Consider the following 143339-nt stretch of genomic DNA (forward strand, 5'->3'; position numbering starts at 1 on the left):
TCTCCTCCTCTTCCCCCTGCCTTCTGATTTCCTGACCTACATTTCCTGTAGTCCCTGTTCTTGTCTGACCTTGAGCCCCAAGGAACTTGGCCACCTTAATCTCAGACCTCTAGGGGATGGCTTTCAGGAAGCATAGGGCTGGGCCTTAATGATCACTCCTAAGTACAGGGGTCTGGATGATTTTGTTGGTCCAGAAAACTCTGCATGGAGTCCTCGCTCTGTGTTACCCATTAAATCCCCCTCTCTTCCTGAGGACAGAGCTTATCTGGCTAGGCAGTAGAAAACAGCCACCTCCATCTTCACCTTCAAGCATTCTTGTCCCCAGTAGCTTTAGCTATCAAACAATTGGATATTTAGTGCATGGGAGCAAATGGAGTGAGTTTCATGATATTAATAATTGCGGTATTTGTTAAGTGCTTACTATATACCAAACACTATACTAATCACTGGGTAAATATAAGATATTGTGCTAGGCCACTTGAGGTTCTTACTGTCTAAGCAGGAGGTAGCACGGGTCATTTGGCTCCCATTTTTACAGATGAGGAAACCGAGGCCCTGTCACAGTAGGTAAATTGTAGATCTAGTATTAGAACCCAGGTCTTTTGACTCCAAGGCCTGGACTCTTTCCACTAGGCTATACTGCTTCTCTGCTGCTTTCTACAGCTATTTTAGCCCTGGATTCTTTAGGCAAGACTAAAATACATTAACAACCATCCACCTACCATGGTCATCTGGATTATCTTCCCAACTCCCTCCTTGATTAATCTCAAGGGTTTGTTTGTTAGCAAGAAGATGAAATTTAGATTGAAGTTGATGAACCCCATTGAAATAGGAGAGATCTAGTTCAGCTCCCCCTTTGCTCTTGTCCCCTAGCTTCTTTTAAGGGAGAGAAAATTTGGATAGAAACTGAGGCTGTGTCAGGTGGGGAAGGTGAAGAGAAGAACAGCGCTTAGAACAGTGCTTTGCACATAGTAAGAACTTAACAAATGCCATCATTATTATTATTATTATTATTAACAGCACCTGGAGACATGGTAGTGGGACCATAGCCATGGTTGGGGAATGGATTGGCCCCACTGTGGATGGGAGGGGAGGAAGGGCAGTGTTAGAAATGGAAAGTAATCTGCAAAATGGCCAGGTGCCAGTGGGAAGCCTCAAGGGAAAAGATTTGAGAACCATTGCTCTAGATTAGAGACCTGCTCTAGATTAGAACCACTGATCTGCATTAAAGAAGGACCCTAGATTAGAACCACTACTCTAAATTATAGAGATCTGCTCCCGATTAGAAACACTGCTCTCAATTAAAGTCTAGCTCTAGGTTGGTATCACTGCTCTTAATTAAAGACCTGCTCCCAATTAGAAAACCACTATTGAGAGCCAGACTCTAGATTAGAATCACTCTCTCCAGCATTTAGCACAGTGCTTTGCACATAGTAAATGTTCAATAAATACCACTGATAATAAGGGTCACCTTGAGCAAATCAATAACATCTAGAGAAGCAGCATGGCTCAGTGGAAAGAGCCTGGGTTTTGGAGTCCGAAGTCATGGGTTCAAATTCCGGCTCTGCCACTTGTCAGCTGTGTGACTGTGGGCAAGTCACTTAACTTCTCTGGGCCTCAGTGACCTCATCTGTAAAATGGGGATGAAGACTGTGAGCCCCACGTGGGACAACCTGATTCCCCTGTGTCTACCCCAGCACTTAGAACAGTGCTCTGCACATAGTAAGTGCTTAACAAATACCAACATTATTATCTCTGTGATTCTGTTTCCTCAGCTGGTCAAAAAGCTCATTTGCAATTAACTGAGGTGGGGATCAGGGATCTCAGGAAAATGAAATGGCTTCCCATCGAGTCTGGGCTGGAGGGCTTGTGAAAAGCACAGAGACTGTGCCATCAAGGGCAGAGAATATGGGGGAGCACTTTAAGAAGGTTGTTGAAAGTGGTCAGCCAGAAAGACTAATTGAAACTGTTTCAAAACGTTTCATTAATTTGCTAATAGCTAAATTTATAAAGAGAGGTCTTTGTGTCAGATAAAAAGTTTCAGAGAGCAGGAAATGCTTGGACAGAGAAGGGAAAGCTAAAAAGAGGCTTTCAAGCATGACGGAGAAACACATTTGTTGTTTTATCCTATAAAATAACCGAGTAATTTATTGTTGAATAAAATATATAGGGCCTGGATTGATTCAAAGTAAAGAGAATCAAGAAACCTACACAGTGGAACCTGTTTCTGTGGGGTTTTTTTTCCACCCCTACACTGGGCCTATAAATAAACCCTCGTGATGTGAGGCAGCTCGCTTCTGACTTAGCGGATGCACGTATTCATCATAAAACCAAGCTGACCACAAACAGGAGTCAGAATATTTTTGTCTAGTGAGTAGTCTAATCACGGGTGCCCCACCACAGAGGCCTGGGTGACCTGCCCTAGGTGAGGATGGTTTTGTTGATGAAAACACTCTGCCTCCCCCCAGACCAGGGGTTATTATGCTAATGGACTGATATGTACTGTCAGCATTTGACCAACCCTGTAAAAACCTTTCACATTAGCTTCGATCCTACCCAGGAGTGGGGGCAGGAAATGAGGGGAAAGCAGAGCTGTGTAGGCCTCTCCCCCTCCCCCTCTCCTCCAAAATGTCCACTCTTCTTCTTGGGGGCCAACAGGAGGTCATCCAGAGCTACAGTCCCAAACCTGGCAAGGTTGAAGTCACCTTCCAGGCCGTCTATCCCAAGACGAGCATTTCCTCACACCCACTCCAGTCCCCATCTTTCCGGGGCCAAACAGGCTGGACACAAAGGGGAAATTGGTATTTGCAGCAGCTCTGGTGTCCCCACATTACTAATCCTGGGCAAGTCCATAGATGGGTTAGGGTAGAGGAGCCCCCAAACCCCCTGAAGAGAACAAAAGGTCTGGGTCAATGAATAATTTCTTGTCTAGATGGTAGCAGATTAACATTGTTCCTGAGATACATGTCCGCTCCAATCCCACCTCAGCCTCAGAGTTGGTCCAAGCCACGACTCTGTCTCCGACAAGGACATCAGAACACATGGAGGAACCATGTGCTGGTTGTCCCGCAGGACACTTACTTCCATGATTAGGGTTGAGCCATCCATCATTCCTGACTCTCCCCTCCCCACCCCGACATTCACTTAGAGACCCAGCCACTGATCATCATTGCTCATCCATGGATCTAGCCAAATGTCTCTGAAACCTGTTGGTGTTTCCAGCTGCCCATCTCCCTGGGGGAAGAAATTTCAGTTGCATATTCCACCCTGGGGGAAGAGGCATTTCCTGGAATGCATGACTGATGGAGGTTGCAGAATGTGCTGTGGAATATTTACCCCTAAAATAGAGACCCTTGGGGTCCTAGAAAAATGTAATACCTTGAATAGGTATTATGCTTTTATTTTCCAAAGCATTTTCACATTTCATCCTTACAACATCCCTATGAAGTAGGGAGAAACATTTGTTATTATCCCCATTTTACAAGAGAGGATACTGAGGCTTGTAGAGATTTTGATCTTCTCAAGGTCCGACAGCAAGATGGTGTCAGAGATGGGAATAGTACCCATGTGTTCTAACTCCCAGCTCCATGGTCTATCCACTTCCCTCTAAGTGCTCCCTTCTGCCCTCAGCCCCAGGCGGGTTTGTACTCCCTTTGGGGTGCACAAGGAAGTCAATCAATCAATCAATCAATCAATCAGTCATATTTAATGAGCGTTTTTGATGTGCAAAGCACTGTACTAAGTGCTTGGGAAAGTACATTATTCATTCATTCATTCAATTGTATTTATTAAGCACTTACTGTGGTAGACACATTCCCTGCTCACAACGAGTTTATAATCTAGAGGGAATTCCTGCATGTGATCCAAAGTAAAATAACTGTAATAATAATTGTGGTATTTGTTAAGGACTTACTATATCCCAAGCACTGTTCTAAGCACTAGGGTAGACACAAGATCATCAAGTCCCACATGGGGTTAAAGTCTAAGTAGGAGGGAGAAAAGGTATTGAATCCCCATTTAAGCAGATGAGACAACCGAGGCACAGAAAAGTTAAGTGACTTAATAATAATAATGATGTTGGTATTTGTTAAGCGCTTACTATGTGCCAATCACTGTTCTAAGCGCTGGGGTAGATACAAGGTGATCAGATTATCCCACGTAGGGCTCAAAGTCTTCATCCCCATTTTACAGATGAGGTCACTGAGGCCCAGAGAAGTTAAGTGGCTTGCCCATGGTCACACAGCAGATGAGTGGCCGAGGCAGGATTAGAACCCATGATGTCTGACTCCCAAGCCCAGGCTCTTTCCACTAAGCTATGCTACATTCCCCTATCTTTAATTTATTTGAAAGTCTCTCCCTCTGTAGATGACAAGTTCCTTGTGGGAAGGGATTTCATCTTCCAATTCTATTTTATTGCATGCTCCCAAGTGCTTAGTACAGTGCTCTGCACACAGTAAGGTCTCAATAAATTCAACTGATTGATTGAGCCCTAGACTTGTGGTGACAACCACCTAGATTCCAGGAAAAAGAAAACAGAGTAACCTGTTGCAGGGCTTCATGCCTTGGCCTAGTGATTCTTAGATTAAGACTCCCCAAAGTTTTTCACCTATGCTGGGCTAAGGATAACAGTCAGAAATTTCTCCAACATGCCCTTTGGAGGTTCCCAGGCTGCTGCAGACTTCCTTTAGCTAAGAATTCCAGTTTGGGAAAGGTGAAGGAATCAGCTAAGACTGCCCTATCCAGCCTGGCCTGCACTGACTGAGCTGGGGGTGGGAAGTTGAGGGAGGAGTCCCAGTATATTAGGGGGTCAGGGCCCCAGACTCACAGGATCTCCATTTTTCTAAGATGTTATCAGTGGTTCAGTGGATTCTTGGGCACCTGGCTGGCCATCTGCAGGATAAGAAATATCAACAAGAGAGACTGCATCAATCAGTCCAGGACAGACAGATGACTAGTTCATCTCTGGAGTTACTTAGTCCCTGGAAGCACGGCTGCTGGAAGCTGCCTCTCCACATCATCAACAGGAAAAACTTCCTCTCATGGGCCTGTGCAGACCATCATCAAAGCCAAGAATCAGCATGGCGAAGCAGCATGGCATAGTGGATAGATCAGGGGTCTGGGAGTCAGAAGGACACATGGGTTCTAATCCTGGCTCTGCCACTTTGCTGTATGACCTGGGGCAAGTCACTTTGCTTCTCTGTGCCTCAGTTACCTCATCTGTAAAATGGGAATTGAGATTGTGAGCACCCTGTGGGACAGGGACTGTGTCCAATCTGATTTGCTTGTATCCTCCCCAGCATTTAGTACAATGCCTGGCACATAGCAAGCACTTAACAAATACCAATTAAAAAAAATCTTTCGGAGGGTTCCTGCCTACAAGCACCAAAAGAAGGAAGTATCGACACTGTATGCATCAGCAAAAGAGGAATTTCTTCTGAGAAGGTGTGTTTTCATCATCATCAAAAGAAAAGAGAACCTTGCTCATCAAGCTTTTTGTTACTTTTTGTTACTTTTTGTTAAGGGGAATCAAGAGGGACTGTTTGGGGAACATGTGGAAGTTTGGGTTTGCCAAGATTAATCAGTGCTACTTATTGCACTTAAGGTGTGTATTGCACTGAAGTAAGTACTTTGGGAGAGTACAGTAGAACAAAGTTGTTAGAAACGTTTCCTGCCTACAGCGAGCTTACAGACTAGAGAGGGAGACAGGCATTAATATAAATAAATAATTTATAGATACGTACATAAGTGATCTGGGGCTGCTGGTGGGACTTTAAAGCAGGGGGGCTTTAAAGCACCCAATAGCTTGCCCCTTCCTGCCTCACCTCACTAATCTCCTACTATGGCCTGTACACGCTAGTCCTGGAGAGCCACCTTATTCACTATGCCCTGATCTCATCTATCTCACCACAAACCCTTTCCACACATCTTTCCCCTAGTCTGGAACTCCCTCACCCTCCATATATGCCAGACAACCAATCTTTCCACCTTCAAATTATTTTTGAGGTCACATCTCCTTCAAGAGGTCTTCCCCGATTAAGCCCTCTTGTCCCTGACTTTCTCTCCCTCTGCATCTACTGTGAACTTGGATCTGTGATCTTTGGACATCTGATATTCGCCCCACCACCAAACCCACAGCACTTGTTTACATATCTTTAAATTATGTATTTTAAATCACTTATTCATATTAATGTCTGTCATTCCCTATGGACTGAAAATTCATCATGAGCAGGGAATGTTTTTGCGAATTCTGTTGCACTGTACTCTCCCAAGAGCTAAGTACAGTGCTCTGCACATTGTAACTGCTTAATAAATAGGTGGTAATAATAACTGTTACTTATTAAGGGCTTACTATGTGTTAGGCACTGTATTAAGTGCTGGGGTGGATACAAGCAAATTGGGTTGGACACAGTTCCTGTCCCACATGGAGCTCACAGTCTCAATCCCTATTATACAGATGAGGTAACTGAGGCAGAGAGAAGTTAAATGACTTGCCCAAGGTCACACAGCTGATAAGTGGCAGAGTCAGACTTAGAACTCATGACTTTCTGACTCCCAGGCCGTGCTCTATCCACTACACCATGCTGCTTCTTGATTGATAGAATATCAAGTGACCAATTATTATTATATTAAGGTATTTTTTAAACACTGACTATGTGTCAAGCTCGGTTCTAAGCACTGGGGTAGATATAATGTTATCAGGTTGGACATAGTCCCTGTCCCACATGAGGCTCCTAGTCGAAGTAGGAGGGAGAACAGGTTTTGAATGCCTGTTTTACAGATGAGGAATCCAAGGCCCGAGAAGTTAAGTGACTTGCCCAAGGTCACCCCATAGGCAAGTTTCAGAGATGGGATTAGATCCCAGGTCCTATGCCTCTCAGACCCATGCTCTAGGCCATGCTGCTTCTTGAAATCCAAGTCTTTGCTGCCAGACTGCACTGGGATGGGGTACCCTGGCATGAGGTGCCAGTGGGGAGCTTGAATAAAGACAATCTGTTGCAAGGCATGATCCTAGCTACTGCAGAGTGAGAGAGTCCTACTATCTGAGCATGTCAGAAGCACCATAGGAAAAGAGGCAAATAGTATTTTTCTAAAAAGAGAATCCAGGACCCAGGTGGCCAGCAGAGTCTTCCACCAGTCTCCAGGGCAAGGTCTCTCCAGCTAATGAACCATCTCCCTGACACTTCAGCAGGGAAAAGGAAGAATTCCCACTTAGGACATTGGGAGCTAGTGATTGCACAGGATGGGTGGGAGCAATTTGGGACTGATTGCTTTACTTGGGCAAATCACTACCCCTAGCAGCCATACCAACTTCCATGACTAAGCCCTCATTTCCCCTACCCACTCTCCCCTCTGCATCAACTACACACTTGGCTGCATATCCCTTAAGCCCTTTGCAACTCACCCCAGCCCACGGCACTTATATACAAATCCTTATACTCTTCAATTTCCCCTATCTGTAATTTATTTTAATGTCTGTCTCGCCTTGCAGGCAGACATTAAGCTTCTTGTGGCCAGGGATCACCTCTACCAACTCTATTGTATTGTACTTTCCAAGTGTTTACTACAATAAACACTCTCTGTTACAGTTGTAAATTGTACAACTTACACTTGTTACAGTAAGTGCTCAATAAATACCATTGACTGATTGATTGATTGTGGACACTCTCTGAACCCCTTTGTTCTCATTCAAGAAGCAGTATGGCCTAGTGGATAGAGTACAGGCATGGGAGTCACAAGGACTCCCTGTTCAGTGACCTGCCTCCGGGCTCATGGTCATCTCCCCCTTCCGGACATCTTCATCCCCGCCCAAGGACTCTGACACCGAGGACCTCCCGCCATCCAACCCCACCTCAAGCCCCGCAGCCCCCAGAACCTCGTGTAGCTCCCAGACCGTCCCCCTTAGTCCTTAGTCTAGCACTCCCTCAAAGCCCAACCGGACCGTGGGACACTGTATTCCCCAGCCCCCACCCCCCTTACCCCCCAAGGCCATGGGACATTACATTCCCAACTGCCCCCCCATCCCCCACCCCCCGCCCAGAAGCGGCCATCCTTTGGGGAGCCCTCACTCCCTCCATCCCTGTGCTCTGACTAGAGGTGAATGATTTCCCCTACCCCCCATCCCCTCCCCAGGCAACATTGCCCTTGTTCTCACTGTGTTACTTTTAGCTGCTACCTGCACCCGCACTTACTCACCCTGCCCATGGTGCTTGGTTAACTACTCCTCTCCCCAGAAGTTTCCTCTCCTCTGTCCCCCATACCAGCTCCACCCTTCTCCAAATCAGCCATCCACAGGGCTCCCTCCACCGCCTCAGAGACATATGGGCCATGAGCCTCTGGACTCTCCTTGCCGCTAGCCTTTTGATTGTGAATCGCTAGACCCATGGACAAGTCAACATTCATTCATTCAATAGTATTTATTGAGCGCTTACTATGTGCAGAGCACTGTACTAAGCGCTTGGGATGAACAAGTCGGCAACAGATAGAGACAGTCCCTGCCGTTAGACCGGCTTACAGTCTAATCGGGGGAGGCAGACAGACGAGAACAGTGGCAATAAATAGAGTAAAGGGGAAGAACATCTCGTAAAAACAATGGCAACTAAATAGAATCAAGGCAATGTACAATTAACCTTGGACATCACCCACTTATTAATAATATTATATTATATCATATTATTATATTATTGCTATTGCATGTTAATTGTTAACTATTCTCAGTGCTGTCATTTACCTCACTGACCTCACCATGACCTTGCAGCGCCCCATCCTCCCATCTGCCCTTCCCAATCCTCACCTTTCCCTTCCCCTCTCCCGCCCAGCTCTTTCCCTCACCTTCCACTCCCTCCTCCACTCCTCCCCACCCCTCCCTAGAATCACACTTTAGCAGCGTCAACCCTCATCCCCCTCCCCTTGTGCTCTTTCCCACTCAACTCCTTCCTCCCTTCCCTTCCCTCTTCCCCGCCCACGTCCCAACCCAGTTCTCCTGGCCATCCCTCATCCCCTTCTCCCCACCCAGGTCCCGGCCATCTCTTTCCCATTCAAACCCTCCCCTCTGCCCGCCCCTTTCCCCCCCTCTCCTCCTCCTCCACAGTTGCTGCCAAGTGTGGTTTATGGAAGCCCTGCTCCATTGTAGGTAAGCTCCCTTTCATTCTTGACCTGTTCCTTTCCCTCTCTCTCCTCCTCCTCACCCTTTCGGATACCTGGTTCACCTCTAAGGACACGGTCTCTTCTGCTGCCCTCTCCAGCGGAGGCCTCTCCTTCTCCCACTCCCCCAGACTCACCGGGAAAGGAGGAGGTGACGGCTTCCTTCTCACACCCCAATGTCGCTTCTGCACTATTCCGCCTCCCCCTTCCCTCTCCTTTCCCTTCTTTTGAAGCCCATATTATTCACCTCTACCCTCCCTCCAGATTCTTGTAGCTGTCATCTACTGCCCCCTGGTCCCACTTCCAACTTTTTTTAACCACCTTTACCCTTTTCTCACCTTCCTTCTCTCCTCCCTGCCCACTCTGATCCTCGGTGACTTCAACATCCACATGGATGTTCCCGGTGACTCTTCTGCCTGCTCTCACTCCTTGACTCTGCCAACTTCCTGCTCCACCACACCTCGCCCACTCATCAACTTGGTCACACCCTCGATCTCATATCTCACCGCTGCACTATCTCCACTCTCACCAACTCTGAAATCGCTCTCTCTGACCATAACCTTCTCACGTGCTTTCTCTCTCACACTCCCTCCCCCTGCAGATCTGTATTACTCCCCCACAGAGACCTCCACTCTCTTGACCCCATCCATCTCTCCCAAAGCATCACACCCCACCTTGTCTCCCTATCTTCTCTTCCCACTCTCGATGATCAGATTATTGCTCTCAACTCCACTCTCTCAACTCAACTCGCTCTCTCCCCTTTCACTCCGCCACTCCTGCTCCACTAACCCACAGGCCTGGATCTCTGCCTCTGTCCACCTCCTTCGTTCTTGTGCTCCAGTTGCTGAGCGCTGCTGGTGAAAATCTGTGCACCAAGCCAACCTTATTCACTCACTATTTATCCTCTCCTGTCTTAATTCTGCCCTCTCCTCTGCCAGGCAAAATTATTTTTCTTCCCTCATTTACGCACATGCCCATCACCCCCGCCACATGTTCCAGACTTTTAACTCTCTCCTCAGGTCTCCTCTTCCTCCTCCTCCCCCATCCCTCACCCCCAACGATCTGGCCACCTACTTCATTACGAAAATTAGCACCATCAGGTCTGAGCTCCCCAAAGTCACCCCACTCCCTTCTCTATCCTCCCCCACTCCCAACCCTCTCCCCTACTTTCCCATCCTTCCCAGCAGTATCCTCAAAGGAGATGTCCTCCCTCCTCACAAGTGCCACCACCTCCACCTGTGCTTCAGACCCTATTCCCACTCACCTTATAAAAACTATCTCCCCTTCCCTCCTCCCCTCCTTAACTTTTATCTTTAACCACTCACTCTCTAATGGCTTCTTCCCCTCTGCCTTCAAATATGTCCATGTCTCTCCCATCCTAAAAAATCCCTCTCTTGACTCCACTTCCTCTTCCAGTTATTGTCCTATCTCCCTCCTTCCCTTCCTTTCCAAACTTGCAGAAAGAGTCATCTACACTCTCTGCCTTGAATTCCTTAACTCCAACTCTATCCTGGACCCCCTCCAATATGGTTTCCATCCCCTCCACTCCATCAAAACTTCCCTCTCAAAGGTCACCAATGACCTCCTTCTTGCCAAATGCAATAGCTCCTACTCTATCTTCATCCTCCTCGATGTCTCAGCTACCTTTGACACTGTCTACCATCCCCTTCTCCTCCACACCTTTATCTCACCTTGGCTTCACGGACTCTGTCCTCTCCTGGTTCTCCTCATCTCTCTGGCTGTTCATTCTCGGTCTTCTTCACGGGCTCCTCCTCCGCCTCTCATCCACTAACTGCAGGGGTCCCTCAAGGGTCAGTTCTTGGCCTGCTTCTGTTCTCCATCTATACTCAGTTCCCATGGCTTCAACTGTCATCTCTAGGCAGATAACACCCAAATCAACATCTCTTCCTCTATTCTCTCTCCCTGCCTCCAGGCTCATATCTCTTTCTGCCTGCAGAAAAATTCTGTCTGGATGTCTGCATGCCACCTAAAACTCAACACATCCAAGGCTGAGCTCCGTATCATCTCTCCCAAACCCTGTTCTCTCCCTGACTTCCTTGTCACTGTGGATGGCACGACCAACCTTCCCGTCTCACAGGCCCACAACCTTGGTGTCATCCTTGACTCAGCTATCTCATTCACCCCACACATCCAATCCATCACCAATGCCTGCCAGTCTAACCTTTACAATATCGCCAAGATTGGCCCTTTACTCTCCATCCAAACAGCTATCATGCTGGTACAAGCTCTCATAATATCCCAACTGGATTATTGTGTCAGCCTTCTCTCTGATCTCCTTTCGTCCCATCTCTCCCCACTCCAATCCATTCTTCATTCTGCTGCCCAGATTATCTTTCTACAGAGACGCACTGGGCATGTCACCCCCCTCCTCAAAAACCTCCAGTGATTGCCTATCAACCTTCTCATGAAGCAAAAACTCCTCATTCTTGGCTTCAAAGCTCTCCACCGCCTTGCCTCCTCCTACCTCACCTCCCTTCTCTCCTTCTACAGCCCAGCCCGCACACTCTGCTCCTCTGCCACTAACCTACTTACTATGCTTGTTTCTCACTTGTTCCACCATCGACCCCGACCCACGTTCTACCTCTGCCCTAAATTGCCCTCCCTCCTCACATCCACCAAACTAACTGTCTTCCCCTCTTCAAAGCCATACAGAGAGCTCACCTCCACCAGGAGGCCTTCTCAGACAGCCACCCCCTTCCGCTCTGCTCCTCTTCCCCTCCCCATTCTCCCCTCTCCAGCCCTCTGCTCTTCCCCCTTCCCCTCCCCTCAGCACTATGCATATCTGTATATATTATTTATTACTCTATTTATTTTGTTAATGATATGTACATCTCTATGATTCTATTTATCTTGGTGATGTCTGTGCTAGGCTGCTTGTTTTGTTTTGTTCTGTTTTGCTTTGCTGTCTGTCTCCCCCGTTTAGATTGTGATCCCATTATTGGGCAGGGATTATCTTTATCTGCTGCCAAATTGTACACTCCAAGCGCTTAGTACAGTGCTCTGCACATAGTAAGCACTCAATAAATACTACTGAATGAATGAATGAAAGGACCTGGGTTCTAATCCTGACTCCACCACTTGTCTGCTGTGCAATCTTTACTATGTCCCTTAACTTCTCTGTGCCTCAGTTACCTCGTTTATAAAATAGGAATTAAAACTGTGAGCCCCATGTGGGACATGAATTGTATCCAACCTGATTATCTTGTGCCTACCCTAGTGCCTGTCACTTAGTAAGCTAAGCGCTCAAGTGCAGGACAGAGAATATGCAGATGTAACACGTTTTAGGAGTGATACCTGAGATTTAGAACTATCAGCCCAAGATGATAACAGGTAGGTATTTAGCTTATTTATCTAGAAGTAGGATGAGTAGATGCTAACGCTCCAAGCAGCAGAGGGAGACCCAAAGGCTCAGCAAAGTAGTCGTGCAGGGAAACCTGGCACCGATTAGTCCATGACGAGTCTCATTAGAAAGGTATATAGCACATTTTTATAAGCTGTGCCATAATTAGAGTGGGAGCTTTGTATGCAAGACAATATTTTCCTACAGTCCAGATGTTTGGGTTAATGGGCCAAGTATATGCTTGGCTCAGTGCCTATATTTATGTAGTTTCTTGTCGTTACTGCGGGTGATTTCGGGTGTTCATCCAAGGCCACTCATCAAGGTCAGAAGTTTCCCAGAGGTTATGTGCAAGGCAGCACCAAATGGCGGTCTGAGTGTTAGGCTTCCTCGGGGCTCTCTAGGGCTTCCCCATCCTACTCTGGCCACGTTAAATAGACCATAGCAGGCAAAGTTATATTTGAAGTATCAGAAGTCAGCCAAGATTCCTGCTGATAACGGTCAGCTGTTTGAGAGCAAGAACAGAGGAAGCAAACATTGTGGGGATGATCCATGGCTGGAGATCAGGTAGGGACAGGGGTATGAGGAAACTGAAGTCAGCAGTTTGGGGTGTGCTGAGGGCCTGGAGTTTAGCATCAGGGGAAGAGAGGAATGTGAGGATGTCCAGAAGTGCATAATGGCCTAGAATTCCTGTAAGAAGAACCGGCTTCTGACTGGACACCTCATCCACAGCTCACCACTTCCAAAATGGTCCTCTATATTTCCACCAAGACTCCATTGCCTATGTGGACTGGGCCTCTAGGGGCTAGAGTGGTTAAGTCCCCAGTTTAAGTTCAGGGTAGCTGGTGAGAATCAGAGTAAGAAGGAGAGAACGTCACTCATGAGAGAAGTCACCATTGGCTTTAAAGCACTTAACCACCTTTCCTCCTCCTACCTCACCTAGCTGCTCTCCGACTACAACCCAGCTCACACACTTCACTCCTTTGGTGCTAATGTACCTCGATCTCATCTATCGCGCCGCCAACCTCTCACCCATATCCCACCTCTGGCCTGGAATACCCTCCCTCCTCATACCAGACAGATAATTGCTTTCTCCCACTTCAAAGCCTTCCGTGATTGAGCCCTTCTCTGCCCTTCTCCCACTCCCTTCTGCACCACTCATACTTGCTCCTTCATTCATCCTCTCTCCCTTCCCCCATGGCACATATGCATATATCTGAAATTTATTTATTTACTTATCAATTTATTTATATTAATGTCTGTCTCCCTCTCTAGACTGTGAGCTCACTGTGGGTAGGGAATGTGTTCAGTATTATAGTAGAGAAGCAGTGTGGTGCAGTGGAAAGAGCACGGGCTTTGGAGTCAGGGCTCATGAGTTCGAATCCCAGCTCTGCCACTTGTCAGCTGTGTGACTGTGGGCAAGTCACTTAACTTCTCTGTGCCTCAGTTTCCTCATCTGTAAAATGGGGATTAAGACTGTGAGCCCCACGTGGGACAACCTGATTCCCCTGTGTTTACCCCAGTGCTTAGAACAGTGCTCTGCACATAGTAAGCGCTCAACAAATACCAACATTATTATTATTATTATAGTACACTTTCTCAAGAGTTTAGTATAGTGCTTTTCACATAGGAAGTGTTCAGTAAATATTATTATAATTAACAATAATAATAATAAACTCAGAAATTAAGAGGTTAGACCAGGAGGGGGCAGTAGAGAAGCAGTTCAGTAGCAGTACAGCCTAGAAGAAAGAGCCCAAGCCTGGGAGACAGAGAACCTGAGTTCTAATCCCGGTTTTGCCACTTGTCTGCTGTGTGACTTTGGGCAAGTCATTTAACTGCTCTGTGCCTCGGTTCCCTCATCTGCAAAATGGGAATTTAATACTGATTCAATACCTGCTCAACCCTGTACTCAGACTGTGAGCTCCATGTGGGACCTGATTCATTGTTATATTTATTGAGTGCTTACTGGGTACAAAGCACTGTATAAAGCAATTAGTACTGTACTCTTGCTTCTACCCCAGTACTTAGTACATTGCTTGGCAAATAGTAAGCACTTTACAAATGACACTATTATTAATTATTATCATTATTATTATCACTAGAGGGCAGTAGCTAGTAGCTGTAGCAGGTGAAAGAGGCAGATGAGGTGGGATTTGAAAGCAAGAAAGGTGAGAGATGGAGAAGAGATGGTCTGGGAGAGAAGCAGAAGTTCATATGGTGAAGGAGCTTGTCATCATCATCATCAGTGGTATTTATTTAGTGTTTACTATGTGAAGAGCAATGAACTAAGCACTTGGGAGAGAACAGTGCAACAGAGTTGGCAAGCACATTCCCTACCCATAATGATCTTGTCTCCTCTTATGCTGTCAAGTCTTCGACCCATAGCCATGGACACATCTCTCCCAGAACTCCCCACCTCCATCTGCAATCGTTCTGGTATCGTATCCATAGAGTTTTCTTGGCAAAAATATGAAAGAGGTTTACCACTGCCTCCTTCTGCGCAGTAAAATTGAGTCTTGGCCCTAGATTCTCTCCCATGCCACTGCTGCCCAGCACAGGTGAGTTTTGACTTGTAGCAGATTGCCTTCCATTTGCTAGTCACTGCCCAGGCTAGGAATGGAATGGATATGCCTCTGCCTGACTCTTCTTGCTGTAGTTAAGACTGGTAGAGTATTGGGAATTCTCCAGGTGTGACCCTGAGAGGGGATAATGATCTTACACTGGGTATATTAAAGTGGCAAAAGGACTGTGTGGATGGCGACAACCATTGCAGAGATAGATTAGGGAGGGGTTGCCTAGAGGAAGACCAGCCAATGAGGGCGGCTGCTGCTTAATGGGGGCAGAGATCATGTCACCTCACTCTTTGTAATAATGATAATAATGATGGTATTTGTTAAGCGCTTACTATGTGCCAAGCACTGTTCTAATCGCTGGAATTATAATGGTGCTATTTGTTAAGCACTATGTGCCAAGCACTGTCCTAAGCGCTGGGGTAGATACAAGGTAATCAGGTTGTCCTATGTGGGGTTCACAGTCTTAGAGTGCATTTTACAGATGAGGTAACTTAGGCACAGAGAAATTTAGTGACTTGCCCCAAATCTCACAGTTGACAAGTGGCAGATCTGGGATTAGAACCCATGAGCTCTGACTCTCAAGAACATGCTCTTTCCACTAAGTCATGTTACTTCTCTCCCAAGCCCGCAGTACAGTACTCTGCAATTGGTAAGTGCTCAATAAATACCAAGGATTGGTCAACTCACCACTCACCCCCTTAAACAATCGAGGCCCAAACCAGTCCAAAACCAGGCATCCCATGGTTTTGAATGTTGTTCTAGTGATTCTCTTCCTCAGCCCCAGTGGAGGGAAGGAGACGAGGAAGGACTGTTTTCTGTTGCGCCTACTGAGTTGGGAAGGCAGTTTAGGTAGCTCAGAACTGCAATCCTGGTGGCCAGTGCTGGGGACCATGAGTCCTTTAGAAGAAGGAGAAAGAAGGGAAAAGGTGAAGAAAGGAGAAGCAATGTAGGCTAACAGAAGAGCATGGGTCTAATCCCAGCTCTGTCTGCCATGTGACCTCAAGCAAGTCACTTAACCTCTCCTGTGCTCCAGTTTCCACTTCTGTAAAATGGTGTTTCAATACCTTTGAGCCCCATGTGGGACAGGGACTATATGTGACCTGATTATCTTGCATCCTGTGCAGCATACTCTAAGCACTTAAATATTACTGAGAAGAAAGGAGGTGAGGGAGGAGAAGAAATGGGAAAGAGAAGAAAAAAAGGAGAAAGAGAGGAAGGAGAAGGAAGGGGAGGAGGGAACAGTGAGTGAGGCCAGAGGCAGGGCCAATGCACGGACCCTCTAGCAGGGTCAAGATTTTCAATCATATGTGAGCAGTAGCAGCAGCAACAGCCACTATAGGTAGATTGCTGGGCCTTTGATGGAGGACTTTATTTTAGAACATAAAAAGCTTTGGTGGGTGGAGCTCTAAATCACCCATAGAATGGCAACATGAAAGCAATAAGACAAAAATAATTTATTCCAAAATAGACATTTCTTAAATCATTTTCTTTTCCAAAATATCTTAAATTACCAAAAGTACAGCACAATGAAGACATAAGAAAATTAACATTAGCATTTTAAAAAACACATCAGAATCATTATACTGTGAGAAATTCAGAGTTAATGTAACTTTGTCTCCATATTTAATCCATCCATATATACACACATCCATATATACATATATAATTCCATGATGCATAAATGTAGCACATAAAATTTTCTTCTCTCTCACACACACAAATACATTTTCAGTAGTTTTAGTTGAGCTCATTTTAACTCTTCCAACACTTTGTCCTGAGACCCTGTACCTCCTCCCCATTTGAACCAAGCCTAGGGAAGAGTTCACCCAACTAGGATTTTCCATTTTGCTTAATTCCTCATTGCCTCTGCTTTCAGTCCCCTTCCCTTGTCTGCCCAGAGAAAGATTCCTATGGGTTTCTTCAGGGGCTGCAGACCAGAGCTTGCAAAAATCCATCCTGCCAATTGACTCAAACATAGTTTTTCCCTGGAGCCAAGCAGGACACCTGTGCTTCTGATCTTTACACTCCTCCCAGCCCCCACACCTCAGCTTTGACTCCCTTTATCCAGTTAATTAATCACTGGTATCTACTGAATGCTTATTCTATGCAGAGTACTGAATACTCTTCTATTGACACATATGTTCTCCCTGTTCTCCCTCTTAAGTTATCTCCCACTGTGAGACCCATGAGGGATACGGACTGTGCCCTACCTGATTATTTTGTATCTACCCCAGCACTTAGTACAGTGTGGACAGTGCGTGGCACATAGTAAGTGCTTATCAAATACCATTTAAAAAAACCATCAAAAAAAATCAGAACATTCTCTCACAGTCTACAGTCTTACAGTCTAGTGGGGGAGGTAGACACTAAAATAAATTACAGGTGGGGGAAGTAAGAGTATGAGAGGTACATATAAATACTATAGAAGTGGGGTTGGAGAGTACCTAAGTGCTTAAGGGGCGAGACTAGACAGTAGCATGAGGGGAGATGAGGGCTTAGTCAAGGAAGACTTCTTGGAGGAGAAGTGGCTTTAGTTGGGACCAGCCCTGCCCTAAAATCAATTCGTACACCGCAAACACCCTCAAACCCCAAATCACAGCAGCCCCCACCAACTCTGACACTTGGTGGATTCATACCCCTTCTCCGCACCAATGGCTATTCTAATGTGTATTCCATTGTTTATTCATGTAGTTCATCCAGAGTCCTTACGCTCCCTCCTTCGTCCACTGTTGGTATGGAACTTAAATTTACCTCGGTTCCTTTTTAGATTGAAGGTCCCCTGAAGATAGGGACAATGTTTTTGGCTTCTGGTATCCTCTCCCAAGCACACAGAGCAGGGCTCTACTCCCTATAGAGCACTCTTGGTGGTCAACACCATTGGGTGCCTGACTGTCCAGGAAGCAGACTTGGTCCCATTAGCCATGCCACCTGACTGGCATGCATAATAAGAATAATGGTATTTGTTAAGCGCTTACTATGTGCCAAGCATTGTTCTAAGGGCTGGGTACGTTGGCCTTTGCTGAGGGTTTCTAGAGACATCATAACTCTTAAATTTTGGCTCCTCTTCCTTTTTGGAGCATTTGCTCCACAGGTTCTCCCTACATGCCTTGGTGTTGATGTACTAGTAATATAATGTAATAGCAGTAGTATATATTAAATGCAAAGCAGTATACTGACCCTTAGGGAGTAATCTGCTGTTGAACGTTAAATATAGTACCTGACCCCAAGGAGCTCAGAATCTAAGAATAAAAGGAAGGAGAGGGATAGTAGCAGACACAAAGTGAAAGATAAGCCAGCTGAAACATCAAAACAACATAAAAGACAAGGACATAGCAACAGAATGAGGGCAGTAAGTCATTAAGCCTGGGGGAGAAAGTTTCAGGCTCAGGGCCCCAAAGTCACAGCAGGGTCATGTTTGTGGTTACATTCACAGCCATGGCCTTCCCAGCCTTGAATAGCTTCATGAGGTTGGAATTGCCTCACTCTCTCCATATGGTGCATGGATTGTTGGGACGTCCTGATGGAGAGAGGTCTAGGTAGCTTCTTTCTTAGCTGCATGCCTCTGGTCCAGCAAGAAGGAAATGGCTTTGGTTTCTAGCTTCTGCAGCTGCTAGTGTGTGATTGCAGGATACCACAGCACATGGTTGCTAAGCAAGTGGGTCAGTCCAGGTTCCCCTGGGCACCGGGGTGTAGGGGAAGCAGGGATTTTCGGCTACTAATCCCCAAAAGGGACCCTGAGATGACAAACTGGATTGCCCAGTCCATTTTCCCTGAGGTCGTCCTCCTGTCTACCCTGCCTTACTCACAGGAAGAGGAGAAAGAGTCTGGATCCTGCCCAAGGGCTTCACAGCCGTCAACGCTCTGATCATGGAAATTTTGCCGCAAAACCTCAAACACAAACTCCTCTCTCATGATGTATTTGACAAAGTCATTACTCTCCGCCGGATGGGCAAACTGCAGGTAGTAGGACGTGGTGGCATTCTGGCAACTGAAAAGCACCAAGGACTCAGGTCAACATGTACCAGAAACTACAAGGTGGAGTCATGGGGACTGGGGGCTGGGGCAGGCCAGAAGTTCATCCCTAAAAGGATCAATTCTCCAGAAGAGGAGAATCACTTTTGGTGGGAAACCCTGGGCTCATCCAGGCTCAGCAGTTCCCAATGGGCTAGAAGGAGCAGGTCAGATGGGGCAGGCAAATGGGGATAGGCTGGGGGAGGACTGGCTGGAAGAGTTAGGCCAGAGAGGGCAGTTTGAAGGGCAGTTCCAGAACCCTGGTAGCTTCAGACAGGAGTGGGTGGGCTGGGCTGTGCTGAGCAGCCACAGGGTACAGAGCTCCTGGTTCAGGCCAGGACCCGGCGAAAGGATTCCCCCCTTTTCCTACAGAGGAAGATCATTAATAATCACTCAGACTTATCCCACTCCACCCAAGTGCTGTGGGGTCACCCATATGGTCCTTCATTGGCCAGAAAATGCAACTGGACCTCCAGTAGTCAATCAATCAATCAATGGAATTAAGCACTTGGGAAAGTACAATAGACTTGGTCTACAGGGTTAACACTTGGGAAAGTACAATAGACTTGGTCTACAGGGTTAATATGACACTTCCACAGTCCTCAGCTTCAATAATGGCGTGGCCCCTGAAGAGCAGAAGGACAGAGGACATGGTGCCCCCTGACAGCACCTTCTGGGCAACTCCCCAAGGGACCTCTAGAGTGTGACCTCCTTGAGAGCAGGGAATGTGTCTGCTTGTTGTTATATTGTACTTTCCCAAGTGCTTAAGTACAGTGCTTTTCACACAGTAAATGCTCAATAAATACGAATGAATGAATGAATGAATGAATGGATGAATGAATGACCCATCCCAGAAAAACCCCAGATCAGAACCGGGATACAAGGAAATTGTCCTTGATATGTTTGCCAAGGACTACCTTGGTCTCTGTCCCCCAGGCCTAACCTAGGAGCAGGAGAGGATGGGGAGGACCATCAGCAAGGGGCACCCGTTACTCTGAAGCACAGTGCTTAGAGCCTTCCGGTCCCTGCCTGGGTTGGTGTTCTTCCACAAGGGCTGCAATGGGTCCCATGCTCTAATCCTTACTCTGTCCTTGGGTCCTACCAAGTGAGGACTGAAAAACGCTTCAAGAATCCCAAGCTGCTGGGTCCAGAAGGGGACTCCAGAGGGTATCTAGTCCATTCCCTTGCCTCCAGGACAGAAATTTCTGCAGAAATCTATTCTCTAACCCCTTTGAGGCAAGCCCCATGACACCCATACAAAGGTCTGTGCAAACCCATGAATCCTTGTACTACCCGGAGTTCTCACCTGGAGTCAGCAGCCGCGATGGACAAAAAATAGGGGCTCAGGGCAGGAGACGACTTGTACACATTAGTGAGCTGGAAGAGAAGGTCCAGATTACTTTGCCTGCTCCAAACAAGCCCCCTATGAAGCCCAAGACAAGGCCTGCCCTTCACAGTCCAACAGAGAAACACACAGGCACCCAACCCCTGGTACCCACAAACCACACGCCTCAGGGCCATCATGGGCTAGAAGGGGCAAAGCAGGGAAGCCTCTGAGTTGGAAGAGCAAAGTGGAAACTCAGGCCTTCCAAGGCTCCCCAATAAAATTAATAATAATCATGGCATTGGTTAAGTGCTTACTATGCAAGAAGCAGCATAGCTCAGTGGAAAGGGCAAGGGTTTAGGAATCAGAGGTCATAGGTTCTAATCTCAGCTCCACCACTTATCAGCTGTGTGACTTTGGGCAAGTCACTTAATTTCTCTGGGCCTCAGTTCCCTCATCTGTAAAATGGGGATGAAAATTGCAAGCCCCACGTGGGACAACCTGATTATGCTGTATCTATCCCAGTGCTTAGAACAGTGCTCCGCACATAGTAAGCGCTCAACAAATATCAACATTATTATGGGTTAAGCACTGTACTAAGCGTAGGGTAGACTCAAGATAATCTGATCAGCTCGCAGTCCAAGAAGGAGGGGCACCAGAGATATAATCCCCATTTCATGGATGAGGAAACTGAGGCGCAGAGAAGTTAAGGGACTTGCCCAAGGTCACCCAGCAGACAAGCAGCATGGGCGGGATTAGAACCCAGGCCCTCTCAATCCCCTTGAGGTCAGGCCACTACGATCACTGCCAGACCAGAGTGCTCTGCCGTCTCCTCTTTCCTTCTGACTCTCCCCTTATCTAAAGTGATCTGCTTATAACTTCCATGACTCTCAGGGTGAGTCCACAGCCAGAGGAGCCTTGACAAGCTCACTACCCCTTCCCCCCCACCCACCACACACACACAAAGTCAGGAGGAGCAGCAATCAGGAAGAGCTCTGTGATTCTCTGGCTTGCAGAGGGCAAGACTGTCAGCCTTGGTCCCAGTGGACTCCCAAGATGCCCTGTGGCAAACACAGTGACAAAGACGGGATCGGGAGTCCAGGGTTCAGCAGAGCACAGCAGGAAAGAAGCTGTCAGAGCAGCTGAGCCCAGCCACTGCCCAGGAGCCACTGCCCCATCGACCCCGCGACAGTTGGCTAAAACTGCCGCAGCTAGAACTTGGACACTTTCTCCAATCTCCTGCTACAGTGCTCAGTCTGGGCCAAGGAAGTCTGCCTGCATGTGTGTGGATGTGAGTCACCCCATTCTGTCTTTCTCCTCTTCCTCATCCCCTACTCCCAGGAAGTCCTCCACCACTTCTGAGTTCCAGAAAATTGTCCCAGATCCCTTGAATCCAAGGCACCCTGAAAAGATGTCAGAATTGTCTCCCAGGCCTTTTTTTAAAAAAGTAGTATTTAAGCTCTTACTGTTTTAAGCCTTGGGTTGCATACAAGTTAATTGAGAAGCAGCATGGCTTGGTAGATAGAGCACAGGCCTGGGGGTCAAAAGGGCCTGGGTTCTAATTCTGGCCCTGCCATGTGTCTGCTGTATGACCTTGGGCAAGTCACTTAACTTCTCTGTGCTTCAGTTACCCCATCTGTACAATGGGGCTTAAGAGTGTGAACTGCATGTGGAACAGGGACTGTGTCAAAGCTGATTAACTTGTATCTATGCCAGCACTTAGAACAATGCCTGGCAATTAGTAAATGCTTAACATGTACCATAAATATCATTATCATTATTAGCTCGGACACAATCTACATGGGGCTTGCAGTCTAGGTATTAAATCCCTATTTTACAGTTGAGAAAACTGTAGCACAGAGAAGATAAGTGATTTGCCCCCGGTCACCCAGGACGCAAGTGTCAGAGCCAGGTCCTCTGACTCCTTGGCCCTTACTTTTCCCACTAGGCCATGGTGCTTCCCACTGCTGCGGCATCTAGCAGGAGATTTCTGCCTTGCCCTGATACAGGACCTGCTGGGCAGAGGCCTGATGGGCTTTGAGGACTGGCATGATGGTATATCAACCCACCCAATTGTGCAGGTTTGCATAAACTGTTTCCATACTGTGGCAACCTTTAGACTGTAAACTTGTAGTGGACAGGGAATATGTCTACCAACTCTGTTAAACTGTACTCTCCCAAACACTTAGTACTGTGCTCTTCACACAGTAAGTGCTCAGTAAATATGATTGATTGATTGATTGGACCCTATGTGTGGCAGCTAAGTGAGAAATTAGGGTGGGGATTATGTCTACTTGTGCTCTAAGCACCTATGACAGCACTCTGCATGCAGTAAGCGTTCAATAAATAGTGTTGATTGATTAATTCCCATTTGCTCTGACTCTGCGGTTAAGATCCAGGCCCTGTGGTCAGAGAGCCAAGGGCTGCCATTCTCTTTCCTGCCCTGGCTCTCGGGAAAGCCAACTCAACCCCATCCTCTCTGTTTAGGGAGGCTCAGCAGCCCCTGGTTACCAGGCAAAGAGAGAGATATCACTTTCAATATTTCTTGTCTGCATCTCAGATCCTATGTCCGAGTGTCCTTGGTGATTCCCCACGGTGGTTGGGCACCTGGGAATACAGGCTGGAGCAAGCATGGCATAGCTGGGTAGGGGAAAAAGTGTGAGGGAAAGGAGCAGGGCAGGTTACCTGGCTCTTGGAGTCAGGCCCAAAGAGCTTCCCACAGATCTGCAAAGACCATGTGGGCACGGAAGGGGTCCAGCTTGGCTTCAGACCTCTGTGTCACTATCTCTGGGCTCCAGTCCCCTCAACCGTAAACTAGAGATAAGAACTCTGCCTTTCTAATGATTTATTAGGGCTGAAGGAGGTGCCTGTGAAATGCCCTATAGCAAAAGGCTGGCAGATGAACATGATGACTACAAGCTCATCCTCTAGACTGTAAGCTTCTTTTGGGCAGGGAACGTGTCTGCTAATGAAGCAGCATGGTATAGTGGATAGAGCACGGGCCTGCAAGTCAAAAGGTCCTGGGTTCTAATCTCGGTTCTCCCACTTGTCTGTTGTGTGACCTTGGGCAAGTCACTTAACTTCTCTGTGCCTCAGTTACCTCATTTGTAAAATGGGGATTGAAATTGTGAGCCCCACATGGGACAAGGGACTGTGTCCAACCCAATTTGCTTATATCCACCCCAGCATTTAGTACAGTGCCTGGCACATAGTAAGCGCTTAACAAATACCATTAAAAAAATTGTGCTGTACTGTATGTGCTTAATTCAGTGCTCTGCACATAGTAAGCACTTAACGAAAGCCATTTAAAAAATTGTGCTGTACTGTATGCTCCCGAATATTTAATACAGTTCTCTGCACATAGTAGCGCTCAATCAGTACCATCGATCTATTGATTGATGAGAGGAAAAGGGAAGGGTCTTAGGGAGGGGTATCATGGGGCCTGGAAGGCCCCAGAGGGAGGGAGAAGAGGGCCTCTCCTAAGGAGATTTGGGATTGGGAGATCTAAAGTGAGGGCACAGAAGGGAAGGGGAGGGTGGAGAGGAGAAAACTCTAGAGCAACAATCAAGGCCAGCAAAGCTGCAGGGTAAAGGAAGGATCAGAGCCTGGCCAAGCAACTGCCCAATTGGATGCCAATTGGGTGCTCTCCTTAACTCCGGCCCCTCTCCAACCCCCATCCCACGGCTAGTCAACAGCAGAATGGTTCACCTGATGGATGAATGGATGAATCTCCCCTCCCTTTGGGCCTAGTCCCCTACCACTGGCCCTGCTCCTTACAGGTTCAGCCTTAGGTTCCCAGCCTGGTGGATTCTGTCCCACTTCCAGCACTGGAAAACAATGGCACCATTACCCTTTTGGTCAGCTGATTAGAAAGTACATGCTCTTTGGCCTCACACTCTTCTGGGATCTGAAGCCTAACCAGGAAGGTTTTATTTACTTCTAAAACAGGAGTCTCATCTTCATCATCATCTACGCATTTCCCTGAAAAAGAAAAAAAAAACTGAAATGAAGCTTAGGTCTCAGAGGCAGAGGGGAGGAGGGGATGGGTGGGACTGTGATGAATGGGGAGGGTAGGGCAGACTATGGGGGGCACATACTCCTGGGCACGTGCCTGAAATGAGGGCAGTGGGTTCATCTGCTGCTGCCCAAATCAGGGAGGGCCCAGGAGAAACAGCATGGCCTAATGGAAAGAGCACGGACCTGGGAGGAAGAAGGATCTGGATTCTAATCCTGACTCCACCACTTAAATGCTGTGTGACTTTGGTCAAGTTGTTTAGCTTCTCTGTGCCTCCGTTACTTAATTTGTAAAATGGAGATTACGACTGGGAGCTCCATGTGGGACATGGACTGTGTCCAACCTGATTAACTTGTATCTACCCCAGTGCTTAGTACAGTGCCTGGCACACAGTAAGCATTTAACAAATACCATAAAAACAAACACAAAACAAAATAAAAGCCTCTTCTCAGCAGGGTCCCAGCTGCCAGCCCATAAAGGGTGACACCCCCTGCCAAGAGTCACACCTCCAATCACCCAGGCAGGATTCAAAGCCCTCAAATTTCTCAAAAAATATCCAATCCCTGCTAGTTCCCAGGACCTCCCCGCCTCCTTCGGCACCCTCCTCTGCTGCAGGTTGCGAGGTTGCAGTATTCCAGGCCCATTGCTAGTATTGCACTCCATGCCCCGTGCTGGTCCCGGGAGGAATTGCTGCCAGACTGGGGCCTCCTCTCAGGCCATGGAGTAAGCATGGCTGTGGGGGCCAAAGGGCAGCTAGAAGAGGGAGGGTCTTATGTACACAGTTAAGTTCAATAACTACCATTGATTGACTGATCAGAAGGAGTAATATTGCAGGCAGAACACTCACCAGGCTGGTGGTGTTGCTGGGAATCATAAAAATCATCATCACTTATTAACAATGGTATTTATTGAGTGCTTACTATTTACAGGGCACTGTACTACGGACTTCAGAGAGTACAGTGCAACAGAGTTGGCAGACAGGTCCCCTGTCTCCAAAGGAGCTTACAGTTTAGAAAGGAAGACACATGTATTTTAAAGATATTAAAACTAAAACTCAAAATACATTTTAAAAATGCACCCCCATCACTAAGCAGCCTTAAATGGTATTTTTTAAAACAGAAGAATCCACACTCAGTCTGAATTTTGTTTACTCTGTTCACTGGACAGCAGTCAGTCAGTTAATCGTATTCATTGAGCACTTACTATGTGCAGAGCACTGTACTAAATGCTTGGGAGAGTACAATATAACAATATAACAGACACATTCCCTGCCCGCAACAAGCTTACAGGCGGTTATGTAAGGTCTCCCTTGCTTTGTAAAGGGGTTTTTCCTGCTTGACCTAGATCTCCACTGATTCTCTTAATATTAAAATTCTCCATGCTGAGGTTGCTTATCCCCAAACAGTTTGTAGGTCTTGAGTTTCAGCTATTCTGAGGAATGTCACATATAATGCATATGTGACCCTTTTGTTCACGATGCTTAAACACAGAACAGTTTTAGTCTAGTCTTGTCCCAGGGGTCACTTTATACTGTACTTTCCCAAGCACTTACTACAGTGCTCTGCACACCATAAGGGCTCAATAAATATGACTGATTGATCACTTACTGTGTGCAAAGCACTATACTAGACACTTGGGAAAGTACAAGTACAATTCCACAGAGTTGGTAGACACAATCCCTGCCCACAAAGAGCTTACAGTCTATGGGGGAGACAGACAATAAAATAAATTATGGATATGGAAAATAAGAGCATATAAGGACATTTACATAAGTTCTGTGGATCGGGGCTAAGTATCACAGGGCTTAAGAGGTACACAGCCAAGTATATAGTCCACACAAGGGAGGGGGAATAGGGAAATGAGGGCTTAGGGAAGGCCTTGTGGAGGAAATGTCATTTGAGGAGGGTTGTGAAGGTGGGGAGAGAGGTTGCCCATTGGCTATGAAGAGGTATGGAAGATTTGGGCAAGGGATTGGCCATGGGATAGAGGAGATAGCGATACAGACAAAAAGTAGGAGTTAGAGGAGCAAAGTGTGTGGGCTGGGTTGTATTAAGAAAACAGCGAGGTACAGTAGGAGGGAGAGAGCTGATAGAGTGATTTAAAACTGATGGTAAGGAGTTTCAGTTTGGTGAAGAGGTGGATGGGCAACCTTTGGAGGTTTGTGATGATTGGACAGGCATGAGCCGAGCGGCTTTTCAGAAAAATGATCCACACAGCAGTGAGGTATGGCCTGGAGTGGGGAGAGACTAGAGGCAGAGAGATTAGTGAGTGGGAAATGACCAGTGTGGTAGCAGTTTGGATGGAGAAGAAAGGGCAGATTTGAGCACTGCTGTGAAGGTAGAACTGACAGGGTCTGGTGATAGATTGAATATGTGGGTTGAATGAGAGAGATGAGTCGAGGATAATTCCAAGGTTATGGACTTGGGAGACAGGGAGAATGGTGATTCTGTCTACAGTGATGGGAAAGTCAGGGTTTGGATGGGAAGTTCTGTTTTGGACATGTTCTGTTGAGATGTCCTATTACTCTTCTCTCTCTCCAGTTCTAAACTACTTTCTACTCTCCAAAATCCAGATATACCAAAACTTCTCCTCAATTCTCTGGAAGATGAAATCCAACACATGGATCTGCTTTACCCTCCTCCCTCCTGTCCCCAGTTCCTCTGCCCCTTGGACCCTGGATGCTTGTGGTGTCTGCGGGCCCTTGGTATGGATTAGGTTCCCTCTGGGGCAGGTGGGGGCAAGCGGTAAATGCTAAATAAATATGATTAAATGAGTGAATGATTGATGGAGGCCCTAATCTGATTATCTTCCCCAGTGCTTGGATGTAATAAGGGTTTAATGTGGGATTTGAGTGGATAAGTTCTTGCCAAAACTCGGCTCTTGCTCCAAACACACTGGGTGCTCCTGGGCAGAGCAGACAGGCATTAGGAGGGGAAAAGGGTCACGGAGACAGGGGACAGGAGGAGAATGGTTTAGCAGATCCAGGAGAGGTGCTCCTATCCTGAGGAACAGAAAAGCAGGCAGGAAGGAGCTGATCTAGCCCTTTTTATAAGTTCCAGGTGTCACAAAAATCAGGAGGAGATCCAGCCCATAAACTGGCCAAGCCACCTCTTTTCCCACACCCCACAACTCTTTATCCAAGTGCCTCAGAGGTGAGGGTGAGATCGGAGGCTAAAAGCCACTGCGACCCTAGCAGGCAGCCTTTCCCAGGTCAGGAATCAATCAGCCAATGAATGCTAAGGGAAGCAGTGGGGCCTAGTGGAAAGAGCACAGACCTGGGAGTCAAAAGACCTAGGTTCTAATCCCAGCTTCACCACTTGTCTGTATGACCTTGGGCATATCTGTGCCTCAATTACCTTATCTGCAATATGGGGATTAAATCCTTCTCCTTCCTACCTAGACTGTGAACTCCATGAGGGACAGGGAATATCTAACCTGATTATTATAATATCTAACCTGATTATTGGTATACTAAGTGCCTGGCACATATTAAGCCCTTAAAAAGTACCATAAATTAAAATATTAATAATGATGGTATTTGTTAAATGCTTACTGTGTGTCAAGCACTGTTCTATGTTCTGGGGTAGATACAAGCTAATCATTTTGGACACAGTCCCTGTGCCACATGGGGCTCAAAGTCTTAATCTCCATTTTCATATGTGGTAACTGAGGCACAGAGAAGTGAAGTGACTTGTCCAAGGTCACACAGCAGACAAGTGATGGAGCCGGCATTATAACACAGGTCCTTCTTACTCCTAAGCCAGTGCTCTCTCCACTAGACCATGAGTGCTTATTATGTTCAGGGCACAGTACTAAGCATTTGGGAGAGGACAGAGCTCCCTCAAGGAGCTTACAGTCTAACAGGTGAACAGAAAATAAAATTAAGTGCAGGTAAGGGAAGCAACTGAGCATAAGGAATAAACATTGACTATAGGTACGTGGGTTGAAGTGAGCACCTAAGTCCTTAGAGAGTAGAACAAAGTGCATGGGTGATGCAGTAAGGAGTGAAGAGAAGGACAGAGATGAGAAGCTTGACAGGGAAGACCACCTGAAGAAGATATGTAGTAGGTTTTTGAAGTTCGGGAGAGTGCTGTTCTGTCAGATATGAAGGGGGAGGGAGTTCCAGGCCACTGGGAGGTGTGAGCAAAGGGTCAATGGCAAGATGGCAACAGAGATGAGTTCACAGTATGATGAGCAGTTGGAGTTAGAGGAGTGAAGTGTGCGGGCTGGGCTATAGGGGGAGAAAATCGAGGCTAGGTAGAGGAAGTGAGCTGATGAAAAGCTTTAAAGCCAAAGGGATGCCAACGGGGGCGGGATCCGGAGGAGGCTGGGGTCCTCTGGTCAGCCCACATCAAACCCCCAATGTCTTACTCCCAGAGCCCTGATCTCAGCCCTCACCACTGTACCTGAGTCCCAGCCGTCCATCCCTAACCCTAACCTTAGCCCCCGCCTTGCTCACAACAGCAACCAGAGTCCTCTCCCAAGGGGGGCAATCTAATCCTCTGTCCCTTCACCACACTCCCACAATGCTCTGATCCAAGACCCCAACTCCCAGTCTCAGGTTTGAAGGTCCCTTCAAGGAGAGAAGTCCTTCACTTATTCTTACTTTCTCATGATGTATGAGATTTGGGCTCTCTTGCTCACCTTCACTGGACAAGCAGTTGCACTACCAACCTTCCTGCACCCAGGCCATTCAAAAGGAATAAAGGGGATATGTGAAATTCCTCACACTCCAAAGCAAACTCTCTGTAAATCTTTTAGAATACTCCTTTTCATGGATTCAGGCCAGGTTTCCAAGGGACACACATACAATTTCTCTAAGGCTTTTTTGCCTGGCAAACAGATGGAATCTGAAATCCCACTATGTCCTGAAGTCCCTGGCCTATTTTACCAAAGATAACACTGAAGCAAAGTGAAAACACATGAATGAATGAAAGAATGAATGAATGAAAGTCAGAGGGAGAAAATAAAGTTGGTATTAAGCATGGGCCTGGGAGTTAGAAGAACCTAGGTTCTAATGCTGGCTCTGCCACTTGTCTGCTGTGTGACTTTGGGCAAGTTACTTAACTTCTCTGTGTCAGTTAATTTACCTGTTAAATCTTCTGATCTTCTCCTGGCAGGTGCTGGACAAGCCTCAGCAAGGTTCAGAGAGAAAAGAGAAGTTTCTGGACTGAGAAATCCCTAATACAAGTTAAGCAAGTTAAGCACCCCCACAGGGATGGGTGGAGTTTACATTCTTGGCAGTGATGGCAAACTCCCCACAAAAAGCCCCAGTGGCCTTTGGGAAATGGAGGCAACCAGCCCCTTTGCTACCTGGGAAATGCAGTTTTCTTTCTCATTTCCTTCCCTGCAATTCCCTTCTCAGCTCTCTTATAAGAACCCCAATCTCTTATCAAAGACCAACGGTCCAACTGTGACCTAAGAGTGTAAAACCTCCCCCCGCTCCCACCCCCCACCCATATGCTCCATCCTGCCCTGTCAAGCCAATCCCTGGTCCCTTTCCTACTCTGACAGGCCAGCCCAAGCTGCCAGGAAGACCTCAAAGATCCATCCCATTCCCAAAGTTGGGATCCTGTCTGACTGACTACCTCTCTGATCTACTACAGCCCAGCCCATAAACATCACTCCTCTAACACCCAGCTAACTCACTCCCTGACCTCATTTATCTCACTATCAACCCCTTTCTCTAATCTGCCCCATACTCTGGAAACTTCCAATTCCATATATGCCAGGCCACCACTCTCCCCTCCTTCAGAGCATTATTAAGGTCAAATATTCTCCAAAAGGACTTCCCTGATTAAGCCCTTTTTTCCCCAGCTCAATCTCCCTTCTGGGTTGTTTACACACTTGGATCTGTGGACTTTGGGTATTTGATATAACCCTTATCCTCAATCCGACAGCACTTATGTACATATCTATTAATTATATATTAGAAATTATTTATTCATATTGATGTCTGTCTCCCCCTCTAGACTGTAAGCTCACTGTGGTCAGGGAAAGTGTCTGCCAACTCTGCCGCATCATACTCTCCCAAGCGTTTCAAAGCTTTATTGAAGGCACATCTCCTCCAAGAGGCCTTCCCAAACTAGGCCCCACTTTTCCTCATCTTCCACTCCCTTCTTCATTGCCCTGACTAGCTCCCTTTGCACTCCCCTCCTCCCAGACCCAAAGCACTTATGTACTCTCTCATTTTATTTATCCCTTTGCTCTACCCCCAGCCCAGCCCCAAAGCACTTATGTTCATACCTATAATTTAATTTATTTGTATTGATGTCTGTCTCCCCCACTCTACACTGAGAGTTCATTGTGGGCAGGTAATGTCACCATTTATTGTTGTAAAGTACTTTCCCAAATGCTTAGTACAGTACTCTGCACACAGTAAGCGCTCAATAAGTACTACTGAATAAATGAATGAATGAACACTTAGTACAGTGCTCTCTGTACATAGTAAGCACTCAATAAATACCATTGATGATGATGATGATGATGAGCCAGGATCACTTGCCCAGATCAACTGCAGGGCCAAGCAGGTTACCCCTGCACATCTTCAGGCTGCCCCAAAACCTTTGAGGGGTGTGGGGGAAGCAAGAGAGGGAACCCAACAGTCAAGGTTGCTCAAGATCCAATCCTTCCCAAGCCACACTACCAGGAGTGCAGGAGAAGGGATTCCAGGAGAGCTCTCAACTATATCTAACCTGATGATCTTGCATGTAATCCAGTGCTTAGTACAGGATTTGGCACATAGTAAGAACTTAACATGTACCATAATATTATTAATAGCTGGAGCTAGAGACTGCAACCCTTCTACTCTCCTGAGAATTGAGAACCATAAAAAGATCGATGAATCCCTCCAAAGTCCTCAGGTACAGCACTGGGCTAGGTGAGTGTTCTCAGAATTTACTAATCAAGTCTAAGCAAAGCCAATCCACATACCTGAAGAAAGAACCAAACTTATGATAACCACAAGGAACAGAACCAGGATAAAGGACACAATTTTCATCCATAGTTTACACCCCCTGTTGATATTACAGCTGCAGAAGAACCTGAAGTTTCGCTGTGGAACAAATCAAACAGAGCAGCTCGTCAGCTGGGGAGGAAGAAAGCAGAGAAAAAACCTTTTCCAGAAAGTTAAAAGGCTGCCAGCCTGCACAGATGTGACAGCCAACAAACTTCACCAGCTCCCACAACCCTCATGTCAGAACAGCTGAGCGGCAACTCCAGGCTGGGGCTTCCACCATTGACAGAGGTCTGACTCTTCTCTGGAATTGGTGTGGTGGTCTGTGGGGGTCATCTGGAGTCCTCAGTCCTACTGCAGGATCTTAGTGTTTCCTAAGGGCTGGGGTCAAGGTGAAGGAAAGGAACAGGGACTCTGAAAGCCATGACCAAAGTGGGATGGACAAAGGTAGGGAAGGCTCAGAGGCCTCTCAGGCCAAAAATAAGACCTAGTGGCAATGGCATCTGGCATCTCAATCAGTCAATCAATTGTATTTATTGAGCTCTTTCTATGTGCAGAGCACTCTACTAAGCACTTGGGAGAGTACAATATAACAGAGTTTGTAGACATGATGCCTGTCCACAGAAGTTTATAGTCTAGAAGGGGAAACAGACGTTCATATAAATAAATAAAATTACAGATATGTACATAAAATGCTGTGGGGCTGAAGAAGGGGTGAATAAAGGCTGCAAATAAAGGTAAGGGTGACACAGATGGAAATGGGAGAAGAGGAAATAAGGGCTTCGTTGGGGAATGTCTCTTGAGGGCAGTGTGCTTTTTATAAGACTTGAGGGTGTGGAGAGTAATAGTCTGTCGGATATGAAGATGGAGGGCATTCCAGGCCAGAAGTAAGAAGTTAGTGGTGACACTGACAAGTTCTCTAGACTGTAAGCTCATCGTAGGCAGGGAATGTGCTTATTGTTATACTGTATTCTCCCAAGTGCTTAGTACAGTGCTCTGAACATGATAAGTGCTCAATAAATATGATTGAATGAATGAACAAATGAGGTAGAGTGAGTAGATTGGCATTAGAGGAGTGAAGTGAGGGAGGAGGGCTGTGCTGTAGTACCTCAGGAAGGTAAGGTAGGAGGGGCAAAGTGACTGAGTGTTTTAAATCCTATAGTATGGAGTTTGATGCGGTCATGGATGGGCAACCACTGGAGGTTATTGGAGTGTGGGGAAACATGAACTGAATGATTTTGTAGAAAAATGATCTGGGCAACACACTGAAGTATGGACTAAAGTGGGGAAGCAGGAGGCAGGGAGTTCAGTAAGGAGGCTGATGCACTAATCAAGACAGGATAGGATAAGTGCTTGGATTAACAGGGTAGCAGTTTGGATGGAGAGGAAAGGGTGGATTTTAGCAATGTTACGAAGGTTGAACAGGATTTGGTGACAGACTGATTATGTAAGTTGAGTGAAGAAAGATTAGTCGATGATTACACCAAGGTTATGGGCTTGTGAGACAGAGAGGACTTACAGTGATGAAAAAATCATGGGGAGGACAGGTTTTGGGTGGGAAGATAAGGAGTTCTCACATCCAAACTAAAATGAGAAGGAAAATACAAGAATTTAAGAAACACTGTTCCACACCTGTGAAAATGACACCCCATACTCTCTGACGTTATGGGCTCTGGAGGACAGCTGGTGAGCAGAAACCCCCATCCTAGATGAAGGAGTGAGGTCCCAATTCTGTGGAATTCCATCAATCAACCAGTGACATTTTCTGAGCTTACTGTGAGCCCCACGTGGGACAGAGACTGTTGTCTGACTTGATATACTTGGCATCTACACCAGTGCTTATCACATAGTAAGTGCTTAAGAAATACAATAATAATAATGATCACAATAATACGGAACACTGTACTAAGCACTGAGGAGAGTCCAAGGGAGTAAGAAAACACGATCCCAGCTCTCAAACCCCCTCAAGGTGGGGTATGAGTCATCAGTTTGGAATATAGCCCATGGTCCTGAAAGGGTGAACTGGTCACCCATGATCCATCCCATGCAGTCTCCCTCTTGTACTACTCAGAGATGGACCCTTAGCTCCCAGCTAGGCCCCTTGCAGTAAGTGTACCAGTTAGGAAGTGTGAAACCTCAAACCTCTGATCCTTCCAAAAGGTTCACCAAGACCTAGTTGGGGCCCAGAGATGGCCACAGTCAGTGCTGGGCTGACTCATGGCCCAAGAGAGGCTGGGGAGCCAGGACCTTGGGGACACAACCAGACTCTCAGAGTCAAGGGCTGAAGGGAACCTCATCTCATTTCACCAGTCTCCTACCTCTGGGGGCATTTCAAAGCTCTGTATCCATTGGAAACAGACAATGGGAACAGTAGCTGAGTAGCAGATGACAGTGCTTTATTCATGTCTTGAGAGTTTCTTTAGGCTGATACTCCCTGTTTTATCTTGGTGAGAGATGGAACTGTTGTGTATGTGTGTATGTGTGTGTGTTGGGGAGTGAGGGGTGGGGAGGGGCAGTGGAACAGGGGAAGTTTCAGGAGAAAAACCAAGATTCCAGGGCTCTACTTCCTAAAAGGTCAAGGATCATTATTATTATTATCATATAATATATAGTATAATATATAATAATAATAGTACTCATTAAGTGTTTACATGCCAAGCACTGTTTTAAATACTGGGGTAGATACAAGTTAATCAGGTTGGATACAGCCCCTGTCCCACATGGTGCTCACACTCTTAATCCTTATTGTACAGATGAGGTAACTGAGGCCCAGAGAATGATAATAATAATAATAATGTTAGTATTTGTTAAGCTCTTACTATGTGCAGAGCACTGTTCTCTGCGCTGGGGTAGATAGAGAAGTTTAAGTGACTTGCCCAAGGTCACAAAGCACTCACTGGCAAAACCAGAATTAAAACATTAGAACCCAGGTCCATCTGATTCCCAGGCCTGTGCTCAATCCACTAGGCCATGACCTTTCTTTGAATCACCCAAGACAGGGGAAGAATTTTACCTGCCTCCAGAGAGCCCACAAGCCCCTAGGGAACTGACAGCCATTGGCACATCTGTGGGCATTACCTGGACACTCCTCCTCTGGGATAGTGGGATCCAGGACTTGATGCCCACACTCCATTGTCAGGACTATCTACCCTAGTCCGTGAACAGCCTAGACCTGCCATGCTGTTCTGGCCTCACTCGGGGAGGAGCAAACATGGCCACTATCCTCAAGGCAATAACAATTCATGGACATTAAGGACTGCGATAATGATGGCATTTGTTAAACATTTACTAGGTGCCAATCTCATACTGAGCACTTGGGGTAGAGACAAGAATAGCACATCAGACATAGTCCCTCAGTCTATGGGACTATGGGGGGGGAGGGAGAACAGATATTTAATTCTCATTTTACAGATGAGGAAACTGAGGCATAGAGAAGTAATTTGCCCAAGGGCACACAGCAGGCAAGTGGTGAAGCCAGGATTGAAGAAGATGGTATTTATTAACCACTTACTATGTGTCAAGTATTGTTTAAGCGCTGGGGTAGATACAAAGTAATCAGGTTGGACATAGTCTCCATCTCAAATGGGGCTTAATCCCCATTTTACTGATGAAGTTAACTGAGGCACAGAGAAGTTAAGTGACTTGCCCAAGGTCATAGCAGTAAGTGGCCAAGCTGGGATTAGAACCCAGGTCCTTCTGACTCCCAGACCTGGAGCCGTTCCACTAGGCCATCTGCAGAAATAAAATCTACTCCGAGCCCTCTCTTCTACAGGCTGAGTGGTCTCAGGATTTCTAGCCTTTGGTCTGTTGCTCAGTGCTCTAAGCCTCATTGAGGCTTCCCACAGACCTCTCCACTTTTCTTTTAGGTGTGGGGAACCAGTCCAGGGCACCCTCTGGGGAGGGTGATGTCTCAGCTCCAGACTCCACATTCCAAAACTTCCCCCACCCCGGCACCCAGCCTGTTTTTCCAGGCTCCAGTCAGCTTTCCGCTCCTTGAGACTCAAGGTCTTTTTCCATTGGGCAACTCAGCTCAAGGGAGGCTTCCTCTCTGTACTCAAGGAACTGGACTCCCTCTTTGTTCCAACAAAAACCTCTTGTTTTAACATACTGGGGCCACCACCAATTTATTAGTTGTGGGTCAGTGCTCCAGAAGAGGGAACACCCAGTCAACTCTAGTTGTGATACTGGGTGCGGAGCAAATAATAATGTATTTGTATTTGTTAACTGCTTACTATGTGCAGAGCACTGTTCTAAGCACTGGGATAGATACAGGGTAATCAGGTAGTCCCATGTGAGGCTCATAGTCTAAATCCCCATTTTACAGATGAGGGAACTGAGGCACAGAGAAGCTAAGCGACTTGCCCACAGTCACACAGCTGACAAGTGGCAGAGCCGGGATTCAAACCGGTGACCTCTGACTCCCAAGCCCATGCTCATTCCACTTGACTTTAGAGGTGTAAGCCCCAGGGGCAGGAGGGGCTGGCTGGGGGAGAGGGAAGGGCAGGGGCAAGTGTAACCTAGTGGATAGAGCAGGCCAAGTTTCCAAAGTGGAAGTTCATGGACCGCAAAACCCGGGGCCAGAAAGAGAATGGAGGGGGGAGGGGTCAGGGCCGAGGGCAGGGACGTAGGGACTCAGGGAGGTCTGGAGCCAAGGGTGGGGTCTGGATAGGACTTGGGTTGCACCATGCCAGGGTGAGGGTCAAGAATGGGGTCTGGGTGGAGGGCAGGGCCAAAGGGACCTGGGGGTGGGGCAGGGGAGGGACGGGGGCCAGAGCCTGAGGGTGGGGGGAATAGAAGTTATGTTTGGGAGGTAGAAGGTGAAGGATTTAGCTGGATGTCCACCTGAAGGACTGTCCTAGCCATTAGGAGGGGAGATGCTGAGTGGAAGGGCCCCTTTCCATTTGCCTAGGCTGGCTGATTCTGAGGGCTTGGACAGGCTTTCAAACAGACCACTTCTCTGGAAACTTGGCCTGCATATGGCACATTTGCATCCACCCCTGGATGAGGTGGAAACCTCCAGGGTCCTCCTTTTCCTCTCACCATCTGAAAGCCCAACTTTTTTATCTCCCACTGAGTCAGAGTCTGCCCAGTCCTGTGCTAGGATTTTGTTTTGTTTTATGATATTTGTAACTGTGTGTCAGTCACCGTACTAAGCACTGGGGTAGAGAGAAGGTAGTAAGGTTGGACACAGTCCATGTCCTTCATGGGGGCCTCAGTGTCTTAATCCTCAATTTACAAAAGAGGTACAGAGAAGTGAAGTGACTTGCCCAAGGTCACACAGCAGACAAGTGGCGAGTCTGGGATTAGCACCCACATCCCTGTGACGCCCAGGACTGGGCTGTACCTACTAGGACAACAGTGTGGCTTAGTGGAAAGAGCGCGGGCTTGGGAGTCAGAGGTCATGGGTTCTAATCCCGGATCTGCCGCTAGTCAGCTGTGTAACCCTGGGCAAGTCACTTAACTTCTCTGTGCCTCAGTTACCTCATCTGTCAAATGGGGATTAAAAAACTGTGAGCCCCACATGGGACAACCTGATCACCTTGTATCCCCCAGCGTTTAGAACAGTGCTTTACACATAGTAAGCGCTTAACAAATACCACAATTATTAGGACAGGCTGCTTTTCGATCCATTAATGGTATTTATTGAGTATTTATTATGTGCCAAGCAATGTACTAAACACTTGGGAGAGTACAATAAAGGGGACACAACCCTGACCTCAAGGATTTTAAAATCTAGCAGGGCAGACTGACACTAAAATAAATTCCAGATAGGGGAAATGGCAGAATGTAGTGATATACACATAAGTGCTGAGGGGCTGGGGGTGGGGTGAGTACCTAAGTGCTTATGGGGTAGTGAGTCAGAAAGTCAATACTTATTGAGAGCTTACTCTGTGTTTACACTGTACTGCGCGCTTGAGAGAGCACAACACAAAAATAAACAGACACTTAGAGAGTCAGGTGCAGAGTTACCATGAGAATAGGGTGTGGGTAGATGAGAAGTTAATTAGGGAAGGCTTCCTAGAGGAGAGAGAATTTTAGTAGGGCTTTATAGATGGGAACGCGGGTGGTCTGGCAGCGATTATGGGGAAAGGATACCCCACCCCCCGGCAAGTCAAGGCCGAGGGTCGGGCCATGACAACGTGCCGGGATGAGGGGCAGGGCGGAGGGCAGGGCCAAGGGGGCCCGAGGGCCCCTGGGGCCAGAGATCGGGGTCAGGACTGGACCAGACCGGAGTCGCACCGAACCGGAGGTGGGGAAGGGGCGGCTATGGCGGGTACTGGAGCCGGAGGGAGGGGTCAGGACTCGAATGCTAAACTGCTCACTGTACCTCGATCTCCTCTCTCTCGTCGCCGACTTCCCGCCCACATCCTGCCTCTGCCTTGGAACGCCCTCCCTCCACATATCAGGCAGACAGTGACTCTCCCCCGACTTCAAAGCTTTAATGAAGGCCCATCTCCTCCAAGAGGCCTTCCTTTACTAAGCCCTCCTTTCCTCTTCTCCCAGTCCCTTCTGCGTGGCCCTGCCTTGCTTCCCTTTATTCATCCCCCGTCCCTGCCCCATAGCATTTACGAGCATATAATAATAATAATGTTGGTATTTGTTAAGCGCTTCCTCTGTGCCAAGCACTGTTCTAAGCGCTGGGGTAGATACAAGGTAATCAAGTTGTCTCACGTGGGGCTCATAGTCTTCATTCCCATTTTACAGATAACTGAGGCACAGAGAAGTTAAGTGACTTGCCCAAGGTCACGCAGCTGACACATGGTGGAGCCGAGATTAGAATTCACCACTTCTGACTGCCAAACCCGTGCTCTTTCCACTAAGCCACGCTGCTTCTGTCATTTGTTTATTTATATTAATGTCTGTCTCCCCCTCTAGACTGCAGGCTCGCTGTGGGCAGGGAATGTGTCTATTACTACACTGTAGTCTCCCCAGCACGTACTACAGTGCTCTGCACACCGTAAGCATAGACTGCCCCCGATTAGACTGAAAGCCCCCCCGATTAGACTGTAAACCCGTCAATGGGCAGGGACTGTCTCTATCTGTTGCTGATTTGTACATTCCAAGCGCTTAGTACGGTGCTCTGCACATAGTAAGCGCTCAATAAATACTATTGAATGGATGAATAACTACGATTAAATAAATAAATGAATGAATGATTAGGAGGGGGTCGCGCCGTTCATTCATTCAACAGTATTTATTCAGCACTTACTATGTGCAGAGCACTGTACTAAGCGTTCGGAATGTACAATTAGGCAGCAGGTAGAAACACACCCTGCCCAATGACGGGCTCATAGTGCCAGGGGTCGGGGCGGGATCAGGGTCGGGGAACAGGGCGGCCAAGGCGGGCCCCGGATCTGGAAGGGGGGGCGTGTCGGGACAGGGCCGGGGAGGGGGTCGAGGTCGGCCGGGGAGGGCGGGGTCAGGGCGGGGTCAGGACGGGACCAGGGTCGCCCCGGGCCGGGGTTGAGGACAGGGGCGGGCGGAGGACAGGGCGGAGGGCCGAGCCAAAGGGCCCCGGGGGAGGGGGGCGGAGCCGGAGGGCGGGACCAGGGCCCAACCGGGGTAGCACGGGGCCGGGGCCAAGGGTGGCCGGGGCGGGTCCGCAGCCGGAGAGCGGGACTGTTCCGGGGCCGGAGAGTGGGGCGGGACCGGGGCGGCAGGAAGCCGAGGTCTCCCGGAACCGGCAGCTTCTTCGCTTTCTAAGAGCTGCCTGCGGGAGGCCCAGTCCCGCTCTCCCCGCCGGTCCCCGCCGGTCCTTCTCACCCCGCGAAGGGCCACTGCTTGCGGCAGGTCTCAGCCCCTGGGAGCCCGTTACTGGGCAGGGATCGTCTCTATCTGTTGCCCAACTGTACACTCCAAGCGCTTAGTACAGTGCTCTGTACATAATAAGTACTCAAGAAATACTTTGAACTGTTCTCCCCCGTTTAGACTGTGAGCCCGTCATTGGGCAGGGATTGTCTCTGTTGCCGAATTATACATTCCAAGGGCTTAGTACAGTGCTCTGCACGTAGTAAGCGCTCAATGAATACTACTAAATGAATGAATGGTCCCGGTCCTGTCCGGCCCAGCCCGCGGTACCTCCCTACGGGCCCTGCCGGGTCCCGCCGTCCCCGCGATCCCTCTGCCGTCGAGCCGAGCCGAGCCGAGCTGAGCTGTTCGGGGGAATTTCCCACAGAAACCCGAGGGCTGCGCGGTGACCGGGGCGGGGGAGAAGGGAGACGAGAAGCCAGGGCGGGGCCGAACTGTCCTTTCCAAGCGCTTAGTACAGTGCTCCGCACATAGTAAACGCTCAATAAATACGACTGAATGAATGAATGAGACAAGCCGCCCCCGCCCCCAGTTTAGCCACTGTCTTCGAGGAGTCCGGGGAGGGACTACGGAAGGAGTTTAGTGTTTGGCACAGAGTAATTGCCTAATAAATACAATGGATTGATTTGGGAAGGGCCGCATCCCCCATCCCTCCTCCGTTCTCGATCCTGCTTCTCCGTCCCCACCTACCGTGCGGTTCCTGGCGGAATTCTCGGGGTTGGTGGAAGCCTGCGAGTTGAGTTTCGGGTCCGGTTTCGGGTCCGGGTCCGAGGGGCGGCCGGGAGCGGCCGCGGCATTGGAGGTCAGCAGCACCTGCACCTCGGCCTCATCGGGGCCGTCGGGACCGCACTGCCCGTCTACGGGCATTCTGCCGTCAAAGGCCAGGACGGGTCTGGACGCCGAACGACCTGAACTGCCTGCCCCGCTCTTCTTAGGGGGTGCCCGACCTTCTCCACGCCCCTTCCTGCCGTAGGCGGGACCGGGGCGGAGCCTGACCTGGGCTCAGGACGGTTTGAATCCATCACGGATATATATTAAGCGTTTTTTGTGGCAGAGCATTCTAGTATGCCTGGGGCAGTACGAAACTCTCCCAATTGAGTTGGAAGACAAGATCCCTGCCCTTAAGGGGCCTCCGCTTTAGTGGGGGAGACAGACATAAAAATAAATGGCAGAACGGAGAAATAGTAGAGTATAAGGAGATGGACATAATAATAATGTTGGTATTTCTTAAGCGCTTACTGTGTGCCAAGCACTGTTCTAAGCACTGGGGGAGGTACAAGGTCATCAGGTTGTCCCAAGTGGGGCTCACAGCCTTCATCCCCATTTTACAGATGAGGTCACTGAGGCCCAGAGAAGTGAAGTGACTCACCCAAAGTCACACAGCTGACAAGCGGCAGAGCAGGGATTAGAACTCATCACCTCCGACTCCCAAACCCATGCTCTTTCCACTAAGCCACACTGCGAGGTTAGGGTGACTAACTACTTAAGGGTTAAGGGTTTAAGTGTCTAAGCACGGAGAGGAGGGACAGCGGGGTGAGGAGATGAAAGGTTAGTCAGGGAAGACTTTATTGGTGAGATATGATTTTAGTGAGATTTGAAAATGGGGAGAGTAGTGGTCTGTCAGCTATGAAGAGGGAGGGAGTTCCAGGCCTGAGGAAGGAGGTGAGCAAAAGATTGACAGAGAGGGAGACAAGATAGGGGTTCGGTGACCTGGTCAATGTTAGAAGAGCCAAGTGTGCAAGCTGGATTGCAGTGGTAGAGGAGAGAGGATAGTTACAGAGGAAAGCACCAATTGAGTATTTTAGTTTCTGTTCAATGTGGCGATGGATAGAAACCATTGGTGGGTTTTGAGGAATGGGGAGCTGTATGCAGAATGATTTTGAGAAAAAATGATCAGGACAGCAGAGTGGAGAAGGGAGAAGCTGGAGGTAAGGATGTTAACTGATAAAAGTTGAAGCTTGTTTTTTTTTTTCTTTATGGTATTTGATTTGTTAAGCGATTGTTAAGTGATCACTCTGGGGCAGGAACAAGTGCTGGGGTACCTAAGTGCTGGGGTAGGTACAAACTAGTCAGGTTGGACACAGTCCATGTCCCACATGGGGCTCAGTTTTAATCTCCATTTAGCAGGTGAGGTAACAAGCACAGAGAAAAGAAGTGACTTGACCGAGATCACAAAACAGACTTGGTGGAGCTGGGATAATAATAATAATGATTGTGGTATTTGCTAAGCACTTTCTATGTGCCAAGCACTGTACTAGCTAGTGGGGTTAGAACCCAGGTCCTTCTGTTCCCAGGCCCGTGCTCTCTCTCCACAAGACCATGCTGCTTTGCAGTCTGGTTCTGTTTGAATAGGGATGAAGAGGGTGATTCTACAGATATCATGAAAGGAAAACAAACAGGCTTTGGTGACTGAATTCAATGTGGATTGAATGAGGGATGAGTCAAGGATAATGCCAAGGTTGTAGGCTGGTAAGACAGGAAGAAAGATGGCAATGTTTGTGATGGGAGAGTCAGAAGGAGGAGGGAGCTTGGGTGGGAAGATGAGGAGCTCGCTTTTGGACATGTTTAGTTTGAAATGTCAGCAGGACATCCAAGTAGAGATGGATTGAAGGCGGGAGGAAATGTACAGTGGAGGTGAGAGTTAAGGACTGGAGAGGTTGATTTGTGAATCATCTTACATATTTGAAACTGTGGAAGAAAATTAGTTCTTAAAGGAAGTTTTGAGGGAAATAGGTAGGGAGTGAGAGGCAGATGAGGAGCGAGAGAAAAGAGATTGAAAAAGGAGCTGCCAGAGAGGTAGAAGGAGAACCAAGAGAAGACAGTATTAGTGAAGCCAAGGTTAGATAGTGTATCCAGGAGGAGGTGGTCCACAGTGTCAAAGGCAGCTGAGAGGTCTAGGAGGAATAGAATGGAGTAGAGGCTGTTGGATCTGGCAAGAAGGAAGTCATTGGTGACTTTAGAGAGGGAAGTTTCAGTGGAGTGGAGGGGATGAAAGCCAGGTTGCAGGGGATTGGGGAGAGAGTTGGAGGAGAGAGTGGAGGCAGTGGGTATAAACAACTCATTTGAGGAGTTTGGAAAGGAATAGTAGCAGGGAGATGGGATGATAACTGGAGTGTGCAGTGGTGCAGTGGGGTCATAGGATTTTTTTTTAGGCTACGGAATAAATGTTTGAAAGCAGAGGACAAGGAGCCATTGGAAGGTGAGCAATTGAAGATGGCAGTCAGGAGGGATGAAGCTGAGAGACAAGTGTTTTGATAAGGTTAGAAGGGGAGGGTCAAAGGCACAGGTGGAAAGGAAAGATTTCAAAAAGAGGCAGGACATCTCCTCTTGAGATATGACTGGAAAGGAGGAGAGAGTCAGTGAGGAGGCTGGATTATTGCATCAGTCTCCTCTCTGATCTCCCATCCTCCTGTCTCTCCCCACTCCAGTCTATTCTTCATTCTGGTTCCCAGATCATCTTTCTACAAAAACGCTCTGGGCATGTCACTCCCCTCCTCAAAAACCTCCAGTGATTGCCTCTCAACCTTCGCATGAAACAAAAACTCACTCTTGGCTTCCAAGCTTTCCACTACCTAGCTTCCTCCTACCTCACCTCCCTTCTCTCTTTCTACAGCCCACCCTGTGCACTCTGTTCCTCTGCCATTAACCTCCTCACGGTCCCTCGTTCGCACCTGTCCCGCTGTCGACCCCTGGCCCACGTCCTACCACTGACCTGGAATGCCCTCCCTCCTCTCATCCACCAAACTAACTCTCTTCTCCTCTTCAAAGCCCTACTGAGAGCTCACCTCCTCCAGGAGGCCTTCCCAGACTGAGCCCTCCCTTTCCCTCTTCTACTCCTCCACTCCCCATTACCCTTACTCCCTCCCTCTGCTTTCCCCCCTTCCCCTCCCCACAGCACTTGTACATATTTGTATATATTATTTATTACTCATTTATTTTGTTAATGATGTGTATATATCTATGATTCTATTTATCTTGATGATATTGACGCCAGACTACTTGTTTTGTTTTGTTATCTGTCTCCCCCTTTTAGACTCTGAGCCCGTTTTGGGGCAGGGATTGTCTCTATCTGTTGCCAATTTGTACATTCCAAGTGCTTAGTACAGTGTTCTGCACATAGGAAGCGCTCAATAAATACGATTGAATGAATGAATGAGGCAGGAGGATGATGGACCTAGAGAGGGGAGGAGAAGCTGTTAGGGTATTCATGACTGATAATTTCAATTTTGCTGATTATATAGTTAGCAAGGTCAATCGAGGCAAGATATGGGGGTAGACTGGGAGCCAGGTGGTTTAAGGAGGGAGTTAAAAGTCTAAAACAGCTGGTCTGGACAATAAGCATGGGAGTCACTAAGAGTGAAGACGTATTGTTGCCAGGCAGAGAAAAGGGCAGAATTATAGTAGGTGAGGATGAGTTTGAGATGGACGAGGTTGGCCCAATGTCTGGATTTCTGGTAGCAGCACTCCACGGTGCAAGCTTATGAGCAGGGGAAGTGAACTGTGGAGGTGATCCAGGACTGCCGGTTGACAGAAGGACAATGCAGCAAAAGTTTTGAGTTCAGTGGAGAGGGTGAAGTTGAGGGCTTTTTACCCAACTAACTGATTGGCTGGGCAATTTTCCAAATAGAAACACATTTTGTATCCATAATTAAGGTGTGAAACCTCCATCAGTTAGGGGATCTGTTCGAGGGTCAATATTCAAGGCGTTCCCTTCCTGCAGCCTCATGGGGTGGAGAAGAGGAAAGGAGGAGAATCATGTCTGCTCAGGTTGGCATATTTCCACAAAAAACAGTTTGAGGCACTCAGTTATCATCCAGGAATGAAAAGCTTTCAAAAGGCCTCAAAAGGTGTCCTGTCTCCACCCCAACCCACTACATTTGCTTCTTAAAGTACTTACTATGTGCCAAGCACTGTCATTACAATATCATTAGATGAGATACAGTCCCTGTCCCACAAGGGGCTCACAATCTAATTAGGAGCAAAAACAGGTAATTAATCCCCATTGTACAAATAAGGAAACTGAAGCCCAGAGAGCTTAAGTGACTTGCCCAAGGTTATCCAGCAGGTAAGTGGTAGAGTTTAGCTTAGAACCCACTTCTGACTCTTAGCCCTATGTTCTTTCTACTAAGTCATGCTGCTTCTCTTTTCAAAACCTTGCTCTGTCTCAGAGAGAAAACTTTGTGACTCCTGCTTGGGGTTAAACATGAATTCAGTGCCTTCATCCCAGCCGTGATAGAGAACAGGGAGCCAAACTAGCCCTGGAAATGTTTCAAAAGTGAATGAACTACGGGAAACCAGTCAAATCCTAAATGCTTTGGTGCCAGTGCCCTGCTCCCTCCTGTTTTTAAATTGAAATGTAAGAGCAAAATGTCCAGAGAGCACTCTAATTGATATTAGCAGGGCAGTAGGGAACTAAGTTCACATAGCTGATTGGAACACAGTCTGGCTAGGCCCAGACTCCACAGTACATACAGGGCACATATAGCTGAGAATGGGCAATCCTGGTGGGCCTCCGAGGGCTCTAAAATGCCTGTCTGCCACCTTTGATCCCAGTTCTCGGAGGAAAATCAACAGCCAAAATTATGATAGTTGCGGCAATTGTAAAGGATTTACAACGTGGTAAGCACTGGGTTAGATATGAGCGAGCCAGATCAGACACAGTCCCTATCTCAAATGGGGATCATAATCTAAGGAGGAAAGAGAACAGTTCTTTAATCCCCATTTTTCAGTTGAGGAATCTGAAGTAATAGCGAAATTAGTGACTTGCCCAAAGTCATGCAACAGGCAGATGGGAGTGGCAGAATTAGAACCCAGGTCTTCTGACTCCAAGTCCTGTGTTCTATCCATTAGGCAACACTGCTTTGGACTCCACAACTTGTGGAGTCTTTCCCAGTGGACTGTCTATATAGCTTCATTCATTCATTAAAGAGTCCTTAGCATGGGGCCTCTCTCTTGACTGATTTGCTTATAAAAAAAATGCTGACTGTCCACATAGCACAGGTGTCTGCTGGTAGAAATCAATCAATCAATGGTATTTATTGGGTATGTACTGTGTGCAGAGCACTGTACTAAGCATGTGGGACAGTATATTGCTGAGGATGAAAGTTTTTGAGTCGTGAACTGTCAATCTCCCCTCTGATCAGACCTACTCCAACTCCTGGTCCACAGTGAGGATGGGTTCTCTGAGACCCCACACTCCAGATTGTTGCTATATGAGAAAAAATAGTGCAACTACTTCTGGTATTTTCACCCCACCTCTCCCCTGGAGAAAGGCTGGAGGTCAGGAAGAGAACTGATAATAATACCAATGGTCATAATAAGGGTTTTAAATGCTTATTATGTGCTTGGGAGATAATACTGAGGTCAGACAAAATATAATAATACCAATGGTCATAATAAGGGTTTTAAATGCTTATTATGTGCTTGGGAGATAATACTGAGGTCAGACAAAATACTGAGGTCAGACACAGTCCCTGTGACACATAGGATTCACAGTCTAAGTAGAAGTGAGAACAGGAATTGAATCTCCTGTTTACAGATGAGAAACCTGAGACATAGGGGAAGTGAAATGATTGGTCCAAATTCACACCCAGCAGCAAGTGACAGGGCTGGGATTGGAACACAGGTTCTCTACTTCCCAGGCCCATGCTCTTTCTACCATGGAAGACTTGCTTCACAAACAGCCCCCCAAAGTGTATCACACAAGTTCCTTCTTGGCCTCCTTTCCACCCAGTTCAGGAGGTTCAAAAACCCACAGTCCTCTTCTAACCCACCAGAAACTTGAGGCTCGAGGGTCATTATTATTATTTTTTGTATGGTAGGTGTTAAGCACTTATGTGCCAGGCATGTCACTAAGCACTGGGGTAGATGCAAGCTAATCACGTTGGATACAGTTTCTGTGCCACACTGATCTCACAAACTTAATCTCCAGTTTGTAGATGAGGTTACTGAGGCACAGAGAAGTAAAGTGATTTGCCTAAGGTCACACAGCAGACAAGGCCTGGCTCCCAGGCCCGTGTTCTTTCCACTAGGCTATGCTGCTTCCTCTCCCGACTTGGAAAATAACAGTGCTCTCTCTGTCCTCCTTTCTCCCTCCTTAACTTGAAGCTCTGCCAACAGGTTCTGACTGAGCTAATGCCCTCTGAGGCACAGAACCTGCTAATTACAGCTTGGGGAAGAGTGGGGAGAGAGAATAATAATAATAATAATAATTGCTATATTTGTTAAGCGCTTACTATGAGTCAGACTCCATACTAAGCGCTGGGGTGAATACAAGCAAACGTGTTGGACACAGTCCCTGTCCGCATGAGGTAACTGAGGTGTGAGGTTACAAGGTATGAGGTTACACCGAGTTACAAGATGAGGTAACTGAAGCCCAGAGAAGTAAGGTGACAACTAAGGCCACAAAGCAAGCAAATGGCAGAGTTGGGATTAGAACCCCATGACCTTCTGACTCCCAGGCCTGGACTCTATCCATTATGCCATGCTGCTTCTCTTAAGAGGAGGAGATCCTTTGCTTCCCATTAGACTTGACTCCCACTTAAAGAAGTCAGCCGGTTTGTTGGCTTCCCTATGGAGACCTTGGGGAGACCATGAATTTTGGGCGTTCTTTTTTTTTTGTTTGAGTGAAAAGCTGCAGTTTCTTTGCACAAATTAAGCACACTTCTTGCTTCTCCAGAGCCTGTTCTCCAGGGACAGGTTGGCTCAAGAGTAAAACTTGGCATGCCCAGATTGCCTATCCCACACCTCTAGATGCCTCTGTCCTCCTAGTTGGGGTTTCTGCTCCTAGTTCCAACTGGAGATTCCCAAACTGGGGGCAGTAGGTAGACCAAACGCAGTGGCAGGAACCAGGCCGTGGAGAAAGCCCCAGTGCCCTGGTTCCTGGAGCAGGATCAGGTTGCTATGGAGAAAGACAACGCAAACCTAGCAATCAGCTTCACCTTTGCTCCTGTAGTGCCGCCTTAGAACTAGAAAGGCACGTCAGTTTCTCTGCACTGAGCCAAAAATAAATCCCAACAGGTTTGTCCTACTGCTTTCTCCCTCCTTAATGAAAGCAAGCAGGAATAAAAATGCCTTTCCTTCTGGACCAACTGCCTTTTTTTGTGGGGAGTGGGCGTGACTGAGGACCTGAGGGCTGGATAGGGAGTCAGCAGTTAGAGACTAGACTTCACCTACGCCACTCGAGACCCTGAGCCCCACCCAGATCCCTGTCTCCATGACTCCACCCCTCTGAGATGTCACTCTGGGGCTGGATTTAAGAGGTTTGATTCCAAGGACCTTTTTAATTTTTTTAAATGGTATATTTTAGGGCTTACTATGTGCCAGGCAGTGTACTAAGTTTCGGGGTAGTTATAAGCAAATCAGGATGGGCACAGTCCCACATGGGATTCCCGGTCTTAATCCACATTTTACAGATGAAGCAACTGAGGAACAAAAGAGTGGAGTGACTTCCCAAGGTCACACAACTGACAAGTGGACTCAATGAACTTCCTGTACCAGAGTTCATGAATTCTCCCAGGGGTTCTGCTTTTAAGTGGGGGGGGGGGGCATAAATCATTGCTACCATTTCACAGGAGGGGAAACTTAAGTTTTAAGGAGGCCACTTGAGTCGCTGATGGAGCAGAAAATTAAGCCGAGACCTCCAATGTGCTGGTGAAGGTACTTTAGAGGAGCCAGGCTGGGGCTTCTGGTCAGACGGATGAGTTCTTGATCAATAATCCCTTTGAACTGGGTGCAGGTTTCAATCCTGGCTCTGCCACTTGTCTGCTTCATGGCCTTGAGGAAGTCACTTGACTTTTCTGTGCCTCAGTTCCCTCATCTGTAAAATGGGGACTCTCCTTATTGATGTAATCTTTAAATATATCAACTTTCTGTAAAATGGACGCCAAATCTATCAACCAATCAATGGTGTTTATTGAGAGTTTACTGTGTACGTAGCACCTTATTAAGAGCTTGGGTGAACACAATACAATAGTGTTGGTAGACATAATCCCTATGCTGAACAAGTTTATAATATAGTGGGGGAGACAGTCATTAAAAGAAATTATAGGTGGGGGAGCAACCTAGTATGAAGATATGCTGTGTAGATCGATGGTGAGGTGAGTACCTGAGGGCTTAGAAACTGTGGACTCAAGGGCACTGGTGACTGTAAGGAAAAATAGGATGGGGTGATGAGAGATTAGTCAAAGAAATCTTAGAGATTTGATTTTAGTACAGCTTTGAAAATGGGGGTAGAAGTGATCACCCAAATGTGAGCAGGGAGGTATTATGAGCAATAGGGAGGTTGTGAGCAAGAAGTAGATGGTGAGAGAGAGGAGGCATAGTGAGGAGGTTGGTGTTTCAGGAGCAAAGTGTATGTCCTGGGCTGGGTGAGGATAAGTGGGGAGAGAGTCAATTGCATGCCTTAAAGGCAATGGGGAAGATTTTCTGTTTCTAAGAAAAAACCTTCATTGATTCAAAATACTGTATTTCCCTCACTATCATTTTCATTTTCAATCCTTCTCAGTGTCTTTCACTGGCTCCTCCTCTGGCTTTCACCCTCTAACTGTTGGAGTCCCTCAAGCTTCAGTTGTGGATCGCCTGGTATTCTCCATGATCCCTACCTCCTTGGAGAATTCATTCACTCCCACGGCTTTAACTACCATCCCTATGCAAATAAATTAGAGAAGCAGCATGACTCAGTGGAAAGAGCACAGGCTGGGAAGTCAGGGGTCATGGTTTAAATCCCGGCTCTGCCACTTGTCAGTTGTGTGTCTTTGGGCAAGTCACTTAACTTCTCTGTGCCTCAGTTACCTTATCTGTAAAATGGGCATTAAGGCTGTGAGCCCCACCTGGGACATCCTGATCACCTTGTATCCTCCCCAGCGCTTAGAACAGTGTTTTGCACATAGTAAGTACTTAACAAATGCCATTATTATTATTATTATTATCATTATAAATAATTACCAAATTTACCTCTCTAGCCCCACCTCTCTCCTTACATTTCCTCCTGCTGCTAGGATATCTTTACTTGGATGTCCTGCCATCACCTCAAACTTAACGTGCCAGAAAAGAACTCCTCATCGTCCCACTCCCTGTCTTCCTCGTCCTTTTTTAGAATCCCTGACCTCCCCGTGACTTCTCTAGAATCTGTCCCTTCCTCTCCATCCAATCTGCTACCATACTGATCCAAGATTTATCATATCCAATCTTGACTAATTCGTCAGCCTTCTTGGGTGATCTTGCTGCCTACTGTCTCTCCCCTCTCCAATCCATGCTTCATTCAGCTATCTGGATCATTTTCTAAAAAAACACTCAGTCCACATATCCCAACTTCTCAAAAACTTTCAATCATTGCTCATCCAATCCACATCAAACAGAAATTCCTTACCAGCTTTAAAGTATACAATCTGCTCTCCTCCTCCTACCTCACCTCACTGATCTCTTACCCAACCTACACACTTTGCTACTCTTCGCCAACCTATGCCCTATACCTTTTTGCTATCTTTCTTGCTGTTGACACCTTTTCTCTATCCTCCCTCTTGACTGTAACTCCCTCCCTCTTCATATTTGACAGACCACTATTTTCCCCATCTTCAAAGACCTCTTAAAACCTCATCTCCACCAAGAGGCCTTCTCTGACTAATCCCTCATTTTCCTTATTCATCCTCCCTTCTCTAGGGAAGCAGCATCAGCATGGCCTAGTGGAAAGAGCACAGGCCTCGGAGTCAGAGAACCTGAGTTCTAATCCTGGCTCTGCCACTTGTCTCCTGAGTGACCTTGAGGAAGTCACTTAACTTCCCTGTCCCTCAGTTTCCTCAACTGTAAAGTGGGGATTCAATACCCATTCTCTCTTTTATTTAGACTGTGAGTCCCATGTGGGACAGGGACCTTCTCTGGCCTGATTAACATATCTATCCAAGGGCTTAGAATAGTGTTAGACACATAGTAAGTGCTTAACAATTATTGTTGTTATCATTATTATTAACATTATTATTGTCACTTATGCACTTGGATCTATACCACTTGAGTACTTTGATATTTATCCCACTCCCAGCCCCACAGCCTTTATGTACATATCCATCAGTAATTTATTTTAATGTCTTTCTCTCCCTGTAGAATAGGGATTGTGCCAACCATTGCAATTGTGTTGTGTTCCCCCAAGTCCTTACTTAGTACAGTGCTTTATACACAGTACCATGCAATACATATCATTGGTTGATAAACTGAAATGTAAGAAAGAGAGAAGTCGTAGAGATCCTCGATGCCCCTGGTTAGGAGTTTCTCCTTGATGTGGAGGATGAAAGGTAGTCATTGGAGGTTCTGAGGTGTAGAGAGATGTCTGGCCGGTGGCATCCATCAAGTTGGTGGTTGGTGCAGCGGTGGTGATTATGGACTAAAGTGGGAAGAAAGTGGAGGATGGAAGGCCAGTGAGGCAGCCGATGCAATCGTCTAACCATATTGTGACAGGAACTTGGAACCTGGTAATGGCTGTTTGGTTGGAGAGGATGATGCAGATCAGGGAAATGCCATGAAGGGATAACTGGGAAGAATTTGCAGTTGATTGAATGTAAGGGCTGGATGACAGTAAGGAATTGAAGAGGATGACAAGATTGAAGGTTTCTGGGACAGGAAGGAGGTTGGTGTTATTCATTCATTCAATAGTATTTATTGAGCGCTTACTATGTGCAGAGCACTGTACTAAGCGCTTGGGATGAACAAGTCGGCAACAGATAGAGACAGTCCCTGCCGTTTGACGGGCTTACAGTCTAATCGGGGGAGACGGACAGACAAGAACAATGGCACTAAACAGCGTCGAGGGGAAGAACATCTCATAAAAACAATGGCAACTAAATAGAATCAAGGCGATGTACAATTCATTAACAAAATAAATAGGGTAACGAAAATATATACAGTTGAGCGGACGGGTACGGTGCTGTGGGGATGGGAAGGGAGAGGGGGAGGAGCAGAGGGAAAAGGGGAAAATGAGGCTTTAGCTGCGGAGAGGTAAAGGGGGGATGGCAGAGGGAGTAAAGGGGGAAGAGGAGCTCAGTCTGGGAAGGCCTCTTGGAGGAGGTGATTTTTAAGTAAGGTTTTGAAGAGGGAAAGAGAATCAGTTTGGCGGAGGTGAGGAGGGAGGGCGTTCCAGGACCGCGGGAGGACGTGACCCAGGGGTCGACGGTGGGATAGGCGAGACCGAGGGACGGCGAGGAGGTGGGCGGCAGAGGAGCGGAGCGTGCGGGGTGGGCGGTAGAAAGAGAGAAGGGAGGAGAGGTAGGAAGGGGCAAGGTGATGGAGAGCCTTGAAGCCTAGAGTGAGGAGTTTTTGTTTGGAGCGGAGGTCGATAGGCAACCACTGGAGTTGTTTAAGAAGGGGAGTGACATGCCCAGATCGTTTCTGCAGGAAGATGAGCCGGGCAGCGGAGTGAAGAATAGACCGGAGCGGGGCGAGAGAGGAGGAAGGGAGGTCAGAGAGAAGGCTGACACAGTAGTCTAGCTGGGATATAACGAGAGCCCGTAATAGTAAGGTAGCCGTTTGGGTGGAGAGGAAAGGGCGGATCTTGGCGATATTGTAGAGGTGAAACCGGCAGGTCTTGGTAACGGATAGGATGTGTGGGGTGAACGAGAGGGACGAGTCAAGGATGACACCGAGATTGCGGGCCTGCGGGACGGGAAGGATGGTCGTGCCATCCACGGTGATGGAGAAGTCTGGGAGCGGACCGGGCTTGGGAGGGAAGATGAGGAGCTCAGTCTTGCTCATGTTGAGTTTTAGGTGGCGGGCCGACATCCAGGTGGAGACGTCCCGGAGGCAGGAGGAGATGCGAGCCTGAAGGGAGGGGAGAGGACAGGGGCGGAGATGTAGATCTGCGTGTCATCTGCGTAGAGATGGTAGTCAAAGCCGTGAGAGCGGATGAGTTCACCGAGGGAGTGAGTGTAAATGGAGAACAGAAGAGGGCCAAGAACTGACCCTTGAGGAACTCCAACAGTTAAAGGATGGGAGGGGGAGGAGGCTCCGGCGTAGGAGACCGAGAATGATCGGCCAGAGAGGTAAGAGGAGAACCAGGAGAGGACAGAGTCCGTGAAGCCAAGGTGAGATAAGGTATGGAGGAGGAGGGGATGGTCGACAGTGTCAAAGGCAGCAGAGAGGTCAAGGAGGATCAGAATGGAGTAGGAGCCATTGGATTTGGCAAGAAGGAGGTCATGGGTGACCTTAGAGAGAGCAGTCTCGGTAGAGTGGAGGGGACGGAAGCCAGATTGGAGGGGGTCTAGGAGAGAATGGGAGTTAAGGAATTCTAGGCATTGATTGTAGACGACTTGTTCTAAGATTGACAGATAGGGGAAAGTTAGGGGAAGTGGGTTTAGGGGGGGAAGTAAAGGACATTCACTTTTAGACATGTCAAGTTTATGCTGTCAATAGGACATCCAAGTAGAGAAGCCCTGAAGGCAAGAGGTGGATTTTAGGTTAGGTAAGAAGTTAGATGTATGATTTGTTGGAGAAGCAGCGTGGCTCAGTGGAAAGAGCACGGGCTTTGGAGTCAGGGCTCATGAGTTCGAATCCCAGCTCCGCCACTTGTCAGCTGTGTGACTGTAGGCAAGTCACTTAACTTCTCTGTGCCTCAGTTCCCTCATCTGTAAAATGGGGATTAAGACTGTGAGCCCCACGTGGGACAACCTGATTCCCCTATGTCTACCCCAGCGCTTAGAACAGTGCTCGGCACATAGTAAGCGCTTAACAAATACCAACATTATTATTATTATTATTAGATTTATAAATGTTACACATAGAGGTGTTAGCTAAAACCATATGGGTGCATGAGCTCGTGACTGAAAGGGTAAATGCAGAGAATGGGACCCAGAACAGTCTTGTGGAACAACCAGATCTTACTCTCTCATACAAGGTCTGCAGTCAGTCATGGTCCCAGCCAACTAAAAAATCATTCTGTCCACATCTCCCCACTATTCAAAAACCTCTAATGGTTGCCCATCCCACTCTGCATTAAACAGACACTCCCTTGTCTTGTCTTATGCTATTGAGTCGTCTCTGACCCATAGTGAATCCATGTACACAGCTCTCCCAGAACAACCCACCTTCATCTGCAATTGTTCTGGTAGTGTAACCATCGAGTTTTCTTGGTAAAAATATGGAAGTGATTTATCATTGCTTTCTTTCATGCCTTGAACTTGAGTCTCCACCCTTAACTTTCTCCCATGCCGCTGCTGCCCAGCACAGGTAAGTTCTGACTTGGAGCAGATTGCCTTCCACTCGCTAGCCACTGCCTGAGCTAGGAGTGGGATGGGTATGCCTCTGCTTGACTCTCCTTCCCATAGTTGAGACTAGTAGAATACTGGAAACTCCTCAGGTGTGATCCTGATAGGGGGAGACACTCCCTACCTTTGGCTTTATGGCACACACTTACCTCATCCTACCCCCATCTCACCACTACAATCCAATATGTACACTTTGCTCCTCTTGTGTCAACCTACTCACTGTGCCTAGATCTTGCCTGTCTCACCGATGACCCCTTACTCACATCCTCCCTCTGGCCTGGAACTCCCTCCCCCTTTATATCTGACAGACCACAACACTCCCCATCTTCAAAGCCCTAATAAAATCACATCTCCAAGCAGCCTTCTCTGACTAGCCTCATTTCCCCAAAATTTTTGCTCCCCCCCATACATTGCCTATGCCCTTAGGTGTTTATCCCTAACCACTTGGTTGATATGCAGCATGACATAGTGGTTAGAGCCCAGGCCTTTGAGTCAGAAGGTCATGGGTTCCAATTCTGTCTCCACCACTTGTCTGCTGTGTGACCTTGGACAAGTCACTTCACTTCTCTGTGCCTCGGCTACTTCGTCTGTAAAATGGGGATTGAGACTGTGAGCCCACCATGGGACAGGGACTGTGTCCAACCCGATTTGCTTGTATCCACCTAGTGCTTAGTACAGTGTCTGGCACAAAGTTAAGCACTTATCAAACACCATAATTATTATCATTATTGTTACTCATTGCACCCCTCCAGTCCCATTACACTTACATACATATCCTTGTACTCTGCTTTTTCCCCTATGATTTACTTTAATGTCTGCCTCCCCTACTAGATTGTAAACCCCATGAGGGGAGGGATTATATTTACCAATTCTATTGTACTGTACTCTCCCAGCATGTAGTGCTCTGAAAACTGCTTACCAAGCTGATCCAAGCCCTCATCATTTTCCATCTTAACTACATCAGCCTCCTCTCTCTTCCCACTGCAGTCCTTACTTCACTCCGCTGCTCTGATCATTTTCTGAAAAATCATTCAGTCCACATCTTCCTACTCCTCAAAAACCTCTAATGGTTGCCCATTCACTTTCTCAACAAACAGAAGCTCCTTACCATTGACTTTAAAGCACTTAATCAGATCCCTCCCTCCTAATCTTGTCTTGCTGATCTACTATAGCTCAACCCACACACTCTGCTCCTCTAATGACAACCTGCTTTCTGCACCTCAATCTTGTCTATCCTGTCTCCTATCCCTGATCCACATCCTCCCCTTGGCCTGGAACTCCCTTCTCTCCCCCTTCATATCTGAAAGTCCACCACTGAACCCCCTTTCAAAATCCTTCTAAAATCTCGTCTCCTCCAAGAGGCTCTCCCTAAGGTCTCATTTCCCTTATCCACTTGCCCTCTGAATGGCTATACATTTGGCTCTGTACCCCTTGAACACTTTAATACTCACCCCAGCTCAACAACACTTGTATAAATATCCTTATCACCTATCACCTACCTAATTTATTTTACTATCTGTCTCCCCCTGTAGACTGTAAACTCCTTGTGGGAAAGGATTGCATCTACAAACTGTTGTATTGTACTTTCCAAAGTGGTTAGTGCAGTATTCTGCACACAGTAAGTGTTCAGTAAATGACATCAATTGATTAACTGATTGATGGGCCTCTTACCTCCCCAACACCTCAAAACACACCAGAATGGATGTTCTGGTCTGTCTGTCAACTCTAATGGGAGGCTCCATCCTGTTCCCAAACACATAGTTCAGTATTTCACAAACAATAGGCTTTTAGTAAATACTCCTGAGTGAATGAATGAATGACTGTCTTCTAACCCCTGTCCTGGTTGCTCCCCAGAAGAAAATGCCCCATCACTTCCTGGAACTGGGAGGGGCCAGCAGCCTGAACTAGGGAATACTGGGTAATGACTGGACCCTGGTGGGATGGGAAAGAAGATGACTTTTTGGAATTAAGATTCTGGTTGCTCCCCTGGCAGGAAGGATCTTGGAGCACCAGCAGTCCCAGGGACCATTCACTGTTAGGACTACACCTCTACCAGGCCCCTAATTGCATCTGATGCCTACTCCACTTACTTGAACCAAGCAAAGGTAGCAGCCTTGCCCAACCCCAAGTGGAACCCAATCCTAGGTCAGTGGGGAAGAGCCAGTTTTGATAAGGGTCCCTCCAGCTCCTGGACTAGGCCCAGAGATAGAGCTGCCCACCTTTCCTCAGGCCTGGAGGCCTATGGAATTGACAGCCCAGAAAGATTCCTTTCCCCCTAGGCCTGGTCTCCCCTTAGAGAAGCCCCCTTATACTTTAGAGGGATGCCTGGTTCTAGGAAAGAAGAAGCCAGAACCATCTCCTTCTCTAATGGGAAGACAAGTGTTGTTGGTTGCAGCCAGGGACACAGAGACTCAGAAGATTCAGAGAAGCAGTGTAGTCTGGTGGACAGAGCACAGGCCTGGGTTAAAAAGACCTGGGTTCTAATCCCAGCTTCACCACTTGTATGATGTGTAACCTTGGGTAAGTCACTTCACTTTTCTGTGCCTCAATTACCTCATTTGTAAATGGGGATTAAGACTGTGTGCCCCATGTGGGACAAGTATGTGTCCAAACTGATTATCTTGTGTCATAGCACCAAGTTATAAGCCCTGGTGGAACAGGAAGTGTTTCTCATCTGTATAGCTTAAATCTACCCAAGTGCTTAGAGCGGGGCCTGGCACATAGTAAGCACTTAACGAATACCATAAATAAGCAAATAAGGAAAACCTCAGAAATTCCACTGGGTATTCAACAGGATCAACCTGCCCGGCCTGAGCCCTAAGCTTAATCAACCAATTAACATGATGGGGAAAATAAATGAATAATAATTATAAATAATTATGGTATGTAAGTGTTTATTAGGTGCCAAGCACTGCACTAAGCACTGGGGTAGACTTAAGCTAATCAGATGAGATACAGTCCCTGTTCCACCCAGGGCTTATAGCTTGGTGCCATCCAAGCTCTTTCTTCCAAGTCATTGATTTGTCTATACTTGCTTCAAGGTAATAGTGATAATAATAATAATGATATTATGGTATCTGTTAAGCCCTTACTATGTGCCAAACAGTGTACTAAGTGCTGGGGTAAATACAAAATAAGCAGGTCCCATATGGGGCTCACATTCTAAATAGGAGGGAACACAGGTATTGAATCCCCATTTTGCAGAAGAGGGAACTAAGGCCCTGAGAAGTGAAATGACTTGCCCAAGGTCATACAGCAAACAAGAGGCAGAGCAGGGATTAGAACCCAGGTCCTAAGTCCATGCTCTTTCCACTAGCCCATGCTGCTTCTCACAGTGTCCACACTCCACAAAATTTCATATTCCTTTTAGCTGTTGCCCTAGTTCTTGTTCTTGCTAGTGTTTAGTACAGTACTTAGTACATAGTAAGAGCTTAATGAATACAATAATCAGTATTATTATTCAACCTTTTCAGTCTCCTTGTCAGTTTCCCATTTGGAAATGGGAGCTAGGAAGGTTCTAACACTGACCTGTATTGGATGAAGAGAAGGTTCCTCTTCTGGGCTTCTGGACTGGTTCTTTGGATTGTTTCTCTATGCTGGTGTTCAGCTCGCTTGGATGAAGTCAATGGAGAAATGGCTTTGTTGTCTATCCTGGTTATAAAATACCTGGTCTGGGAGCAAGTGAACCATGTGAGCCTTGTGGGACATGGACTAGGCTAGTGCTTGACACATAGTAATCAGATAACAAATACAATTATTATTCATATTATTTACACTTCATTTACTTCTGCAAACGGTTTAGCTATTATCCTGGTGTTGGCAACACTTTTGTGTAGAAGAGCCAACCAAAATGAGCAATTTGAGCAGTTGGTATGCCAAGAGTCAATCAAATAGAAGCGGCATGGCTCAGAGGAAAGAGCACGGGCTTGGGAGTCAGAGGACATGGGTTCTAATCCTGGCTCCGCCTCTTGTCTGCTGTGTGACCTTGGGCAAGGCATTTAACTTCTCTGTGCCTCAGTTACCTCATCTGTAAAATGGGGATTAAGACTGTGAGTCCCACATGGGGCAACCTGATTACCTTGTTTCTATCTCAGTGCTTAGAACAGTGCTTGGCACATAGTAAGTGCTTTACAAATACCATAATTATGATGATGATGTAAATGCACATTAATGTGCTTTTCATTATCATAAGTCTTAATGGCTTTACAGGGCTTATCTTCCACCCTGCAAGTGGCAGAGGTTTAATTTGCTTCATTCCCTACCCCTCACCTGTGCAAGGTCTTCTGGAACGGATTATCCCCACCACTGGGGGCCCAATGCTACTTTGCTTTATAGGGTCCCTACATGACAGGTGACATTATTACATTATGTTGAGCATGGTATCATATGATGAAGTAATTGGCTGCCCAGCTGCCCCATAAGAAAAGCAGTTCCTGCCCAGGTTGGGAGTGGAAGGAAGAAAAGGGAAGGGAAGGAAGGGTGGGTGGGAGAGTGGAGGAAGAGGAAAAGAGGGGAAGGAAGGGAAGGATTAAGGAGGAAAGGAGAAGAAAAGGCGAAGAGAAAGTGATAATAATTATGATGATGGTATTTGTGAAGTACTTACACTGTGCCAAGCACTGTTCTAAGTGCTGGGGTAGATACAAGGTAATCAGGTTGTCCCATGTGGGGTTCACAGTCTTAATCCCCATTTTACAGATGAGGTAACTGAGGTATAGAGAAGTTAAGTGACTGCCCAAAGTCACACAGCTGACAATTGGTGGAGCTGGGATTAGAACCGACAAACTCTGATTCCCAAACCCATGCTCTTTCCACTAAGCCACATTGGAGGAGTGTCTGTGATGTGCCTGCAATGCCAGGTTATTCTTCCACCTCCCCTTCCCTTTCTTGCTCTTCCCTCCATAAGACAGTGCCCAGTATGACCAGGCATGAGCAGGAGTGGTGCAGGAGTAACAATACTAGAGAGGTAGGAACAGGAACTATTACTTTATTACATTCCTTCTGAAGAATCAATATTTGTATAGTTCTTACACAGGGCTCCACTGGTACCATGTTCAAATTATCAAACAGAAGGGATGTATCTGTGAATCCAGGGAATGAAATTTGACACTCTTGTGTAAACCCCAGGAAAGTTTGGTCTTCCACAGCCATAGCCCCAGCTAACGATGCCAGTTAAAATCCATTTTCCATCACTTTTTCTTCGACAAGATAGGGGTCCTCCAGAGTCTCCCTGAAAAAGATTGGGTATCTACTGGATCTAATTTCCCTGTTGACTGTCAGATATCATGTCTTCCAACTCCACTGCATTGTATCCTCCCCCAAAAAATCTTTAGAAAATCTTCGATAGTATTTAACACTCAAATTGCAGAATTGTACACCTTTGAGGTGTATGGGAGTGAGCCGGACCTCTTAGCTCATCTCAAACTTGATTTTCCAAGAAGGCTAATTGTGGGTAGGGAATATGTATGTCTGTTACACTGTACTCTCCCAAGTTCTTAGTACAGTGCTCTGCACACAGTAAGTACTCAAAGATAAGGCCAGAGGCCCTGACTAGGGGTGTCTGAGCAACTGAGACATGAATGGTTTGGACAGTAGCTCATGGTTCACTCCGTCATTTGGCAGTTTGTTATCTTGGTCCTCACTGGGATGAAGCTCAAAATGACTTTGCTAAAGCTAGTTTAATGCCTAGCCACCCCCCCCATCCTTTTCCCTCTCCTTCCTTCTCCCTCTTTATCTGTTCTCTTTCTTCATCCTCCCTCTTTGTCCTTTCTCCTCCTCCCTCCTCCCCAGAAGCCCACCTCCGCCCCCAGCCCACCCTGCATCTACCCCTCCAGAGGCTGGCCGAGGCCACAGTCCCTACCTTGCAGGCGTCACTTCCCCCGGCCCGGGCCCCCGCACACAGCATGCGCACTGTGATGAGCCCATAGGTAGACACACAGAGCGTCTGGTCCACAACTTCCACTTCGGCCTGATGCAGAGCCAGGGAGCCCTTGCTGTCTGGGAACAGTAGCCGCGGCGTTGAGGTTAACAATCCTCTTGCTTAGGCCAGGGGCTCGGGGATGGGTTAACCATCTTCTCCCACAGGCCAGGAGTGGAACCTGGAGTCTCAGGAAGCCAAGAACCCAGCCACCCACCCAGTGAACATCAGGAGCAGGGCTCTGGATGTGGCAGCTCACCTGCTTCGTGCCTTTGGCCCCAGCCTGTTACCCAGCATCGCTCCCCGCTGCGTACTCTCTGGCCCAGGGGAGGGATGCAGATGGGCTGGATCTGCTGGGCTAGGGCCGCTGGCCAGGTGGAGCTCAGCTGGAGAAGAGCGATATCGTAGTCAAATGTCCTGCTGTCATAGAATTCATGGACCACGATCCTTCGCACTGGAGAGGTGAACTTGGCCTCTCCTTGTGTATACATCCCCAGGTGGGCTAACCAGGGCCGGGGGTCCAGTAACCTGAGGTGACCCAGGAAGGAAATCCTGTGGAAAGTGCTTCTCAACTCCGGGGGACCACACCCCTTAGGACAATCCCAATGAAACAATGCATGGCCTAATGCAACACAACCTCGCTGTGAGGGGAGGACTGGGAGGCCTGGATTCGCATCCCCCTTCTGATATCTGATATAAATGATTCTCGACCTTCCTTCCCCATCAGCAAAATGGGGGTATTTTCTCTCCCCGGCAGCCCCTGAAAAGATTCATAGAATCCTTCCCAAATAAAGAGAGAGCATTTACACACCCCTAGAAGAATAGTGGGAGACTGGGAGTGGGTCTAATTCCCATTTGGGTATTCTTTCTCAGCACTTAGTACAGTGTTCTGTAGAGTAAGTGCATAATAAATATTACAGTTTTTAACAGAAAGGCAGGCTGAATCTGGGTCCCTGACTGCAGGCTGAAGAGACCCACTCCGAATGTGATCTGCCTAGTATCACCAATGACTCTGGCAGAGATACATGGGCAAGTGTGAGGCCAGAGAGGGAGATGGGCAAGATATTTCCAGTCACAGGTGCCAGGGAGAGAAAGAATCTAGGAGCAGCATGACCTAGGTAGAGCACAAGCCTGGGAGTCAGAGGGATCTGGGTACTAAATCCACTTGTTTGCTGCATGACTTTGGGCGATTCACAACTTCTCTGTGCATCAGTTACCTCATCTGTAAAATGGGGACTGAGATTGGGAGCCCATTGTGGGACATGGACTGAGCTGGGAATGTGTCAGTTTATTGTGGTATTGTACTCTCCCAAGTGCTTAGTACAGTGCATTGCACACAGTAAGCACTCAATAAATAATGAATGAATGTCCAATCTGATTAGCTTGTTTCTACCCCTGCACCTAGTAAAGTGTCTGGCACATATTAGGGGCTTTGCTAATAACATATAAATTTTTTTTAAAAACTCACTGTTTTTCCACTTCCTGTTCTTTCCCACTCACAAAGGCATCAGCTCTTCCCATGAGGCAGAGTTAAATGGCAGTGTCAAGGAATGGAGGAAAGCCCTGAGCTAGGATCAAGTCTGTGAGCCCCATGTGGGACAAGGACTTCCTTTTTTAATGGTATGTGTTAAGCATTTACTATGAGTGTGTGTCAAGCACTCTTCTGAGCACTGGGCAAATATACAAACAAGTCGGTCCATGTCCAACATGGGACTCATAGTTTTAATCCCCATTTTACAGCTGAGGTAACTAAAGCACAGAAAAGTTAAGTGACTTGCCCAAAGTCACACAGTAAGCAATTGGTAGAGTCGGGTTTAGAACCCAAGTCCTCTGACTCTCAGGCTTATGCTCTAACCAGTAAGCCACACTGCCTCTCACCGACCGTTCAAGCAGATTAACTTGCATCTACCCCAGTACTCAGAACAGTGGTTGACACACACAGAGTAAGAGATGAGCAAAGATCACAATAATCTAAGTCAGGGCCTTGGTTTCGCTTCCTCCACATCTCCTCTCCATAGTGTCCACCTGGCTAGGGGATGGGGCCAGAAGAAGGAGAGGGCAGGTCAGATGGTGCAGTCTCTCCTGGGCTGGACATACCTGTCTCCCTGGAAGCAGTGTGCAGCAGAGAGGAGCCAGTCCTGAGTGATGACCGATGCCCCGCAGGAAGCCGACCCAACAAAATGGAGACTGGCCTGCCAGGGCCACTGCCCCTGTGGGGCCACTGTGCCACCCACGATGCGTGGCCAGGGGACCACAGGGTTCCCGCCACAACCTGCATACAGAGAGGCTCTTTGGAGTTGGCTTGGTCTAGGCTTGGGGAAGGGGCTGCCTGTTGCCCTTGCCTTCCTCAGGTTTGGGCTCTAGGGTGGAGAAATGAGTGCCCATGGTCTCTAACACAGAGTCCTGTGTTTAGAGCCTTAGTTGCATCAGGGTATTCCCAGGCTACTCCTAACCCAGAGCCCCACCCAAAAAGCCTTTGATGCCAATGTGGTTTTTCCACACTGTTCTTTCCCCTCCCTGGCTCCAAACTCCAGTCTTGGTGAGCTCTGCTGCCATGTGGGGAGGGAGATGCAAGCCATTTTGTTGCCACAGCACAGAGAGGGGGCTCTGACCTGCGACACTGCCGTTTCCCTCCCCTCTCCCACCCTTTCTCATCTGTGGAACCACCACATACAAAACCCAACACCAAAGGTGTCACAACGTGTGCTGCAGCCTACAGCAGCTCTTGAAACTGCTGTCAGACACCTCCAACCCCTGCCCTATCACATCTGGGGATTGACCCTAATGTCCCATGTTTCTCCAATGCCTTGGCATTTTGAGGGTGCCTCCCCCGCACCTGGCCCACATGGTTCGCTGATGATGAATCAGGCTGCGAGGTGGAAATCAAGAGACCTTTGAAGGAAGAACTAAGAGTGATGAACAGGGACCATTGGAGAACAAGGGAGGCCAATTTTGTGCTCAACCACCAATGAGACCATCTAATGGGATTTGTGGATGTGGCAGACAACAGAAGAACTACTTTCTGGGGATGTATAAGTGCAAGGGTCGAACGTTAAGACCGCCCCTTGGAAGAAGCACTCATTTCAGGGACTGGCAATGAAATAGCAGACATGGTCTAAGATCTGGGTACAGAGAAAACCTAATACCATCATAAATTCTTGAGGTAAATAAATGCCAGCTATGTGTTCAGACCAGACCAGAGTGGGTGCGGAATTCACAGATCCTGGAGGTGTCACCACTATGATGGCAGCTGAGGGTGAGTGTTTGCTTTCTGTGGGAGCCAGACAGGCTGGACAAGCCCCAAGGCTTCCCATGTTATCTAGAGTTACAAATCCTGAAAGTCATAGGATGGTGACAGTTAATCAAGGGGAACAACTCAGAGATATACAAGCATGATCCTCTAAAATCATTCCTACCTCAGCAGCAAAAATCCGAGGGTGCTCAGACTCATTGGGAGGAAGCTCTAAGGGTTGCTTCCTGAGCCTCCTAGTGAAACTTTCCCCATCCCATTTTTTCCATCATTAAGGAAACCAAAGGGTGATACCATTCCCCTTACCCTCTCTGCCATGCTGGGGGTCTGTCCCCTAGGAGGAGGCAGGATCAGAAGAGGGGGTTCAGTAATGCTCACCACAGCCTTCTTCATCACTTCCATCCAGACAGTCCATGGTCCCATCACACTTGGCGTTTCTCTTCCTGAAGCAATCATTGTTGTGACACTGGAAAGTGTCATTGCCACAAGGAACCCCTAGGAGAAAGGAGAGGGGACGAGGGTGGCTGCTGTGTCCACCTCGGGGGAGGCAGGCAGCTCCCAGGGCACCCCTCTGGCTCTTCTCTTCTGGACCCAGAAGATGAGCCCATCAGGGGCCAGGAAGAGAGGGAGCCAGGAAAACAGCTGATTATTCTGATACTGCTGATTGACCACAACCAAGAACAGACCCCACGCTAATTCCACAGCTCGGACCTTTTAATGACCTTCGTCGGTCTTCCTTCTAATAACAGTTGGCCATTTTGGTTTCTGCAGTCCTTGACCAAATACCTCCAGGAGCTGGGGAGAGGAGCAGTGGGGGAGGAAGAGAAGAAATAGTTCCTAGAAGGAAAAGGCCCCGGGCAGAACAGGGTCAGCATCCAGGGGTCCAGGACCTCTGGGCATGCTTTTGTAGGGAGGGCTGACCCCTAGGAAGCTGACCCCTGATCTTGATGACCCCAGGGTGTGGTGGTTTGCCTTCAGAACTGGGCCCCTTGCACTCTGGGACGGGGATGAATGCTGGATCCCATTTGCTCTAGTACCCTACATTGCAACTGAAAAAGACACCGCAGTAACAGCTATATTTCCTCCTTCCACCAAGGGCCCCTGCTCCAGGCATGCACTCAGACTCCTTCATCACCATCAAGACTTGGAATCTATATTTTGTGTATTTGTTTGTATTATGTCTTAGTATTTCATTACTCCTGATGTATCTGTCTCCCAGCCCTTCTTCCTATTTAAACTTTTAGATTATGAACCCAGAGAAGTCTAATTCTCACCGGTGTTTTCTCTCCCAGCACTTAGAATAGTGCTCTGCAAATAGTGAGCACTCAATAAAAGCTATTATTATTCCTACTACTACTCCCAAGGTGGAGGCTGTCTGGCTGGTTAACCCTGCCAACCATTAGCTTTCCCCAAAAGCTTTTTGTTTCACGATTCTCAGCTAAAAGTTGATCCTGATTCTTGGTTTCGTCCTGCACACCACTACCCACAAGAAGGATCCCAGGAGTTTGAATCTAGAAACCAACTCATCCATTATGTGCAGGGAATGTGTTTACCAACTCTGTTGTACTTTTCCAAGTGCTTAGTTTATTGCTCTGCACACAGTAAACCCTCAGTAAATGACACTGATGCTGATGATGGTTCACCATGGTGCTACTGGATTGAGAGCATAGTCTTGGGTCCCTTGTCGTTCCTGTGGTTCTGGGGTTCCCATTAGGTCTGGCTGTACTCATCTGAGTGACCTCAGCCCTACCTCAGCCCCTAGCCCTGTGATCCCCAGAGGAGAAAATGAGAGTCAACAAGGTCACTTGTCCTTCAAAGAGCTGGGAAATATGGCAGGATGGTAGTTGGGGGAGAGAAGCCTGAAACCATTATTTTGAGGTCAGGATGGGAGTGGGTAGGATGGGAAGAGCTTGAAATCATTACGTTGGGTGCAGTTCTGCTCATCCCAGCCCCCGTCGCAGTCCTTGAAACCATCGCAGACAAGGGAGCTCTCCTGCCAGAAGGAATTGCTGTGGCAGTCAGGCTTCACTGTACCTAGGAGAAGCCAAAAGAGCACCAGTGAGATGAGAAGGCTGAGTGGAGTATGGAGAGTCAGTGTGACCTAGGGGAAAGAGCATGCTTGGGAGCCAGGAGACCTGGACACTGCCACTGTCATCCTCTGCATGTGTACCTTGTGCCTCAATTTCCACACCTGTAAAATGGGGATATATTTTGAATCTCATGTGCAACAGGAACTGTGTCTAACCTTTTACCTACTCCAGTGCTTAGTACTTAGTAAGTGCTGAACAAATTAACTGAGGAAAGACTTGCACTGTTGGTATGAGCCATGATTAGTAGATTTTTACTATTGAAAAGTAACAGTAAAAGTTATTGAGCTTGTGGGAAATCCTGCAGTATCATTTTTATTCCCCAAAGAGCAGGGTGGCCTAGTGAAAAGATCAAAGGCCTGGGAGTAAGGGGATCTGGACTCTAATCCTGCCTCCCCCACTTGCCAGCTCTGTGACCTTGAGTGTGTCACTTCTTGGTGCCTCATCTGTAAATTGGGGATTCAATACTGTTCTCTCCCCCAACTTAAACTGTGAGCCCCATGTGGGACAGGGACTGGATCTGACCTGATTGCATTGCATCTACCCCAGTGCTTAGTAAGCACTCAACAAATACCATAATAATAATAATGATGATGGTGATGATTGGCCTGCAAGTTTAAGCTAGTATAGCACAGACCCAGGGCCATGCACCCAGGAGTTTTATGAAGTTAGTGTCTGTGGTCCAGCTGCTTCCTGAAGAAACCCCAGCCATCTTGCCTCCTTCTGCTCCCGTTCATTATCAGTGGTATTTATTTAGTACTTTCTAAGTGCAGAACACTGTAGTAAGTTCTTGGAAAAGTACAGTGCAACAGATTTGGTAGACACATTCCCTGCCCACCACGAGCTTACAGTCCCCTTCCTCCCAACCCAATGCTCAGTACTGATGTTTCACTCAGGTGGACAGGGCTGTATTTCCAGGAAAAGACCTGGGCTGGCTTTGAGCACCTCTGCCACCTGTGCCCATCCCCTTACTCTGCCCTTGCTCAGCAGCAGGGAAGAAGTCATGGGAGTCACAGTCATAGGTTTTTACTCTGGTTTCCCCATGAATGACTGACATGGGATGAGCCGAGGGCAGCTGAAAGCCTCATCTGAGCATTTTACCGCATCTGGGAGATAGGAAACAATGAGGGATACAAGGTAGTGAATATACAAGGTAGTGAATCTTCTATGGTTGTGTAGCAAGGAAGGAGGATCCCAGGAGTCCCTACTCCCTGCCCAACACGATCACAATGTGGGTGTTGGAGGAGTAAGCCATCGAGGGAATGAGGTTGTGACTCCTGTCTCAGAGCTATGAGGCCATCAAGACAATGGAAAGAGCACCAGCTTGGGAGTCAGAGGACATGGGTTCTGATCCTAGCTCCGCCACTTGTCTGCTATGTGCTGGGTGGCTCAGTGGAAAGAGCATGGGCTTGGGAGTCAGAGGTCATGGGTTTGAATCCCGGCTCTGCCACTTGTCAGCTGTGTGACTGTGGGAAAGTCACTTAACTTCTCTGTGCCTCAGTTACCTCATCTGTAAAATGGGGATTGAGACTGTGAGCCCTCCATGGGACCACCTGACTACCTTGTATCTACTCCAGTGCTTATAACAATGCTCGGCACCTAGTAAGAGTTTACAAGTACCATAATTATTAATACTCACCGCAGAAAAGCTCATCGCTTTCATCAAAGCAGTCATTCACTCCATCACACCGCTGGGTCTGCAGGACACACAAGCCAGAGGAGCACTGGAACTGTCCAGCTGGGCATGCTAGGGGCAGAAACATCTGCCTGTTACTTCCCTGGCCCTGAGGCCCAAAGGGACAAACAGGTTAATGGTGAGAGGAATGATATCCAAGTGCATTAGAAGCAGCAGGGCTTAAAGGAAGGAGCATGGAACTAGGAGTCAAGAGACCTGGGTAATCATATAATAATAATGATGATAATAATGGAGAAGCAGCATGGCCTAGTGTGGTAAGGGCATGGGCCTGGGAGTCAGAGGACCTGGGTTCTAATCCCAACTCTGCCAATTGCTTCCTATGTGACTTTAGGCACTCTATTGCACTCTTCCAAGAGCTTAGTTCAGTGCTCTGTACATAGTAGATGCTCATAGTAGATGAGCTGATCGAGCTAGTAAGCTCCCCATGAAAATGTGAAGCAGGAGTAACAGACCCCGGGGACCTTACGCTGGCTGATGTTGTAGCTGTCAAACTCCATCAGGAATGGAGCCTCGGAAAACTGGGCACTGCACTGGAGCTGGATGTGGACAGCAGAGTGGGGGACCCGGAACACTGTCCAGTGGTCAATGTAGTAACCGCAGTACCTACACCAAAAAGAGAAGTGACCATGGGCATTTTGTGTGTCCCAGACATCAACAAGAATAAACATCTATCCCAGTTCAACTCTTAACGTCCCTGGAAGCAGGCCTGGTCATATATTGCTAGAACTCCTGTCTCCTAAGCGGCTTGACCAGTGCTGAGCATTGTGGTTCCATACAGAGAGATAAAAGAGCTAATCTAGGCCAGGCCACTGACTAGTTGTGTGGTTCTAAGCCTGCTATGATCTTCACCACAAAGAGATCCTGGAAAGCATTAAAGAAGGCATGGGTGTGAATTGCAGGGCTGCTGGGGCTAAGAAGTTGGAGGCAAAAAAAGGAATTACTTTAAGAATTCAGGAGCAGGGAAAGGTAATGATTTCTGTTTAGGGTGCTTGCCCTCCCTCTTACAAAGAATAACAGATTGAAATCTTTGAATAGAAATCACAATGGGGAGCAGTTTGAGGCTGACCAGTTGTGCTTTGATGACCAAGATTCTGAGGGACTTAAACAAAACAGAAAGTGGTGGGAAAGGCTATTTCTCTGAGCAGACAAAGGCATCAGGGGGCTGGAGGTGGGGTAGGAGGAGAGTCAGGGGCCCTGATCAGGTTCTCAGCACTTCTCCTTGCCCAAATACTGACCTGAAATAAACTTTCTGTAGGAAAAGAGTTAGCAATAGTGCTAGTAGGTAACTGGCCCAAGGTCTCAGGTCCCTCTAGACTGTAAGCTCATTGTGGGCAGGGAATGTGTCTGCTTACTGTTATATTGTACTCTCCCAAGTGCTTAGTACAGTGCTCTGCACACAGTAAGTGCTCAATAAATACAAGTGAATGAATGAACTTTCCTATTTTCTCTTAACGAGAAATTGATGTCCTCAACCCCACCCTTCACGCTTTTCCTTCACTGATCTCGTACCACTAACCCACAGCCTTGGAGTGGTTCCAGAGTTCACTTGTTTCCCTCCAAGAACTACTGACAGCATCCAATTACCAGGTAGGTCTTATCCATTTGTTTCATCCTCACCTGCTTTAACTCTGCTCTCTCCTTTCCCAGCAGCAATATTTCTCCATGCTAATTGACTTCCATGTCCATTGCTCTAGCCAGTTGCTTCAGATGTTTAACTCCCTTTGAAAACGCCCTACCCTTCAGCTCTTCCCCATCTTCGGACAGACTCTCTCCACCTGCAAAACCTTATTAAAATCACATTTCCTCCAAAGGAGTTGCTCCTTCAGAAAAGCAGTGTGGTCTAGTGAAAAGAGTACAGGCCTGGAGTCAGAAGGACCTGGGATCTAATCCTGACTCCGCTTTGTGACCTTGGGCAAATCACATAACTTCTCTGTGCTTCAGTGACCTCATCTGTAAAATGGGGAGTAAAACTGTGAGCCCCATGTGGGACATGGACTGTGTCCAACCTGATTAACTTGTATTTACCTTAGAGCTGGGATTTGTACCATTTAAGCATTTGATATTCACTCCTCCTTCCGCACTTCTGCACATATCTGTAGTCTATTTTAATATCTGTCTTCCCCTTTAGACTTCAAGCTCTTTGTCTACCAGCTCTATTATATTGTTCCATCCTAAGTGCTCAGTACAGTGCTCTGCCCAACATAAGCTCTCAATGTATGTGACTGCTTGACTGATTGAATGACTTCCCATTATCTCGCAGGTCAGGGAGATCCCAAGTGTGGTGACTCACATGTGCTCGTTAATTTCCCACCAGCCATGGTCACAGCTCTTCACAGTCTTCTTGCTGATTTTGTAATTATGGAATTTCAGCGCCAGCCCTAGAGCGACATGGGGAGTCTGTGGGAGACACACAGTATGTCAGACAGCACCATTGGCTTCAATCACCTTTGGGCTAATCATGCCATACTGAACATTGCATCTTAAAAACCATTTTAGTTATTTTATGTTTAGTGTGGTGGTGGCGGGGGTTGAGGGTGGGGGGAAGAGGGGTTCAGTTTATGGTATTTGTGAGAAATCAAGCTGACAGAGATAGTGCCACGAACCAAACCACATTTCCATATTCAGAACTGGTAGAAGTCAATGGTAAGGTATTGAAGATGAGACTATAATAAAATTGATAGACTTGAAATCAAAGAATTTGAGGCTCCTTTTCTATGGAATGCTCTTGATAAATCACATATATTCCAAAAAATTATTTTTGGTAAATTGATAAATAAATCACATATAAATCACCTAACACCACATATAAATCACATGATAAATCACATATATTCCAAAAAATTATTTCTGGTAAATTGAGCTCAACTAACTAAATAAGGTAGAAGCTAGAGACAAATCTCTGACAAGATAAGTGGTAATATGCACAGGGGTTGCTCCTGGCATTAGGAGACCAGAACAGGGAATAGAAAGAAAGCTGCTCCTTCTAAACACAGAATACTAGAAAGAGACATCTGTAAATCTGAAAAGTTCAAGTTGCTGGTAATGACCAGTAGTTTAATTTTGCTGTGGATATATACATGAGTTTTCAGCCAATGAGTTAATGATAACTGCATGTGCAGTTACCTGCATGTGGTGTGGTAGGTGGAATCCGTGCATTTATCACTCTCTCTCTCAGCGTGGTCTAAGGATAGGCCTGGGAGTCAGAAGGATCTGGGTTGTAATCCTGGTTTTGCCACTTGTCCTTTGTGTAACCTTGGGCAAATCAATTAACTTCTCTGTGCCTCAGTTCCCTCATCTGTAAAATGGGAATGATGACTATGAGCCCTGTGTGTTACATGGACTGGGTCCAACCTGATTTGCTTGAATTTACCCCAGTGCTTAGTTCAGTGCCTGGCACATACTAAGTGCTTAACAAATACCATATATATATATGACACCTAGAAGGGTCAGAGGTTGAGGACGGGTAGGTGACTGAAAAGTGTTCAACTTGGGAAACCCCCAAGAAACGCATGACTTAGAGGACTCCATCACCTTGCATCCTCCTACCTCACCTCCCTTCTCTCCTTCTATAGCCCACCCCGTACACTCTGCACCTCTGCCGCTAACCTCCTCATGGTCCCTCGTGCACTCCTGTCCTGGCCCACGTCCTACCCACGTCCTACCACTGACCTGGAATGCCCTCCCTCCTCACATCCGCCAAACTAATTCTCTTCCCCTCTTCAAAGTCCTACTGAGAGCTCACATCCTCCAGCCCTTCGCAGACTCAGCCCTTCCTTTCCCTCTGCTCCTCCTTCCCTCCCCATTCCCCTTACTCCCTCCCTCTGTTTTACCCCCTTCCCCTCCCCACAGAACTTGTGTATATTTTTATATATTATTTATTACTTCATTTATTTTATTAGTGATGTGTATATATCTATGATTCTATTTAATAATGTTGGTATTTGTTAAGCGCTTACTATGTGCAGAGCACTGTTCTAAGCGCTGGGGTAGATACAGGGTAATTAGGTTGTCCCACGTGAGGCTCACAATTAATCCCCATTTTACAGATGAGGTACCTGAGGCACAGAGGAGTTAAGTGACTTGCCCACAGTCACACAGCTGACAAGTGGCAGAGCCGAGATTCAAACTCATGACCTCTGACTCCCAAGCCCCTGCTCTTTCCACTGAGCCACGCTGCTATTTCTATTTATCTTGTTGGTACTGATGCCTAACTACTTGTTTTGTTCTGCTGTCTCCCCGTTTTATTCATTCAGTAGTATTTACTGAGCGCTTACTATGTGCAGAGCACTGTACTAAGTGCTTGGAATGTACAAATCGGCAACAGATAGAGACAGTCCCTGCCCATTGATGAGCTTACAGTCTAATCGGGGGAGACAGACAGACAAAAACAATAGCAATAAATAGAATCAAGCAGATGTACATCTCATTAAAGCAATAGCAATAAATAGAATCAAGGTGATGTACATCTCATTAACAAAATAAATAGGGTAATAAAAATATATACAAATGAGTGGACTAGCACAGTGCTGAGGGGAGGGGAAGGGAGAGGAGGAGGAGCAGAGGGAAGGTGGGGGGGGGAAGGGGGCTTAGCTGAGGGGAGGTGAAGGGGGGCATAGAGAGGCAGCAGAGGGAGCAGAGGGAAAAGGGGAAGCTCAATCTGGGATGGCCTCTTGGAGGAGGTGAGCTTTTAGACTGTGAGCCCATTGTTGGGCTGGGCAGGGATTGTCTCTATCTGTTGCCAAATTGTACATTCCAGCACTTAGTACAGTGCTCTGGACACAGTAAGCTCTCAATAAATACGAATGAATGAATGAATGAGTGAATGACTGCTTCCCTGAGACAGTTCAGCCCTGCTGCTATGCAGCGTTTGAGGAAATGGCAAAGAAACTAAGGTACCTGAAAATCCCAAGTGCAGTTGCACTTTGGTGGATAGAAGCTGGGGAAATACGGGCTGGAGATAGTTCCCCGAAAACCGCCGCTTTCTTGTGCTGATATGGTGTTTCCACACGCTGCAAGCAATGCACAGTAGTTAGCTGTTCACCAGAGCCACCTCAAAATTCAATGTCAGAAGATCTGGGTTCTAAACCCAGCTCCACCACTTGCCTGTTGTTGGACCTTGGGCAAGTCACTTCACTTCTCTTTGCCTCAGTTTACTCATCTAAAAAATGATAATTGAATGTCTGTTCTCCCTCTCTCTCGGAAAGGGATTGAGTCTGATTGTATCTACCCCAGAGCTTAGCCCAATGTTTGGTATACAGTGAGCACTTAACCAACACCGTGGTTATTATTATTATTAGTAGTAGTAGCATAATCTGAGTTATGAGGCAGCCTAGATTAGGAAGAGGCTGAAGAAGCTGGAAGGATAATGAGTGGCTGGTTTCAGTGTTTGGGTCTAGGCAGGGAGGGCTTCTGGGTTACCATGGGAGTAAGTAGGGCAGAAACCAGGCAACAGGCCCATGCTCGAGCTAGCTCTCATATTCATCCTGTTCCTCTCAGGCTAAGTGAGCCTGATTTACTCGAGTAAATTACCCCAGTAGTAACAATGACACTGATGGATCCTCAGGTGTCATCTAATAAGCCATCACACCAACTCTGCAGGTTTGATTGAAGCCAGGTGCAGTGCAATAGTTTTCATTTTATAAATAGGAAAAACCGCAGTATAATAATAATGATCCTGTACTAAGGACCAAGATAGATACCATCTAATTGGAATGGGCTTGGTCATTGTCCTAAGAGGTGTTAACAGTCTAAGGGGAAAGAAGAACAAGTATTCTGTGGAAACTGGATGTGGAAACTGAAACCCAGAGAAGTTAAGTGACTACACCAAGGTCACCCAGCAGGCAAGTCACCCAGGCTCTTGAGTGTTCTATTAGGCCATGCTTGAGGGAGTTAATTTTTCAGTGTAGGGAGGGAGATGTCTTCTTGAGAGACAACCAGGAAGGAAGGATGGAGGGTGGGACAGAGGGGTCAGCTTTGGCTGCAGATCTCTTTTTGCTTCCCATGTCAAACAACTTAGAAGCCCCCAGGGTCTTACCGTCACCATCACCAGGCTCTGCACAATCTCTCCCCTCCCCAAACTGAATGCCATCCTCTAACTGTAACCTTCCTACTTGTCACCAGCACCCACAGTCCCTCATGTCCCATATCGGTCCTTTGCTCTGCCAGAGAGACCGCCAAACTCTAGAAGCCCTCGGTTATTAAGCAGGCATTCCACCCCCACACTACCTACCACCCTTCCTTTACTTCATGCTAAAGTTATGCCCTCTCCTGAACAAAGCTCCCTCACTGTTATGTCCCTCTGCTGCTCTATGCCCCCAATCCCCGTGCTGCAGATCACCCCAGTCCATATTCTCCACTCCTGCACTCGTACAATTGAACTTGGAGGGCAGAAATCCAGAATTCAATCCAACTTTTTCCACTTCCAGCTCACCATTGCTTACTATAACTCTACCTTTTCTTCTGCTCAGCAATACTATTCATTCATTCAATAGTATTTATTGAGCACTTACTATGTGCAGAACACTGAACTAAGTGCTTGGAATGTACAAATCGGCAACAAATAGAGACAGTCCCTGTCCTTTGATGGGCTTACAATCTAATAGGGGGAGACAGGCAGACAAGAACAATGGCAATAAATAGAGTCAAGGGGAAGAACATCTCATAAAAACAATGGCAAATAAATAGAATCAGGGTGATGTACAACTCATTAAACAAAATAAACAAAATAAATAGGGTGATGAAGATATATACAGTTGAGCGGACGAGTACAGTGCTGAGGGAGTGGGATGGGAGAGGGGGAGGAGGAGAGGGAAAGGGGGGAGAAGAGGGTTTAGCTGCGGAGAGGTGAAGGGGGCGGTAGAGGGAGCAGAGGGAAAAAGGGGGGAGCTCAGTCTGGGAAGGCATCTTGGAGGAGGTGAGCTTTAAGTAAGGATTTGAAGAGGGGAAGAGAATTAGATTGACGGGGGTGAGGAGGGAGGGCATTCCAGGACCGCGGGAGGATGTGGCCCAGGGGTCGACGGCAGGATAGGCCCTATCCTTGGCTCCCAGGACCCAATCCCCACAAATTATTTCAAAGCAATAAATACTGTCTTCCGTAGCCTCCAGTACTCCCACCAATAATAATAATGTTGGTATTTGTTAAGCGCTTACTATGTGCAGAGCACTGTTCTAAGCACTGGGGTAGACACAGGGTAATCAGGTTGTCCCACGTGAGGCTCACAGTTAATCCCCATTTTACAGATGAGGTAACTGAGGTACAGAGAAGTTAAGTGACTTGCCCACAGTCACACAGCTGACAGGTGGCAGAACCGGGAGTCGAGCCCATGACCTTTGACTCCGAAGCCCAGGCTCTTTCCACTGAGCCACGCTGCTTCCTCTAACCTTTGATGACCTTGGCAGCTACTTTATTAATAAAATAGAAACCAACAAATGGGAAATGGTGCTGCTTTCTCTTCTTCAATGCTTCTTGGCCCAACTGTCCTTCCTGGTTGTCTCTCAAGAAGACATCTCCCTCCCTACACTGAAAAATGATCCCCCTCAAGCATGGCCTAATAGAACACTCAAGAGCCTGGGAGTCAGGAGATTTAGGTTCTTGTGTGGGCTATAGCACTTGCCTGCTGTGTGTAGTCATTTAACTACTCTGGGTTTCAGTTTCCACATTCAGTTTCCACAGAATACTTGTTCTTCTTTCCCCTTAGAATGCTAACACCTCTTGCGACAATGATCAAGCCCAATCCAATTAGATGGTATCTATCTTGGTCCTTAGTACTGGGCCATTATTATTATACTGTGGTTTTTCCTATTTATAAAATGAAAATTATTGCATTGCACCTGTATTCAATCAAGCCTGTAGAGTTGGTGTGACGGCTTACTAGATAAAACCTGGGGATCCATCAGTGTCATTGTTACTACTGGGGTGATCTACGACCAGCATGAAAACTAGTTACCTACACCACCAGCAAGAAGGACACAAACCACGTTGCTACCAATTACTGGAGCTACTGGCTTCTGTGATTACAACAACATCACTTGGAAGAGAGGAACATGTTCTACAGTGCAGTTTAGAAATATCATTCCCAAAGCAGTGTGGCCTAGTGGATAGATCACGGGCTTGGGAGTCAGCAGAACCTGCTTCTGCCACTTGTCTGCTGTGTAACCTTGGGCAAGTCTTTTAACTTGCCTCATTCATCCATTCAGTCATATTCATTGAGCACTTACTGTATGCAAAACACCATTACTAAGCACTTGGAAGAGTACAATACAACAAAAAACAGACACATTCCCTGCCCACAGTGAGTTTTCAGTCTAGAGGGGGAGACAGACATTAATATAGATAAATAAATGAATAATAAATTACTGATACATACACGTGTGCTATAGTTATGGGAGGGAGGATAAATGAAGGGAGCTGGTCAGGGTGACGCAGAAGGGAGTGGGAGAAGATGAAAGGAGGTCTTAGTCAGGGAAACCTTCTTGGAGGAGATGTACTTTCAGTAAGGCTTTGAAGTGGGAGAGAGCAATTATCTGTCTGATGTGAGGAGGGAGGGCATTCCAGGCTAGAGGTAGGATGTAGAAGAGAGGTAGGTGGCAAGATAGAAAAGATTGAGGTATGGTGGAAGGTTAGCATTAGAGGAACCAATGTGTGGGTTGGGTTGTAGTAGGAGAATAGTGAGGTGAGATAGGAGGGGGCAAAGTGATTGCATGGTTTAAAGCCAATGGTGAGGATTTTTAGTTTAATGTGGAGGTGGATGGGGAATCACTCCCTCAGTTACCTCATCTGTAAACTGGGGGTTAATACTTAGCACCCATTGTGGGACATGGACTGTGTCCAACCTGATTATCCTGTATCTCCCACAGTGCCTGCAACATAGCAAGTGGTTAATAAATACTATTAAAAAAAGCAGTATGGTCCAGCAGAAAGCGTAGGGATCTGCAAGTCAGAGGATCTGTGTTATAATCCCAGCTCTGCCACTTGCCTGCTGTGTGACCTTGGGCAAGTCACTTCTTTTCTTTGTGCCTCAGTTTCCTCATTTGTAAAATGGAGGGTTCAATACCTCCTCTCTCTTCCCTTTAGATTGTGACACCCACCCTCAACCCCCACCCCACCTTTGTGGGTTCTGACAGTGTCTGACCTGATTATCTGGTATCAACCCAGTGTTTAACAGAATGTTTGGCACATAGTAAGTGCTTAGGAAATACCACAATCATTACTACATAAGACCTACTTTCTTCTGGAATAATCTCAAAATACCCCTGGATTTCCAGTGGCCGCCGAATAAATGATGACTGGAAAGTGACTAGCATGAGGTTGTTTGTGGAAATGAATGACATCAGCTTTCTGATGGGTTCACAGATCCTGAAACAGAAACAGAGCACAGACACATAGTCAAGACTGTTTGGTCTGGGCCCCTACCCCTTGTTTCCAGCCCCTATTTGCACAGTAGTCCCCCAAGAGGGGAGGGATTGAGCCAGTGTCCATCTCCTTGGGGTCTGCATTTCAGAAGGGGTGGGAAGCACATTGGATCCCTACTTCCTATTTTCTCAGAGGAGTAGACTGGGGAAGAGAGGTTACTAAAAATAACTTGGTTTCAGTTTTACCCCCAGAACTGAGAAGCAGCGTGGCTCAGTGGAAAGAGCACGGGCTTTGGAGTCAGGGCTCATGAGTTCGAATCCCAGCTCTGCCACTTGTCGGCTGTGTGACTGTGGGCAAGTCACTTAACTTCTTCGTGCCTCAGTTCCCTCCTCTGTAAAATGGGGATGAAGACTGTGAGCCCCACGTGGGACAACCTGATTTCCCTGTGTCTACCCCAGCGCTTAGAACAGTGCTTTGCACATAGTAAGCGCTTAACAAATACCAACATATATATATATATATATATAACTGAAAATGATTCCAAACCCAATTTAGACAGAAACCTGCCCCAGCTTCAATTTCCCTGTGGAAAGCAGCATGCAAAGAGCAAGGGTCTGGGGCTCAGAATTAGATTCTAATTCTAATTTTAAATGATATTTGTTAAGCACTTACTATGGACCACTGTAAGTGCTGGGGTAGATAAAAGCTTACCGGGTTGGACAGAGTCCATGTCCCTCATGAGACTCACAGTCTTAATCCCATTTTACAAATAAAGTAATGGAGACACAGAGAAGTCAAATGACTTGCCCAAGGCCATACATCAGACAGGTGGTGTAGCCAAAATTAGAACCCTGGTCCTCTGACTCCCAGGCCTGTGCTATTTCCCATAGGCCACACTGTTTTTCAATTAAAATTCCTCTAGACTGTAAGCTCCTTGAGAACAGGGAACATATCTACGAATGTGCTATATTGTATTCTCCAGGTGCTTAATACAATGGCCTGCACCCAGAACAATTGTTTGACAAATTCCAGCTGTCACTTGCCTACTGTGTGGCCTTGGGGAAGTCACTTAACTTCTCTGAGCTTCATTTTCCTCATCTGTAAAATGGGGATTCAATACTTGTTAGTAGTAGTATTAATGTCCATCTCCCCCATCTAGACTGTGAGCTCACTGTGGGCAGGCAATGTCCTAAATCTACATCTTCTCCCCTGTTCTCTCCCCTTCCCTCCAGGCTCCCTCCTGCCTTCAGGACATCTCCTCCTGGATGTCTGCCCGCCACCTAAAACTCAACATGTGCAAGACTGAGCTCCTTATCTTCCCTCCCAAACCCTGCCCTCTCCCTGACTTCCCTGTCACTGTGGATGGCACTACCATCCTTCCCGTCTCACAGGCCTGCAACCCTGATGTCATCCTCGATTCTGCTCTCTCATTCACCCAACGCATCCAATCCATCACCAAAACCTGATGGTCTCACCTTCACAATATCGCCAAGATCTGCCCTTTTCTCTCCATCTAAACTGCTACCTTGCTGGTACAAGCTCTTACAATATCCCGACTGGATTATTGCGTCAGCCTCCTCTCTGATGTCCTATTCTCCTGTCTGTCCCTGCTCCAGTCTATTCTTCATTCTGCTGCCCAGATCTTCTTTCTACAGAAACACTTTGGGCATGTCACTCCCCTCCTCAAAAACCTCCAGTGGTTGCCTATCAACCGTCACATGAAACATAGTAAGTGTTTAACAAAGAGCTGGGGTAGATACAAGGTAATCAGGTTGTCCCACATAGGGCTCACAGTCTTAATCCCCATTCTACAGATGACATAACTGAGGCACAGAGAAGTTAAGTGACTTGCACAAAGTCACACAGCTGATAAATGAGTATCCGATACATCCCACTTAGAAAGTGAGCCCCGTAAGACATGATTATCTAACTGGTAAACAATTACCAGTGTTTAGTATGGTGCTTTGCACATAGTTTTTAACAAATACCACAATTATAGTTGTTAATAAGATTCTGGAGTTAATCTTACTGATTATCCCCCTTTTGACTCTCCTCCTTAATTCTCCATGCCCTGGTAATTGTATGAAGGTACCTTGTCCACCCTGTTCCCATCATCTCTCCCCCACTGAATTACATTCTTCACTCCCAGATGCAGCCTGTTGCTTCCCTGTTGACTAACCTCTAGCCTTACCCCTTCCACATGCTTTCCCACCTTCTCTTCTCCTCCCCTCACTACAGCACCACTCTTTCCTCTCACCACCAGCCCAAACTATCCATCCCCAACAGCCTCTACCAATGTCTCATCTGAATCCAGTGCATCATTACCCACCGTGCCACTCCCATCCCACAACTTGGTTCTGCTGGAACTTCTGGAACCCCAGAGGCATTGTGGGCAGCTTTCCTTCATCCTGTCCCTCACTCATTTCTCCCTGGCTCTTTTCCAGTTCAATATTCAATAGTATTTATTGAGCGCTTACTATGTGCAGAGCACTGTACTAAGCGCTTGGGATGAACAAGTTGGCAACAGATAGAGACAGTCCCTGCAGTTTGACGGGCTTACAGTCTAATCGGGGGAGACGGACAGACAAGAACAATGGCACTAAACAGCGTCAAGGGGAAGAACATCTCGTAAAAACAATGGTAACTAAATAGAATCAAGGCGATGTACAATTCATTAACAAAATAAATAGGGTAATGAAAATATATACAGTTGAGCAGACGAGTACAGTGCTGTGGGGATGGGAAGGGAGAGGTGGAGGAGCAGAGGGAAAAGGGGAAAATGAGGCTTTAGCTGCGGAGAGGTAAAGGGGGGATGGCAGAGGGAGAAGAGGGGGAAGAGGAGCTCAGTCTGGGAACGCCTCTTGGAGGAGGTGATTTTTAAGTAAGGTTTTGAAGAGGGAAAGAGAATCAGTTTGGCGGAGGTGAGGAGGGAGGGCGTTCCAGGACCGCGGGAGGACGTGACCCGGGGGTCGACGGCGGGATAGGCAAGACCGAGGGACGGCGAGGAGGTGGGCGGCAGAGGAGCGGAGCGTGCGGGGTGGGTGGTAGAAAGAGAGAAGGGAGGAGAGGTAGGAAGGGGCAAGGTGATGGAGAGCCTTGAAGCCTAGAGTGAGGAGTTTTTGTTTGGAGCGGAGGTCGATAGGCAACCACTGGAGTTGTTTAAGAAGGGGAGTGACATGCCCAGATCGTTTCTGCAGGAAGATGAGCCGGGCAGCGGAGTGAAGAATAGACTGGAGCGGGGCGAGAGAGGAGGAAGGGAGGTCAGAGAGAAGGCTGACACAGTAGTCTAGCCGGTATATAACGAGAGCCCGTAATAGTAAGGTAGCCGTTTGGGTGGAGAGGAAAGGGCGGATCTTGGCAACACTGCATAGCCTCTGCATTCCTTCCCTGACATCAGGTACTGTTCTAAGCACTGGGGTAGGTACAGAGTAAACAAATTGAACACAGGGCTCACAGTCTTAACCCCCATTTTACAAACGAAGTAACTGAAAATCCACATCCTCAACCATATCCTCATTCAACTCTTTTGCCTCCCTGTTCTTTCATTGCTCTTGTGCTCCCAGCCCCAACCCAAACCACTCCCACACTCCTCTTGCCACTTCTGTCTGAGTGTATAAGGGCTCTCCATTCATGCAGATGAGCTCTGTGGGTGGACAATCAGAAGGCAGGCCAACTTCTGCCATTATAAATCCCCCCTTGCCCGCTATAATCAATCTATCAGTCAGTCAATGGCATTTAATGAGTGTTTACTGTGTGAAGAGCACTATACTAAGCACTTGGGAATGTACTAAATAACTGAATAGATACGTTCCCTGCCCACACTGAGCTAGAAGGGACTGTATAAACTCTATAACTCTGCCCTTCCTTCTGCTCAGCCACCCTACTTCTCCTCCCTCATCGATCTCTGCATCAACTTTTTCCAGATCCTTGAGTCCACTCTGTAAGGCCCCACTGTCCATAAATTCACACAGCTAGACCTGCTGCTGCAAGTAATTCAGAAACTGCACCTACCACTGCAGCTGCTGCTGAAATAATTCACTGAAACTGCTGCCCAAAAGGACTGTAAAATTCACAGATGGACTGGCAAAATGAGCCAAACTGGCAAGCATGTGGTTGGTATAGCTGCAAGAATTTACAGATAACTCTGCTCCATCCTATAACCTCTAAGAACCCGCTTTCTCCCTCTCTAACCCCCAGTGACCTTATCAACCAAGTTGGTAAAATAGAAATGCTGAATTGCACTTTTTAAGCATTTAGTACAGTGCTCTGTACATAGTAAATGCTCAATAAATACGATTGAAAGAATGAATGAATGAGTGAATCTCATAAGGAAAGAACATGACCAGAGGGAACAGAGAACCTGGGTTCTAGTCCTGGCTCTGCCACTCTTCTGTGTGTCCTTGGGCAAGTCACTTAACTTGTTTGTAAAATGGGGGACAGTAAGCACCATGTGGGACATGGACTGGCTCCTACCTAGCTATCTTGTATCTATCCCAGCGTTTAGTACAATGTCTGGCCTCCACTGTCCCCTTCTAACAGTCACTCCTTCTTCCTGTTCCTAATCCTGTCCAAACTCCTCAAAAGCTGGATGCCTGCTTCCTTTGCTTCCTCTCCTTCAATTCTCTCCTTGATCTTCTGCAAATCTGTCTTTCTTTCCTTCATGTCACTGAGTGGCTTTCACCAAGGTCTCCTATCCCTTGACCCAATCTAACAGGGTCTTCATTATCCTAATCCTCCTTGATTTCTCAGGGTTAATAATAATAATAATAATAATAATGATACTGTTGGTATTTGTTAAGCGCTTACTATGTGCCAAGCACTGTTCAAAGCACTGGGGTAGATGCGAGGTAATCAGGTTGTCCCACTTACAGCTCACAGTCTTCATCCCCATTTTACAGATGAGGTAACTGAGGCACAGAGAAATTAAGTGACTTGCCCAAGGTCATACAACTGACAAGTAGTGGAGCTGGGATTAGAACCCATGACCTCTGGCTCCCAAGCCTGGGCTCTTTCCTCTAAGCCATACTGCTTCTCATAGCCATGCTGCTTCTCATTTTTTTGTTTTGTTTTTATAATGGGATTTGCTAATCACTTATTATGTTCCAGGCACTGTACCAAGCACCTCCTTCTCCTGGAAACCTTGGCTTCACTGACACTGTACTCTCCTAGTTCTCTTATTAACTCTCTGGCTGTTCATTCTCAGTCTCCTTCAAAGCCTCTTCCTCTGCCTCCCACCCCGTAACTGTGGGAGTCCCTCAAGGTTCAGTTTTGGGTCCCCTTCTATTTTCCATCTACACCCACTCCCTTGGAGAACTCATTCATTCCCATGGCTTCAACTACCTCCTCTACGCAGATGACACCCAAATCTACATCTCTGGCCCTGATCTCTCTACCTCTCTGCAGTTTCACATTTCCTCCTGCCTTCAAGAAATCTCTACTTGGATTTCATCCCATCATCTCAAGCTTAACATGTCCAAAACAGAACTCCATATCTTCCCTCCCAAACCCTGTCCTCCCCCTGATTTTCCCATCACGTAGGTGGCACCACCCTCCTTCCTGTCTCACAGGCTCAAAACCTTGGCGTTATCCTTGACTCTTCTCTCTCATAAAGATCATGGTATTTGTTTTGAGCTTACTAGGTGGTAGGCACTGTACTAAGTTCTGGGGTAGATATAAGCAATTGAGTTGGACACAGTCCCTGTCTTGCAAAGGGCTCACAGTCTTAATGCCTGTTTTACAGATGAGGTAAATGAGGCACAGGAAAGTGAAGCGACTTGCCCAAGGTCACAAAGCACACAAGTGGCAGAGCCAGGATTCAATCCACATATTCAATCCATCACTAAATCCTGTTGGTTCCACCTTCACAACAGCGATAAAATCTGCCCTTTCCTCTCCATCCAACCTGTTACCATGTTAATCCAGTCACTTATTTTATTCATTCAATAGTATTTATTGAGCGCTTACTATGTGCAGAGCACTGTACTAAGCGCTTGGAATGAACAAGTCGGCAACAGATAGAGACAGTCCCTGCCGTTTGATGGGCTTACAGTCTAATTGGGGGAGACGGACAGACGAGAACAATGGCAATAAATAGAGTCAAGGGGAAGAACATCTCATAAAAACAATGGCAACTAAATAGAATCAAGGCAATGTACAATCCCACTTGAATACTGTATCAGCCTCCTTGCTGATATTCCAGCCTCCTCTATCTCTCCCCACTCCAGGCCATACTCCATTCTGCTCTCCAGATCATTTTTGTACAGAAATGTTCAGGACATGTTTCCCCACTCCTCAAGAAACTCCAGTGATTTCCCACCCATCTCCGCATCAAACAAAAACTCCTCACCATTAGCTTCAAAGCACTCAATTGCCTTGCCCATTCCTACCTCACCTTACTACTCTCCTACTACAACCCAGCCTGCACACTTCATCCTCTAATGCTAACCTTCCCACTGTACCTTGATTTCATCTATCTCACCACTGACCCCTCACCCACATCCTACATCTGTCTTGGAATGCCCTCCTTCCTCAAATCCAACACACAATTACCTTCCCCCAATTCAAAGCCTTATTGAAGGCACATCTCCTCTAAGGGGCGTTCCTTGACTAAGCCCCCCTTTCCTCTTCTCCCACACCCTTCTACATCACCCTGACTTGCTCCCTTTATTCATCCTCCCTCCCAGCCCCACAGCACTTATGTATATATTTGCAATTTATTTATTTATATTAATGTCTGTTTCCACCTCTAGTCTGTAAGCTCACTGTGGGCAAGGAATGTGACTTTCTACTGTTATACTGTACTCTCCCAAGTGCTTAGTACAGTGCTCTGCACACAGTAAGCACTGAAGAAATATGATTGAAGGAATGAATAAATGAACCTGGCCCAGAATCTCACATTTCCTCTTCCTCTTGCCTCCCGGACATCTCCCCATGAATATCCTGCTAGCACCTTAAACTCAAATAGGCTGAACCAGAACTCCTCACCTTCCCTACCTAAATGAACTCCTCCTTCCCATTTCTCTCCTCAGTCCTACCATCCTCCCTGTGCCTGAAGATTGCCACCCAGGTGTCATCTTTGATTCTTATTCAGACTGTTGTTCAATCCTGCCAATTCTCCCTCCCCAGTATTTTCCAGATCCATACTTTCCTCTCCACCAAAATGGTCACCACCCTGGTTCATGCTCTCCCAAATGCATTAGCTCTATCAGCCATTTCACTACCTCCCTGTCACCAACTTCTTCCCTTGAATTCATATTCTACTCTGACACCTGCACTATTTTTCTAAAATATAATTTGGCACATGTCTATCCACCAGCCGTTCTCTCTGAAAGCCTATGCACAACACAGTGCAAGCAGGATAGTACTGGACTTTGTCCTTTCCAAAACAAATAAGTTTTCTTGGTGGATGAACTGCCAGTGTGCCCAATCTGCTCTACATCAAATAGAAGCTCTTCAATAAATCAATGATATTTACTGAGCACTTATTATGTGTAGAGCACTGAAGTAAGTACTTGGAAGAGTACAATAGAGCAGAATTGATAGACACTCTCTTTGCCCCCAGTGAGCTACTCCAACCTTCCCCATCAACTCCCTCCTTCTGACCTATCTGGTGCCTTCATCTTCTCAGCTTGTACACTTCACTCCTCAAACTAACCTTCTTATGTACTCCCCTTTCTATTCTGCCACTTCTGAGCCACTGCTCTTAGTTTCCACTTCAAATCCACCAAACCATTGTTCTGCCCAGCTCCCCAGCTTCAATCAATCAAATAATCAATTAGTGGTCGTTACTGAGTGCTTACTGTATGCCGAGTACTGTACTAAGTGCTTGGGAGGGTGCAATTGCCCAAGCTGTGCCATCCTAACAGTCTTGTTTATGTCAATTTAAGGACTCCATTTATTTATTCACTTATTGATTCAAATATTCACTTTGCCTAAACTCTTCCTATTACAAGGTGTATCCTCCAGTCTCACCTTCACAATATCGCCAAGATCCGCCCTTTCCTCTCCATCCAAACTGCTATTGTGCTGGTACAAGCTCTCATAATATCCCGACTGGATTATTGTGTCAGCCTCCTCTCGGATCTCCCTTCCTCCTGTCTCTCCCCACTCCAGTCTATTCTTCATTCCACTATCTGGATCATCTTCCTACAGAAATGCTCTGGGCATGTCACTCCCCTCCTCAAAAACCTCCAGTGGTTGCCTATCAACCTTGGCACGAAACAAAAAGTCCTCACTCTTGGCTTCAAAGCTTTCCATCCCCTTGATCCCTCCTACCTCACCTCCCTTCTCTCTTTCTACTGTACACCCCATACACTTCACTCCTCTGCCACTCACCTCCTCACTGTCCCCCATTCATGCCTGTCCCCATCAACCTCTGGCCCACATCCTACTGCTGTCCTGGAATACCCTCCCTCTTCACAGTCGCCAAACTAACTCTCTTCCCCTCTTCAAAGCCCTACTGAGAGTTCACCTCCTCCAGGAGGCCTTCCCAGACTGCACCCCCCTTTCTCTCTGCTCCCCTCCTCTCCTCCCCACCCTCTGCTCTCTTCCCCCTTCCCCTCCCCTCAGCAATGTGCTCATTTGTATATATTATTTATTAGCTTATTTATTTATTTTGTTAATAAGGTGTATATCTCCTTGATTCTTGTATAATAAGGTGTATATCTTGATGGTGTTATCTTGTTTTGTTTTGTTCTGTTCTGTTTTGCTTTGCTGTCTGTCTCCCCCATTTAGACTGTGAGCCCATCTTTGGGCAGGGATTGTCTCTTTTGCTGAATTGTATATTCCAAGTGCTTAGTACAGTGCTCTGCACATAGTAAGCCCTCAATAAATACTACCTAATAAAAGAATGAATGAATATATGTTTCTTTCTCCTCCTGCTCCACTTTACAATGTCTCCTTTATGAGATAGTAAATGCCTTGAAAAGCAAAAACGGAATCATTCACTTTTATTAAACTCACACAAGTATTTAAAACAATGCTTTGAACCTAGTGGGTATTGAATAGCTATAATTGATGGGCTGATGAACTAGGAGTGGGAGGGGTGAAAGGAGGGCGGTACCATGACCACTGCAGAGGCATTATTATCATGCTAGGCTGGAGAAGGGCTTTGGTTCCTCCACCAAGAAAACTGATTTGTTTTGGAAAGGTCAAAGTTCAATACTATCCTGCATGCATTGTTTGTATTCTGATTCTCCAGAGAGAATCAGAGCAATTAGTATAATCTGTGAGGGATGGGTAATAGTGGAAACTAGCCATGGGTGGAGCTGGGCATAGTGGGCAGAGCTAGCTTTAGATGGAGGCATCCAAACATGGCATAGTGACATCATAGCAAGGTCAGAAGTAGCACTCAGTTGCACCCAGAGCAAGTCCCTGCTAATGGGAGCCTTGAAAGGGGAAACACAGTAGTTCTGGGGTGATGGAAGCCAGGTCAGGGGATCCCCCTACAGAAAAACTGTAAGTTTGGGTGTTTGAACAGGCTTCTGCATGTCAGATGGGGCACAGCAGCCACATGGTGAAGTCATAGGGAGCACTGCGAACACATGCAGTATTATGTGGTGACATTATACAGAATACTGCATGCTTACACAGTGTACTATGTTGGTGTCATATAGGAAAGGTGGGTGCAGGGGGGTTTTCCCTCCCTTGAGTGTCCTAATGTCTGAAGCTGGCCTTGTTTTGTGGTGAGGAGAGTAAAAGACAAAGTTAGAAAATACAGAGTATGAACCCAACTGAGACCATGCCAAAGCCCACAGTTTTGCCTCCTAACACTATTATCCTTTGACTGAAAGCCCCGTATGGGAGAGTAACTGTGTCTGACCTGATTTACTTATATCCACCTCAGTGTTTAGAACAATGCTTGGCACACAATAGCACTTAACAAAGACCACAATTACCAGCAATATTAATAATTATTATACCTGTATAAAATCAAACTCTTGATTGGCACAAGGGCGTCATAGATGGTCAAAGAGTTGGTGATGCAGTTGTCAGCTTCCATCTGGGTGGACTCCAGAGAGAGGCGAACGAGGTACCCTGTGGTGGCAGTCACTTTGAAATGGCAGAGACATCTTCCAGAGGGGACCATCATCTCCAGGGGCAGCCGCACAAGGGGACGGTCCATGTACAGGTCATAGACACAGTTTCTGTCTGGACAGGGAGGACACTGAGAATGGGCAAACAACTATAAATTATATATGTACATATGTACATATGCAGGGATATGTACATATCTATAAATGATCTATTATAAATTTTTTTATATTAAAAAATATAAATGAGCTTTTGGTTTGTAAGCTCTTTGTGGGCAGGAAATGTGTCTGCCAACTTTGTTATATTGTACTCTCCCAAGCACTTAGTATAGTGCTCTGCACGTAGCAAGCGCTCAATAACTACCACTGATGTTGATGATGATGATGATGTTGGGCATAGGATGTCCCAGATGTTTCAAGAGCACGTCCAAAGATGAGTGTTCTGAGAGGACTGGCCGAGTCAGAAGGGAGCAGGTCAGGGAAATCAAGCTGCAAGCTGCTTACCTGTCCCCACGCTTGAAGAGTAATCAGCCCGGAGCCCAGCTGCATTGAAAAGCAAATGGAAATGAGTGTATCAACCCACCCCAACTTCTCTGTTGTGAGGCCATCAAGCAGGACCAAAGGTAGGATCCTTTCTGCCTAGAGTTAGAAGCCTTTAGCTGAACCCCTCCAGCAGAGCATTAAGAATTCCAGGCACCCACATGCTCTCAGGCTGCACCACCCAGGATGTTCCATTCCCTAGGGGCTCAGGGTCAAGGGCCATGGCTAATGGGGCATAGAAACAAAGGGAAGCCTAACCAGGCCTAAATATTTTGGGGGGTGAACTTTGGTGATCCAGACATGGAACTGGCCTGGGGACCTCCAAAGGCTCCAAATACTGGGAGTCTTTAGCAGGCTCCGGAGTAAGGATTTGGGAAGCAGGGATCATAGTTTGCTGACTTCACTGTGTCCCCCTTTCCCCGGATACATATGTGCCAGTTCTTCCCCCAGGGATTTCCATGTCCTCCTTGGACCTCAGCCTGTTTTTTGGAGCTTGGATCGCAGGGCCTGGGGAGGGCTGAGATTGCCATGACATCCTAACAATACTAAAGAGAATGATCCTGGAACCACCATTCAGCACCACAGAATCCATGTCAACAGCTAAGCCCTTCAGGTTCCCGATAGAAGTCCGGTTGATGACACTCGTCTGGATGGAGTCTTTCAAAATGGCTGCCACGCATGCCTCACAGAAGATCTGGCCTTTGGCTGCTGGTGCCACAAACACAATCCAAAAGTGGACAAGGAGGCCGCCATGGTTGTTGCAGCTGAAGGGAAGAAAGGGTATCATGGGGCCACTTATCTAAACCCAGCTCTAGTGCAACAGCAAAAGAGTGGGGCAGGCAAATAGAAATTTCCCTCAATGGGGCATTGGCTTTCTTGAACATGAGTGTCTAGCCAAGTCAGACTGACAGCTTTGGAAAGATGAGGAGCCAAGGACATCAGGATCAGGTGCTTGGAGGATCTCCGGTGAACCCTGCCTAAGCCAAGAAGGCCAGCTCTGGCTTAGACCTGGGCACCAGGAAAATGAGTGAAGAAGGAGGAAAGAGGTGCCAGAGTCAGTTCAGCAGGGAGAGAGACTGAGCAGTTAAAGATGAAAGGTCCTGGCCACCCCAGAGAAAGGAAACACAACCAGCAAGCAGCTTTACCTGACATCAGAGACGACAGCCTGTTTATAAAATTTGGAGAACACGGAGGTGGAGTATACCATGTTCATCTGAAAAAGAAAAATCAGAACTTTTGAAATGGTGTATCATTGTTGCAGTCTAGACCTTATAGTCATGGCTTGAATTGGACCTCTCTCTTAGTAACTTTTAATCCCCTGGTTGAATCAGGATAACCTTATCCACCAATTCTGGACAGGATTCCAGATGGTGTCTCTTATTCAAATATGAGAAACAGTGTGGCTTAGTGGAAAGAGCATAGGATTGAGAGTCAGGGGATCCAGGTTCTAATCCCAGATCAGCCACTTTCCTGCTGAAAGACCTTGGGCAAGTCATTTAACTTCTCTAGGCCTCAGTTTCCTCATCTGTAAAATGGGGATTAAAAACCTGTTCTCTGTCCCTCTTAGGCTGTGGGACAAAACAGGATGTGTCTGCTCTGAGTGCATTGTGCTTAGCCTTAGTGGCTGGTACACAGTAAGAACTTAACAAATATGAATATTTTTAATGCAAACATACACTCTCAAGGGCTTAATTTAGTGCTCAGCACATAATAAATGTCACTGACTGACTGTTTGGCCAAAAGAAATCTGGCTCCAGGAAAGTATAGATGATGATGAAAAGATCAGATCTGATTATTTGGTATCTTCCTCAGTGCTTAGAACACTGTTTGGTACCTAATGGGTGCTTAATAAATAGTGTTATTATTATTAAGAGGCCGATGGTGTCCCTCAGGTATTCCAGCACTTCCACCTTCAGACCCATCAGCACTATAGTCGGGAAACAGTCATTTAGTTAATCACTTTTATTGTGTGCGCTTACTGTTTGCAGAGCACTGTACTAAGCTTGGGAGAGTACAATACAACAATAAATAATCACATTCCCTGTCCACAATAAGCTTGCAATCTAGAAGGGGAGATAGACATTTATATATATTTATATATAATTACAAATTACAAATATGTACATAAGTGGATAGAGCATGGGCCTAGGAGTCAGAAGATCATCAGTTTTAATCCTGGCTCTGCTGCTTGTTTGCTGTGTGACCTTGAGCAAGTCACTTTACTTCTCTGTGCCTCAGTTACCTTATCTGTAAAATGGAGATTGAGATTGTGAGCCCCACTTGGGACAGGGACTGTATCCAACACGATTTTCTTGAATCTAAGCCAGGGCCTAGTACAGTGACTGAAATGTAGTAAATGCTTAACAAATACTACCATTTTTATCACAAGTGCTGTGGGGCTTGGGGAGGGGGATGAATAAAGTGTGAAAGTCAGGGTGATGCAGGAGGGATTGGGAGAAGAGGAAATGAGAGCTTAGTCAGGGAAGGCCTCTTGGAAGAGATATGTCTTCAATAAGGCTTTGAAGTTGGGAAGAGTAATTGTGTATTGAATATGAAGAGGGAGGGCATTCCAGGCAGAGGCAGGATGTGGGCAAGAGGATGAGATGACTGAAACTCAGTTTCACTCTCTAATCACGCAGCCATCTGCTACCTATCATATTTACTGAGCACCTAATGTATGCAGAGCACTACGCCAAACACTGGAGAAAAGCACAAAGATGTTAATTCTAACAGGAGAGAGCAAGACCAGAGACAGGTGGGGACTCACAAGCCAGAGAAAGGAGGGAGGCCAAAACCAGAGAAAGGGCATAGATTGAGATCAGAGAAAGAGGGGAGATAAAGATGAGCAATAAAGGGCAGGCAGAGACCAGAGAAAGAGAAGAGACAAAGACCAGAGAAAGAGAGGACACAGATGAAAGAAAGGGGGAAGACTGAGAACAGAGAAAGATGGGGTAGGTAGGGAGAAGTGTCTTGCCTTGCCTTCTCCTCTACTCACTTCTTGCCCCGAGGATATCCACTCATATTCCAGTCATTTAGCTCACAGTCTACCCCTCTCCTGACTGCAGGCCCTGCTCACACCACCCGCTCCGGGACCTGTCGGGGTCCTGATGCCCTCTGATGCTTCTGAGTCACACCCCACCTGTCTAGGTGAGCTTCTCTTGTCCTGCAACCTCTCCGGCCCCTCCCTCAGCAAGCTTCAGGTAGCTCCCAGCTCTAAGACCACCACCACCTTACTCTTTGGCCCTTTATTTTTGTTGTTAATTTTTTTTTTTTGTGGTAGCTGTTAAGTGATTACAATGTGGCAGACACTGTACCACATTGGTTGAACCAGGTGGGACACAATCCTTATCGCACATGGAGTGGACAGTCTAAATTGGAGGGAGGAAAATTTAATCCCCATTTTACAGATGAGGAAACTTTTTTCATGGTATTTGGTAGGTACTTACTATGTGCCAGGTCTGTCTTGTCTACTGGTGTACATAAAAGATTTCCATACTGAGCCCCCCCTTTTCTACTGTTCCTCCTCCCCTCCCCTTCCCCCTGCTGCCCTCTGCTCTTCCCCCTTTCCCTCCTCTCAGCACTGTGCTTATTTGTATACATTATTTATTACCCTATTTATTTTGTTAATGAGGTGTATAGCTCCATGATTCTATTTATCTTGATGATGTTGTCTTGTTTTGTTCTGTTTTGCTTTGCTGTCTGTCTCTCATGTTTAGACTGTGAGCCCATTTTTGGGCAGGGATTGTCTCTATCTCTTGCCAAATTGTGCATTCCAAGTGCTTAGTACAGTGCTCTGCACATAGTAAGTGCTCAATAAATACTATTGAATGAATAAATATAAGATAATAGAGTTGGACACATGGGGCTCACAGTCTTAATCCTTCTCTTGAGAGAGGCAGCATGGCTTAGTGGAAAGAGCATGGGCTTGGGAGTCAGAGGTCGTGGGTTCTAATCCCGGCTCTGCTACTTCTCTGCTGTTTGACCTAGGGTAAGTCAACTTAACTTCTCTGTGCCTCAGTTACCTCATCTGTAAAAATGAGGATAAAAAAAATGTGAGCCCCACGTGGGACAGTCTGATTACCTGTATCTACCCCAGCTCTTAGAACAGTGCTCAGCACATAGTAAGCGCTTAACAAATACCATAATTAATTCTGATTTTACAGATGTGGTACCTGAGTCACAAAGAAGTTAAGTGACTTGCCCAAGGTCACATAGCAGACAAGTGGCAGAGTCAGAAATTAGAACTTACATCCTCTGATTACCAGTCCCTTTCTCTTTTCCCTAGGCCATGCTGCTCCTCCAATTTTTTCCACTGCCTCCCTTCTGCTTAGCCCCCTCCTCCCCATGCCCCCAGGCAGGTGGCCTAGAGTGGAAAGACATGCCCTGCTGCAGTCACTTTGTGGGTTCCAGAGAAGGGGGCTCAGCTGGTTGGGTTGGCTCACTGAACCCCTCTCCTGGTTCTCCTCTTATCTCTCTGGCCGGTCATTCTCGGTCTCCTTCGCAGGCGCCTCCTCCCCCTTCCATCCTTTAACTTTTGGAGTTCCTCAAGGGTCAGTTCTTGGCCCTCTTCTGTTCTCCATTTACACTTACTCCCTTGGTGAACTCATTCGCTCCCACGGCTTCCACTACCATCTCTACGCAGATGACACGCAGATCTACATCTCTGCCCCTGTCCTCTCCCCCTCGCTTCAGGCTCGCATCTCCTCCTGCCTCCAGGATGTCTCCACCTGGATGTAGGCCCGCCACCTAAAACTCAACATGAGCAAGACTGAGCTCCTCATCTTCCCTCCCAAACACGGTCCTCTCCCAGACTTCCCTATCACCATGGATGGCACGACCATCCTTCCCGTCTCTTGGGCCCGTGATCTCAGTGTGATCTTTGACTCGTCTCTCTCGTTCACCCCACACATCCTATCCGTTACCGAGACCTGCCAGTTTCACCTTTACAATATCGCCAAGATCCGCCCTTTCCTCTCCACCCAAACGGCTACCTTACTGCTATGGGCTCTTGTTATATCCTGGCTAGACTACTGCTTCAGCCTTCTCTCTGATCTCCCTTCCTCCTCTCTCACCCTGCTCCAGTCTATTCTTCACTCCGCTGCCCGGCTCATCTTCCTGCAGAAACACTCTGGGCATGTCACTCCCCTTCTTAAACACCTCCACTGGTTGCCTATCAACCTCCGCTCCAAACAAAAACTCCTCACTCTAGGCTTCAAGGTTCTCCGTCACCTTGCCCCTTCCTACCTCTTCTCCCTTCTCTCTTTCTACTGCCCACCCCGCACGCTCTGCTTTTCTGCCACCCACCTCCTCACTGTCCCTCAGTCTCGCCTATCCCGCCGTCGACTCCTGGGCCACGTCCTCCCGCGGTCCTGGAATGCCCTCCCTCCTCACCTCCGCCAGGCTAATTCTCTTCCCCTCTTCAAAACCCTACTTAAAACTCACCTCCTCCAAGAGGCCTTCCCAGACTGAGCTCCCCTTCTCCCCCTACTCCCTCTACCACCCCACCTTCACCTCTCCGCAGCTTAACCCTCTTTTCCCCCCATCTCCCTCTGCTCCTTCCCCTCTCCCTTCCCATCCCTTCAGCACTGTACTTGTCCACTCAACTGTATATATTTACATTACCCTATTGATTTTGTTAATAAATGTACATTGCCTTGATTCTATTTAGTTGTCATTGTTTTTATGAGATGTTCTTCCCCTTGACTCTATTTATTGCCATTGTTCTTGTCTGTCTGTCTCCCCCGATTAGACTGTAAGCCCATCAAAGGGCAGGGACTGTCTCTATCTGTTGCTGACTTGTTCATTCCAAGTGCTTAGTACAGTGCTCTGCACATAGTAAGCGCTCAATAAATACTATTGAATGAATGAATGAACCTGGGGGCAGAGCATCACCTTAGGTCTCCTAGACCACTAAGGACTGGATGGGTCCTTCCCCTTTCCTGTTCTCCCAAAGGGCAGCACAGCCCTAGAACCCAACCCATATCATTCCCTGACACTGCCATGGGTGGTGTGGAGAGGCAGCCTTTAGTTCTGGCCAGCACTGGGGAGAATCCAGAAATGACCACTTGGGGGGCCTTGGCTATGGTAGTCTTTGGGTCTGGTGGCTAGCACAGCCCTGACCTCCAACCTCACATCCAATCTGCTGACATTAGGGGCTGCTGGTGCCCCATAATAATGAGACCAGGATCCCAATTTCAAGGGCTACCTGAAGTCTCAGAGGGGTTGGACCATGGACCCTGGGCTCTTCAGCACATCCACAGTAGCCCAGAGGGGAAGGGAGGCAGGGAAGTCTCTGGGGCTCTCTCCAGTGGCAGAGGACAAATGTACGTGGAGCTTGAGGAAGGGTCTTTATGTGCCCCCTGTCCCTCTGTGGAGGGAGGAGAAGGGGGTTGGTGTGCAGGTGGGATGGGCAAGAGACTTACTTATTGGTGTCTCTCTGGGCTCCCTGTTCCTCTATGGAGGGGTGGGTGGGTTGGTGTGCAGGTGTGGTGGGGAGAAGGCCTATGTGTCTCTAGGGGTCCCTATTCCTCTTTGGAGGGGTGAATGGGTGGCCTGCAGGTGAGGTGGGCAAGAGGCCTATGGGTTGCTGTATCTTGGGGCCTGAGTCTCAATTCCTGATTTGGGACTTTAAGCAGGAGGACTTTAATAAAGCTTCCCTGGCCCTCAGTCCAAAGGAGTTTTTTTCCTGGGCCCTGCCTCTGGATCTTGCTGAGACCAGCTCTCTGCTGTATGTCTCCCTGTCTCTCTCTGAATGCTGGGTTCCCTCACCACCTGCTGCACGTTCTGGGCCTGGGACTCCTTGTGCTGGTGTTCGGGGAGAAACTCCAGGTTGGCGATCCGGAAGAGCCCAACGAAGTAGAGGACATCGGTACTTTCAGTACGATCTATCAGACAGGAGAAGACAAGTGGGTTACTCATACACTCTCTCTCTCTCTCTCTCTCATGCAAAACATGCCAGGCAACACTTACGGACAAGTGTGTGGTTGAAGAGGCCAGTGTGGGATCCATGGCTCTGGGGGTCCTGGCACTCACTAAGACTGTTGTGCTGTTTTCTACTTTCCCCTCTACTGCATGTACCTAGCTGACTCCAAAAACTACTGTCTAGTTTGCAGACAGCAGAGAGACCAGACTAGCCCTAGGAGGCACCTAGTTTCCCTGCCCACCAGCCAGAGTCTCTCAGCTGGAAAGTTCACTCTCCTTGCTAGAAAGATGGAAACTGGCCTCTTGCTTCGACCGCCCCACCAATGACTTCTGGGTGGCTTAGCAGCAACTCCTCAGGCAACCTGCTGTGGCCCTTTGCTGCGTCTCCCCTTCCAGTGAGCGTCAAGGGAGCAGGTACTTAGATGCGACTGGTCCCTGTGTCCTGAAGGCAGTATGGGATTAGCTGTCAGGGGAGCAACAGGAGCAGAGCTGAGGGTATTGCGAGGGCAGGAATGTACATGTGAGGCAGGACCCAGTCTAGCAGATCCTACTGCATTCTTTTACTCAGGAATGTCCAAAATGATTTATTCATTCATTCATTCATTCATTCATTCAATCATATTTACTGAGTGGTTACAGTGTGCAAAACACTCCACTAAGCACTTGGGAGAGTACAATATATCAATAAATAGACATTCCCTGCCCACAACAAAATGTGAAAATCATCATCAGTGCATGCCTAGGGTGGTGTGAGGTGTGAAAGTTGTTACAACGTGAAAGTTGTGACTAGTCTCCTAGACTTACTCAGGGTCCCCCCTCCTTATGTAATGATTCAAAAGAGCAGGCATTTCATCATAAGAAAAGGAGGCTGAAACATTACTTTTTTGAGCCATAAGGGATCCTACAAGAGGCGCCACTGTCCCACTGTCCCAGACCCACCTGTCTGCCTGTCTGCTGACAAGACAATCATTGTGCAGTAATAAAAGGACATGGGCCTGGTCTCTACACGGATAGAGCACAGGCCTGGGAATCAGAAGGACATGGGTTCTAACTCCAGTACCATCACAAGTCACACAGCGGACTTAACTTCTCTTTACCTCAGTTCCCTCGTGTGTAAAATGGGGACTGTAAAATATAAAATGCAATCTGTAAAATGTGAACCTCATGTAGGACAGGGACTGAATTCAACCAGATTACTTTGTATTTACCCCAGAGCTTAGAACTGTGCGTGGCACAGAGTAAGCACTTAGCAAACCCTCTCAGGATGGCACCTGGAGGGTTTCCAGCACATTACAAGTCTTGGCTACTGGAAGAGGAGCCAATCAGAGGTTTATGCATTCCATTCATAACTTGGGCAGTGCTTAGCAAGTGGAAGGCAATCTGCTACCAGTGCTGGGCAGCAGTGGCATGGGAGAGAGTTGAGGGCAGAGACTCAGGTTTGCGGCACGGTAGAAGGCAGTGGTAAGCCACTTCCATATTTTTATCAAGAAAACTCTATGGATACACTACCAGAACAATTGCAGATGGAGAAGGAGTGTTCTGGGAGAGCTGTGTCTATGGAGTCTCTATGCGTCGGAGACATCTTGACAGCACAAGACAAGACAAGCGCTTAACAAGTACCATAATGATTAACATTATTATTAGCTGGGCTGTCACCAGCTCCTTGTTGCCCGTACCCTGAATCCGGCCCCTCCCAGGCAGCCCTACCAACTGCAACCTTGGGTGAGAGCTAACCAGAGAAATTTTAGGGGGGAAAGAAGAAAGGGGATGGGAGGGAGGGGTGCTTCTCCCAGCTCCTATGGGGAAGTGGGCATTTAGAGTCAGGTCAGTTGCCTTTATGGCTGAACCCTGACCCACCAGAAGTCAGACCTGGGGCTAAGGTTAACTTGGAGAACTCAAGGGTGTTGACTTTTGGATGGAGAAGGGATCCCACTGTGGCAACAAAAAGAGTGTCCCTAAAGTGTCCCTACACCACCTTCCTCACTGGGCCTCACTCTTGTCTCTCTCACTGTCAATGCCTTGCTCGTGTCTTTCCTCCTGACTGGAACTCTCTCCCCCTTCACACCTGACAGCAGTCACTCTCCCCATCTTCAAGCCCTACTACAATCATATCTTCTCCAGGAAACTTCCCTCACTAACCTCTCATCTCCTCACCCTATTTTTCCTCCCTTATGCCTCACCTATGTACTTGGGCCTATACTCCTAAGAACTTTAATACTCAACACATCCCATTAAATCCTTATGTATATATCTTTACATTCTGTTGCTTCCCCTTTCTTCTCATTAGACTGCATGCTCCTGAGGACAAGGATCATGTCTGCCTTCTCTAATTTATTCTCCCAAGCACTTAGTACAGTTTTTTTCACTCAGTAAGTGCTCAATAAATACCACTGATTGCTTGATTGATCATTGGTACTCACGGATGAAGAACCACATCAGGGCCCAAGCTGTCACAGCAAGGATGAATAAGAAACAGGTGAAAATAATTATTCTATTCTGGAAGCTGCAGATGGTCACTTGTCCAGGATTCTTCTTTCCTGTGGCTGGCCTATGACTCCTGGGGGATCTCCGAGGGGCTGGCTTCCTGCCTGGGGCCACCGTCTGATCAGAGATGTTAGAAATCTAGAATGGAGATTCATCAGCAATCTGACTGGCTGACTGAGGCATGGGGCAGTCTCAGGGACAGAACCTATGGTGGGTGGGTAGGGAGATGGGCCTTGGGTCCCCAGAGGACCTGATCCAGAGCAGAAATGAGATCTTGGCCTGAGGGGCGGCAGCGTTCTGTCCAGAGAGACCATCCCCATGCTGATGTCCCATTTGGAATCATCCCCTAGTGCCCCTTCCTGGCCCAACTCCTGAGGAGACTGGGACCTCCATATGGGACAAGGACTGTGTCCAACCTGATCAACTTGTATCTTCTCTAACAGTCAGAACAATTCTTGATACATAATAAGCACTTAAAAAGTATCGGCCATCCAGGTTCATTGCCAGTCAAGATGGGAGCAGGACATAATAAATAGTATTTCTTAAGTACTTTCTGTGTGTAGAGTAGTACACTGGGCCTGCATTAAGCTCTGGTGTTATCCTAATGTTGAATAATGTGCTAGTACAAACAGAAGAAGGTGGTTTGTGTCTGGGAAGGGGGCCAAGGGGCCCCCAGAGACCAAGATTTGCACACTCTGCCTCTTGGTCCTGAGACTCCACTTCAGACAGAGAACAGGACTCATTTAGGCCTTAGGATTCCTTTATTCTTGAAACAAATCCTAGATGAGAAGTCCAGAAGAGGGCAAAGTTCAATAATAATAATAATAATAATAATTGTGCTATTTTTTATGCACTATTCTGCCAAGCACTGTGCTAAGCCCTGGGGTAGATACCAGATTATTGGTTTAGAGACAAGTCCCTGTCCCACATGGGGCTCTTGGTCTAAGTAGGAGAGAGAACAGGTATTTAATCACCATTTGTATATATAAGGTAACAGAACCACAGAGCAGCTGTGACATGTCCAAAAACACACAAACAGGCCAGTGGCAGAGCCAGAAATGAACTCAAGTTTCCTAATTACCAGGCCTGTGCTCTTTCACAGGCCACGCTGCTTTTCAAAACAATGAAAACTTGAAATTCAACTTTGCCATTTCCCACTTCCTTCTCTTTTCTTTCTCCTCTCAACCTCTAGTTGTTCCCCATCCATAGGTGGGAAGCTACTTTAATAATGCTTGCCCACAGCTTCGATAGCTCAACAAAATTTTTCTGCATTGTACCCTTTCCTGTTCTCCCTCCTACTTTGACTGTGAGCCTCCTGTGGGACAGGAACTGTGTCCTACTTGATTAACTTCTTGTATCTTACCCAGACCTTAGAGCAGATGTCAGTAAGCACAGTGTCACAATTACAGACTCCCTGAGGGCAGGGATTGCTATCTATCTACTCCACTGTATTCTCCCAAGTGATTAGCAGAGGGATCTGCACAGAATACATACAGATTGAGTGATTGACTGAGGAGTGGTGCCTGCTTGCCTGCCTGGCTGGACAGGACTTGTCCTCTGGCTGAAGCAGCATGAGCTAGTGGAAAGAGCCCAGGCCTTGGAGTCAGAGGACCTGGGTTCTAATCCCAACTCTGCCACTTGCCTGCTATGTGACGCTGGGTTTAACTTCTCTATGCCTCAGTTTCCTCAACTGTAAAAATGGGGATTCAACATCTCTTCTTCCTCCTACTTAGACTCCGAGCCCCATAGGGGACAAGGACTGTGTCCGACCTGATTAACTCAAATCTGCCCCAGAACGGGCTCAACACACAGTAAGCTTTACCAAATACTATAATTGTTGTTATTATTATTGTTATTATTATTATTATTGCTTTTCCAGGACAGAGTCATGTAAAAGGGGATGGATGGCAGAGTACCTCTCTGCAGGGAAACCCTCACCCATCTTCCTCCCACTAGCCAACTGCAGGGCAACTCCCACTCACCAGCTAGTGGGAGAAGAAGGTGTCCCAGTGCAATCTAGACCTTTGAAGTCTCCGACTCTGATCTTAATTGGAGGCTCCCTTCCCTGATCCAGGAGGAGCATCTTGAGACAGGTGATCCAAACAATGGAGGGGAGAGGAGTTTTTGATGGCTCAGGGAAAGGAGTTAACATTTTCCAAAGAAGAAGTGAGAACCATCTAGGTCTGGGCTGTGGGCTCATATGACCTTGGTTGCAACAGCTTTTCCTATGATGGGGTAGTATATAAATCAATCAATCTTACTTATTGAGCACTTACTGTGTGCAGAGCACTGTACTAAGCACTTGGGAGAGTAATAACAATAATAATTATGGTCTTTGTTAAGCGCTTACTATATGCCAGGCACTGAACTAAGCATTAGACACAGTCCCTGTCCCAGGTGGGGCTCACAATCTCAATCCTCAATTTACAGATGAGGTAACTGAGGCACAGAGAAGTTAAGGGACTAGTATAAAAGAGTTGGTAGATATGTTCCCTGCCCGCATTGCAGGATAAAGGTAAAGTCACTGAAATTTCAACTCCATGACTGAAAATTGTTGGGGGCTCTAGGTCCTGGGTATCAGCCCTCTCTGGGTGAGGGGCGGCTGTCCCCACAGGATCTCAATAGCAGGTGGTTATGGGGTGCTATCTATGGAGTGAAGCCATTTATTTTCAACATTATATCCTTTGGGCTGGACCCCATTTGCACTCCCCTCTGGCCTCTGTTAAGGCAAACTGGGAAGATCCAAAGTCAGATCTTGCTGACCCAATAGCACTTTGAAGCCTTCCTGGCTTCCCTATGTCCTATACCATTTATCCCCACTCCTCCCCAGCCCCAATGCCCTTCTCTCTTTTTGCCCATACTCTCAGTGACCAGTGGGCCCCCCCAGTACCTTGGATCAATTAGCAGCATGTGCAAGGTGGCCAAGACATAATGTAGGAAGAAAAGCAGAAGCAGGCATCCCCCCCCAGCCTCCAGACTAGCATGGTATGTACAGTACTTACACTCAAGTCATCTGAAGGTCTTTGTGCCCCTATACTGCTTGGTTTATCCATCTGTAAAATCATTGCTTTCCAGAGAGGATCTGAATCCCAGTGATGTCTCCGGCTTCCTCACCTCAGTCATACAGGCTGCAGCTCTGGGTAGCTCTCTGGGTGAGCATCAGCTTACAGCTGGCGGTTCCCAATTATGTAACTGGATGCTCCTCAGGACTGGGCAAGAAGTGTGAGGGATGGATGTACACTTGAGCCCCAGATGAACATTTTCTGGGAACACTTCCTCACGTGTAGCACTGAGAAATTCAGGTTGAAGTGTATGTATCAGAGAGAGGCTCAGTGGACAAGCTATAAACATGGCTAAAACTGGCTGGACACAGAAAGGACCCTGACTCAAGGAGGCTCAGGTTTCAAGCTGCCCCAGGTGCAGCAAGACAAAGAACAGTAGAAGGTGAAAATGATACTCCAGTTTCCACTGGCTTCTGGAGTTGGAGCAGATTCTGGTGTCACTCAGGTGGCAAAGAGGGCAAACCATTTTAGAATCACATGGTTAGTTAGTTCAGGTAAAATCTATAATTCCTTGTTTCCCTGCACCCACTGTAATTGAGAGCCCTCTTCTAGATCAACACCCTGAGCTGCTTTGGGACATCAGGGCCAGGGGATCCCCAGACCTGTGGCTGCTGTCTGCGGGGGAGCTTATTATGAGAAATGCCCTCTGGCCCCTGTCCACTGTAGGAGTACCCACCTCCACCCCATCTAGCTCTCTCCCTATCAATTCATTGGTCCTTGGGAGGAATTAACAGAGCTGAACTGGATACTGTGCAAGAGGCTTTTCCATCGTTTCCCATGTTTCACCAGCTAGATTGAAGTTATGCTGAGCATCTCCTTCGTTGAGTCTTCTAGACTGTAAGCTCATTTGGGGCAGAAAACATGTCTACAAATTCTGTTATGTTGTAATCTCCACAGTGGTTAATGTGGTGCTCTGCACACAGTAAGCGTTCAATACATAAAATTGATTGACTTATTGATCTAGTCTCTCACACTTGCAGCCAGGGACACAGTCCAAACCTTTCTACTCCTCTACTAATCCGAGGCTGCTACTTTGTGGACTAGAGTCAGGAGACCTTGGGTTCTAAGCCCAGCTCTGCCGCTTGCCTGCTTGTATGTCGTTAGGCACTCTGTCTCAGTTTCCTCATATGTCAAGTGAGGATTTAGTATCTGTTATCACTTTGCCTTAAATAACAATAATAATAATAATGGTATTTTTTAAGCCGTTACTATGTGCCAGGCACTGTACTAAGAGCTGGGGTGGATACAAGCAGATTGGGTTGAACACAGTCCTTGTCCCACATGGGGCTCAGAATCTCGATTCCCATTTTAAAGATGAGGTAGCTGAGGCACAGAGAAGTTAAGTGACTTGCCCAAGGTCACACAGAAGACAAGTGGCAGGCCAGAATTAGAACCCATGACTTTCTGACTCCCAGGTCCCTGCTTTATCCCCTACAGCATGCTGCTTCTCAAGCTGCGAGTCCCATGAGGGATAAAGACTGTGCCTGACCTGATTATCTGGTATCTATTCCAGTGCTTAGCACTATGTATTTTTAAGTACATAGTAACTGCTTAAAAAAGCCACAGTTATTATTACTATCATTAAGAGTAATAGTATTATTATCACTCCTGTCTGTGGCCTGGATCTAGCTTTTGCCCCTTGGGGATCTCTTAAGCCTGACCTAGGTCTCATCTAGCACCCAATAGGTCACTGTCCTTGGGAAGGCTGGAGACAGGAGGTGGCTCCCATGGGACAGTATTCACTGTAGTCTTGGCTCCATTAGCTGATCTGGGTCTGCTGGTAACTGAGAAGAACTTGGCCCCCGGATCCAGTTCTCTGTCTTTTCCAGCTATCAGCATCAACAGGAGGAGGCATGTCAGAATCTACAGTGTCCCACAACAAACTAGGCACTTGGGAAAGTCCAGGAATATGGGGAGGGCAAAAACCTCCAGTGGTTGCCCATCCATCTACATGCCAAGTAAAAACTCCTCTCCATTGGATTTAAGGAAGTCAAGTAGCCAAAAGCACTTGGTGCTGCAACCTGCGAATCCTGGCATCCTGGAATGAGTACAGGTATGGGGAGAAGCATGGAGCTATCATAGAAGCAAGAGGAGATGTGGGATTTTAGGTCAGAAGAGAGGTCAGGGCTACAGAGATAGATTTGGAAGTCATCCACCTAGTGGTGGTAGTTGAAGCCATGGGAGAGTGAGTGTAGAGTGAGAAGAGTAGAGGACACATAGCAGAGTCTCAGGGGATTCTCATGAAAAGAGGATGAGAGAGAGGAGGAGCCAGAGGAAGAAACTGAGAAAGAGCATCAGAGAGGAAGGAGGAGAAGAAGAAGAGTGCTGGACAGCCAAACTGAATCCTGGTAATGTTTCAAGGAGGATGGAGTGATTCACAGAATCTCAAGCAGCTGAGAGTTGGAGGAGAGTCAGGATATAGTATGGATCTTTGGTCTTGGCTACAGAAAGGTCATTGGTGGCTTTAGAGAGAATGAAGGGTTCTAAACCAGACTGCAGAAGATTCAGAAGAGAGTTGGTGGAGAGGAAATTGAGGAACTGAGTGAGTCTGTCCCTTTCTAGGAGTTTGCATAAGATGAAGCAGGGAGATGGTAAAATAGTGGAGGCTTACGCATGTTTGAAGGCAGAGGGGAAGAAGTTGTTGGACAATGAGAGGTTGAAGATGGCAGTGAGAGAGAAGAGGAGAGGCGGAGCAAATTAACCTAGGAAGTTAGAGGGGATACAGGGTCAGAGATTTCTAACTCCAGCATGTAGATCTTGTGTTACATCCTTGGGCATAAGCATGTGGCCTAGTGGATAGAGCATGTGTCTGGGAGTCAGAAGAACCTGGCTTCTAATCCTGATTCTGCCTCTTGTCTACTGTGTGATGTGGGGCAAGTCACTTACTTTCTGTGTCTCAGTTACTTCACCTGTAAAATGGGGATTAAAACTGTAAGTCCCATGTTGAATGTGAACTGTGTCCAATTTGATTAATTTCTATCCACCCCAGCGCCTGGCACATAGTAAGCACTTAACAAATATCATAAAAAAATGAGGTTAGTCTTCCTTATGCATTTTTGCCCATTCCACTGCTGCACTTCATTAGTACCCCCATCTCTACCCCTAAGGCATTTATGTACATAGCCTGATACTCTGTTGCTTTCCTTAACTTTAATTTATTTTAATGTCTGCTTCCCACATTTGAGTGTAAAATCTTCAAGGGCAGGGTTCATGCCTACCAGGTCTATTATACTGTGCTCTCTCTAATGCTCGATTCTTTTTCATCTGTGCAGAGGATTTGGGCTAGAATCTTGCCAGTGATAGAAAGCAGAGAAATGCCCCAGAAGCTTCTGGAGTCAGCAACCTCTCATTTTTTCCAAAGATGGTAATCACTGTGGCATCGGTGCTCGAATGCTGAGAAAAAGTTCATGCAGATTTCAAAGGATCAGGCCCCTCTTTGCTTGGAGATGTCCTCCAGAATATCATCAAATTCTGAGCTCTTTCCCATTTTCCATGGCTTTGGAGAGGTTACTTCCTCAAAAGAGGACTGAGGTAATGACTCCATATTCTGACTGATTTTCTATGATAATTGTAATTGTAGTATTTGCCAAGTATTTGCTATGTGCTGAGTACTATTGAAGCACTGAGGAAGTTGCAAGATAATCAGGCCAGACACAGTGTCTGTCCCACATGGGACTCCCATTGTGCTTCACTGGACCTTCATTCCCTGTTGTGTAAGGCAGATTCAGTTCTCTTGCCATCTATTCAGGGATTGCTCTTTGTATGGGTCCATCCATAACCTTCAGTGTTGCAGTAATAGTATATATGGGGACTTGAGGACAATGAATTTAGTCTTTTAATAATGTTAATAATAATGTTGGTATTTGTTAAGTGGATACTATGTGCCGAGCACTGTTCTAAGTGCTGGGGTAGATACAGGGTAATCAGGTCGTCCCATGTGAGGCTCACAATTAATCCCCATTTTACAGATGAGGTAACTGAGGCACAGAGAAGTTAAGTGACTTGCCCAAAGTCACACAGCTGACAAGTGGAAGAGCCAGGATTCAAACTCATGACCTCTGACTCCCAAGCCCGTGCTCTTTCCACTGAGCCACGCTGCTTCTCTTTTGTTGGGTGGCTGCCATTTCATCCCTGGATCTCCTTTGCTTTGGGGTCCTACCACTAGCCACATGTGCTTCCTCCCTCAAGCTGTATGTCCTGTCATGGGGCTCTGTGGGCTTCCTGGGGACTGGGAAAAACAGGTGTCTGAATTGGCCCGCCCTATGTTAAGTGAAAAGGATTAAAAAGGATATAAAAGATTTTGGGGATTTGGCTGCTGATAAATGGTTGTTACTATCATGGTCTAGCTTCCAGTTCAGCAAAAGGGGATGGAAACGGAACAGCAACAGCAGCAGAAGTAGTAGTAATAGTAGTTGTAGTACCAATGGCAGCAGTAGTAATAGTAGTAGCAGTAGTTGTAGTGGTAATAATGGAAGTAGTGGTAATAGTAGTAGTGGCAGCAACAGTAGTAGTGGTAATAGTACTAGTAGTAGCAGTAATAATAGAAATGAAGTAGTAGTAATAGTGGTAACTGTAGTAGTAGTAGTAATATTGGTAATTGTAGTAGTAGTAGTAGTAGCAGTAATAATAGAAGTAGTAGTAATAGTGGTAAATGTAGTAGTAGTGGCAGCAGCATTAGTAGCGCTAATAGTAGTAATGATAGAAGTGAAGTAGTAATAGTAATAGTGGTAATTGTAGTAGTAGTAGTGGCAGCAGCAGTACTAGCAGTAATAGTACTAGTAGTAGCAGTAATGATAGAAGTGAAGTAGTAGTAATAGTGGTAAATGTAGTAGTAGTAGTGGCAGCAGCATTAATAGCGGTAATAGTACTAGTAGTAGCAGTAATGATAGAAGTGAAGTAGTAGTAATAGTGGTAAATGTAGTAGTAGTAGTGGCAGCAGCATTAATAGCGGTAATAGTACTAGTAATAGCAGTAATAACAGAAGTGAAGTAGTAGCAATAGTGGTAATTGTAGTAGTAGTAGTAGTGACAGCAGTAGTAGCAGTAATAGTAGTAGGTAGTAAAAATAGTATAGTAGTAGTAGTAGTAGTAATAGAGCAGCAGCAGCAGAAGAAGAAGAAACAGCAACTTTTCTACAAAGAAGCAGTGTGGCCTAGGGGAAATAACATGGGCCCGGGAGTCAGGGGACTTGGGTTCTAAGTCTCTACTCTGCCACTGCCTGCTGTATGATACTGGACAATCAGTCAATCAATCGATGGTATTTATTGAGCACTCACTATGTAATCATCATCATAATAATAATTGTGGCATTTGTTAAGTGCTTACTATGGCCAAGTGCTGTTCTAAGCGCTGGGGTAGATACAAGGTAATCAGGTGGTCCCACATGGGGCTCACAATCTGAATCCCCATTTTACAGATGAGGAACTGAGGCACCGAGAAGCTAAGTGACTAGCCTCTTGACCGTAAGATTGTTGCGGGCTGGGGAAGGGACTGCTAACTCTGTTGAATAGTACTCTCCCAAGCACTTAGTACAGTGCTCTCTATGTTCTAATCCCAGCTCTGCCACCAGCTCCGCCACTTGTCTCCTGTGTGACCTTGGGCAAGCCACTTCACTTCTCTGTGCCTCAGTTACCTCTTCTGTAAAATGGGGATTAAGATTAAGTTTGGGAGAGTACTGTTCAACCAAACTAGCAGACACTCTCCCAGTCCACAACAATCTTACATTCTGGAGGCTAGTCAGCTTCTCTGTGCCTCAATTTCTTCATCTATAAATTGAGGATTCAATATCTGTCCTCCCTTCCCACTTACACTATGAGTCCCATGAGAGGCAGGGACTATGACTGATCTGATTGTCTTGTAACTACTCCAGTGCTTAGCAATTATTATTATTGTTTTTGAGCATCCACTTGGTATGTTATACTGTACTAAATGCTCGGGAAGTGCAGAACGACCAAGTGACCCCTTCCCTTCCTTCAAGGAGTTTATACTCTTAATGAGGGAGACTAACATAAATTTAGTTGTGTTTACAGCTATGGTGGTCAAATTGAATAACTGGAAGATATAAACACATGAGTACTAAATAGGGTGTAAATAAGACCACAAGTGCTAGAGATGACTGAAAGAACATAGGCCTAGGAGTCAGAGGACCCGGGTTCTAATCCCAGCTCTGCATTTGCAACTTCACCAAGATCCGTCCTTTTCTTTCCATCCAAATCTCTACCTTTCTGGTACAATCTCTCATCATATTCCGACTGGATTACTGCATCAGGCTCCTTTCTGATCTCCCATCCTTCTGTCTCTCCCCGCTTTATCTCCTCCCCTGTTCTCTCCTCCTCCCTCCAAGCTCATATCTCCTCCTGCCTCCAGAACATCTCCACCTGGATGTCTGCCTGCCACCTAAAACTCAACATGTCTAAAACTGAGCTCCTTATCTTTTCTCCCAAATCCTGTCCTCTCCCTGACTTCCCTGTCACTGTGGACCACACGAGCATCCTTCCCGTCTCACAGGCCCGCAACGTGGGTGTCGTCCTTAACTCAGCTCTCTCATTCACCCCACACATCCAATCAGTCACCAACACCTACCGGTCTCACCTTCACAATATCACCTAGATCTGCCCTTTCCTCCCCATCCAAACTGCTATCGTGCTGGTACAAGCATGATATTGTTATTATTATGAGAGATATTATTACTCTCATAATATCCCGACTGGATTATTGTGTCAGCCTCCTCTCGGATCTCCCTTCCTCCTGTCTCTCCCTACTCCAGTCTATTCTTCATTCTGCTGCCTGGATCATCCTCCTACAGAAATGCCCTGGGTACATCACTCCCCTCCTCAAAAACCTTCAGTGGTTGCCTATTAGCCTTCACACGAAACAAAAACTCGTCACTCTTGGCTTTAAAGCTCTCCATCACCTTGCCCCCTCCTACCTCATCTCCCTTCTCTCTTTCTACTACCCACCTCATACATTCCGCTCCTCTGCCACTCATCTCCTCATGGTCCCCCGTTCATGCCTATCCTGCCCTTGACCCCTGGCCCACGTCCTACCACTGTCCTGGAATACCCTCCCTACTCACATCCGCCAAACTCTCTTCCCCTCCTCAAAGCCCTACTGAGAGCTCACCTCCTCCAGGAGACCTTCCCAGACGGAGCCCCCCTTTTCCTTCTGCTCTCCCTCCCCCCCAACCTCTGCTTTTTGCCCTTCCCCTCCCCTCAGCACTGTGCTCATTTGAATATTTCATTCATTACCCTATTTATTTTGTTAATGAGGTGTATATCTCCTTGATTCCATTTATCTTGATGATGTTGTCTTGTTTTTGTTTTGCTCTGTTTTGCTTTGCTGTCTCTCCCATTTAGACTCTGAACCTGTCATTGGGCAGGGATTGTCTCTGTTGCCAACTAGTACATTCCAAGTGCTTAGTACAGTGTTCTGCACATAGTAAGCGCTTGATATTGAATATTGAATACTATTGAATGAATGAATGAATGAATACTTCACTCTGCTGTCTGGATTACCTTTCTACAGAAACATTCTGGGCATGTCACCCCCAACCTCAAAAATCTCCAGTGGTTGCCCATCAACTTTCACATGAAGCAAAAACTCTTCAATATTAACTTCAAAGCTCTCCACCACCTCACCTTGACCCCTCCTGCCTCACCTTCCTTCTCTCTTTCTACAGCCTAGCCCGCACACTCCACTCCTCTTCCGTTATCATCTTCACTGTGCCTCATTCTCACCTGTCCCACCATCGACCCCTGACCCACGTCCTAACTCTGGCCTGGAATAATAATGGTGGTATTTGTTAAGCACTTACTATGTGCAAAGCACTGTTCTAAGTGCTGGGGGGATACAAGGTGATCAGGTTGTCCCACGTGGGGCTCAAAGTTTTAATCCCCATTTTACAGATGAGGCACTGAGGCATAGATAAGTTAAGTGACTTGCCCAAAGTCACACATTTGGCAAGTGGCAGAGCTGGGATTCGAACTCATGACCTCTGGCTCCCAAGCCCGGGCTCTTTCCACTGAGCCACGTTGCTTCTCTCTGTCCTCACATGTGCCAAACTAGCTATCTACCCTCCCACTTCAAAGCCCTACTGAGAGCTCACCTCCTCCAGGAAGCCTTCCCAGACAGAGTCTCCCTTTTCCTCTGCTCCTCCTCCCCTCCCCATCACCCCTACTCCCTCCCTCAGCTCTACTCTCTTCCCCGCCCCACGGCACTTGAATATATTAGTACATATTTATTATTCTATTTATTTTATCATTATCATGTGCATATATGTATAATTCTATTTATCCATTTTGATGCTATTGATGTCTTTCTGCTTGTAATGTTTTGTTGTATGTCTCCCCCTTCTAGACTGTGAGCCCATTGTTGGATAGGGATTGTCTCTATCTGTTGCCAAATTGTCCTCTCCAAGCACTTAGTACAGTGCTCTGCACAAAGTAAGCACTCAATAAATATGATTGAATGAATGAATTTGCCTGCTGTATGTCCCGTGTGACCGGTAAGTCACCTAACATAATAATAATAATAATAATAATGTTGGTATTTGTTAAGCGCTTACTATGTGCAGAACACTGTTCTAAGCACTGGGGTAAACACAGGGGAATCAGGTTGTCCCAAGTGGGGCTCACAGTCTTAATCCCCATTTTACAGATGAGGGAACTGAGGCACAGAGAAGTTAAGTGACTTGCCCACAGTCACACAGCTGACAAGTGGCAGAGCTGGGATTTGAACTCATGAGCCCTGACTCCAAAGCCCATGCTGTTTCCACTGCGCCACGCTGCTTCATCTCAGTGCCTAAGTTTCCTCAACTGTAAAATAAGGAGTCAAACCTCTTCTCTTGCCTACTAAGACTGTGAGCCGTATGTGGAACCTGATTATCTTGTATCTACCCTCCTAGTGCTTAGTACAATACTTGACGTATAGTAAAAGGTTAACAAATACCATAATAACAAAGATGATGATGACGATGAAAAGCTCTGGGTGTGGGGAGATTTCTGCTGCAGGATTGACCTTGATCTCACCAGTCAATCCATGGTATTTGTTGAGCATCGTGGTATTTATTGAGGTTATGCAGAACACTTAGGAGAATACAATAGAGTTGGTAGACATAATCCTTGGTCTCAAGAAGTTTACAGTCTAAAATAAATTACAGATAGGGCAAGCAGTAGAGTATACAGATATGTACATAACTGTCTGTGGCTTGGGTAGTGTGAGAATCAATCAATCAATATTAAGGTAATGCAGAAGAGAGGGTAGGGTGGGTAAATGAGGGATTAGTTAGGGAAGGCCTCTTAGAGAAGGTATGATTTTAGCTGTACTTTGAAGATAGGGAGACTGGTGTCTTGGATCTGAAGGAGGAGGGAGGTGCAGGAAGGAGGGAAGACATGGGCAAGACAGGCAAGATTGAAATATAGCAAATAAATTGGTGTTAGAGGAGCACAGTATATGGGCTGGGTTGTACAGGAAGATCATATGAGGGAGAAAGCTGATTAAGTGACTTTAAGCTGATAGCAAGGAATAGAAATTCTCTTTGATATGGAGGTTCATGGGCAGAGATTCTTGAGGTTTTTAAGGAGAGGTGAGCCATGCCCAAAACAATTTTTTAGAGAAATTATTGTGGCAACAGAGTGAAACATGGACTAGAATGGGGAGAGGCAGGGATCTTAGCAGGGAATGAACAGCAGAGCTCTGCTTCCTATACAGCCAATCCTGAATAATCATAGTGGTATTTTATAAACATTTACAATTAACCAAGCACTGTATTAAGTGAAGGGTTAGATGGAAGATAAGTAGTTTGGACACAGCTCCTGTACCACTTGGGATTCACAAGTCTATGGGGAAGGGAAGACAGTAATTAAATCTCCAATTTACAGTTGAAGAAACGAAGTCCCAGAGAAGATGTGATTTGCTCAAGATCACTCAGCAAAGGAGTGGCAGGGCCAGAATAAGAAGCCAGGTCTACTGACTCCCAGCCCTGTGTTTTTTCCATTAGGCCACGCTGCTTCTCCAAAGTCATCTGGAGTAACTGTGAACTTCTCAGAAAATGTTTGGTCAATACAGTGTTCTACTGAGAAGCAAGAAATAAGCCTTCCTGCCTGTACAAGCAGATCTAAATATTAGAGGAAAAGCAAAACACCATAGCTCCTTGGGGTTTTCCTGGGCAAATCAGATCTGGTAAAGCAACTAGAATGACCTTTTGCTAAGGCATCCATTATGAACTGAAATGTGATGATGAAACCAAACAGAAATCTGCTTAAACCTGCAAGATTTCCTCTCCAGGCTGCCACAGTGCCCCCAAAATGCCACAGAAGTCTCACTGCTACCAGATGGCACCTCTGGAAATGCTGGTAACCAGGAGAACCCCAAGGAGATACAGTGTTTTGCTTTTCGTCTAATATTTAGATGCTATTTGTACAGGCAAGAGAAGCAGCGTGGCTTAGTGGAAAGATCACGGGCTTGGGAGTCAGAGGTCGTGGGTTCCAATCCCACCTCCACCGCTTGCTTGCTGTGTGATCTTGGGCAAGTCACTTAACTTCTCTGTGCCTCAGTTACCTCATCTGTAAAAATGAGGGTTAAAAAATGTCAGCCCCACGTGGGACAATCTGGATACCCTGTATCTGCCCCAGCGCTTAGAACAGGGCTCAGCTCATAGTAAGCGCTTAACAAATACCATCGTTATTATCATTATTATTTCCTGCCCTGAATCCACAGCTATAATGGCACTCCCCTGAAGTGTGGGCTTGGCCTGACTGACCAACGGCCACTAAGGCCCTCAGAAAATCGCTGGATGAATTCTACGAAGAGATATCCTTGGAGTGGTTATGGAAGGAAACGGTTGTTCCGGGCCCAACTTCGCCCTCTACTGGGGACTCCGAGGAGAGAGTAGAGGCTACAGTTCAGGGTGGGGGATATGGGATATGGGTGAGGCAGTTCTGCGCCCTGGACCTCGGGCTGGGGCTCTGTTTTAGGGCCTGGCTCAGAGACGGAGCTCCACCTGAGGTGAGGCTAAATCGATCGGTCCTAGGAGATCGCCCAGGGCTGGGGCTGGTCCTGACCCTGGGCTCTAGGCTGGGGTCCAGGACCAGGAATCAATATCAAGAGGGCCCTGGGCCTGGGCTGTGCTGTGCCATCAGAACCAGAAGGAGGCGCCTGGACCACCTTAGAGGCAGCCTCACCACTCATTTCTTGGCAGTTATTTCCGGCCGGTCGGGCAGAGCTGTTCACTTTCAGTTGGGCTGGAAGTTCCCAAGCACCAGCGGCCCTGAAGCTGACCAGAGCAGCCCCTTTTCCAGCATTAATGGCCAGGTACCTGCTCTTTTCCCTGGCACAAAGATCAATCAGGGTGGCTGATGTGACGGGAAGCAGAGCTTTCCTCAGAAAGCCTCCAGTCGGCCTTGACTCGCCAAGGGGTTTTGGGGTCTCCCGCTGCAGGCCCAGCGATTACCTGCACAAGAGCATTGTCAACACCCTGCACTACCAGGAGAGCCTGCCCCGGTAAGAAGGGTCTTATCATGCCCAGGTGGGGCTCCCTTTCCCTCCCTCCCTCCTTCCTTCCCTCTTTCCCTCTCTCCTAGCAGGGCCATGATGTCTTCTGTCACCTGTTTCTAATGGACGCCATGTCAGACACTCTATTTCCACTTTTTTTAATCCATCAATCAATGGTATTTATTGAGCTTTTAATGTGGGCAGACCACTGTACTAAGTACTTGGGAGAGTAGAAGTGATCACTGCCCACAAGGGGCTTACAATCTTTAAGCACCAGACCTTCCTCTGCTGCACTTCCTGCCATGGGGTTTGAAGCAGTATCACCTTCACAGGCTTGGGAGGGGAAGCAGTGGGGCCTAGTGGAGGGAGCACAGCCTGGGAGTTCTAGGCTCCTGGGTTCTATTCCTAGCTATGCACTTGTCTGCTCTGTGACTTTGGGCAAACCAGCTAGCTTCTCTGACCCTCAGTTTCCTCATCTGTAGATACCTATCCTCCCTCCCCCATAGACTGTGACTCCCCCCTTGTGGGAAAGGAACATGTCCAACCTGATTATCTTCTATTTCCCCCAATGCTCAGTACAGTAAAATAAGAACTTAACAAATACTATTATTATTAATGCAGCAGCTCTAGATCAAGAGGAAGGGTCAGGAGTTCTCCCAAAGAAACACTCTGGATTTGAACTCAGCATACTTCTGTCAAATGGAGAGTATGGCATCATGCTTCTCTGAGTGCCCAGTTTAAGTAGGGTGGCCTAAAGTTGGGCTTTATACTGGGCAGTCTGATTTTCAGCAGGCTTGTTCCCTGTCTGGTTCCAATATGGGACCAGAGTTTTTATGTCTGTAGATTTTCTCCACTGCTGCTGAGTTTCACAACTCCAGCATGGCAATGACTGAGTTCATATAGACCTGAGAGGGGAGAAACACCTCATCCAAGTGTTTCTCCAGAGAAATACTCTATAGTCACACAGAATTGGTGTTCTTGTACAAAATAGCTGTTAAATGATAATGATCAAAGCCTTTCCTAGTTCATAGGAACTTTATTCATTTTTTATTTTATCCCAGCCTGAAAATTTAGCCTCAGCCTTTTATCATCTTTAGGATTTACGAGTGATCTGGGATACTCCACTTTATAATAGGATCTACACCAACATCATCCAACATCATTTTTATTTATTTTCCATTCTTTCGGTGCCTTTCTCGAAATGTTTATAATTTGAGGTTGCTACTTTGCATTACCTAGACTAAGTCCCAGCAGTTGTAGCCATTATACATCATCCTCTAGGGTGAAAATACAACAACAACAACAACAAAAGAAAATGTCTTAATATTTTAGAAAAATCTCTCCAAGATAAAGTACATATTAAGGAACTCATTTTAAGGTGTTAAAAAGAACAAAGATTCCAAATTGAGTAAATGGCTTTCTAGCAGGCAGGTAAAGTCAGAGAACAATAGTATGTTTGGGAAGACAGGATACTAAGAATTATTATCAAGGTGTCTACTAAGCACTTCATATGCGCCAAGCACTGGGGTACGTACAAGATGATCAGGCCAGACACACTACCTGCCCCACATGGAGCTCAAAGGGTTAGTGGAAGAGAGAGCAGGTATTGGATCCTCATTTTACAGATAAGGAAACCTAGACCCAGAGAAGTTAAAGTCACATAGCAGGCAAGAGGTAGAACTGGGATTAAAACCTAAGCACAGGCCTGTGCTCTTTCCACTAAGTCATTACACAAGAGGTTGAAATATGATGAGAATTGTGGGGTTTGGCTCACTGCTGCTCTGATTTAGGTTCTGCCAAGCACTGTTATTTATTTTGCCTTTGTGGCAGACATTTCAGCCAATCTGGATGGGTCGGATTAGGGCTAGTTTCAGTAGATCAACCTTAAAGCAATAGTAATCTTTACTGGGGAGACACTGACTCAGTCTTCTCCCTTTAGGCTGCCTATTCCCAAGCTAGAAGACACAGTGAAGAGATACCTCAATGCCCAGAAGCCTCTTTTAGACAGTGGTGAATACAGGTACTGACTTATTAAATATATCTGCTTTCTGAGTGGGCCTGCACAGTCTGGATGGGTGAGGGGTGAGGGGAGAGAGAGGGAAACAGAGAAACAAAGATGGACCGAGAAGGAGAAGGAGAGGGCAGGAAAAGAGAGGGAGGAAGGAGGGAAGTAGGGAGACAAAGAAAAAGAGGAAGAGAAGGATGGGGGCATGAGGAGAATTTAGAGAGAGGGAGGGAGAGACAGAGGGAGAATGAGAATTTGGGTAATTCAGGACCCAAAATCTGGGTAATTCAGGATTCCAAACCAGCCCTTTCCCCTGGGTTGCTTTATGTGAACTAGTTATTTCACCTGAGAAATCCCACTGTTTGTCTCTGCTTTCTGCATCATTTCAGAGTGTAAAACCTCTTTCAAAACCTTCCATTTATAATTGTTTCATGCACAGAAGTACCTGAGTAATGCCATCTTGAATCAGGCCAGTCCTGGGTTCTGGGTTTGTCACAGGGTGCTAGGATGTTTGGAGGAATCGAGTGAAGTTGCTCATCTGGCCTCCCATCCTCCCAGTTAGCAGTGAGGCGAGATACTCAGCAGCCCCTCCATCCGTAGCCTTCTAGTCATCCAGGGAGGACTGCATCCCTGTATCTAACCAAGCCCTTTTGGAACCTGATGGTATCCCGAGCTGCACAACATCTTCTGGGAATATATTCCATGTCCTCCCCTGTTACTGGGGGAAATTATTTTTGTTTTGTTTTTTTAATAGTATCTGTTAGGCGCTTACTATGATTCAGGTACTGCACTAAGAACTGGGGTAGATACAAATCATGTGGGGCTCATAGTTTTAATCCCCATTTTACAGATGAAGTAACTGAGGCACAGAGAAGTTAAGTGACTTGCACAAGGTCACACAGCAGACAGGTGGTAGAGTGAGGATTAGACCCCAGATCCTTCTGACTTCTAGGCCCATGCTCTATTCACTAATCCATGCTGCTCCCCAAGTAGTTCATTCATTCAATCGTATTTATTGAGCACATACTCTGTGCAAAGCATTATACTAAGCACTTGGGAGAGTAAACTATAACAACTAAGAGACACATTCCCTGCCCACAATGAGTTCACAGTCTGGAGGGCCTCACAGTCTTGTGCCTGTGCATTGTCTATGCATTTAGATGTGTATCTTTTCATATTTAGCCCATGCTCAACCCCACACAACACTTATGTATACCTACTTCAGCTCCAAAATGTCCTGTCTGCATGCCAGTAGACAAAGTTGAACAATAATTCAATGTTCTTCCAAACCTCCTGACTCTCTTAGGAAAACAGAGAAACTGAGTCAGAATTTCAAGGAAGGTATTGGAAAAGAACTGCATGAACATCTGGTTGCTCAGGATGAGCTGCGACAAGATACCAGTTACTACTCAGGTAGGAGAGGCCTGTGGGGCAAGTGGACTTGTGAGCAGGGAGGTTGATGGCAGTGTGGTGCAGTGATTGCTGAGAAATTCAGAGGTGGAGATGGTGACTCCTGCTTCTCTCTCTGAAATAATCTGCCAATCAATTAATGGTATTTGTTGAGTGTTTATGCAGAGTAACTGGCAGAGACTAATACAACAGAGATGGCAGTCATGTTCCCTGCCCACAGTGAGCTTACAGTTTAGAATGGAAGACAACCATTAGTAAAAGTGAATAATTTATACTATATCATGTAAAAACATATACAAAAGTATTATGGGGTTGATGGTGGGGTGAACACCAAATACCAAAAGGTCACGGACCCAAATGCTTAGAGGAGACCCAAATGCATAGACTTGCCCTAGGGTGCTGGGGTTAATGACACAGTTTTATAAATAATGGTCATCTATTCAGTTGCATTTATTCAGCTCTTACTGTGTGCAAAGCACTGTACTAAGCACTTAGCAAACTGTCATACTTGTTACTTGGAAGTTTTTACTCGTACTTGGCACTTGGTACTTGTTAAGTGCTTACCATGTGCCAGGAACTACTATTGCTGGGATCTATACCTGATAATCACATCTGACCAAGTCCCTGTTCCCATATAGGTTTTGCACTCTAAGGGAAAGGGAGAACAGGGATTTGATCCCCATTTTACAGATGAGGAAACCGAGGCAGATAAATTAAATATAGTCCAAAGTTACACGGCAAGCAAGTGGAGGAGCCAGGTTTTTTTTTTATGGTATTGGTTAAGTATTTACTGTGTGCCAAGCACTTTACTAAGCGCTGGGTAGATTTAAGCTGGTCAGGTTGGACATAGTCCATGTTCCACATGGGGCTCACAGTCTGAATCCCCATTTTTCAGATGAGGTAATTGAAGCACAGAAAAGTGAAGTGACTTTTCCAAGATCATACAGCAGACCAGTGGTGGAGCCAGGATTAGAACCCAGGTCCTCTGTCTCCCATGACTGCTCTTTCCACTAGGCCATGCTGCTTCTCTTAAAAGTTCTCTTTTTGTTCTCTTTCTTCCCCTGTAGACAATCCTCAGTCTCTTTCTCCAGCTCTTCCTCAGCCTCCCAACCTCTCAAATTATGTATATCTCTTAAGGGTGTGTACTTCTTGCCTCACTCACTTTACAGCTGCTCCCGTGGAAACTCATCTGCTCCCATAGCTTCAACTACCACCTCTCTGCTGATGACTCCCAAATCTACCTCTCCAGCCCTGACTTATCTCCTTTTCTGTAATCGTGCATTTCCTCTACCTCCAGTCCAGCTCACTATGTCCAAAAATGACCTCCTCATCTTCCGTCCCAAATCTTCTCCTCCACCTAAACTTTCCATCACAGTTGACACCATCGCCATCCTCCCTGTCTCTCAGTCCTGCTTTTGTGGACTTATCCTTGACTCTTCCCTCTCTTTGAAACTTTATATTCAGTTTGTGTCCAAATCCTGTTAGTTTTTCCTCCTCAAAAGGGCCTGCCTTTTGCTCTGTATCCAAACAGCCTCCGTACTAGTTCAGGCACTTGTCATGTCATAGTTTGTCTTCTATACCAGCTTCCTCATTGAGTGTCCTACCTCCAGTTTATTACTATTACTGTTAACACTACCATTGCTCAGTCAGCTCTCTTGCTCCTCGCTTATCCACTCTCTTCTCCCACTACAACCCAGCTCTCACCTCTTTTTCTTCTCAAGCTCACTTACTCATTTTGCCTCATTCTCATCTCTCCCACTGCTGACCTCTTCCTCAGACCCTTCCTCCCGATTTCCTCCCCCTTCATTTCTCACAGATCACTGCTCTCCTCATCTTTGAAGTCCTTCTGGAATGACATCTCCTCCAGGAGGCCTTCCCTGATTAACCCTTTGCATTGAAATAGGGGTTGCAAGACCCTAGTTTACTTGGATTCTGCATTACTATAAGTATGAGATGGAGATGCAAATATCATAATACATACAATATGGCTAAGTGAGCATCTGACCATATAATACCCCTGCTACAGGGATGCAAAAGGGATTCATTAGGATAATTGCAGTCAATCCATACACATGTAGGTAGGAGAATAGGTCATAAAGAAATGGGAAAATAGTACCATAGCAGCGTCCTTCTGGCTTGAGTGAGCCCTGGGTTCTCAAGCAGACCTTCTGCTCTCACACTGTTTCCGGTTGCCTAGTGTCAGCTGCAGCATTTCTGGACCCAAGGTTGAGGTTCAACTCTCCAGATCTTTCCAAGGTCTTATATACCATTGGCTGTCGAGCATACATAAATAATAATAATGATGATTGTATCTGTCCACTGGGGTGGATACAAGCCAATTGGGTTGGACACAGTCCCTGTCCCACATGGGGCTCACAATCTCAATCCACATAGGTAACTGAGGCACAGAGAAGTGAAGTGACTTGCCCAAGGTCACACAGCAGACAAGTAGGATGACAGGGTTAGAACCCATGACCTTCTCACTCCCAGGCCTGTGCTTTATTCACTGTGCCATGCTGCTTCCCTGCCTATGTGCAGCTGGACCTCTGGGGCTAATCGGACTGTTACCTCCCTGCGCATCTTATCAATCAATAAACATTTCTTCCCGTTTTGGGTCCATTCAACTATCTGCAGGACTGCTCATTGTCTTTGCATAAGACAACAAATCAAAGTGTTAGGAAAACTGTTGTGTTGGACTCCCAGAATATGTGGTCAGCATTCGGCACAACACCCCACATTCCTCTGGTTAGCCCTGTATTTTCCTCCTCAAGTACAATGTTCTTGTGCAAGACTGACGACTATATACACAAGCTACAAAGTCAGCACTTCCACTCCATTTGAGCACTTAATTACTCTTAACCTCTTAGCTCTAATATGTGTATTTTTCAAGTACTAATTCATTCAATAGTATTTATTTATTTCATTCAATAGTATTTATTGAGCACTTACTATGTGCAGAGCACTGTACTAAGCGCTTGGGATGAACAAGTCGGCAACAGATAGAGACAGTCCCTGCCGTTTGACAGGCTTACAGTCTAATCGGGGGAGACGGACAGACAAGAACATATACCCTTTTCCTTCTTTCTCTTAGTTGGAACTTATTTTAGTGTCTGTCCCCGCTTTTGGACTGTTAGCTCCTGGAGGACAATGATATTGTCTACTACTATTTATTGCTTAGCATAGTGGTCTTAAATGTTGATATTTGTTAAGCGCTTACTAGGTGCCGAGCACTGTTCTAAGCGCTGGGGGAGATACAGGGTAATCAGGTTGTCCCACGTGGGGCTCACACACTTTTAATCCCCATTTTACAGATGAGGGAACTGAGGCCCAGAGAGGTTAAGTGACTTGCCCACAGTCACACAGCTGCCAAGTGGCAGAGCTGGGAGTCGAACTCATGACCTCTGACTCCGAAGCCCAGGCTCTTTCCACTGAGCCACGCTGCTTCACGCTGGTCTTCCCAGTTGATGTTTAGTAAATATTATCAATTAAGTGGATGATGCTGGGTGACTTCTCCTTGCATCAGGACTTGGGAGGCAGACCTGGCAGTCCCTAGAGTGGATTTGGAGATTCAATTTCTGCCCTGTAGCTGCCACTGGAACCAGGAAGAGCGGTGACCAGATTCCAGGGGTTCAGTAGCTACCTTCTCTGGGATTCTAGGGTTAAGGTGAAAGGGTTGGAAATAAGCCCAGCCTAGAGCTGAGGAATTAGACTTACAATGGAAACTCCCAGGCAGGGAGAAATAAGACCAGCTTTGCCAGAGGTCCATAGGGAGAGTCACTGCAAACAATTTTCCTGGACCAAAAGGCGTTGAGGCCTTTGAAACTGAGAGGAATCTAGGTCCTGCTGAGTCACTTCTACCCCCCTCCAGCTGTCCTTCAAGAGTCCTGCAGGTTTGGCTAGTTCTCTGGGCAGAAATAAGTGTCTCCCCCTCTAGACTGTAAGCTGACTGTGGGCAGGGATCACTTCTACCAACTCCGTTGTATTGTACTCTCCCAAGTGCTTAGTACAGTGATCTGTGCTCAGTAAGCAATGAATAAATACAACTGATTGATTGATTCTGATCTCAGAGGTGTTCCTTCAGTCATGCCAGTAGAGGACACCCACTCATCTGATGGAGGAGGATATGATGGGATGAGGGTCCCTTCCCTCCTTCCCCACAACCAATCCTAGACTTCATATTGTTCTGGGGTCACAGAGGCAGTTCTGCATATGAACAGATCCTGCAAATTCCAGCCAACCCTGATAAGCCCTCCCAGTACCTTCTTTCTGTTCAGACTGATTTTGGTAGGAAAGGTCTGCCCAGTGGCTACGTAATCCTGAAATGGATATATGGATGCACATGGTCATCAATCAACCAGTAGTATTTAGTGAGCACAACACAGTGAAGAGTAGTGTATTAAACATTTGGAAAAGTAGACCCTACAAGAAGCTTACAATCTAACAAGAGAGGCAGACATACCATAGTTTACAAATGGGAGGAAGAGGGGTATTTAAATTGCTAGGTATAAAAATGCAACAAGAGGTTGTGAGGGCATAAGTGCTAAGGAGATGCCAAAATGCTGAGATGAAGAAGTGTGGCCTGCTGCAAAGAGCATAGTCGTGGAAGTCAGAAGACATGGGATCTAGTACTGGGTCTACCATTTACCACTTGCCTGCCATGTGAATCAGGGAAAGCCTCCTTGAGGAGATGGAAATTTAGAAGGACTTTGAAGATGGTGAGAACTATGAACTGGTAGACTTGAAGGGGGAGGGAGTGAGCAGGTTGGAAGAGTCAGGAGAAGGAGCTCCAGGGAGAGCTGAGCTTTTTTGTGGTATTTGGGTTTTTTTGTTTGTTTAAGGGTACTTTTTTAAGTGTGCCTGGCACTGTATTAAGCACTCGAGTAGATACAGCCCCGCTTGGGGCTGATTGTCTTAATTCCCACATTGCAGGTGAGGTGCCTGAGGCACAGAGAGAAGTGAAGTGACTTGCCAAAAGTCACACAGCAGACAAATGGCAGAGCCAGGACCCAGGTTCTTCTGTCTTCCAGGCTTGTGCTCTTTTCACTAGGTCGTGCTACTTCTCCATGCTTCATGGGAAGAATGTTGAGTACAAGCTGCAGCGTAGTAGGAGAAGAGAGCAGATAGGTAAGAGTGAGAGAGCTGATGGAGTACCTTAAAGCCAATGGTCAGAGTTCCTTTTTTAGGCAGAGATAGCAGGGAGTGTTTGAGGAGTGGGGAGACATGCACAGAACAATGCTTTAAAATAAATGCAGCATGGCCTACTGGAAAGAGCACAGGTCTGGGAGTCAGAGACCCTGGGTTCAAATACCAACTCCGCCACTTACCTTGAGCAAGACACTTAAGTTCTCTGTGCATCAGTTCCTTGATCTGCAAAATAGGGATTTAATTTGTGTTCTCCCCGCTACTTAGGCTGTGATTCCCATGTGGGAAAAGGACTGTCCTCAACTTGATTATCTTTAATCTACCCTAGCACTTAGAGCTTGACACATAATAAGTGCTTAACATACAACACAGTGATTATTATTATTATTATATGCCCCATGCAACAGAATGAGGTATAGACTGGAGAGGAGAAGGCATGTAATCAATCAGTCAATTAGCCAATCAATCATGATTAGACTGTAAGCCCGTGATTAGACTGTAAGCCAGTCGAAGGACAGAGACTGTCTCTATCTGTTGCCGATTTTTACATTCCAAGCGCTTAAGTGCAGTGCTCTGCACATAGTAAGCGCTCAATAAATACTATTGAATATTTATTGAGCTCTTACTGTGTGCAGAGGACTGTACTATGCTTGGGAGAGTACAATACAACAGTATAAACAGACACATTCCCCACCCACAACAAATCTAGAGGAGTTTACAGTCTAGAGGAAGCTGGGAGACCATTGAGAAGGCAGATACAGTACTCAAACCAGGATATATCAGGCCTCTGGACCAGGTTGATGGCCATTTGGATGGAGTGGAAGGGCTGGAGTCAGGAACTGCCAGCAGAGATGTGAACCTGTTAGTGAGGGGTCCAAGACTCTGCTGCAGACACAGAATGCCCAGAGATGAGAGGGATTTTTTAGTGGATTGATACTGTGATGTTCCTGTTTAACCTTGCCATTTTCTTCAACTCTCTCACGTCTAGAAATGTGGCTGAACACATACCTGACTCTCCGCAGCCCGCTTGCCTTCAGTACTAATGTAGGGTTAGCTTTCCACCTGGACCCAAACCCGAGCCACAATGACCAGCTCACCCGGGCAACCAACCTGACTGTTTCAGCCCTCCGGTTCCTCAAGACCTTCAGGGCTGGCTACCTGGAGCCAGAGGTCCTGCACCTCTACCCAGAGAAAACGGACACTGAGGAGTTTAAGAAGCTCATTCAGTTTGTCCCTCCTTCTCTTGTCTGTAACGTGGCCTCTATGGTCAATGTCTACCCCTTGGATATGTCCCAGTTTTTCAGACTTTTTAACACAACCCGCCTGCCCAGGCCTGGGAGGGATGAGCTGTTCACGGATGAAAAGGGGAAGCACGTTCTGGTGCTACGAAAGGGAAATTTCTATGTCTTTGACGTCCTGGACCAGGAGAGGAACATAGTGAAGGCGGTTGAAATCCAGGCTCACCTGAAGTCCATCCTGGCTGACGACCTCCCTGTCCCTGAGTTCCCTCTGGCCTACCTGACCAGCGAAAACCGAGACATCTGGGCCCAGCTGAGGCAGGAGCTCTTGGATAATGGCAATGAGGAGGCCCTGAGAAAGGTAGATTCAGCCATGTTCTGCCTGTGTCTGGATGACTTCCCCATCCAGAACTCTGACCACCTGTCTCACAACATGCTACACGGCGATGGCATGAACCGCTGGTTTGATAAGTCCTTCAATCTCATCCTGACCCAGGATGGACAGGCGGCTGTTCACTTCGAACACTCTTGGGGTGATGTCCTGACCTTCCTCCGATTCCTGGATGAAGTCTCTAAAGACAGCAGCCGGTCCCCCGCCGTCACCCCCCAGGACCAGTCAGAGGCCGTGGCAGCTGACTCCTGCACAGCTGCAACCCGCCTCGAATTCAGGTTGAATGGAGCCATAAAGGCAGGCATCTCCAAAGCCAAAGAGAACTTTGACCTTACCAGAAGGACTCTGACTTTACGGTTTGTAGAGTTTGCCAGTGGTGGGCGAAACTTTCTGAAGGACCACAAGGTGAGCCCAGACGCCATGGTTCAGCTGTCTTACCAGATGGCTTTCCGGGTTATGCATGGTCAGACCGTCCCAACCGATGAGTTTTGCAGCACCGCAACCTTCAAGCATGGCCGCACTGAGATTATCCGTCCTGCCTCTGTCCTCACCAACCGTGCAGCCAAGGCCTTGGTCCAGGAACCTTCCCCAAGAAGTGTGGAGGAGCTCCAGGGCCTGCTTGCTGACTCTTCCCACTACCATGTCCGCCTGATAAAAGAGGCAGCAATGGGTGAGTGTCGCCCCTGAGACTGGGCAGCTGGGCAATGGGGGGTGGCTCCTGGGAGATGGGGACTCCTTGCCCCTGTCTCACCTGCTGGAGGCTTTCAGAGGGAAGCAAAACCCTTCTGCTATGAGGTGACTGAGCCATGGGCATTCACTGGATGGACACAGGACTTCCAACCTCCTCAGCACACTGAACAGGAGAGCAGAACAGATGGGCTCTGGGAGGATAGGGCATGAGGAACTCGCTCATAGAGTGGATAGTTATTTGGTTTGTCCAGGACAGTCTGGGTTTTGGCTGGTCTTATCCATGCTGAGTATGTATATGGCTCTGGGCACCACTGTACTTAGTGTTTTAACTTTAAATAACCAGCCTATTCTGCCTCAGCTCTTGCTGCTGACTTCTGTAGCTCGAAAGTGGTGCATTTAGTACTAATAATAATGAGAATCAGCCTGACCAAATGGGTAGAACACAGGTCTGAGAGTCAGAAGGACCCAGAAGAACCTCCTACTTGTCTACTGTGTGATCTTGGGCAAATCACTTAATTTCTCTGAGTCTCAGTTCCCTCATTCGTAAAATGGTGATTAAGACTTTGAGTCCCATCAATTAATTTTCCGAGCGCTTACTGTGCAGGGTACTGTACTAAGCGTTTGGAAGAGTATAAACAACAATATAACAAACACTACAGCTTACAGTTACAGTCTAGAGGAGAAGACAGACATTAATATAAATAATTTATACATAATAATATTTCAATATATGTAAGCACTGTGGGGCTGGGGTGAGTGGTGAGGAAAGGGAAAAGAGGAAATGAGCATAGTTGGGGAAGGCCCCTTGAAGGAGATGTGCCTTCAATAAGGCTTTGAAGAGGGAGAGAGCAGTTGTCTATCAGATTTGAGGAAGGAGGGCATTCCAGGAGAGAGGCAGAACATAGGTGAGATGTCAGCCACAAGAGATGAGACTGAGGTACAATGTGAAGGTTGGCATTAGAGGAGTGAAGTGTGCAGGCTGGATTGAAGTAGAAGAGTGAGATAGTAGTAGCAAGGTGAGATAGGAGGGGCCAAGGTGGTTGAGTGCTTTAAAGCTGAGGGTAAGGAATTTATTTTCGATGCAGAGGTGGATGATGTCACCCTTCTCCCGGGGATGGGTTTGATGCAGTGAGAGAAAGAGACCAGAGTCAAGGGCTGAGCCAAGCAAAATTTATTCCATATGGCAAATTGAACTTCGCTTTGGGGAGGGATATAATTATTTAATTATATTGGAGCCTCCATATAGGAAGGAATATATCTATGAATTACTTGCATGTGGCGAAGCACCAAACTCCTGCTAATGAAAACTTCCCACCTGGGAGTCCATGTATTTGTCTCTTGCACGTGGTGAAGCACCTAGCTCCCACCCATGAATGCTTCCCACTCAGGAGGAATTCACTTATGTGTAACCTGCCAGTAGCGAAGCACCAAGCTTCCTCCCACAAATGATCAGCAAGACACTCACCCATCCTCAAGTCCCTCACTTACTGTGCAGGTTCCAGAGACAGAGCAGGTGACCAAAGTTCTGGGCAGTGGAGATAGGCAAGCAGCTGCTGTAAATCCTGGCCCACTGCTCAGAAGGTCAGAGGTGGCAGGCTTTTATTCCCTACACTCCCAGGCCGTTCCAGCTTCTGGTCTCTGCTTGCCCAATCTCCGCCCCCTCTCCCATACCTTATTTGGTTGGCATAGGAGTGAAGGACACCTTAGGTATTCTGGCCTGGGATATCTATTGGTTTCGGTTGCGGGAGTGGTGTCCTGCTTGCACTTCCGAGTTCTGATTTGCTGGCTCAGACAGTCATGAGACAGAGTTTGACCTTGACATGGTGGGTGCCTCAATTCACCTTAGAACAAATGGGCAACCACAGGAAGGTCTTGAGATGTAGAGAAGCAGTGACTGAACGTTTCTATAGAAAAAGATCCTGATAGCAGAGTGAAGTGTGGACTAGAGTGGGGTGAGAGAGGAGGCAGGGAGGTCAGCAAGGATGCTAATACAGTAATCAAGGCTGGATAGGATAAGTGATTAGATTAACGTGGTAGCAGTTTGGATAGAGAGGAAAAGATTGACTTTAGTGATGTTGTAAAGGTTGAACCAATAGGATTTAGTGATAGACTGAATATGTAGGTTGAATGAGGGAGAGGAATCAAGGATAACACCAAGGTTACAGACTTGTGAGACTAGAAAGATGATGGTGCTGTCTACAATGATAGGAAAGTCAGGAGGAGGACTGGGTTTAGGCAGGAAGATAAGGAGGACTGTTTTGGGTATGTTAAGTTTAAGGTAATGGCATGTTAAGTTTGAGATAATGGCAGGCCAAGTAAAGATGTCTTAAAGGCTGGAGGAAATGTGAGACTGCAGAGGGAGAGAGATCAGGACTGGAGATGTAGATTTGGGAATCATCCTCATAGAGGTGGTAGTTGAAACCATGGGAGTAAATAAGTTCTCCAACAGAACGGATGTAAATGGAGATTAGAAGGGGATCTTGAACTGATCCTTGAGAGACACCCATAATTAGGGGGTGGGAGGTAGAGACTGGGATATTGGGACATGGACTAGGCTCAACCTTACTAGCTTGTATCTACCCCAGTGTCTAGTACAGTGCCTGGTGCATAGTAAGTGCTTTACAAATACCATAAAAAATAATGATTGTGCTATTTATAATTATTTGTCAAGTTGAGGTGCTACAATATAAGCAGATAAGACACAGTCTGATTTTCCCAGAAGTAGTGGATGGAGCCAATTTCACCTCTGGACATTCATGTGGGTTTACAGGGCTGGAAAACCACAGGCAGAAAGTGGAAGGGGGAGGAAACTTTCTGGGCTCTTGGGGTCATTTAGAGAAAGTAGGCCCTCTCCCTTCCTTTCTCCTGCTTTCTAGCCCCACCCCATTCCATGTCCGCACATAGAATTTAGTTGGAGAAGTGGCTAAGTGGGCTGCTAAGTGGGCTACGAGTGAGTTATATTCTGTGTTCTTTATCAACTTCTGTACCAACCCTGTCGGGGCCCTTTCCAGAAAGACTTTTGCCCAGGCACCAGGCCCAGGCCCTCACCCATGTACTGATAAGTTGATGACCTATAAAATGAGGTAGGTGGTTGGGGGAAGGAAGGTTTTTTCTGTCCCAAAGTAGTCTAATGTCTAAAGCCAGTGCTGACCTTCAAAGTTTCAGAAGTCTCTGTTCCAGACTTAGTTGAATCAATCAGTGTTTTTTATCGAATGCTAACTGGGTTCAGAGCACTGAACTAAGTACTTGGGTAAGGATAATAATTATGGTATTTGGCAAGCACTGTAATTATTTGCTTTGGCAAACTGTGTGTCAAACACTGTTCCAAATGCTGGATAAATATAAGTCAATCAGGAAGGACACAGTTCCTGTCCCACATGGGGCTCACATGGGGCCCATACAATAGAGTTGGCAGACAAGACCCCTGTCCTCCAGGAGCTAACAGTCTGGTAGACTTCTAGGGCAGGAGGACATCTCAAGCTTTGGTTTCTTCCACTCCTGATCTGATAAGTAATCCCAGAGAGACTGATGTCCAGTGTAACCTACTTTTAAAAATCCACAGGGAAGAAAACTTCACAGCCTTTCCCAGGTACTCGATTTAATGGTTATCAAGCTCATGATCAGTAAACTCTCTGAACTTACCCAGCTGCATTGTAATTCCATTTTCTCTTGTTCCACCATCTTTGAAGATGAAGAACAGCTGGCCAATATCCTCTTTATAATCAACCTTCATCATCCTAGGGAATATTTTGGTTTTAGCCCTATAACTGAAGATGCCCAGGAAGGCCATTTTTAGTCAGAAGGCTGAAGGGCAGAGTTCCACAGGTGGTGAGTTCATTGAAAGTCTGCAGTGTTGAGGGAGAGAGAAAAACAATAGAAGAAGCAGGGTAGCCTAGAGGAAAGAACACAGCACTGGGAGTCAGGAGACCTGGATTCTAATCCTAGCTTTGACACTTTTTTTAATAGTACTTTTTAAGCATTTATGATGTCTGTACTAAGCACTGAGATAGATACAAGATAATCAAATTGGACACAGTCCCTGCCCAACATAAGGCTCACAATCCAGATAGGAGACAGTAGGATTCATCCCCATTTTACAGATGAGGAACCTGAGGCACAGAAAAGTTAAGGGACTTGCTCCAGATAGTGGCAAGAGCTGGAGACATTTGCCTGCTAATAATAATTGTGATATTTGTTAAGTACTTACCACTGCACTAAGCTCTGGGTTAGATGATAATAATAATAATAATAGTATTTGTTTAAGCATATAGCATGTGTCAATCACTGTTCTAAGCACTGGGCTGGATTCAGATAATCAAATTAGACACAGTTCCTGTCTCACATGAGATTCACAATCTAAGTAGGAGAAAATAGATATTGAATGCCCATTTAACAGATGAGAAACTGAAGCACAGAAAAGTTAAGTGACTTGCCCAAAGTCACACAGCAGGCATGTGTAGAGTCAGGATAATAACACATATCCCCTGATGACCTGGCCCATGCTTCTTCCACTAGGCTGCTGCTTCTCTGCTGTGTGACCTTGGAAAAGTCACTTAACTTCTCTATGCCTCCATTTCCTAATCTATAAAATGAGGTTTAAAATACCTTATTCTCCCTTCCACATAAATTGTGAGACCAATAATAATAATGATAATACAATAATAATAGTGATGATGATAATTGTGGTATTTGTTCATCACAATGTGCCAGGCATCATACTAAGCACTGGAGTGGATATAAGAAAATCAGGTTGGACACAGTCCCTGTCCCACATGGGGTTCACAGTCTTAATCCCCATTTTACAGCCTAGGTAAATGAGGCACAGAGAAGTTAAATGACTTGCCCCAAGGTCACACAGCAAACAAATGGAGAATCAGGATTAGAACCCAGGTCCTTCTGAATCCCAGGCCCATCCTCTATCCACTAGGCCCTGCTGCTTGGTTATCCTGAATCTACTCCAGTGCTTAGCACAGTGCTTGACAAAAAGTAAGCACTTATTTATTTTATCAACGAGAAAGAATTAACTCTGTTTTTTTTTCTTAAGGAAACAAAAAAAGATAGAATCATGACACCATATTCTGTCTGGTGTCCTTTTTTATTTATGACAATTTGGCATTTCCAATCCCATCCTCAATATGTAGGGTCCATCCTCATCCTTCCATGGCATTATAGGCACATCCCTATCTTGACACTTTAATCTCAGAGGCAATTATCTGAATGAACCCCAAGCAGCTAGTATGGCTATGGTACAGTGCTCTGCATGCAATAGACACTCAGAAAATGCCTATAATTAGACTCTCATAGGTGCTTAATATGGTGCTCAGAATACTGTTAGTGCTCCATAAATAATAACAAAGATGGATTGATAATAGATGGTAATGATGATGATAATGGAAAGATATCTCACTTTCTTCCCCAGTCCATTTGTGGACAGCATCATGGGTCGGCTGGCAGTCTGCAGGACTGTAACAGGAACAGGGACTGTCTGACCTATCATATATCTACTGCAGCACTTAGTTCATTGAGTGGCACACAATAAGTGCTAAATATAAAGATACCACAATTTATAAAGATATAAAGATACCACAATTCTTATTTATCTCTGTGAGGCAGCAGGAGCAGCAGAAATTACTGACTTCCCTGCCCCATCCCTACCTGTTTCATAAGTTCACAGTTGTGGATCCTGAGGAACAGAGCAGGGTCCCCAGAGCTCCTACCCATCTAGCCATTGCCCCAGCATGGCCTAGTGGATTTAATAACTTACTTCTGTCCAATTTATCGTCTGAGAAAGTGACCGACTCATTGGTGTCTTGCTACGGTGGATGAGTCTGAAGGCTCCTATGGGAGTTGGGTTTTCTTACCTCACCAGTTCCAAACCAGGATTTCTCTCCTTTGGTGTTGAATGAACACCCTAGGGCCCAGGGCCCAGGGCCAGTTCAGGGCTGTTTTGGAATTGCATTTTAGAAAAATGCTGTGAGAGAATTAACTGGTCTTGTCTGTTTCCACAGGCCAGGGGTTTGACAGACATCTGTATGCGCTGCGTAATCTATCTGCATCGAGACGGGAGGCACTCCCTGAGTTCTTCCAAGACCCAGCATATGTGCGACTCAACCACATCATCCTCTCCACCAGGGCCATAGCCAGCCCGCTGCTGAAAACCGGGGTGGTGGCGCCAGCCACACCTGACGGCTTTGGTGTGGTCTACTCCATTCACAAAGACTGTCTCACCTTCAGTATCTCCTGCTATTCTGTGAGGGATGCCCAGGAGTTCTCCCAGGTGGTAATAACTGGCCTCGAGAAAATTGTAGCTGTGCTCAGAGGCAAGCCAGACAAAATTTAGTCTTTTCGCTTTCCATTTTCTCCATTTCTGTTTGCCTTTCCTTTCATGTCTGTCACCAACCCTCGTTGTTAGACTGTGAGCCCCTTGGGGGCCAGGACCCGGTGTCCCCTCCTCTGTGTATTTCTTTTCCAGCTCTGAATACCCTGTTTTGTTGACAGTATATTGAATTCCATTCATCCTTCTACCATCAGAACCTCGGGGAAGAGGAGAGGCTGGGAGCTGTTTGGATTGGCCCCTATCCTCTTCCCTAGGCTTAAACCCTTCCCATCCTCCAAGTACACCTGCAGGGGACAGATATGAGCCGGGTCACCCTAGGCAAGCAGGCTTTCTGCAGGGTTTTGGTGAAGGCAAAACTGCTCTTGGAGGATTTTCCCTGCATATTTTCCCTGAGCGTTTGAACGTTCCTAGGGAAAACAACTTGAACTTAACCTAAAGCACCATGGAAGCCTGTTCCCCTTCCTGAACTGACACTCCATCTTCACCCTGGCCCCACACCACCCCCAGGGTCCTCATCTCCCAGGGCACCAGCTCCAACAGCAACCAGTCTGGTGAGTTGGGAAGGAAGCAGGAAAATAAAGATGCCCTTAGGCGGGGAGCATACTGACAGAAGGATACTTGACCCCACTCCCCACTGTGTGCCACTTTTGTTTGAGTTTCCCAAGGGTACCCTTTCATGGGAGCCAGTATGCATAGGCTAGCTCCCAGATTACTGGGTGTTTTCCTGAGGGAAACAGACATTGCACCAGGCGGAAGACCTAAGGGTTAGAGCACTTCAGGCCTGCCTTCCAATTCTCCCCTCGGCCTCTAGACTGGACCTTCTCACTCACGCTGACTGACTAGGATAGGCTGAATCCTTGCGTGGAAGTTGTGCTTCTAACCACCACCCCACCACCAATATTACAGGCATAGAGAGAATGACTGGCCTTGACATTTTGTCAGCCATCAGAACAGATCAGTGGCTGATGGGTATCACAAGGCTCATACCCAGGTTTTCTGGTTTATACATACAGACGCTAATAGTACCTTCTTTTTTCTGTGTGTTGATAGTCTGGGATTTGTTGTTAAAATTTATGGTTCTTTTCAACTATCACCTGTTGACTCTTTTACATGTTACCTTTTGATGGACTTGGCAAACCTCATGCTTGATCTGTGGTGTCTTCTGTTCAATCTCTGTTGCTTGTTAGAAATAAATGATTTGAGTCTCAATAAAAGTGCCTACTTTGAATCAAACTAGGTCATCCCGACATTCGTTCAGTAATCTGAAATGAAGCTGAATGTGTGATTTCTATGTGAAGTAGTGGAATTTAACTTGTGAGGTATTCTTTCATTGGTTTTCTTTAGATTAAGTTTACCATCCAGCATTTCTAACTTATATGACCGTTTCAGCCTTGCAGTAATAACAATTGTTATATTTGTTATGCGCTTACTATAAGCCCAGCAATGAATTAAGTCCCCCTGGGGTAAATGCAAGATAATTATGTTTGACATAGTCTCTGTCCTACCAAAGGGCTTCCAGTATAGGTAGGAGGGAGAACAGGTATTGGAATCTCCATTTTAAAGATGGGGAAACTGAGACAAAGAGATATTAAGTGGCTTGTCCAAGGTCACATAGCTGGCAAGTGGTGTAACTGGGATTAGAACCGAGGTTCTCTGACTCCCAGACTCATGCACTTTCCACTGGGGCACAGTGCTTCTCCTATTGACTTCCCAGACCCCTGGGGGATAGAGTTGGGGTAGCCAACAGAGCTGGGATTGACTTGCCCACCTCACAAGTGGTACTTCCTGGCCTCTAATTGCTGTTTCAGGATCTGGTGTTTGAGGTGAGTGTGTTGTCTGGAATTAGCTATGGAAAGACCAGTTCCCGGGAGGCCTGGAAGAAACAGATGGGAAGGAGACGTAGTAGGGATGCAGGGGCAGTGGCTTGGGGTGGCCACATTGCAAATAATAATAATAATAATGTTGGTATTTGTTAAGTGCTTACTTTGTGCCAAGCACTGTCCTAAGATACAAGGGGTAGATACAAGGTAAGCAGGTTGTCCCACGTGGGGCTCACAGTCTTAATTCCCATTTTACAGATGAGGTAACTGAGGCACATAGAAGTTAAGTGACTTGCCCAAAGTCACAAAGCTGATAAGTGGAGGAGGCAGAATTAGAACCCACGATCTCTGACTCCCAAGCCTGTGCTCTTTCCACTAAGCCATACTGCTTCTCTGCAAAGAGACCAGTAGGATCATTCACTGGGCCAAGGAACCACACAAGCCCACAGCAGTGGCACTAGTATCCTGGCACCCTCCACCAACTGGACACCACTGCAGCCTGAGAGACCAGTTGAAAGAGGAAGGAAGCCCCAGGAGAAGGGGAGAGTGATGTAGAAAAAGAGACTGAGGTGGGCCAGGAGAAAGAGGCAAAATGGGGATGAAGAGAGGGGGAAAAGACATAGGGTGGAGGCCGGGGAGGAACACGGGAGAAGGAGTGGAGACAGAGTTGGGGAGGGAACCAATGACAAGACCAGCAAGAGAGAGTAGAGGTGAAAGCAGTTCCTTGGAGGTGAAAACATGCAAAAGCAGAGAACTAGGAGACAGGAGACCTGGGTACTAACTACTCCATCTAACTATGGACTACTTCATCACTAAATCAGTCACTGCACTCTATTAAGCCCTGGGAACAGTAGAGAAGCAGCGTGGCGCAGTGGAAACAGCACGGGCTTTGGAGTCAGGGCTCATGAGTTCGAATCCCAGCTCTGCCACTTGTCAGCTGTGTGACTGTGGGCAAATCACTTAACTTCTCTGTGCCTCAGTTCCCTCATCTGTAAAATGGGGATTAAGACTGTGAGCCCCACGTGGGACAACCTGATTCCCCCGTGTTTACCCCAGCGCTTAGAACAGTGCTCTGCACATAGTAAGCGCTTAACAAATACCAACATTATTATTATTATAGATACAAACTAATCAGATTGGACAGAGTCTGTGTCTTACATGGTGTTCACAGTCTTAATCCCCATTTTACAGATGAGGAAACTGAGGCCACTGAAGTGGAGTGACTTGCTCAAGGTCACACAGCAGACATGTCAGAGCCGGTATTAGAACCTATGACCTTGCTCTATCCACTAGGCCAGGCTGCTTCACCATAAGGAGCTGCATATAGATCCTGGTTACCACTTCAGGCATTGACATAGGGAATGTGGACAAAGCCCAGCCACCTCTAGTGATAGTATCTCATTCATTCATTCATTCATTCATTCATTCATTCAATAGCATTTATTGAGCGCTTACTATGTGCAGAGCACTGTACTAAGCACTTGGAATGTACAATTCGGCAACAGATAGAGACAATCCCTGCCCAGTGACAGGCTCACAGTCTAATCAGAGGAGTCAGATGGATAAAAACAAGACAACATAATCACGATAAATAGAATCAAGAATAAATAGAATCTCAGAAACAGTGCAGGGCTTAGGTGCTTAATTTGGCCTTTTCACAGGATTGAGGACAGAGCCTGGGTGTACTGTCTGGCATTGATTCTGGGTCTATCTGCAGAGACATTGTGCTTCTTCTGGCCTTGATACAGGGGCTGTGGGCAGAGCCTGTGTTTCTCTTCTGGCACGGACATGGGGACTGTACATAGACCCTGGGTAACTCTTCTGCCATTGACACTGATGTGGACAGAGACTGGGCACTTCTACTGGAATTGATATAGGTACAGTGGTCTGAGCCCAGATACCTCTCTGACACTGAAACAGGAGTGTGGTAGAGACTAGGTGCCTCTTCTGGCATTGACACAGGTGCTGTGGGAAGATACTTGTGACATCTAACACTGACACAGGGACTAGAGGCAGAGCCTGGGTGCCTCTTGGGGCATTGAAACTGGGTCTGTACATATAGCCTAGGTATCTTTTCTGGCCATGACAAAGGGGCTGTGAACAGAGCTTGTGCAACTCTACTGAGCATGTTTCAGAGACTGTGAGCTGACCTTGTCTGCCTCTTCTGGAATTGACAGAGGAACTACTGGCAGAACCTGCGTGCTCTTCTGGCATTGATTCTGGGACTGTCTGCACAGCCTAGGTGTTTCTTCTGGCCTTCACACAGGAGCTGTGGGCAGAGACTGGGTGCCTTTTCTAGCCCTGATACAAGGACTCTTTGCAGAGACTGGGGCCGTCTTCTAGCATTGACACAGTGACATTGGGAAGAGCCTTCAGGCCTTTTATGCTATTTACACAGGGTCTGTGGACAGAAAACACACCCGTCTTCCGTCATTAACATAGGGACTTTGGGCAGAGCATGGTTGCCTCTTGTGACATAGACTTAGAGACTGTGGACAGAGCCTGGTTACCTCTTCCGGTATTGAAATAGAGGCTGCAAGTGCAGCCTGTGTCCTTCTGGCATTGATACAAGGGCTGTTGGCAAAACCTGTGTTCCTCTTCAGGTACTGATACAGTGATTGCAGGCAGAGCCTCAGGGCCTCTTCTAGCATTGATATAGGGACTGCGGGCAGAGTAGGGGTGACTCTTCTGGCACTGGTGTAGGGGATTTGGACAGATTTTGGGTACCTCCACTGACTGTCTCTCAGAGACTGCGGGCAGAGCCTGGGTGCCTAATTTGTCATTGACATAGGGACTGTGGGCAGAACCTTGGTTCATTGTTTGGCATTGTTTCTGGGACTCTCTGCAGAGCCCAAGTTCTTCTTTTGGCCTTGACACGTGGACCATGGACAGAGCCTGAGTGCCTCTTCTGACGTTTACACAGGGGCTTTGGGCAGTGTGGGTGCCTCTTCTCCCCTGGAACAGGGAATATGGACAGAGCTTGGATGCTTCTTCTGGCATAGGCACAGAGACTAAGGGCAGAACCTGGAGGTCACTTCTTGCAGTGATGGGAGGTAGCCAGAGCCTGTGTACTTCTTCTGGCATTGACACAGAGGCTGTACCCAGAGCCTAGTTAACTCTTCTGGCATTGATATAGGGTATGAGGACAGAGCTCGGGCACCTATACTTGCATTAAAACAGGGATTATAGGATGAGTCCAGATAACTCTTCTAGTATTGACCCAGGAACTGTGTGCAGGACCTGGGTGCCTCTTGTGGCATTGACACTGAGACTGTGGATAGAGCGAGACTGGGTGCCTCTTATGGTATTTACATAAGGATTGTGGGGAGAGCCTCCAGGCCTTTTCTAGCATTATACACAGGGTATGTGGGTAGAGTCTGGGTACCTCTTCTGCTATCATTACCAGAGCTTTGTGCAGAGCCTGGGTACCTCTTCTTGCATTGTCACAGGGGATATGGACTGAGACTGGGTACCTCTACTGACTGTATGTCAGAGAAGGTAAGCAGAGCCTGGGTGCCACTCTGGCACTGATTCTGGGACTGTCTGAAGAACCAAGGTGCACCTCCTGGCCTTGACCCAGGGGCTATGGGCAGAGACTGAGTGCCTCTTCTGTCACTGAAACAGAGACAGAACACAGACACCTCTTCTGGCCTGGATACAGAGATAGTGGGCAGAGCCTGGGCATCTCTTGTAGCAGTGACACAAAGACTGTGGACAAAGATTGGATGCCTCTTCTAGCATTGACATAAGGTTGCTGTGAGTACAGCTTGAGTGCTTCTTCTGGCATTGACATAGAGGTTGTTGGCAGAGCCTGGGTGCCTTTTCTGGCATTTACATAGGGCTTTGGGCAAAGTGTGGGTGCCTCCTCTTCTTTGAAACAGGGAACGTGTGCAGAGCCTGGGTGTCTCTTCTAACATTAATACTGGAACTGTGGGCAGAACCTCGGGCCCTCTTCCATTGGGACTGTAGGCAGAGCCTGAGCACGTCTTCTGACATTTATACAGAGGCTGAACATAAAGCTTGGGTACCTCTTCTGGCATTGTCACAGGGTAAGTGGATATAGGCTGGGCACTGCTGCTGACAGTGTCTCAGAGACTGTGGCTAGAGCTTAGGTGCTTCTTTGGGCATTAACGGAGGGGGAATGGGCAGAGCATGGGGACATTGTCTGGCATTTATTCTGGGACTACCTACAGAACATAGGTTCTTCTTCTGGCCTTGCCACAGGAGCGGTGGGTAGTCTGGTTATTAGACATTGACACAGGGTTTGTGGCCAAAGCCTGGAAGCTTCTTGTGGCATTGATAAAGAGGATATGGAGAGACCCTGTACACCTTTACTGACTGTGCTCAGGGACTGGGCAGAGCTTGGGTGCCTCTTAATAATAATAATTATGGTACTTGTTACATTCCTTCTATATGCTAAGCACTGTTCTAAGCACTGGAGTAGACATAAATTAATCAAGTTGGACAGTCCCTGACCCACATGGGGCTCACACTCTTAATCCCCATTTTATAAATGAGTTAACTGAGGCCCAGAGAAATTAAGGGACTTGCCCAAGGTCACACAGCAGTTACGTGGCAGAGCCAGGATTAGAACCCAGGTCCTTCTGACTCCCCGGCCCATCTTATATTCACTAAACCATGCTTTTTCTTCTGGCAAAGATACATGGACTGTGGGCAAAGCCTGGGTGCACTGTCCTGCATTTAGTCTGGGATTGTCTGAAGAGCCTAGGTGCTTCTTCGGGTCTTAACACAGGGGCTGAGGGCAGAGCCTGGATGTCTCTTCTGTCATATACACATAGGCTGTAATCAGAGTGTGGGTGCCTCTTCTCCATTGAAACAAGGAATGTGTGCAGAACCTGTATACCTCTTCTGGCACTGACTCAAGGGCTTGAGGCAAAGACTGGGTGCTTCTTCTAGTACTGAAACAGGGACTGTTGGAATTGACACAAGGTCTGTGGGCAGAGGCCAGGTGTCTACTTTGGCATTATCAAAGGGGTTGTGGGCAGAGCCCAGATGCCTCTATTTGTATTGAAACAGGACTATGGCCAGAATCCTGACTCCTATTCTGGCACTGACACAGGGAGTGTGAGCAGAGTCTGGGACCCTCTTGTGACATTGTCACAGAGGTTGTGGGTAGATACTGGGTGCCTCTTCTCCATTTAACTAGGGAATGTATGCAGAACCTGAGCGCTTCTTCTGGAATAACACAGGGGCTGTTGGCAGAGCCTGGGTACCTCATCAGGCATTGACAAAGGGACTGTGGGCAGAGCTTGGAGGCCTCTTCTTGCAGTGGCACAGGGCTGTAGGCTGAGCCTGGTGCTCCTTCTGACACTTACAAAGAGGCTGTGCGCACAGCCTGGGTGTCACTTCTGACACTGAAAAAGGGGCTGTGCTCAGAGCCTGCATGCCATTTCTGGTATTTAACAGGGGCTATTGGTAGAGCCTGGGTGCTTCAACTGGCATTAACAAAGGCACTTGGGGCAGACCTAAGGGCAGAGTGTGGGTGCCTCTTCTCCACTGAAACAGATAATGCGTGCTTCTTCTGTTATTGATCCAGAAACTGTGGGCAGAGCATGTGGGCAGAGACTTGGGATCTCTTATGTCATTGACAAAGGGACTTTGGACAAAGGATGGGTGCCTCTTCTGTCACTGAAAACGGGACTGTACACTGAGCCTGGGTACTTATTCTGGCTTTGATACCAGGGATATGGACAGACCCCGGGTAACTACTGCCTGGGTCCCCAAGACTGTGGGTAGAGCCTGGGCCTCTTCCAGAATTCATACAGGGGCTGTTAGATTGGGTGATTATTTTGGCATTGATTCTGGGACTGTCTAAACAGCCTTGGGGCTTCTTCTGACCTTGACACAGAGGCTGTGGGCAAAGCCCAAGTGCCTTTTCAGGCACTGACAAAAGGACTGTAGGCAGAGCCTGGCTGCCACTTCTGGCATTGACACAGAGACTGTGGGCAGAGCCTGGAGACCTCTTTTAGCATTGAAACAGGGACAGTGGGAAGAATGTGGATGCCTCTTGAGGCATTGACACAGGGAGAGTGAGCATAGCCTAGATGCTTATTCCATCCTTGATGCTGGATCTATGGACAAAGACTGTGCCTCTTCTGGCACTGACACAGGGATGATGGGCAGAGTCTTGGAGCCCCTTCTAGCATTGACAGAGGGCCTGTGGTCAGAGCATGACTGCCTCCTCTGGTATTGATACAAGGGATGTGAACAGACCTTGGGCAACTCTACTGACCATATCTCAGAGCCTTTGTATAAAGCCTGGATGACCCTGATAGCATCAACACAAGAATGGTGGGCAGAACCAGGGTTCATTGTCTGGCACTGATTCTGAGACAGTCTGCAAAGCCTAGCTGTTGCTTCTAGCCTTGACACAGGGGCTATGGCCATGGCCTGGGTGCCTATTCTGGAAATGACACAGGGGGTGCTAGCAGAGTGTGAGTGCCTCTTTTCCACTGAAACTAGGAATGTATGCAGAACCTGGGTACTTCTGACATTGACTCGGGCTGTACAAAGTGCCTGGGCACCCCTTCTGGCATTGACACAGGGGTTTTAGGCATAGCCTGAATGCTTCATCTGGCATTGACACAGGGACCCTGGGTAGAAGCTGGGTGCCAAATTTGGCAGTGTCACAAGGGTCACGGGCAGAGCCTGGATGCCTCTTCTGACATTGAAACATGGACTCTGAGCAGAAGACAGAAACGCCTTCTAACATTGACATAGGGACTTTTGGGAGAAAGTGGGCCCCTTGTGCTGCATTGGCACAGAGACTATGGGCAGAGACTGGGTGCCACTTCTGGCATTGACTCAGGGGGTGTGGGCACAGCCTGAGTGATTCTTCTTGCATTGATACAGGGACTGTATGCAGAGCCTGGGTGCCTCTTCTGGCTATAACACAGGGAAAATGGGCAGGTCTTAGGTGCTTATTCTGGTTTAGGGACTGTGGGAAAAGCCTGAGAGCCTCTTCGGGCACTGACACAGGGATTGTGGACAGAGCCTCTGGACTTCTTCTACCATTGACGAAGGGACTGTAGGCAGAGCCTGTGTGTGTCATCTATGGGCAGAGCCTGTGTGCATCATCTGGTACTGATTCTGGGACTGTCTGCAGAGCCTAGTTGCTTCTTCTGGCCTTGACACAGGGGTTGTGGGGAGAGCCTGGGTACCTCCTTTGGCATATACATATGGACTCTGAGCACAGTTTGGGAGCCTCTTCTCCTTTGAAAAAAGGAATATGTGCATAGAGCTTGGGTACCCCTTCTGTCATTGACACAGGGCCTTTAGGTAGAGCCTGGGTGCCTTGTCTCTCAATGAAACAGGGATTTTGGGCAAAGCACGGTTGCCTCTTCTGACATTAACACAGGGACTGTGGGTAGAGCCTGGCGTCTCTTCTAGCATTGACACAGCTGATGTAGACAGAGCCCTAACACCTCTACAGGCACTGAAGCAGGAACAGTACCCAAAGGCCAGACATATATCAGGCATTAACATAGTGACTGTAAGCAGTGCTTGGGCACCTCTTGTGATGACAATGACACAGAAACTTGGCAGATATGGTGCCTCTTTTGGCAGTGAAACCGGGTATTTAAGCAGAGCCTGGGCACCTCTTCTGGAATTGACACAGGGGATGTGGACAGAGCCTGGGCACCTCTACTCACAATGTCTCAGAAACTGTTAGCAGATCCTGGGTGCCTCTTTAGACACTGACACAGGGAATGTAGGCAGAGCCTAGTTGCTCTAGTGGCATTGACTGAGGGGCTTGTAGGCAAACCCTAGACAACTCTTCCGACATTTCCACAGGGGATGTGGATAGACCCCAAGCACCTGCACTGGCATTGAAACGGGGACTGTAGTTTGAACGACTGTGGACAGACTGGACTGTGGACAGACTGGACTGTGGACTGGGGTGCCTCTTGTGGCACTGAAAGAGGAGCTGTACATAGAGCCTGAATATCTTGTCTGGTATGACATTGGGGATGTGGACAGAGCTACCCTGCTCTCTGTCCCTCTTGCCTATGCCACTCAGCTCCTCACCTCTCTGCCCCTCACTTCTCCCTGCCTCAGCTCTGTGCCCCTCTGATCTCTGCAACTCTTTCTTCCCCCCATTATCTGCTTCCGTTCTCTGCCTCTCAACTCTCTGGTCCTCTGCAATCTGTCCCAAGCTCTCCTCCTCTCAGTTTTTTCTCCCCCTTTCCCAGTATCTGAAACCTGCTATTTGTCTTTCTGATACCTTATCCCCTGATGTCTGCCCCCCACCACTCTAGCGTCCAGAACTCTGCCACCAAGTGTTCTGTGCCCCAGCCTTCTACCCCCTTGCTTTCTGACCCCCTGTTCTCTGTACCTCTGCTCTTTACCACTCCGCTCCCTGCCACCCTGCTTCATGCCCCCTGCTCTCTGTCCCTCAGCTCTCTTGCCCCCCCCACATTATCTTCCCCCCAGTTGTCTGCCCCATTGGTATCTAGCCCTCAGTTTTCTGCCCCTCTGCCCCTCTGCCTTCTGCCCACTGTTCTCTGTCCTTCTGCTCTCTGTCCTAAAGAAGTTTGTTCCTCAGCACTCTTCTCCTCAGCTCCATGCCCCCTTGTTCTGTGCCTACCTGTTCCCTGCTCCTCTGTTTTCTGTCCCCATTCTGTGCCCCCTGATCTCATCCCTCTAATTTTTGGAATCCTTGTTTTCTGCACTCCTGTTTCCACCCCTCTTTTCTCTGCCACCCTGTACTCTGCCTCCCATTCTCTGATCCCTAGCTCACTGCCCCCCAGTACTATGTCCTCTGCACTCTGACCCTGAGCTCTCTGCCCCCAGATCCTCTCTAGACTATTAACTTATTGTGGGCAGGGAAGGTGACTGTTTATTGTTCTATTTTACTTTCTCAAGTGCTTATTATTGTGCTCTGCACACAGTATGCACTCAATAAATATGAATGAGGAAGAATGAATCACTGACCCCCAGCCCTCTGCCCCCCAAGCTCTTTTCTCCCCAGCTCTCTACCCCACAACATTCTTCTGTTATGAACCCCTCACACAATATCAGACACTTATTATTTAAGTCTGCCCCAGTCCTGTCAGGAACCTCTCTTATAGGTCCATCCCTATCTCACAAAGTCACTCAACCAGTCAAATCACAGTCAAACCAAACCACCACAGTATGTAGTGGAAAGCTTTATTCAATTCTCAATCTAATTACAGGGGTAAATGCAAATACTCTTACTCACACACAAACACACACATAGGCACACATTTAGTTGCCCTGACTGTTTTCCTCAAGTTCATACAGATGGTCTCACGTCTGAGGAGTTCGAAGAGTCTGGCTGCTTGTAGCACGTCATCCTGGGGTAATTCTTTAGGTGGTTCTTGGCGGCCATGCCTTAGGCGTCTCGGTTTAGGTGGTCTTTGCTGCCACCTGGGGTCGGATTCTTTAGCTCACGGCGAGCACCAGCTTCAGTTGCTTGATCCCCTTGTTCAGCGCATGCTTGCTTTCTTTGCTTTCGTTTTTGTCGGCGGTCACTTCCCTCCCGCTTTTACCCACTCATGTTGGTTTCAGAGGAGTCGTAGCAGGTCCTGATTCGCTTGCTTTGACTTGTCCGCTGTCTGAAGCCCGTTACCAGGCAAAGCCGGGGAGATAGCTAACCCTGCGCCTGCGCCCACTCCCTGGGCTGTTTTTTCAAGGTGACATTTCATGTAACTCTGGCAGCCATCCTTTTGCCCAGTGGTAGGTGTTAGGTGCGTATTCAAGGTCCTTCTTCTTTATTATCGGTTCCTCCCCAAATTCCTCCTTCTATGTTGTTGTTCACGGGGTCAAATGATAGTCGCTTGTAAAATGGTTTCTGTTTTTCAAAATGGAGTCACTCGCACTCACCACATCTTCCCCCACAGCTGTTTATTCTCAGTTCTTTGCCCCCAACTACTCTTCCTCCCAGCACTCTGGCCCCTGTTCTCTGCACCCCTAGTTTTTGCCCACCTGATCTCTGACCACCTGCCCTGTGCTTCTCTGCTGTCTGTCCCTCAGACCATCGTTTTTCTGCCCCCTTGTTCTGTGATCTCCTGCTCTATCCCTTAGCTCTTTGCCTCCCTGATCTCATCCTCTTCCTCTTTGTTCCTCATCTTTCTGTGCTTCATTTTTCTGCCCCCCTGGCTCTCTGCGCCTCTCCTCTCTGTCCCTCAGCTCTCTGCACCCCAGCTATCTGCTCCCTAACTCTGCTACCTGCTTTCTGCCCCCTTCTTGTTGCCCCACTGCTCTCTGCCTGCCTGTTCTCTGCCCACTTCTCTCTGCCTCCATGCTCTGTGCCCCAACCCCCCTCTCTTTGTTCCCCAAGTCTCTGACCCTTAGTTCTCTTCCCCTCAGCTCTCTGACCTGCAGCTCTCTGCCCTTCAGCTCTTTGCCCCTCACCTCTCCGCAAGTCTACTCTCAGCCACTGCATCATGTCTTTCTTCTTTCTGCCTCACTATTCTGTCTCTCAGTTCTCTGTCCCCATGCTCTCTGCCCCTCAGCTCTCTGTCTCTCTGCCCTCTTTCCCCTCAGTCCTCTTTCCCCTTAGACCTCTGCCCCTCAGCTCTCTGTTCCTCAGCTCTCTGCCCATCTTTTTTCTGCCCTGTTCTATGCCCTCTTCTTTGTCCCTCTGTTCTCTGTCGCTCTGCTCTCACACCCTCAAACCTCTCTGTCCCTCAGATGAGTCTTTCAGCTCTCTGCCCCTTAGCTGTCTGCCCCAAGCTCTTCACCTCGAAGATCTCTGCCCCTCAGTTCTCTACTCCTTTGTTCTCTGCCACTCAGCTCTCTGACCTCAGTTCTCTGCTCCTATTCTCTGCCCCTCAGCTCTTTGTAGCACAACTCTCTGCCCTCAATTCTCTGACCCCAGTTTTTTCTGCCCCACTGTTCTCTCTCTGCTCCTAAACTCTTTGTCCCCCTCACCTCTCTATCTCATTCAGCTCTCTGCCTCCCTTCTATCTGCCCCTCTGTTCTCTGCTCTTCAGCTCTCTGCTTTTCAGCTCAGTTGGGATTAGGTTTAGAGTGAGATTTAAGGTTAGGTTTAGGATTTTGAAGAGTTTCAGTGTTAGGGTTAGGATTAGGGTTATGGTTAGGATTAGGGTTAGGGCCAGGACTAGATTTAGGGTTAAGATTAAGGTGAGGGGTAGTGTTAGGCTTAGGCTAAGGGTAAAGCATAGGGTTAGGTTTAGGTTTAATAGGGATAGGGTTAATGTTGGACTTAAGGCTAGGGTTTAGTTAAGAGTTAAATTTGGTTTTAGGGTTAGGTTTAGGGTTAGTGTTTGGGTCAGTGTAAGGCTATGGCTTCTGTAAGAGTTGGCTATAGAGTTAATGTTAGGTGTAGGTCTAGGTGTAGGGCTAGGGTTAAGGGTAAGATTAGAGTTAGGGTTAGGGTTAACATTAGGGTTAAAGTTAGAGTTAGAGGCAGGGATAGGGTTCAGTTTAGGGTAGCTGAGACCTAAGGTTAGGTTTAGAGTTAGGTTTTAGGATAGGGTTATGGGTAGGGATAGGATTATGGTTAGCGTTATGGTTCAAGTTATGGTTCAGGTTAGAGTAAGGGTTAGGGTTAGAGTTAGGGTTAGGGCTAAGGTCAAGGGTAAGGTTTAGGGCTATGCCTAGGCTAGGGTTAAGTTTAGGGTTAGAGATAGGGCTAGTAGCAAGGTTATGGTTAATGTTAGGGTTAGGGTTAGGTACAGAGCTAGGGTTAAGGTAAAGACTGTGATTACAGTTAGCATGAGTGCTAGGATTGGGGTTATGGATAAGGTTAAGGTTAATCTTAGGGCCAGGGTTAGTGTAAGGGTTAGGGTAGGAATTAGGCCTGCGGGTTAGGGTTGGTGTTAGAATGAGGGTTAGTGTCAGATGATAGTACTGGATCTAAGGCTAGGGTTGGATTTACAGTCAGAATTATGGCTACATTTAGGGTTATGGTTAGGATTTGGGTTAGTAAGTATTGGGCTGGGGGCTTCAGAGGTCTTGGGTTCTAATCCCAGCTCTGCCACATGTCAACTTTGTGACTTTGGGCAATTCACTTAATTTTTCTGTGCCTCAGATACCTCATCTGTGAAATAAGGATTAAGACTGTGAGCCCTACTTGGGACAACATTACCTTGTACCTACGACAGTGCTTAGAACAATGATTGACACATAATTAAGCGCTTAACAAATACCATCATTCTTATTATTATGGGCTTAAGGTTAGGGATAGAGTTAAGGCTAAACACAGACTAGAGTGAGTATTAAGGCTAAGGATAAGATTAGGGTTAGGGTTTGGGTTAGAGTTTGGGTTAGTGCTAGGACTAAAGTTAGGGTTATGGATATGCTTAGGGTTAGGGCTAGGGCTAGAGTTTGATTTAGGATTAAGGTTAGGGTTAGGGTCAGGATTAGGATAGGATTATGGCTAGGGTTAGAGTGAGGAATAGGTTTAGGATTAGTACTTAGTGTTAGGGTTAGGGTTAGGGTGAGGGCCTGGGCTAGGACTGGGCTTAGAGTTAGAGTAAGGATTAGTGTTGTGGTTATTTGTAGATTTAAAGCTAGGTTTAGGGCTAGGTTTAGGATTAGGCATAGAGATAGGGTTAGGGTTGGGGAACAGGATATGGTGAAGTTTAGTGTTTTGGTTAAAGATAGCATTGGGATAAGGCTAGTGTTAGGGATAGTGTTAACATTAGGTCAAGGTTTGGGTTTAGGGTTAGAGATAGGGTTCAGGTTAGAGCTATGATTAGGGTTAGGTTTAGGTTTAGTGTCAGGTATATCTTTAGGGTTAGTCTTAGGGTTAGGGCTAGGACCAGGTTACATCTAGCATTCGAGCTAAGGGTAGACCTAGCGTTAGGTTTGAGGTTCGGGCTAGGCCAGGGTTAAGGTTAACGCTAGCACAACTCCTAGGGTAGGGTTGGCTTAGGGCTAGAGTAAAGCCTAATGTTATGGGTAGTACTCAATCTAGGGTTGGCTTGTCTTCTGTTGTCAAGTCATTTCTGACCCATAGAGAGCCCATCGACACATCCCAGAATGCCCCACCTCCTCTGCAGTCTTTCTGGTAGTGTATCCATAGAGTTTTATTGGTAAAAATACAGAAGTGGTTTACCATTGCCTTCTTCTGTTCAGTAAACTTGAGTCTCTGCCCTTGACTCTCTCCCATGCCACTGCTGCATTCATTCATTCATTCAATAGTATTTATTGAGCGCTTACTATGTGCAGAGCACTGTACTAAGCACTTGGAATGTACAAATCGGTAACAGATAGAGACAGTCCCTGCCCTTTGAGGGGCTTACAGTCTAATCGGAGGAGACAGACAGACAAGAACAATGGCAATAAATAGAGTCAAGGGGAAGAACATCTCATTAAAACAATAGCAAATAAATAGAATCAGGGTGATGTACATCTCATTAAACAAAATAAATAGGGTGATGAAGATATATACAGTTGAGCGGATGAGTACAGTGTGGAGGGGATGGGACGGGAGAGGGGGAGGAGCAGAGGGAAAGGGGAGAGAAGAGGGTTTAGCTGCGGAGAGGTGAAGGTGGGGGGTAGAGGGAGCAGAGGGAAAAGGGGAGCTCAGTCTGGGAAGGCCTCTTGGAGGAGGTGATCTTTAAGTAGGGTTTTGAAGAGGGGAAGAGAATTAGTTTGGCGGAGGTGAGGAGGGAAGGCATTCCAGGACCGCGGGAGGACGTGGCCCAGGGGTTGACGGTGGGATAGGCGAGACCGAGCAATGGTGAGGAGGTGGGCGGCAGAGGAGCAGAGCGTGTGGGGTGGGCAGTAGAAAGAGAGAAGAGAGGAGAGGTAGGAAGGGGCAAGGTGATGGAGACCCTCGAAGCCTAGAGTGAGAAGCTTTTGTTTTGTGTGGGCCACTTGTCAGCTGTGTGACTTTGGGCAAGTCACTTCACTTCAGCTGTAAAATGGGGATGAAGACTGTGAGACCCATGTGGGACAACCTGATGACCCTGTATCTACCCCAGCGCTTAGAACAGTGCTCGGCACATAGTAAGTGCTTAACAAGTACTTAGGAGAAGCAGCGTGGCTCAGTGGAAAGAGCACGGGCTTTGGAGTCAGGGCTCATGAGTTCG

General features: G+C 47.0%; 3 protein-coding genes across 5 annotated transcripts; 1 reads left to right on the forward strand and 2 right to left on the reverse strand.

Moving 5' to 3' along the window:
- Window positions 1-16507: 16507 nt before the first annotated feature.
- Window positions 16508-40111, reverse strand: C17H3orf52 (chromosome 17 C3orf52 homolog). Its single transcript, XM_029082763.2, has 5 exons — window positions 39877-40111; window positions 31356-31476; window positions 24258-24388; window positions 20390-20460; window positions 16508-19060 (listed from the first exon to the last, which is right to left on the reverse strand). The coding sequence occupies exons 1-5, from the start codon at window positions 40051-40053 to the stop codon at window positions 18871-18873; spliced, it is 690 nt and encodes a 229-aa protein (XP_028938596.1). The 5' UTR covers window positions 40054-40111; the 3' UTR covers window positions 16508-18870.
- Window positions 40112-58459: 18348 nt separating this feature from the next.
- On the reverse strand, window positions 58460-98772 carry TMPRSS7 (transmembrane serine protease 7). Its single transcript, XM_029082437.2, has 18 exons — window positions 98710-98772; window positions 95644-95845; window positions 93071-93186; window positions 87448-87515; window positions 86873-87066; window positions 86267-86305; window positions 85652-85880; window positions 75604-75734; window positions 71276-71388; window positions 68670-68776; window positions 66846-66982; window positions 66323-66430; window positions 64520-64630; window positions 62975-63091; window positions 61444-61618; window positions 59606-59874; window positions 59290-59426; window positions 58460-58659 (listed from the first exon to the last, which is right to left on the reverse strand). Exons 1-18 carry the CDS (start codon window positions 98770-98772, stop codon window positions 58492-58494), a joined length of 2484 nt encoding a protein of 827 aa, XP_028938270.1. The 3' UTR covers window positions 58460-58491.
- A 10766-nt stretch (window positions 98773-109538) lies between these two features.
- On the forward strand, window positions 109539-128704 carry LOC100083621 (carnitine O-palmitoyltransferase 2, mitochondrial-like). 3 transcript variants are annotated; one of them, XM_029081623.2, is made up of 5 exons: window positions 109539-110267; window positions 112198-112278; window positions 113570-113676; window positions 119804-121114; window positions 127143-128704. In XM_029081623.2, exons 1-5 carry the CDS (start codon window positions 110071-110073, stop codon window positions 127472-127474), a joined length of 2028 nt encoding a protein of 675 aa, XP_028937456.1. In that variant the 5' UTR covers window positions 109539-110070; the 3' UTR covers window positions 127475-128704. The 3 variants fall into 3 exon arrangements, with proteins under 3 accessions (XP_028937456.1, XP_039770470.1, XP_028937457.1); XM_039914536.1 differs by having other exon boundaries at window positions 109539-110078; XM_029081624.1 differs by lacking the exons at window positions 109539-110267; window positions 113570-113676 and having other exon boundaries at window positions 112197-112278.
- The last annotated feature ends 14635 nt before the right edge of the window (window positions 128705-143339 follow it).

Source organism: Ornithorhynchus anatinus, chromosome 17 (assembly GCF_004115215.2).
Source record: "Ornithorhynchus anatinus isolate Pmale09 chromosome 17, mOrnAna1.pri.v4, whole genome shotgun sequence".
Lineage (NCBI taxonomy): Eukaryota > Metazoa > Chordata > Mammalia > Monotremata > Ornithorhynchidae > Ornithorhynchus > Ornithorhynchus anatinus.

Excerpts from the sequence above, each read along its gene's own strand:
- C17H3orf52 (XM_029082763.2), bottom strand. The coding sequence starts at position 40,053 with ATGCCCGTAGACGGGCAGTGCGGTCCCGACGGCCCCGATGAGGCCGAG. Across the intron at positions 31,477-39,876 it reads ATTCCGCCAGGAACCGCACG|CGAAACTTCAGGTTCTTCTG; the intron begins GTAGGTGGGGAC and ends TTTGTTCCACAG. Across the intron at positions 19,061-20,389 it reads ATCGCGGCTGCTGACTCCAG|TTGCCAGAATGCCACCACGT; the intron begins GTGAGAACTCCG and ends GGTGCTTTTCAG.
- TMPRSS7 (XM_029082437.2), bottom strand. The coding sequence starts at position 98,772 with ATGATTTTACAGATGGATAAACCAAGCAGTATAGGGGCACAAAGACCT. Across the intron at positions 66,983-68,669 it reads TGGGAAATTAACGAGCACAT|GTACTGCGGTTACTACATTG; the intron begins GTGAGTCACCAC and ends TTTTTGGTGTAG. Across the intron at positions 61,619-62,974 it reads AAGTGATGAAGAAGGCTGTG|GTTGTGGCGGGAACCCTGTG; the intron begins GTGAGCATTACT and ends CTCTGTATGCAG.
- LOC100083621 (XM_029081623.2), top strand. The coding sequence starts at position 110,071 with ATGGCCAGGTACCTGCTCTTTTCCCTGGCACAAAGATCAATCAGGGTG. Across the intron at positions 112,279-113,569 it reads TTAGACAGTGGTGAATACAG|GAAAACAGAGAAACTGAGTC; the intron begins GTACTGACTTAT and ends TGACTCTCTTAG. Across the intron at positions 113,677-119,803 it reads AGATACCAGTTACTACTCAG|AAATGTGGCTGAACACATAC; the intron begins GTAGGAGAGGCC and ends TCTCACGTCTAG.